The sequence below is a fragment of the Phyllobates terribilis genome, unplaced genomic scaffold (genome assembly GCF_046119375.1).
Source record: "Phyllobates terribilis strain yellow unplaced genomic scaffold, ASM4611937v1 Scaffold_4__5_contigs__length_816908805, whole genome shotgun sequence".
Classification (NCBI taxonomy): Eukaryota; Metazoa; Chordata; class Amphibia; order Anura; family Dendrobatidae; genus Phyllobates; species Phyllobates terribilis.
Genome location: NW_027362764.1, coordinates 48,360,699 through 48,504,877, shown reverse-complemented (window position 1 = coordinate 48,504,877; position 144,179 = coordinate 48,360,699). Strand labels below are relative to the sequence as shown.

General features: G+C 46.6%; 1 protein-coding gene across 1 annotated transcript; it reads left to right on the top strand.

Annotated features, from left to right (window-relative positions):
- Positions 1-30,308: 30,308 nt before the first annotated feature.
- On the top strand, positions 30,309-139,751 carry SLC25A13 (solute carrier family 25 member 13). The gene is made up of 18 exons (XM_073677316.1): positions 30,309-30,426; positions 52,807-52,860; positions 53,695-53,837; positions 65,476-65,591; positions 73,077-73,216; positions 74,442-74,588; positions 75,335-75,473; positions 78,588-78,681; positions 78,848-78,932; positions 89,198-89,285; positions 89,639-89,797; positions 95,409-95,461; positions 95,583-95,663; positions 105,564-105,704; positions 109,681-109,819; positions 132,625-132,783; positions 133,456-133,546; positions 134,716-139,751. Exons 1-18 carry the CDS (start codon positions 30,415-30,417, stop codon positions 134,888-134,890), a joined length of 2,016 nt encoding a protein of 671 aa, XP_073533417.1. The 5' UTR covers positions 30,309-30,414; the 3' UTR covers positions 134,891-139,751.
- Positions 139,752-144,179: the final 4,428 nt, after the last annotated feature.

Genomic DNA, 144,179 nt, shown 5'->3' with positions numbered 1-144,179 from the left:
ACATCTCTCGTTTTTAAAAACTCGGGCAGAAATACATTTTGCCTGACACCTCCCCCTTTTAGACTGCGCTATGGAGGTAGGACCTTCTGGTACTCCTCCAGGCGTATATTTGTAGGTTCCCCCCGCCGGGACAACCCATCGGCATTGCCATGCTCGCTGCCCTTGCGGTGTTGAACGGTAAAGTCGTACTGCTGGAGCGTGAGGCTCCAGCGTAACAACCTTCCGTTGGCACCGGACATGGTGTGCAGCCAACTCAGGGGTTGTGGTCAGTCACGACAGTGAAGGGGTGCCCGTACAAGTAAGGCTGTAAGCGGTTGAGGGCCCATACAATGGCCAGGCACTCCTTCTCTATGGTGGAATAGGCCACTTCCCTCGGCAGCAGTTTCCGGCTTAGGTACAACACGGGGTGTTCTTGGTTTCCCGAGTCGACCTGGCTGAGTACAGCACCGAGGCCAAACTCACTGGCGTCGGTCTGTACTAAGAGTGGCCGTGTGCCGTCGACCGCCTTTAGCACAGGGGATCTGCTCAAGGCAGTCTTCAAAGCCCTAAAGGCCACCTCGCATTCATCTGTCCATTTGACTGAATGGGGTAGGCTTTTCCTGGTGAGGTCTGTCAAGGGTTTCGCAAGGCTACTATAGTCTTGTACAAAGCGTCTATAGTACCCTGCGGTGCCCAAGAAGGACTGCACCTGCTTCTTGGTCCTGGGGGTGGGCCAGGACACGATAGCGTCCACCTTCCCAGGATCTGGCTTCAGAGTACCCCCACCTACCCGGTGCCCCTGGTAGTGGACCTCGTGCATGCCCATCTTGCACTTTCCTGGCTTAATGGTCAAGCCCGCCTGGTGAATGCGCCCGAACACCTGCTGCAGATGCTCGAGGTGATCCTCCCAGGTGGGACTGAAGATGGCAATGTCATCCAGGTACGCCACTGCGTACCTCTCCAGTCCCTGGAGCAGGTGGTTGACCATTCGCTGGAACGTGGCAGGGGCATTTTTCATGCCGAAAGGCATGACCGTGGATTCAATCCAAAGGGGGTGATAAAAGCGGACTTCTTCTGGGCCCCGGGGCTCAAGGGAATCTGCCAATATCCCCGACTCAAATCCATAATGGAGAGATAGCTCGCACTGGCTAACCGCTCCAGCAGCTCCTCAATGCGTGGCATTGGTTGTGCATCAGAGGCTGTGATAGCGTTGAGCCCCCTGTAGTCCACACAGAACCGGGTGGTCCGGTCCTTCTTTGGCACCAGGACTACAGGTGAGGCCCACGCGCTCTTGGACCGATTAATCACCCCCAACTGCAGCATCTCCTCGACCTCCTGGCGCATGACATGCTGCACCTCGTCGGAGATTCGATAGGCTGTCCGCCGGAGTGGGGCATGTTTCCCGGTGTCCACTTCATGGACCGCCGCCTCAGTCCTGCCAGGCATGTTGGTGAACACTGCTTGGAAGGGTTTCAGCACTGCTCGCAGCTGAGACCTCTGGTCTGCGGATAGCAAGTCACTTATCTCTACATCCTCTAGGGACCCGCAGGCCTTTGCTTGGGCGAGCATGTCCAAGAGGGGGTCATCCTCCCCATCCTCGGGCAGGTTGCAGACCGGTAGGACGCAGGTTCCACGTTCTTGATGAGCCTTCATCATATTAACGTGAAACGCCTTCCGCCTACCCCGCTCGTGGTCAAGTGTGATCACGTAGGTGACCGGGTTGAGCTGTTGGTGAATGACGTAGGGGCCTTCCCAGGCCGCCTGAAGCTTGTCCTTTGGTACGGGGACCAGCACCCACACCTTCTGACCCACCTGGTAGGTCCGTTCTCGGGCGTTCTGGTCGTACCAATGCTTCTGGTCAGCCTGGGCTTGCACCATATTGTCATGCACCAACTGCGTCAAGGTCTGCATCTTGTCACGGAAGCGCATGACATACTCCACGATGGACACTCCTGGGGAGCTCGGCTCTTCTTCCCAGAATTCCCTTATCAACCCAAGGGGTCCTCGGACACGCCTGCCATACAGGAGCTCAAAGGGGGAGAACCCCGTTGAGGCCTGTGGAACCTCTCTGTAAGCAAATAGCAGGTGTGGGAGGTAACGTTCCCAGTCGCGACCCTGGGTTTCAACCAGCATTTTTAACATCTGTTTGAGGGTACCGTTGAATCGCTCACACAAACCATTGGTCTGTGGGTGATATGCGCTCGATACCAAATGCTGCACCTGCATTTTCTTACATAGGGCCTCCATTAAGAGTGACATGAACTGGGTCCCCTGGTCGGTAAGCATCTCCCTGGGAAATCCTACTCACGAAAAGATGGCCAAGAGGGCGTCCGCCACCTTATCCGCCCTAATTGAGGACAGGGCTACTGCCTCCGGATACCGGTTAGCATAGTTTACCACGGTAAGGATGAAACGTTTTCCAGAGCTGCTGGGCATGGCCAGTGGTCCCACAATGTCCACAGCAATCCTCTGAAAAGGCTCCTCTATCACTGGCAAAGAGATCAGGGGGGCTTTGGGGGCCGGCCCTGACTTTCCCAGTCTTTGACACGTGGTACAGGAGCGGCAGTAGTTCACCACATCTGTCCTCATTTTGGGCCAATAAAAGTGATGAGACAGCCAGGCCTTGGTTTTGCTGACCCCCAAGTGTCCAGCGAGTGGAATTTCATGGGCGATCCGCAACAACTCATCCCTGAATTGGTAGGGGACGACCAGCTGTCTTTCCCTCAGCCACTCCTGTTGGGGTGTACAGGGAACTGTCTCCCGGTACAACCTCCCTTGGTCCCAGAATACCCTCTCCTTATCCGACTCGGAGGTAGGCTTCTCAGCGAGGCTCCTTAACGTCTCTAGGCTAGCATCTGAGTGCAGAGCTGCCTGAAACTCCTGGCTGGAGGAAGCCCGAAGTGAGGTTAAGGCCACGTCCTCACTGGGACCCTCTGGGACCGGCTCTGGGTCCATACCTGATTCAGTTATTCCTCTGTCCAAGGAGGGTCCAGAAGGCAGGGCGTTACTTGCATTCTGGGCACTCTGACTGCGGGTAACACCGGCTATATAGGCCGTCTCCCCAGGGAATAACACCGTCTCATTAGCCTGCGAGGCCATGAGAACTACTTCTCCATCATCCTCCATTACCTCAGGCACAGTGCTACGTATGGGACAGCGACTATCAGCCAGGTCACCTTCTGTTGTGACACTGGTCACTGGCACAGCACCACCTGCTTCATGGTCCTCGTGCCTCTCCCCATTACCCTTGGCACTGACCTTTGCTCCTGCTAGGGGATCCTCAGCAACATCACCCCGCAGAGTGACAGGGCTGAGTTCTCCTGCACCTTCCAATACAACATCATCAACATCATCAGGTAAAGCATTGACATTCACAGTATCAGTATTAACCTTACCAACCGTATCAGATCTGGGAGGGGGGTCAGGGACATAATAAGCAAACATCCTCCCCAAATCAGTTCCCAACAAAACATTTGCAGGTAGGTTTGCAGATATTCCCACTTCCTTCACCCCACTCCCCGCACCCCAATCAATAAAAACACGGGCCATGGGCAAGGGGCATCGGACGCCCCCAATCCCGGTGACAGTCAGGGTCTTTCCCGGAATAAGCTCTTCAGTGGACACCAGTTCGGGTCGGATGAGGGTTCGTTCGGCCCCAGTGTCCTTGAGGCCTACAGTGAGTGTCCCCCACCCTGACAGACTGCAAGTTTTCCCAGGCCCTCCCAACCGGCCCACCTACCAACAGAACTGAGGCATTAGGCCCTGGAGCCTTGGATGGGGGGCTCTTCCTCTGCTTCTCTGGGCAAGTGGCGCTGAGATGACCAGTCTGGTTGCAGAAATAACACTTGCGGGCATCAGATGCAGGCCGGGCATTGGTAACGGGAAAAAGGCCTCCGGAAGGTCGGATGGCAGGGGCAGGGATGGTGGTTGATGGCTTACCCCCTTTCCAGCTGGCGACGACCGGCTTTCGCACCTCTGGTCTCCGGTTGGCCTCGTAGGTGTCTGCGATCTGCGCTGCTTTATTGGCATCTGGTGGCTCTCGATCCATCACGAACTGCCGTACCTCAGTCGGACACAGATGCAGGAACTGGTCTTTCACCATCAGATCCTTTAGCTGCTCAAAGGTGGTCGCTGACAGTCCTTGGATCCACTGCTCAAAGTTGGTCCGGAGCCTATGCACCACACCGCTGTAACTGTCGTGCGGTCCACGCTGGAGGTTCCGGAACTTTTTACGGTACACCTCAGGAGTCAGTTGGAACCTCTGGATTAGTGTTAGAACCTTGCTCTTAGGTTTTTTCTATTGCTGGTCACATGACCTTGTTGGCCTATTTAGTCTTGCTCCGCCCTTCTGGCTTTGCTGGACTTCATTGTATTACTACTCTTTAGCTAGCCAGTGCTCAGTATCTAACTCTGTTAGTTTGCTTGGTCTTCGGACCTCTGTGTTCTATATTGTTTGTTTGTTCGTCTGTCTGCTACTATTTCTATTAGGAGGTGTCCATTTTGCTCCCAGTCCCTAGTACTTGTAGGGATTCCTTCCCCACATCTATAGGTCTCCGTACAGACTAGCTGAGGACTTTAGCAGGTCTGATCGCAGGATCAGGTTCCCTGTTACATCGTAGGGATCAAGCTGAGTTCTATCGTAGGGACAGATCTCCTCTCTTTCCTTAGCTCTGGTAGCAGAACATAACAGTAAGTCCAGCCTGCAAATTCTCTAAGGAAAGATTTTTCTGTTCCATCATGGTGTCGGTTCAGGATTTGGCTCAACGCCTGCAGGGACTCTCTCTGGAGGTGGCCGAGCTCCGTCAGCACGTGAGTAACTGTCCTGGAGCACATTTCTTGGAGCCTAAGGTACGTTTGCCTGATTTATTTTTTGGTGAACACCAAGAATTTTTTTCATTTAAAAATGCTTGCTTATTGTATTTTCGTTTGAGACCCAGGTCCTCTGGGGATGAATCCCAGCGCGTAGGGTTCATAATGTCACTTTTGCGCAAAGAGCCTCAGGAGTGGGCCTTTTCTTTGCAACCTAGTGATACATGCTTTAGATCAGTGGATAGTTTTTTTTCTGCTTTGGGGCTATTATATGATGATCCTGACCGTGTCTCATCTGCTGAGACTGAGTTGAGACGTTTGAGACAGGGATCAGGTAATGTGGAAAAATATTGTACTCATTTCCGTCGGTGGTCTACTCAAATAGGGTGGAACGATTCTGCTCTGAAGAGTCTGTGTAATGCACACGCCCGGGCTGAGCGGCGTGTGCGTGTGATTGTAGTGATTCCACTGGACCGTGCCGGAGAGTGAATGCCTGGAGGGGCGTAACTAGGTATTCACCCGATCCGACCAGGGTCGCACGACGGCATACGACGCCAGTGCACCAAGGAGGAACCGAGCAGAGGGACCAGGTGCTACTCCAGGACAGACCCCGGACACGGCTGTTGACCCACACAGGGGAATACAGGAACAGACTGGTAGGCTGGCACACAGACTGGTGGGTATAGGCAGGCACGACTAGTATGCAGGCAGGCGGGTATGCAGGCAGGGGGGTACAGGCAAGCACAGCTAGAGTGCAGACAGGGAGGCACTAGCAGGTAGGAACACAGGCGGGATAGGACCCAGTACACACTGGGACTCAGGAACAGAACCACAGATGTGGCGGACAAACACAGCAGAGTGAGGCCTCCCAGAGAGGTGAGCGAGAACAGGGCAGGACAAGGCCGCCTGGAGCGGTGAGCAAGAGTAGAGCAGGACAAGGCCGCCAGGAGCGGTGAACAAATGGTCAGAGCTGAGCGAGACTGCCAGAGCAGTGAGCAAGAGTAAAGCAGGACGAGGCCGCCTGGAGCGGTGAGCAAGAGTGGAGCAAGACTGCCGGAGCAGTGAGCAAAAGGATAAGAGCGGAGCGAGACTGCCGGAGCAGCGAGCAAAAGGGTCAGAGCGGAGCAAGGCTGCCGGAGCAGCGAGCAAAAGGGTCAGAGCGGAGCAAGGCTGCCGGAGCAGCGAGAAAAGGAGTCAGAGCAGGCTAGAACCGCCGGAGTGGTGAGCAAAGGAGTCAGAGCAGGCTAGAACCCCCGGAGCGGTGAGCAAAGGAGTCAGAGCAGGCTAGAACCGCCGGAGCGGTGAGCAAAGGAGTCAGAGCAGGCTAGAACCGCCGGAGAGGTGAGCAAAGGAGTCAGAGCAGGCTAGAACCGCCGGAGCGGTGAGCAAAGGAGTCAGAGCAGGCTAGAACCGCCGGAGCGGTGAGCAAAGGAGTCAGAGCAGGCTAGAACCGCCGGAGCGGTGAGCAAAGGAGTCAGAGCAGAGGGGACAGGGCTCTGTTCACACGGAACAGACAGGAAGAGAAAGGCAGAGCCAGATACCCACAGGATACTTGCAGTGAAGTAGCGAGTGGACCACAAACTCACAAACGGGAGTACAGAGACAACAAGCAGGAGTTAGGTACGAGTTCAGACTCTGCAGAAAAAGGAAGGGAACGGACATAGAGGCAAAACAGGTAAAGGATAGGAAAGAGTTCAGACTGGAACTGAGTGTACAGAGGAGACCGACACTGCAGCGGGATGCAGGAGCGGGTCTGGGAATACGGCCCCCAGAGAGGCGGGACGAACAGGCAAGGAGCGTGTTCAGACAGGACAGACAAGATACAGGAACAGGTCTAGGTAATCGGCCCCTAGAAGGCGGGAGGAACAGGCTAGGAGCGTGTTCAGACAGGACAGACAAGATACAGGAACGGGTCTAGGTAATCGGCCCCTAGAAGGCGGGAGAAACAGGCTAGGAGCGTGTTCAGACAGGCCTGGAAATACAGCCTCCAGGATAGGCAGACAAGAGAACACAGACAGGACTCAGTTCAGACACGGGAACTGATACCGCAAGGCAGGAGACATAGACAGGACTCAGTTCAGACACGGGAACTGATACCGCAAGGCAGGAGACATAGACAGGACTCAGTTCAGACACGGGAACTGATACCGCAAGGCAGGAGACAAAGAACGGGACCTGGCACCTACAGAGTGCAAGCACACACTGAATGAAACACTATGCTCAGGCAGGGATTGATTGCCGCAGCTGGGTTATATACCAGGTGACAGACAGCAATAGGCTGAGGACGCACAAGGGGTGTGACCCACAGCAGGTACAAAAAGCAGGAAGTGATCGGGCGCCGCCCTTAAGCAGCAGAAACAGACACAAACAGACAGCATGGAGGGAAGCCAGAGAGACATTCTGGACAGGAGATCAAGTGCGCGCTCTTGCACAGTGGGAGATGGACCACTATGCAAGGACGCCGCCAGGTATGTTACAGTCTGTTTCTTGCTGGGCTTAGTGAAAGGGTTAAAGACCTGCTAATTGCTTATCCCACACCTGAAGATTTGCAACAGGCTATGCAATTAGCTATACGGGTGGATAGGAGACTGCGTGCAAGGGTTAATGAGAGCAAATCCTCTGCTATGTCAGTTTCTCGTCATGAGAATGTGTGTACTGACAGTGGAGAGCCGATGGAGATTGGAGCGATGGCACCTCGCTCTCAAGAAAAGGACCGCAGATTTTCTGAAGGTTTGTGTTTCTATTGCGGAAATTCTGGTCATTTCATTAAAAGCTGTGTGCTTCGTATGAAGAAAGAAAAAAAAAAGGTCAGTCATGCCCGTATTGCCTGTTTAAATTCCAAGTGTGTATTTTTAGCTGCTTCCACTATTGCTCAGGAAAAATTAATGGAATTTCGGGTGTTTGTCGATTGTGGGTCTACACTGAATGTAATTGATGGGGTATTCTTGGAAAAACTCAATTTAAAACCCGAACCTTTGTCATCCCCCATTGCTGTGGTTTCTGTGGATGGCTCCCCTTTGAAGAATGTTACTCTCAGGGTCTGAGTTTCCCCTCACTATTAATGGTGTTCACCATGAGAAATTGGATTTGGTAGTTTTGAATAACTTGCCTTCTCCGGTGGTGTTGGGATTGCCCTGGTTAAAATTGCACAATCCTGTACTGGATTGGTCTACCAATGAAATTAAATCCTGGAGCCATAAATGTTATGACAAGTGTTGTAACGGGCGTATTGCAGCTGTGGATAGGGGGGAATTGCCTGTGCCTATTCAGGATTTTTGGAGAGTTTTTTCTGAGAAGGAATCGCAGGTTTTGCCTCCCCATAGAGACTATGATTGTACTATTGAATTTGTCCCTGGAGCGACTCTTCCTAAAAGTCGTTTATTTAACCTTACTATTCCTGAGAGAAAGGCTTTGGAGGAATACATAGAGACAAGTTTGGCCGCCGGTCACATTAGGCCCTCTAAGTCTCCTGTGGCGGTTGGATTTTTTTTTTGTAAAAAAAAAGGACGGCGGTTTACGTCCTTGTCTGGATTTTCGTGAGATTAACAAAATTACCGTACGCAATCCTTACCCACTGCCATTGATTCCTGATCTGTTTAACCAGTTAGTGGGGGCCAAGTGGTTATCTAAAATTGACCTTCGGGGGGCATACAATCTGTTGCGCATGAAGGAGGGTGACGAATGGAAGACTGCTTTTAACACTCCTGTGGGTCATTTTGAGAATTTGGTTATGCCTTTTGGTCTTACTAATGCTCCTGCATTTTTTCAGAATCTTATTAATGACATCCTTAGACCTTTGATCGGCAAAAATGTGGTTGTGTATTTGGATGACATTTTGATTTATTCGCCGGATCTGGAGTCTCATTGGCGGAGCGTACGTGAAGTATTACAGTTATTAATTGACAATTCTCTTTTTGCTAAGCTGGAGAAATGTGAGTTCGCTGTACAGAGAATTAGTTTTTTGGGCTACATTATCTCCAGCGAAGGTTTTGAGATGGACCCGGTTAAAGTTCAAGCTGTGCAGGAATGGCCTAGGCCTATTGGTTTGAAATCGATACAGAGGTTTTTGGGTTTCGCCAATTATTATAGAAAATTCATTAAAAATTTTTCTATTATTGTCAAACCTCTGACCGATCTCACCAGGAAAGGTGCTGATGCGGTTCAGTGGACTTCTGAGGCCATTGAAGCTTTTGTGTATCTCAAGGAGAGGTTCACCTCTGCTCCCATCCTTATGCAGCCTGATGTGACTAAGCCATTTTTGGTTGAGGTTGATGCTTCATCTGTGGGGGTTGGCGCAGTATTGTCTCAGGATAACGGGGATGGAGTACATCCCTGTGCTTTTTTTTCAAAAAATTTTTCAGAGACTGAACTGAATTACGATATTGGTAATCGGGAATTATTGGCTATTAAACTCGCATTTGAACATTGGCGCCACCTCTTGGAAGGTGCTGAATTTCCCGTTCAGGTTTTTACGGATCATAAAAATCTGATATATCTTGATGCTGCCAAGCGCCTGAATGCCCGTCAGGCTAGGTGGGCACTGTTTTTCTCGCGGTTTAATTTTTCCGTTACTTACATCCCAGGTACTAAGAATGTTAAGGCGGATGCCTTGTCTCGCAGTTTTTCTCCCATAGTCGGTGCTGAGAAAGAGGAGAACATTTTACAAGGTGTTGTGATAGCTGCTTTGGACTCCGTTTTGGAAGATGAGATTCTTAAAGCACAGGAGAATGCCCCATCTAACACTCCCCATGGGAGGTTGTTTGTTCCTGGGACCTTTAGGAGAGATTTGTTTGTTGAGTGTCACGAATCTCGGTTGGCAGGTCATCCCGGAATCTCTGAGACCAAGAGACTGGTGGGTCGCAGTTTTTGGTGGCCTGGATGGCAGAAGGAAGTCATTAAGTGGGTGCGTCAATGTACTATATGTGCTAGATCTAAGTCCTCACATACTCCTGCTGTGGGGTTACTTTGCCCTCTGGAGGTTCCCAGTGCTCCTTGGACACATTTGGCTATGGACTTTATAACTGACCTTCCCCCCTCTGAGGGTTTTACTGTCATCTGGGTGGTCGTGGACCGTTTTAGCAAGATGTGTCACTTGGTTCCCTTCGTCAAACTGCCCTGCGCTAAGACTCTCGCTAAGGCCTTTGTCAAGGAAATTGTCAGACTTCATGGCGTTCCTACTGACATTGTTTCTGATAGGGGACCTCAGTTCGTGGCTCGTTTTTGGCGCGCCTTTTGTGACAGGTTGGGAGTTCATTTGTCGTTCTCATTCGGATATCATCCTGAATCTAATGGCCAGACAGAAAGGAAAAACCAGGATGTTGAGCAGTTCTTGCGTTGTTTTGTGGCAGACAATCAAGAGGGGTGGTCTGAGTTTCTGCCACTTGCTGAATTTGCTCTGAACAATCATACATCTTCTTCTGCTGGTTGTTCGCCTTTTTTTTGTTGTTCTGGGAGACATCCGTCGTTTGGGTCGTTCTCCAAGTTGGTATCTGCCGTGCCTGAGGAGGAGAATTTTTCCGGCGATTTGGAGAGAGTTTGGACGGATGTACGTGGTAATCTTCAGGAGGCTAACAGAAAATCTAAAGACTACTTTGATAGTAAACGACAGGAGGTTTTGTTCGCTGTTGGTGACATGGTTTGGTTGTCCTCTAGGAATCTGCGGTTGAGGATTCCTTCTAAGAAATTGGGTCCCAAGTTTGTAGGGCCCTTTAAGGTGCTTCAGGTTGTCAACCAATCTGCTGTTAAGTTGGAGGTTCCTACCTCCTGGAGAATTAATCCGGTGTTTCATGTCTCTCTGTTGAAAAAAGCTGTTGTGTCGGATTGTGACGCCTCTGCCTCTGTTCCTCCGGTGGTGGAGGACGGGGAATATGAAATTTCTCGCATCCTTAATTCTAGACGGTATAGAGGTAGTTTGCAGTATCTCGTGGCCTGGAAAGGTTTCGGACCCGAGGATAACTCATGGGTGAGGTCGGATGATGTTTCCGTGTCCAGACTTATCAGAGCGTTTCACAGGAGATTTCCTGATAAGCCTGGTCCTAGGGGATCCGGAGGATCCTCTTAGAAGGGGGGGTACTGTTAGAACCTTGCTCTTAGGTTTTTTCTATTGCTGGTCACATGACCTTGTTGGCCTATTTAGTCTTGCTCCGCCCTTCTGGCTTTGCTGGACTTCATTGTATTACTACTCTTTAGCTAGCCAGTGCTCAGTATCTAACTCTGTTAGTTTGCTTGGTCTTCGGACCTCTGTGTTCTATATTGTTTGTTTGTTCGTCTGTCTGCTACTATTTCTGCTAGGAGGTGTCCATTTTGCTCCCAGTCCCTAGTACTTGTAGGGATTCCTTCCCCACATCTATAGGTCTCCGTACAGACTAGCTGAGGACTTTAGCAGGTCTGATCGCAGGATCAGGTTCCCTGTTACATCGTAGGGATCAAGCTGAGTTCTATCGTAGGGACAGATCTCCTCTCTTTCCTTAGCTCTGGTAGCAGAACATAACAATTAGGGCCTGCTTAATGGCATCATAGTTCCCATCGAGGCTCGGAGGAAGAGCCACAAACACATCCAGAGCTTTGCCTCGCAGTCCTGCAGTTAAGTATGGCGCCCACTGTTCCTTAGGCAGCTGGTACTGTCTGCAAGTCTTTTCAAAATCCCACAGAAAGGTGTCGAGGTCGCCGTCCTTTTCCATCACAGGAAAATGCTCTGGACGGGGCTTAAACAGGGTCGCATTGTTGGTCTCACCGTTCCGTGAGGTGGAAGCTGGGATCCAGAGTTGGGCCATCTGCAGTTCATGGGCCCTCTGAGCTTGGGCCTCCGCTCGCCGCTCGGCAGCCTCTCGCTGGGCTCTCTCGGCCTCTCGCTGGGCTCTCTCGGCATCCTGATGCTGTTGAATTACTCTCAGCCGTCCTTCATGATCTTCTGCAGGACGTTGCTGTAGAGCCATCTGCAGATAGGGGTCCACGCTGCCCTGGTCGCTGACGCGGCGTGAGTCTACAGGTGGGACCCCTGCTGCAGTACTGTCCATATCTCGGCTGACCTCTGGCCCTGCTGAGGTCTGGAGAAGGGCTTGCTCAGTCTCCAGTTGCGCCAGTGCAGCAGCCATTTGTTCTCTCTTTTTGTCGCGGTGATCAATGCCTCTGGTTATACATATTCCAATAAGAGTGTCCTTTTTCTGCTGGCGGTACCAGGGCTCCCCAACTATGACCATGATCACCAAAATAAGAATAGAAAAGAAAAACGGAAGAAGGGTAGGGGTAACTGCTACACATACAGTATTGTCTCAGATCTAATAAACACTGAGTTCGATCTTCAAAACTTTTGTGCCCGGTCCAGGTAAGAACCGTGCAAGCTTTTAGTGAGAGGAATGATTGCTCAAACCAGATCACTAATGTCCTATGATCCCACCGCTTGCCACCAATTTGTCACGAAAATGACACCCACTTGGGTCAGACCTTGCAGCTCTCTGGCGCCCCCTTATCCTGCTGGTCAAACACGGTATTGACCGAGGATAAGCACGGGTGCAGCTGCTCTAATTTATGTCGACTATTGCGGCACGTGATGTGACAGGACGTATATATACCACCAGTTCCTTCCAGGAAGGTATATATACCTCCGACCAGCCACCCTCAAACCACAATATCACATAAATACTGGTATACTGCCACCACCGATCGCTTAACAGGTGGATCGGGTACCCGTTAGGTAACGTGAATTAGCGGGTGAGGAACGTGTTTGTTCGACATAGAACAAGAAGAACGAAATTGGTAAATAATAATGATTTACTCCCAAAGGGGGGCAGTGTTTACAAAATATATACAAGATATTATAAAGGAGACAATTTACATGTATGCATAAAACAGTTATTAAAATAAAAGGGATAAGTAATAGCAAAACCTGTGCCACGTGGGGATGGTCTCAGATTCTGTGGGGGGGACGGCTCCCCGGAAATTAGATTTGATTCCTCCACGCAGCGTGTAGTGCATGCGTCTGACGTCCCTGATTGGAATGACTTGAAAATGGCCGATTTGCTTTTCAGTAACAGGGCCAAATTATTAGGAACCACCCATATTGTCTACCTCACACGGGGGCTCGGTTTTGTGAAACCACCCAGCTGCATAGAACATAGAAACCTTCAGATTTCATATCTTGGTGTGGGGGGGTCCCACATCCAAGATGGAGACATCAGGTTGGCCGTCACCAATATTCATGAAGATTGATATTAAATATGAAACCTCTATGACGCTCAGAATCCTTTATCTCAGTTCCCGGTCATTCCTCAGTTATGCAAGTTATACTATTGTAATGGGAAAAAGGTGAGCATTCCAAAAATGTGGTCCCGGTGTTTCTGTCAGACCTGTGCGTTATTCAAATTGACATTAAACGTTTGTACAATTAAACAATGGTTTTTTTTGGAGGGACTTTCCGGTTTGTACCAGTGCTTGCCCTGGACTGAGGTTTTATGGCGGGTCATAAAGATTACTAGTTTGGGGGAAAGCTAAAGTAAGTTCTATGTACTCTCTACAAACGGATAGGGGGTGGGGGTATTTCTTTTTCTTTGAGATATCTCTCGTTTTTAAAAACTCGGGCAGAAATACATTTTGCCTGACAAGGACATTATGGGGCAATGAAGGGGAGATTGTGAAAGGGGGTATAGTATAGCGCGGGGCAGTGGGGTCTTTATGCAAAGAGGCAGTGTGTGGGCGGGATATTATGGAGAGGGGCAGTGTGGGGGTACATTATGGAAAGGGGCAGTGTGGGGGTACATTATGGAGAGAGGCAGTGTGGGGGGACATTATTGCAGAGGGAATAATATGGAAAGGGGCAGTGTTGGGGGAATATTATGGAGAGGGGCAGTGTGGAGGAGATATTTTGGATAAGTGCAGTGTGGGGGTATATTAAGGAAAGGGACAGTGTGGGTGGAATATTATGGAGAGGGGCAGTGTGGGAGGAATATTATGTAGAGGGGCAGTGTGGGGGGAAACATTATGGAGTGGGGAAGTGTGGAGACAGAGAGGGGCACTGTGGGGGGATATTATGGAAAGGCTCAGTGTAGAGGACATTAAGGAGAGGGGCAGAGTGGGGGGGTTTTTATGGAGAGGGGCAGTGTGGGGGGAATATTATGGAGAAGGGCTGTGTGGGGCGACATTATGGCGAGAATCAGGGTGGGGGCGATATTTTGTGCAGCTAGCACAGTAAGGGGCAATTATTTATTCAGGGGCACAGCATGGGAGATTTAATTATATAAAAATTATATATAGTGTAATGATACTTTTATTTTTAAGGTCACCGTGTTGGGAAGTGTTGCTGAAGATCGGAGAATAGGGAAGTCTGGAGAGATGAGCTGTGGGAGTGAAATCTCCAACAAAAGGGATGGGAACGACTCTAAGGCTATGTGCGCGTTCAGGATTTGAAGCAGAAATTTCCTCAGCGTTTCTGCATCTCCTTGGCAGGAAAAACCCTGCGGAAAAACCATGCAGTTTTGCCGTGTTTTTGATGCATTTTTTATGCGGTTTTTGTACATCAATGACTGCCTTTTGGAGCTAAATAAAGTTATTTGGTGGGACATTGCTTAAACTCTAGGATTACTGTCAGAACTGGGGTGAGTATATTGGTTCATTTAAATGATTAAATAATGTGTCTGTTGTATTTCAAATAAAGTGTTTTCTCTGTGTCTGTGTGTATATTTAACTCTTTAATTAGGTTTGGTCATGAAAAGGTCTGATTGTCACCTTGTCGTCACCAAACAAAAGAGCTAGGTGTCAGCTAATCCCATTCACCCAATCTTAATTAGCATTTCTATTCACGCAATTTATGTGGCAACCTTGAGCTGCTATTTTTAGCCTGGGAAGGTGCCATTTGCAAACATGGTCCCTGGCTATAATTAACAGCTCACAGCTGTTTCGTTAGCCACTATGTCCCCAAAACACGGTGTTATAATGCCGCACTTTTGTTGTCGATACATGTGAATCCACCGCATAGAATGACACTTCAATCGGTCAAAATCTGCAGCGGAGACTAACGTGTTCGCTACAGAAATTGACATGCTGCGGGTGATAATGTACTGAATGCGCTAAATACGCATGGTTCAGTGAACACATGTGGATCTACCTGCGTTCAATAGAATGCAATATTTTGGGCGCAGCAAAAAATATGCGTCCAAAGTGCTGCTATGTCCAGATCGTGGGCGCAGAGCCTAAAATTTAAAAAAAAATGGCGTGGGCTCCCGCATAATTTTTATAACCAGCAGAGGGAAAGCCGACCGCTGGGGGCTATAAGTAGCCGGGGAAGGGGCCATTAGGCAACAATGTTCCTGGCTATTAATATCAGCCCACAGCTGTTTGTATAGCGTTTACTGGCTAGATTACAGGGGGACCCCAGAAAAAAATTGTCGCGGGGTCCCCCTATAAAATCTAACCAGAAATAGCTAAACAGACAGCTGCGGGCTGATATTAATAGCTAGGGAAGGGGCCATGAATACTATCCCCCTCCGCGGCTATTAATATCACCCCTCAGCAGTCCCAGAAATGGCGCATCCATAAGATGCGCCAAATCTGGCACTTGTCACCGCTATCGGGCAGTGGGAAGAGCGGAGGCTAAGTGGGGTAATGGGGTTCACGTCAGCCTTGTATAGGCGGCTGACGTGAAGCCCAGGTTAGTAATGGAGGGCGTCTATAAGATGCCCCCATTACTAGCCGCATAGTAAAATGGTAACCGCTTTTTCAATAAAAGACACGGCCAGAAATAATGAAATAAAAAACACACAGATATAAAAAAAAATTTATTACCCTCTCAGTCCCCGAATCCCTTGATTATTTAAAAGAAACGTAAAAAAACAAACAACCATATCCCTCACCTGTCCGCCGTCACGACGCAGTCCACGTACCACCAATGATTGTCCCACAGCGATCCGGGTCACTTCTGCAGCAGCGACATCAGCAAACACTGATGTCACTGCTGTAGAAGTCAGCAGAGTATACTGACAGGGGTGTAAAATCACTCCCATCAGTATACATGCTGCAGGAGGTCACTGGGGTTCATCAGCTGAAGATCACTTACCACCATGGGAGCAATGTTGAGAATGTTCCCACGGGGAGGTCACGTGAGCGATCAGCTGATCGCTCACGTGACCTCAGGTCCTGGCAGCGCAGTACACTGCTGGGAGCGAGCGCGCTCCCCGCAGAATATCGCCGGTGAGAGAACATCGCCGGGGACTAGGAAGACACCGGGGGGCGCCGGACAAGTGAGCATAAAGGATTTTTTTTTATTTTTTACTTTATTTTCCTTTTTTTAACTGCCAGTTGTTCCCAGCTCTGCTGAGAACTACTGCTCCCCTCAACAGCGCCGCTCTCGCTGTTATCAGCGGGAGCAGCGGTCGGATGAGAGGAGTTGCAGTCCTCCTCTCCCGACCGGGGTACCACCCGCACCGTGTTTCCGGAGCATTTCCCGCTCATTGGCTTTAACTGAAACGCAGCAAATCCGCAGGTATAAATATTATACCTGCGGATTTGCTGTGTTTCAATTAAAGTCAATGGGTGGGAAATGCACCGGAAACGCTTGGCATAATGGTCATACTGAGTTTTTTTCTGTAATGCTAATCCTGAGCGGAAATTTCCGAATCATGTGCATAGCACATCAGGATTACCATTGCTATAGCTTAGCTGGCAGACCTATTAACAAGCGTTTTCACAGCGGAAAAAATGCTGCGAAAATGCATCAAAAACGCTTTGTGTGCACATAGCCTAATTAGAGAAAATGTCACCTATAAGGTAACTGGATGTAAATTTTTATTTGTAATCCTGTCTGCATCTTATCAGTACTGTGGTTACTGTATGGTCTGCAGTCTGATGCTGGCTGGTAACAACTCCCAGTACTGACAATGGTTCTGGTGCTGTATTCATGCACTGACGGTGTTTCTGGCACTGCATTCATGTACTGACGGTGGTTCTGGCACTGCATTCCTGTACTGACAGTGGTTCTGGTGCTGTATTCATGTATTGATGGTGATTCTGATGTTGCATTCATGTACTGATAGTGGTTCTGATGTTGCATTCATGTACTGACGGTTGTTCTGTTGCTGAATTCATGTACTGACGGTGATTCTGGCACTGCATTCAAGAACTGACGGTGGTACTTGTAGCGCTGGTGTCCCTGCCCTCTGCTAGGCAGGGACGCTGCTCCCCTCACCGCTCTGCTGTCAGCGCGCGCTCCGTCCCGGCGTCCTCTCCCCGCTCTGCTGGCAGCGCGCGCTCCGTCCCGGCGTCCTCCTCCTGCTCTGCTCCGTGCCCGGCGTCCTCTCCCCGCTCTGCTGTCAGCGCGCGCTCCTTCCCGGCGTCCTCCTCCCGCTCTGCTCTCAGCGCGCGCTCCTTCCCGGCCCCTGTGCTTAGGGCGCGCGCGCGCGCGCTCCCCTCCTCTTAAAGGGGCCGCGCGCGCCGTCCTAAGGAGTCCCCGGCCAATGGCCGGAGGACTTCATCATATATAAGGCACCTCCTCCAAAATGGAGGTGCCCGAGCAATGTTGTTTGCACCTGTGTCTCACCTGTGCTTCAGCCCTCAGGTCCCGTTGCCAGTTACCTGCCAGTTTCCTGCCAGTTTCCTGCTAGTTACCTGCCAGTACCTGCCAGTTACCCGCCTGATTCCTGCCTGAATACTTGTTACCTGTCTGCCAGTCTGAGGTCCGACGGTCTGCCTTACTACTCCTGTCAGTCTGTCTAAAGGACCAGCCTGCCCGCTCACCTGGGAGCGCATATCAGCTACCTGCCTGCTTGCCTGAGGTCCGACGGTCTGCCTTACTACTCCGGTCAGTCTGTCTATGGACCAGCTTGCCCGCTCACCTGGGAGCGCTTCTCCGTTATCTGCCTGCTTGCCAGCCCGGAGGCTCCGTTGTCACGTGCTGTGACCACCAGCTATCTCAGAGACTCTTGCCCGCTCACCTGGGAGCGCATCTCCGTTACCTGCCTGCTTGCCAGCCCGGAGGTCCCGTTGTCACGTGCGGTGACCATCAGCTATTCCAGAGACTCTTGCCCGCTCACCTGGGAGCGCTTCTCCGTTACCTACCTGCCTGCCAGCCCGGAGGTTCCGCCGTCACGTGCCGTGACCACCTGCTATTCCAGAGACTCTCGCTTGCTCACCTGGGAGCACACATCTACCACCTGCCTGCTAGCCTACCCGGAGGCTCTGCCATCACAGGTCGTACCTACCCCTTACCCAGAGACTGCCCTGATCACTTGCCGTAACTCCCTGTCCGTTCACCCAGAGACTGCCACCCGCTCCCTTACAAGGGCCGCCCCCTTGTATAGTAGCTCAGAGGTTCCGCCTCCCGGACCCGTTACAGTCCGCCTCCCGGACCCGTTACAGTTTGCTCGGGCCATGGAACCCGGTGGCACCCAAGCTCCCTCGCTCTCGGACCTCTGTCTTGAACTGTCCCGTCAGAAGTCCCAACAGGAGGCCATCCTGCGTCATCTGCGGAATGTTAATACTCGCCTGAACACCCTGTCTGATCCTGCAACTACGGCCAGTACCATGGTATCCTTTTCCGGACCCCGGCTCTCTGCACCTCCTCGCTTCGGAGGCGACTCCGTCCTGGCTCGGGGCTTCATAAATCAGTGCACCCTGCATTTTGAACTATTGTCCCACCAGTTTAACTCCGACCGAGCCAAAATTGCATTCATCATGTCCCATCTCACCGGGGAGGCTCTGGCCTGGCTAAATCCTCTGTGGGAGAGAGGAGACCCCCTGGTGTCCGACTTGCCTGCCTTTCTCACGGCTTTCCGGAAAGCCTTCGACGAACCCGGACGGAGGACCTCATCCGCATCATCTCTGCTACGCCTCCGTCAGGGAAGCCTCACCGTGGGTCAATATGCCATACGGTTCCGCACCCTTGCCTCGGAGCTGGCCTGGGATAACGAAGCTCTGGTATCCGTCTTCTGGGAGGGTCTGTCCGGCCGTATTAAAGATGAACTTGCTGGTCGGGACATTCCTACCACTCTCGATGACCTAATAACTCTTGCCACCCGGATTGACCTACGGTTCCAGGAACGTGCCAAAGAGGTCACCCGTGAAAAGGGGCTTCCACGTCTGGGTCCTACTTTTCTGAAACCCGTCACTCCTTCCGTTTCTCCCCAGGTACACTCTCCTGAGCCTATGCAGGTCGACCAGACCAAGATGGTCAAATCCCGTCAGGACTTTCGCCGTGCCGAGGGGAGCTGCTTCTACTGTGGCAGTAAGGAGCATCGGATCCGTGCCTGCCCGGAGAGGTCGGGAGAACGCCTGTGTCTAGGTTCGCTCAGAGGACTTGATCTAGACAAAAATAAATCCTCTCCATCCCTGCTGCTGTCTGTCTCAATCATCTGCGGGGAGAATCGTTATTCCGAACTAGCCCAACTTGACTCTGGAGCAGCCGGAAATCTTATTTCACTGTCCCTGGTGGAGAAATACCGCATCCCCACCAAACCTCTGGCTGTACCCTTGTCTGTTGTTGCCGTGGATGGGGGCCTCTTATCTCGCCCCATCCAATTCATCACCGAATCCATTACTCTGCAAGTGGGTATGCTGCATTCAGAGAGTATCTCCCTTCACGTTCTGCCTGGACTCTCTCACGCCCTCTTGCTAGGTCTGCCTTGGCTCCAGAGACATGCACCCGTGCTTGACTGGCAAACCGGAGAAGTCCTTCGCTGGGGACAAGACTGTCATAAAACCTGTCTGGTTCCCGTTCATTCCGTCCGTCCCTCTCCTATCCCAGCTAATCTACCTGGACTTCCGATTCCTTATTGGTCTTGTGCTGATGTCTTTGATATGGAGGAGGCAGAGACATTACCACCTCGTAGACCATGTGACTGCCTCATCGATCCCGCCAGAGTAATGCAGGTGGCCCCCGTGAGTCTAAATTGTCTCCCTCCTGGTAAGACGTTCGTATCGGTACCTGATCGGGAGAGGATCCTACACTGGGGTCATTCGTCTAAACTAGCTGGCCACGCCGGTCAGAAAAAGACCCTCCAGCTTATTACCCGGCACTACTGGTGGCCTAACCTGCACAAGGATGTTATGGACTTTGTTTCTGCCTGTGTGTCCTGCGCCCGCAACAAGGTTCCGAGACACCTGTCGGCCGGCCGCCTTCTTCCTCTGCCAGCACCTGCTGCCCCCTGGCAGCATATAGCGATGGACTTCGTAACTGATCTGCCCGTCTCTGCCGGTTGTACGGTCATTTGGGTGGTCGCTGACCGCTTTTCCAAGATGGCTCACTTCATTCCCCTGCCAGGTCTTCCGTCTGCACCCGAGCTGGCCAGAGTCTTTATCCGCCACATCTTCCGTCTTCATGGCCTGCCCCGTCACATCGTGTCGGATCGAGGAGTACAGTTCACTTCTCGTTTCTGGAGAGCCACTTGTAAATTGCTAGACGTCACTCTGGACTTCTCCTCCGCTTACCACCCACAGTCTAATGGTCAAGTGGAGCGGATCAATCAGAACCTGACCAGTTACCTCCGGTACTTCGTTAATGCTCACCATTCTGACTGGGTGGATCTCCTGCCAAGGGCCGAATTCTCGTACAACAATCACAAGAGCGAGTCTTCCTCCATATGGGAGAGTACCCGGTCCGCACTCCTTCTGTCATCCGAGCGTATGAAAAGGCACGCTGACAAAGGACGTCTGGATCCTCCTCAATTCCGTCCTGGGGATAAAGTCTGGCTCTCGTCCAAATATGTCCGGCTCAAGATCCCTTCCTATAAGTTGGGGCCTCGGTTCATCGGCCCACTGGAGGTTATCAGTCAGATCAACCCGGTGGCCTATAAATTGAAACTCCCGGCCAACTTACGGATCCCTAACTCCTTCCATGTATCTCTCCTCAAACCTGTGGTACTTAACTCTTTTTCTAAGTCTACAGGTACGCCTCTTGCTCCGGTTTCTGCTGAGGACGAGTTTGAGGTAGAGAACATTCTTGCCACCAAAAGGGTAAGAGGAAAGACCTTTTTCTTGGTAGATTGGAGGGGGTTTGGTCCTGAGGAGAGAACGTGGGAGCCCCGGGAGAATATCCATGCCCCTCTCATCCTAGCTAAATTTCTGTCTGGCCTAAAAAAGGGGGGGCCTAAAGGGGGGGGTACTGTAGCGCTGGCGTCCCTGCCCTCTGCTAGGCAGGGACGCTGCTCCCCTCACCGCTCTGCTGTCAGCGCGCGCTCCGTCCCGGCGTCCTCTCCCCGCTCTGCTGGCAGCGCGCGCTCCGTCCCGGCGTCCTCCTCCTGCTCTGCTCCGTGCCCGGCGTCCTCTCCCCGCTCTGCTGTCAGCGCGCGCTCCTTCCCGGCGTCCTCCTCCCGCTCTGCTCTCAGCGCGCGCTCCTTCCCGGCCCCTGTGCTTAGGGCGCGCGCGCGCGCGCTCCCCTCCTCTTAAAGGGGCCGCGCGCGCCGTCCTAAGGAGTCCCCGGCCAATGGCCGGAGGACTTCATCATATATAAGGCACCTCCTCCAAAATGGAGGTGCCCGAGCAATGTTGTTTGCACCTGTGTCTCACCTGTGCTTCAGCCCTCAGGTCCCGTTGCCAGTTACCTGCCAGTTTCCTGCTAGTTACCTGCCAGTTACCCGCCTGATTCCTGCCTGAATACTTGTTACCTGTCTGCCAGTCTGAGGTCCGACGGTCTGCCTTACTACTCCTGTCAGTCTGTCTAAAGGACCAGCCTGCCCGCTCACCTGGGAGCGCATATCAGCTACCTGCCTGCTTGCCTGAGGTCCGACGGTCTGCCTTACTACTCCGGTCAGTCTGTCTATGGACCAGCTTGCCCGCTCACCTGGGAGCGCTTCTCCGTTATCTGCCTGCTTGCCAGCCCGGAGGCTCCGTTGTCACGTGCTGTGACCACCAGCTATCTCAGAGACTCTTGCCCGCTCACCTGGGAGCGCATCTCCGTTACCTGCCTGCTTGCCAGCCCGGAGGTCCCGTTGTCACGTGCGGTGACCATCAGCTATTCCAGAGACTCTTGCCCGCTCACCTGGGAGCGCTTCTCCGTTACCTACCTGCCTGCCAGCCCGGAGGTTCCGCCGTCACGTGCCGTGACCACCTGCTATTCCAGAGACTCTCGCTTGCTCACCTGGGAGCACACATCTACCACCTGCCTGCTAGCCTACCCGGAGGCTCTGCCATCACAGGTCGTACCTACCCCTTACCCAGAGACTGCCCTGATCACTTGCCGTAACTCCCTGTCCGTTCACCCAGAGACTGCCACCCGCTCCCTTACAAGGGCCGCCCCCTTGTATAGTAGCTCAGAGGTTCCGCCTCCCGGACCCGTTACAGTCCGCCTCCCGGACCCGTTACAGTACTGGTGCTGCATTCATGTACTGATGGTGGTTTTGATGCTGCATTCATGTACTGACAGCAATTCTGATGCTGCATACATGTACTGACAGTGATTCTGATGCTGTATACATGTACTGACAGTGATTCTGATGCTGCACTCATGAACTGACGGTGGTTCTGGTGCTGCATTCATGCACTGATAGTGGTTCAGGAGCTTCATTCATGTACTGATGATGGATCTGGTGCTGCATTCATGTACTGATGGTGGTTCTGATGTTGCTTTCATGTACTGACGGTGGTTCTGCATTCATGTACTGATTGTGGTTCTGATGTTGCATTCATGTACTGACAGTGTTTCTAGTGCTGCATTAATGTACTGACGGTGGTTCTTCATTCATGTACCGATGGTGGTCCTGGTGCTGCATTAATGTACTGATGGTGGTTCTGATGCTGCATTCATGTACTGACTGGTTCTACATTCATGTACTGACAGTGGTTCTCATGCTGCATTTATGTATTGAAGAGTGTCAGCTCTTCTGCCCATGGACCTGATCAACAATTCATAGTGAGGCCATGCTTCTATATGATATGATGTTGAGGGTGACAGGGGATATGAGGGTGACGGGGGGATATGAGGGTGACGAGGGATGTGAGGGTGACGAGGGATGTGCGGGTGACGAGGGATGTGAGGGTGACGAGGGATGTGAGGGTGACGAGGGATGTGAGGGTGACGGGGGTTATGAGGCTGACGGGGGATATGAGGGTGACGGGGGATATGAGGGTGACGGGGGATATGAGGGTGACGGGGGATATGAGGGTGACGGGAGGTATGAGGGTGACGAGAGGTATGAGGGTGATGGGAGGTATGAAGGTGATGGGAGGTATGAGGGTGACAGGAGGGTATAAAGGTGACGAGGGGTATGAGGGTGACGGGAGGTATGAGGGTGACAAGGTCGCCCTGAGTAACGGTTACCCCAGGATTCCAAAGAATTCATGAAACCCGGCTCGCCCTATCTGAACCTAGCGGCGTGCGTGTAACATATAAAGGTGACGGGGGAAGAGGGTGACAGGGAATATGAGGGTGACGAGGGGTATGAGGGTGACGGGAGGTATGAGGGTGACGGGAGGTATGAGGGGGACGAGGGGTATGGGGGGTATGAGGGGGCTATGAGGGAGATGGGAGATTTGAGAGGGACGAGGGTGACGAGGGGGATGAGGGTGACGGGGGGTATGAGAGTGACGGGAGGTTTGAGGGTGACTGGAGGTATGAGGGTGGCGGGGGGTATGAGGGTGGCGGGGGGTATGAGGGTGACGAGGGATGTGAGGGTGACGAGGGATGTGCGGGTGACGAGGGATGTGAGGGTGACGAGGGATGTGAGGGTGACGGGGGATGTGAGGGTGACGGGGATATGAGGGTGACGGGGATATGAGGGTGACGGGGGATATGAGGGTGACGGGGGATATGAGGGTGACGAGAGGTATGAGGGTGACGAGAGGTATGAGGGTGACGGGAGGTATGAAGGTGATGGGAGGTATGAGGGTGACGGGAGGGTATAAAGGTGACGAGGGGTATGAGGGTGACGGGAGGTATGAGGGTGACAAGGTCGCTCTGAGTAACGGTTACCCCAGGATTCCAAAGAATTCATGAAACCCGGCTCGCCCTATCTGAACCTAGCGGCATGCGTGTAACATATAAAGGTGACGGGGAAAGAGGGTGACAGGGAATATGAGGGTGACGAGGGGTATGAGGGGGACGAGGGGTATGAGGGGGACGAGGGCTATGGGGGGTATGAGGGGGATATGAGGGAGATGGGGGATTTGAGAGGGACGAGGGTGACGAGGGGGATGAGGTTTGACGGGGGGTATGAGAGTGACGGGAGGTTTGAGGGTGACTGGAGGTATGAGGGTGGCGGGGGGTATGAGGGTGGCGGGAGGTATGAGGGTGACAGGGGACATGAGGGGAACGGGGGACATAAGAGGGAAGGGGGATACTAGGGGGACGGGGATATGAGGGGGACAGGGGATATGAGGGTGGCGGGGATATGAGGGTGACGGGAGGTATGAGGGTGAAGAGGGGTATGAGGGGGTATAAAGGTGACGAGGGGTATGAGGGTGATGAGGTCGTCCTGAGTAACGGTTCCCCAAGGATTCCAAAGAATTCATGAAACCCATCTCGCCCTACCCTGAACCTAGCGGCGTGTGAGTAACACATAAAGGTGACGGGGGAAGAGTGTAACAGGGAATATGAGGTTGACGAGAGGTATGAGGGTGACGGGGGATCTGAGGGTGACGAGGGGGATGAGGGTGACGAGGGGGATGAGGGTGACAAGGTTGACCTGAGTAAAGGTTCCCCCAGGATTCCAAAGAATTCATGAAACCCGTCTCGCCCTACCCTGAACCTAGCGGCGTGTGAGTAACACATAAAGGTGACGGGGGAAGAGTGTAACAGGGAATATGAGGTTGACGAGAGGCATGAGGGTGACGGGGGATCTGAGGGTGACGAGGGGGATGAGGGTGACGGGGGATCTGAGGGTGACGAGGGGGAAGAGGGGGATGAGGGTGACAAGGTCGACCTGAGTAAGGGTTCCCCCAGGATTCCAAAGAATTCATGAAACCCGTCTCGCCCTACCCTGAACCTAGCGGCGTAAGAGTAACATATAAAGGTGACGGGGGAAGAGGGTGACGGGGAATATGAGGGTGACGAGGGGTATGAGGGTGACGGGAGGTATGAGGGTGACGAGGGGTATGAGGGTGACAAGGGGTATGAGGGTGACAAGGGGTATGAGGGATATGAGGGTGACGGGAGGTATGAGGGTGACATGAGGGTGACGGGGGATATGAGGGTGATGGGGATGAGGGTGACGGGGATGAGGGTGACAAGGTGAATGAGGGTGACAAGGGGCATGAGGGTGACGGGGGATATGAGGGTGACGGGGACATGAGGGTGACGGGGACATGAGGGTGACGGGAGGTATGAGGATGACGGGAGACATGAGGGTGACGAGGGACATGAGGGTGACGGGGGACATGAGGGTGACGGGGAACATGAGGGTGACGGGGAACATGAGGGTGACGGGGAACATGAGGGTGACGGGGGGTATGAGGGTGACGGGGGGTATGAGGGTGACGAGGGGTATAAAGGTGACGAGCCGTATAAAGGTGACGAGGGGTATGAGGGTGACGGGAGGTATGAGGGTGGCGGGGGTATAAAGGTGACGAGGGGTATAAAGGTGACGAGGGGTATAAAGGTGACGAGGGGTATGAGGGTGACGAGGGGTATGAGGGTGACAAGGTCGTCCTGAGTAAGGGTTCCCCCAGGACTCCAAAGAATTCATGAAACCCGTCTCGCCCCTATCTGAACCTAGCGGCGTGCGTGTAACATATAAAGGTGACGGGGGAAGAAAGTGACGGGGGATATGAGGGTGATGAAGGGTATGAGGGTGACGGGGGGTATGAGGGTGACGGGGGGTATGAGGGTGGCGAGAGGTATGAGGGTGACGGGAGGTATGAGGGTGACGGGGGACATGAGGGGAACGGGGGTCATAAGAGGGAAGGGGGATACTAGGGGGACGGGGATATGAGGGGGACAGGGGATATGAGGGTGGCGGGGATATGAGGGTGACGGGAGGTATGAGGGTGACGGGAGGTATGAGGGTGAAGAGGGGTATGAGGGGGTATAAAGGTGACGAGGGGTATGAGGGTGATGAGGTCGTCCTGAGTAACGGTTCCCCAAGGATTCCAAAGAATTCATGAAACCCGTCTCGCCCTACCCTGAACCTAGCGGCGTGTGAGTAACACATAAAGGTGACGGGGGAAGAGTGTAACAGGGAATATGAGGTTGACGAGAGGTATGAGGGTGACGGGGGATCTGAGGGTGACGAGGGGGATGAGGGTGACGAGGGGGATGAGGGTGACAAGGTCGACCTGAGTAAGGGTTCCCCCAGGATTCCAAAGAATTCATGAAACCCGTCTCGCCCTACCCTGAACCTAGCGGCGTGTGAGTAACACATAAAGGTGACGGGGGAAGAGTGTAACAGGGAATATGAGGTTGACGAGAGGTATGAGGGTGACGGGGGATCTGAGGGTGACGAGGGGGATGAGGGTGACGAGGGGGATGAGGGTGACAAGGTCGACCTGAGTAAGGGTTCCCCCAGGATTCCAAAGAATTCATGAAACCCGTCTCGCCCTACCCTGAACCTAGCGGCGTAAGAGTAACATATAAAGGTGACGGGGGAAGAGGGTGACGGGGAATATGAGGGTGACGAGGGGTATGAGGGTGACGAGGGGTATGAGGGTGACAAGGGGTATGAGGGTGACAAGGGGTATGAGGGTGACGGGAGGTATGAGGGTGACATGAGGGTGACGGGGGATATGAGGGTCATGGGGGGTATGAAGGTGACGTGAGGTATGAGGGTGATGGGGATGAGGGTGACGGGGATGAGGGTGACAAGGTGAATGAGGGTGATAAGGGGTATGAGGGTGACGGGAGGTATGAGGGATATGAGGGTGACGGGAGGTATGAGGGTGACGGGGGATATGAGGGTGACAAGGGGCATGAGGGTGACAAGGGGCATGAGGGTGACAAGGGGCATGAGGGTGACAAGGGGCATGAGGGTGACGGGGGACATGAGGGTGACGGGGGACATGAGGATGACAAGGGACATGAGGGTGACGGGAGGTATGAGGGTGACGGGAGGTATGAGGGTGAAGAGGGGTATGAGGGGGTATGAGGGGGTATAAAGGTGACGAGGGGTATGAGGGTGATGAGGTCGTCCTGAGTAACGGTTCCCCAAGGATTCCAAAGAATTCATGAAACCCGTCTCGCCCTACCCTGAACCTAGCGGCGTGTGAGTAACACATAAAGGTGACGGGGGAAGAGTGTAACAGGGAATATGAGGTTGACGAGAGGTATGAGACCGGGGGATCTGAGGGTGACGAGGGGGATGAGGGTGACGAGGGGGATGAGGGTGACAAGGTCGACCTGAGTAAGGGTTCCCCCAGGATTCCAAAGAATTCATGAAACCCGTCTCGCCCTACCCTGAACCTAGCGGCGTGTGAGTAACACATAAAGGTGACGGGGGAAGAGTGTAACAGGGAATATGAGGTTGACGAGAGGTATGAGGGTGACGGGGGATCTGAGGGTGACGAGGGGGATGAGGGTGACGAGGGGGATGAGGGTGACAAGGTCGACCTGAGTAAGGGTTCCCCCAGGATTCCAAAGAATTCATGAAACCCGTCTCGCCCTACCCTGAACCTAGCGGCGTAAGAGTAACATATAAAGGTGACGGGGGAAGAGGGTGACGGGGAATATGAGGGTGACGAGGGGTATGAGGGTGACGAGGGGTATGAGGGTGACGAGGGGTATGAGGGTGACAAGGGGTATGAGGGTGACATGAGGGTGACGGGGGATATGAGGGTCATGGGGGGTATGAAGGTGACGTGAGGTATGAGGGTGATGGGGATGAGGGTGACGGGGATGAGGGTGACAAGGTGAATGAGGGTGATAAGGGGTATGAGGGTGACGGGAGGTATGAGGGATATGAGGGTGACGGGAGGTATGAGGGTGACGGGGGATATGAGGGTGACAAGGGGTATGAGGGTGACAAGGGGCATGAGGGTGACAAGGGGCATGAGGGTGACAAGGGGCATGAGGGTGACGGGGGACATGAGGATGACAAGGGACATGAGGGTGACAAGGGACATGAGGGTGACAAGGGACATGAGGGTGACGGGGGACATGAGGGTGACGGGGGACATGAGGGTGACGAGGGGTATAAAGGTGACGGGGACATGAGGGTGACGGGGACATGAGGGTGACGAGGGGTATGAGGGTGACGGGAGGTATGAGGGTGACGGGGGTATAAAGGTGACGAGCCGTATAAAGGTGACGAGGGGTATGAGGGTGACGGGAGGTATGAGGGTGGCGGGGGTATAAAGGTGACGAGGGGTATAAAGGTGACGAGGGGTATGAGGGTGACGAGGGGTATGAGGGTGACAAGGTCGTCCTGAGTAAGGGTTCCCCCAGGACTCCAAAGAATTCATGAAACCCGTCTCGCCCCTATCTGAACCTAGCGGCGTGCGTGTAACATATAAAGGTGACGGGGGAAGAAAGTGACGGGGTATATGAGGGTGATGAAGGGTATGAGGGTGACGGGGGATATGAGGGTGACAGGGGATATTAGGGTGACGGGGGATATGAGGGTGACAGGGGATATTAGGGTGACGAGGGATATGAGGGTGACAAGGGATGAGGGTGACGAGGGGTATGAGGGTGACGAGGGGGGTATAAAGGTGACGGGGGGTATATGTGACATGCAGATGTAGTGCTGTTGCTTCAAAAGCATCCAGCAACTATTACAAATAACACAAGCACAGGAGACAGGAAGTGTTGTGCTTCAGAAGCATCCAGCAACTAGAGGGGTTAACACAGTCACAGGAGACGGGGAGTGTTATAGCAGAGCTCCAGGGTGGTATGTGGGGAACTTGTTATTGTAGTCTTGCTGAAGCAGAAGAGAAAGGTGGTGTGTTATCTTGATATGATGGAAGGCAACTGAACAGGATTCAGATCAGGAGAGAAACTAAACACAGGTCAGATAATACTGTTAGTTCAGGGAGTTTATGGGGCAGGAAGATAAGGACTGGAAGGAATTGTGTCACAGGGATCATCTCCCTCATCAAACCCTCCCCCCTCCATCTCCATGCAGGATAAAGAATGCTGTGTACTATTGTGTCCTTGTGAAGGAAAAGCCTGTGGTTGTCTATGCATAGAAGTGTGCTGCTATGAGATCCAATCTATGCTGAATTATGCTACTGAAGAGACTATAATACTGTGCCTTGTGAAGAAACTACTGTATTGTTACTGGAGCCGGTTGCTCAAGAAACTCAGACTGTACTGTAATGAAGATTGTTGCTGTAATATCCCTGAATTGCACTGGCCGTGCTTCAGATTAAATCCCACTGTTAAACTGTTGAAAAAGACTCTTGTCAGATGTGTCTGGTCAGCAATTGAATCTATCGTGTGCCTGAGAGAAGCTGCAGCCTATGGTCACCCTGAGTAACGGTTCCCCCAGGATTCCAAAGAATTCATGAAACCCATCTCGCCCTATCTGAACCTAACGGCGTGCGTGTAACATATAAAGGTGAAGGGGGGATAGGAGGGTGACGAGAGGATATGAGGGTGACGGGGGAAGAGAGTAACGGGGAAGAGAGTAACGGGGGATATGAGGTTGATGGGGGGGATATGGGGGTGACGGGGGAAGAGAGTAACGGGGATATGAGGGTGACGGGGGAAGAGAGTATCGGGGGATATGAGGGTGACGGGGTGTATAAACGTGACGGGGGGATATGAGGGTGACGGGGGAAGAGAGTAACAGGGGATATGAGGGTGACGGAGTGTATAAACGTGACGGGGGGGATATGAGGGTGACGGCGCAAGAGAGTAACGGGGGGATATGAGGGTGACGGGGGGTATAAACGTGACGGGGAAATATGAGGGTGATGGGGGGTTATGAAGGTGACGGGGGGATATGAGGGCGACGGGGGGAGAGAGTAACGGGGATATGAGGGTGACGGGGGGGATATGAGGGTGATGGGGGAATATGAGGGTGATGGGGGAATATGAGGGTGACGGGGGAATATGAGGGTGACAGGGGGAATATGAGGGTGACGGGGGAATATGAGGGTGACAGGGGGAATATGAGGGTGACAGGGGGATATGAGGGTGACAGGGGGGTGAGGGTGATGGGGGAATATGAGGGTGATGGGGGAATATGAGGGTGACGGGGGGAATATGAGGGTGACGGGGGGAATATGAGGGTGACGGGGGGGGGGATATGAAGGTGACGGGGGGGGGATATGAGGGTGACGGGGGGGATATGAGGGTGACCGGGGTGGGGGTATTAGGGTGATGGGGGATATGGTTGATGGAATTTATGGCAGAGATGAAATTGTCATCTTGGGGTCTGGCGTTTTGCACTTTTGGGGTCACAGTTGTCAGTAGCCCTGTACCGGCATTTCTGAGGTGTTGTTGCAGCGATGATGAGGGGAAGGTGTCTGACATTTCTGGGGAGCTGCAGACGTTGGGAGTAGCAGTTTTCCCCTTTCCTTGTCACGTTACGGGTGTTCTTCTCTTGCAGCCTCTCAGTCACACGTGGACGCACAGGCCGCGCCCACCCCGCGCCCGGTCACACACCGCGGACCGCTCACCAAACAACTCGTCTCCTCTAGTCACCAGCGAAGGACGTCTGACCACGTGACAGCCCAGAGGGCGGGAAACGACGGGAGCCAATCAGCTTGCGCCAGAGTGGGCGGAGCCGCTGTGACGTGAAGCGTCAGATGGGAAGTGTGTGAGTTGTGTACAGCATGGCCGCCAAGGTACGTGCCCGGAGCCGGGAGCAGCAGACCGTGGGCAGCCGAGGCGGGGGGACGGCGAGAGCACAGGAGGAGGGCAGCGGCCGCTGGAGGACGCACTGTGTGACCTTAGGGCCTAGGAGGCCGCGGTTATACCGGTGACCTAGGGCCTGTCCTTGTATGAGGGGTCAGAGTGTACTTGACAGGTGATACCTGGTGCTGACTGGTGTCCTCCGGGGACCGGCGGTACTCCCATTATATACAGCAGACTGGTGTCCTCCGAGGACCGGCGGTACTCCCATTATATACAGCAGACTGGCGGTACTCCCACTATACACAGCTGACTGGTGTCCTCCGAGGACCGGCGGTACTCCCATTATATACAGCTGACTGGTGTCCTCCGGGAACTGGCGGTACTCCCATTATATACAGCTGACTGGTGTCCTCCGGGGACTGGCGGTACTCCCATTATATACAGCTGACTGGTGTCCTCCGGGGACTGGCGGTACTCCCATTATATACAGCTGACTGGTGTCCTCCGGGAACTGGCGGTACTCCCATTATATACAGCTGACTGGTGTCCTCCGGGAACTGGCGGTACTCCCATTATATACAGCTGACTGGTGTCCTCCGGGAACTGGCGGTACTCCCATTATATACAGCTGACTGGTGTCCTCCGGGAACTGGCGGTACTCCCATTATATACAGCTGACTGGTGTCCTCCGGGGACTGGCGGTACTCCCATTATATACAGCTGACTGGTGTCCTCCGGGAACTGGCGGTACTCCCATTATATACAGCTGACTGGTGTCCTCCGGGAACTGGCGGTACTCCCATTATATACAGCTGACTGGTGTCCTCCGGGAACTGGCGGTACTCCCATTATATACAGCTGACTGGTGTCCTCCGGGGACCGGCGGTACTCCCATTATATACAGCTGACTGGTGTCCTCCGAGGACCGGCGGTACTCCCATTATATACAGCTGACTGGTGTCCTCCGGGGACCGGCGGTACTCCCATTATATACAGCTGACTGGTGTCCTCCGGGGACCGGCGGTACTCCCATTATATACAGCTGACTGGTGTCCTCCGGGGACCGGCGGTACTCCCATTATATACAGCTGACTGGTGTCCTCCGGGGACCGGCGGTACTCCCATTATATACAGCTGACTGGTGTCCTCCGGGGACCGGCGGTACTCCCATTATATACAGCTGACTGGTGTCCTCCGGGGACCGGCGGTACTCCCATTATATACAGCTGACTGGTGTCCTCCGGGGACCGGCGGTACTCCCATTATATACAGCTGACTGGTGTCCTCCGGGGACTGGCGGTACTCCCATTATATACAGCTGACTGGTGTCCTCCGGGGACTGGCGGTACTCCCATTATATACAGCTGACTGGTGTCCTCCGGGGACTGGCGGTACTCCCATTATATACAGCTGACTGGTGTCCTCTGGGGACTGGCGGTACTCCCATTATATACAGCTGACTGGTGTCCTCCGGGAACTGGCGGTACTCCCATTATATACAGCTGACTGGTGTCCTCCGGGAACTGGCGGTACTCCCATTATATACAGCTGACTGGTGTCCTCCGGGAACTGGCGGTACTCCCATTATATACAGCTGACTGGTGTCCTCCGGGAACTGGCGGTACTCCCATTATATACAGCTGACTGGTGTCCTCCGGGGACTGGCGGTACTCCCATTATATACAGCTGACTGGTGTCCTCCGGGGACCGGCGGTACTCCCATTATATACAGCTGACTGGTGTCCTCCGGGGACCGGCGGTACTCCCATTATATACAGCTGACTGGTGTCCTCCGGGGACCGGCGGTACTCCCATTATATACAGCTGACTGGTGTCCTCCGGGGACCGGCGGTACTCCCATTATATACAGCTGACTGGTGTCCTCCGGGGACCGGCGGTACTCCCATTATATACAGCTGACTGGTGTCCTCCGGGGACCGGCGGTACTCCCATTATATACAGCTGACTGGTGTCCTCCGGGGACTGGCGGTACTCCCATTATATACAGCTGACTGGTGTCCTCCGGGGACTGGCGGTACTCCCATTATATACAGCTGACTGGTGTCCTCCGGGGACTGGCGGTACTCCCATTATATACAGCTGACTGGTATCCTCCGGGGACTGGCGGTACTCCCATTATATACAGCTGACTGGTGTCCTCCGGGGACTGGCGGTACTCCCATTATATACAGCTGACTGGTGTCCTCCGGGGACTGGCGGTACTCCCATTATATACAGCTGACTGGTGTCCTCCGGGGACTGGCGGTACTCCCATTATATACAGCTGACTGGTGTCCTCCGGGGACTGGCTTTGCTCCCATTATATACAGCTGACTGGCGGTACGCCCACTATATACAGCTGACTGGTGTCCTCCGGGGACTGGCGGTACTCCCATTATATACAGCTGACTGGTGTCCTCCGGGGACTGGCTTTGCTCCCATTATATACAGCTGACTGGCGGTACGCCCACTATATGCAGCTGACTGGTGTCCTCCGGGGACCGGCGGTACTCCCACTATATGCAGCTGACTGGTGTCCTCCGGGGACCGGCGGTACTCCCACTATATGCAGCTGACTGGTGTCCTCCGGGGACCGGCGGTACTCCCACTATATGCAGCTGACTGGTGTCCTCCGGGGACCGGCGGTACTCCCACTATACACATAAAAGGGGGTACTCCTAGAGTTTATTGAAATATTGGTTTAGGGGCAGCTGGTACTCCCATTGATAGGGGTTCTCGGAGTTTATAACATCATCTTCAGCTTTATTTACAAAGTTCAGTTTACATAGAAGGGCGGTACTCCCTGCTGCCTTATTGAATCCTGTCCTCCAGGAAAAGGTGGCACTCTCATTGAGAGCAGCTCACGACGCCGGTGTTCGTCTTGTAAGATCCAACTGAAAGCTTTCCATTTCGTCTCTAATGCACTGTACATGGCTTTCCATGGAAGGGTGGTACTCCCAGCAGTCGTTGAATCTTGTCCTCCAGGAACAGGTGGTACTCCATTACAAGGAGCTCCAAGAATGGTGGTGACATTGCTTAGTTTACTAATATGTGGCTGCATGTCTCCTTCGATAGATGGGTGGTACTCCTCGCTGTGAGCATGGAGCCGCTGGGCTCTGACACTGAGGCCATCTGTATCATAGCCCAGCAGTTTCATGCTCACAGCTGGGAGTCCCATCTACGGAAACAGACACTCAGGCTGTATGACCCACAGTCGGCCTATAGTATGGCTGAGAAAATGTGACCACTAGAAGCACATGGACCACAATGTGTCCACCATACTGCGATCTCTACATACAGGTGGGCCAGGATTTTAATAATAATAATAATAATATAATAATCTTTATTTATATAGCGCCAACATATTCCGCAGCGCTTAACAATTCACAGGTTCATGTACAACAGTCATAAGTAACATAGCTAAAGATAATACAATAATTACAGCAAAAATAATGACGACCCTGCTCCTAAGAGCTTACAATCTACAATGAGGTGGGGGTGACACAAAGTACAATGGCTTATTTACAAGGATGGTCCAGCCATCTTGAGGGGATGAGGGATAGATAAAGGCTGCATGAGCTCATCACCAGCCAGTATCTGTAGTGCTTTTTAGTTCGGTGGAGACTTATGTTTGGAGAAATAAGGAATGGGCTATGAGAATATAAAAGGACTTTGATTAGGGAACGTGATAGGCCACCCTAAACAGATGTGTTTTTAGGGAGCGCCTAAAACTGTGTAAGTTGTGGTTCATCCTAATTTCTTGGGGTAGAGCATCCCAAAGAATAGGTGCAGCTCGGGAGAAGTCTTGAAGCCGGGAGTGGGAGGTACGGATTAGTGCGGATGTTAGTCGAAAGTCGCTTGCAGAGCGTAGAAAACGGGTAGGCCGATAGAGATGAGGGAAGAGATGTAGGGGGGTGCCACACTGTGGAGAGCTTTGTGGGTGAGAACAAGCAATTTAAATCGGATCCTATAATTCATGGGCAGCCAGTGCAATGACTGGCACAGAGCGGAGGAGTCTGAGTAACGATTAGCCAGATAGATGACCCTGGCTGCAGCATTAAGGATGGACTGGAGGGGGGAAAGTCAAGTGAGGGGGAGGCCAATTAAGAGAGAGTTACAGTAGTCAAGGCGGGAGTGGATCAGGGCAACAGTGAGGGTTTTTGTTGTTTCCAAGGTGAGAAAGGGGCGGATTCTAGAGATGTTCTTCAGGTGCAAGCGACAAGAGCGGGCAAGAGATTGTATGTGGAGGGTGAAGGAGAGATTGGTGTCAAACACAACGCGCCTGCTTGCTCGGCATTATTGTGGTGCCACACACTGAGAGAGAGATGTCAGATTTAGAGAGGTAATTCAGTACCCCCCTCCCCCCTCCCCATCTGTCCAGCACTAACCTTAGCAGGGGGTCATCAGTATCAGGTCATTGGGGTCCAACAACTTGTCCCCCACGCTAAACGGCCGGCCGGAAGTAAACGGTGACCAGAGCCGGAACAGCACAGCGCCATCCTGTATAATGGCCGTTCTCTGTACTGCAGCTCAGCTTTCGTTCACGTCAGTAGAGGCTGTGTGGCTCAGCTGATCAGTGGTGTCGCCCCCCACAACGAGTCCTTAGGTTACGGTCACATATCTGTGAGGCTGGCGGGTCATGGTCATGAGGTCCGAGGCTGGTCCGTGCATTCTGACAATGAAACAGGGATCCTAATAGGTCATCAATATTGGAAGTCCTGGACAGCCCATTTAAATTAATGGGGTAAAAAAATAAATCCCCAAAAGCTACAAATTCCAACCACAGCAATATAATATATTGCCCATGTCCATGCATCCTTGGGCGCTCGTAGTCCGCTGGGAGTCAATATTGTAACACCCAAATTCTATTTCATTCTGTATAAATCATTAAAGGGCTTGTCCACTTTTTGGGCACCATTAAAAATGTTGCACCGTTTGACATTTAGTTCACCCTTCTTCAGATTTTCTCGTACAAGTGCTTTTTGTGGTTTTCACGGATATCACTCGTACCTATGATAGTCTACGGGGCTGTACACAGCTGAATTTTTCTTTTTTTTTTTATTTCCTCTAATCGAGAGGTGCGTGGAAAATATCGGAGACATGTCCAATTTTATCCAAGTCTGTGTCCGTGAAAACGTCAGACTGCACTCGGTTGACATCCAAGTTCAGTTTGATTGATCACAGACTGTTAGAAATGAGAAGGCGGAGAATCTTTTTTTTTTTTTTTTCTCGCACAAGAACAACTGATCAAAGGCCTGGTCGGTCTGTTTTTCTCGTACGTGGAAAATACTGATGACTGAATTAGCCCTTACAGACTTTGTTTTCGTGCAACTTTGATGTGGTCTGTCGTCACAAATCAGCTGAGAGAAGCTCAGAAAAAGACAGATAAGAGGAGTTACAGACTCTCCAATCAGAGTGAGCTCACTGATAGATTCTCACATAACTCATTCTGCAATGCCGAGACCGCAGAGTGCAAATGGTGCAATGTTTTTATTGAAGCCAACTTGCAATAATGATTTTTAGCCCTGAGTACATTTTAAGTAAAAATATTCCCAAAGGAGGACTAGTCCTTTTTAAAGGGGCTGTGGAGCAACTCTGCATCGGGGGGTGAGGTGCTGCTGATGTGGAGCTTGCCTTGTAGGTATTGTGCAAGTCTTATTAGAATAGGATGTATTAGTGATATCTGATGCGAGAGGGGCCGTATATCCCTCTTTAAGAAGTAATATGCTGTTTTGTTTCCATATTATGGCAGCATTGCTTCCTGTGAGGGTCTCATGGAGATGTTATACCGGTGGGGTCTGTGCACCGTGTTACTATGAATGGGAGTATAGATCTAGATCTGATGTCAGGTGTCGCTCCTGCAGTATATAGTCCTCGGGAGGTCAGGGGTCTCTTGCCCCCGGGCTGGTGTGTGGCTTCTGACTTTGACACTCAGCAGATGGGCTGCATCCCTGGGTCTATGGGCCGATTATATCAGAACTTCTGCTGTGATTGCGGCGAGATCCCGGCTCTGCTCTGTGTCCACTGAAGGTTAATGTCATTTGCCCGTCTGGGTTGGTTTTATTTTTTCTGTTTTTTGTTTGTTTCTAGCAGGTTACCTGAGCGTTCAGTACCTGACGCTGATCCGATGTGACAGCGGACGGCATAATCAAATGAGGGTAGAGGTCACGGGTATTTCCTGTAGGACCTGAACAGATACAATGTGTGTGGGGGGGGGGAAGCTGCTAAATTGTTTTTAATCATAAGCAACATTGTAACAACTGGAAATCAAGTTACTGATTCTGGGAAAGTGAGAGCTGCGGTTATGTCAGCCCCGTAGGGACACCGGCATGGAAAATACAAGACTCTGTTTTATCCATTTATTTTTATGTTTCATTCGAAGAGTTACTACTTTATCAATGGAGTCATAACAAATGAATCTTCGGTTCCGGTTTTACTACACTGCACAGTAGGGTCAACTCTTTTCACTCCGATTTGAACGCATCTAGTTGTGGATTTCATGGCAGCTACACTGTGAATTTTACGCTTTGGGCTCGTCGTACTGCAACGCGCTGCAGATTTTCTGCCACTCTAAACCGGCTGCATATTTGCCCTGCTTGCTCCACATATCATTCTCTTGTTGCACCGCGTTATGCCTGGTGTCAGCAAAGCTCGGAATTGGTGCCTTTTGGGTTCCCACGATTACGTCTCGGGCCCAATGTGGCGGTAGCTAACTACCTAGAGGCTGTAATGAATGGTGCCTTGAGCATCTAAGGGGTTAAACAGTGAACACCGCACCAATCTCAACTTCCCAGTGATAAATGCGCACTACACGCGCCCTTTGTTTCGCTCATACGCCCATGGTTTTTCTCAGATACTAAACTTCAATAGTGACATGTCACTTTTCCACCAGAAAACCACGGCGCATAACTGTATTGAAGCAATTCCCAAGCTAATGCTGATCACGTTACTGTTAATTTGCATCTTTTGCAGATTTTCTGCATCTATATTCTGGAGCAGATTCCAGTAAAATTCATCTTGCGGCTAGTCAATCCTTCGTGAAGAATTGATTGTGGATTACATGCTTTGCAATGCTAGGAGTGAAATCTGTTAGTTTTTCTGCAATTTTATGTTTTATCCTGTTCCTGTGATTTTCTGTTAGAGGCAAGGATGGGATGCTTTTTTTTTCTCTTTTAAGCAAAATCCCATAAATGTCGATGTAAATATAAGGGTGTAATTCTCCACATTGCGTCGCTCTCCACATCGCGTCGCTCTCCACATCCTAGTCCGAGGATCATGATTCTATCCTCGCATGAGTAATAGGCCATCTGACTGCTCCCTAACTGGATAATGCAATATTGGGGTTTTCACCTTTCCTTGGATCAACAAGAGTAGAGCAGGAGTCCACTCTTTGAAATTGAGGTTCACGTCTCCCTCTTCCTCCTCCAATCTTGTATCCATATTCCCCTGGTAACAAGGGTATGCTCAATCGGAATTTTTCGATGTGGAATCTTTGAACTGAAAATCCAACATTCAAAAACACCCGATGTTTTTTTACTTTTTTTTTGTGTGGTTTTTGATTCATTTTTAATTATAACATAAGATGTATCAATATTCAAGTGTTTTTTTTTTTTTTATGTTTTTCCATTGCAAAAGCCTTGCACGAAAAATGCACGTCCTGCAACGATATACTTTGGGAAAAGCAGTGAAGAATTGAGATGACGCTTTTTTAACACTCTGTTCTTAAACGTGACTTGATCACCTTTAGGTGCACTTCTTCTCATTCTACATGTGACAGGTTGGGTAAAAGTGGAGGACAAATGGAAGAAAGTGTGAGACTGCAGGGTCAGACTACAGAGTTTGTTTGTCGTCTGTTACCATGGTGACCAACATATAAAACAATGACCCATGTTTTTTTTTTTGGGGTTTGTTTTCTAAAACTTGTCCTACAAAAAAAAAAAAAAAAAAAGTTATATCTCTTAGGAGGGGAGGGAAAAAACGAAAACTTGTCGCCCCATCTGGAAGGGGTCTCTGGAAGGCTGTTAAAAGCAGTATTGTCCATGTAATGTATGGACATGTTGTCGTCATCCACAGCAGGGCGTTCTCTCCGGAGACCCTCTTCTCTCTGGCTTGTAGTTCAAGGCCCTAAATTGGGGGGGGGGTCTGCACTTACAATGGGGTTCTGATGATGATTGATGCCATTCCCAAAGCTGAGTCACTTGCAATGTTTTTGTTTTGGGAGTCCCCCCCGTGACTCGCCGGTCATCTCCATGGCTGAGGCTTCTGCCGGCTAATGGTCTGTCTATAAGTCCCTGTTATCTGCTATCATGTTTCATTGTGCAATAATGCACGCGGTCCCTGACCTGCCGTGCATAAAATCACATGCCATGTGCATGCTAGGCTTTATTTTGTTACCTGCTCCGCGTCATGTTTGCTCAGGATCGCAGGCACGTGGCTGAGATTAGTAAATGATTTCAAGGTGCAGAGAGCAGGAACAGTGAGGTTATTCCGGGGTCTAAAGAGCCCTCTTTAATGCCGCTTTATATATATATATATATATATATATTATAGTACAGACCAAAAGTTTGGACACACCTTCTCATTTAAAGATTTTTCTGTATTTTCATGACTATGAAAATTGTACATTCACACTGAAGGCATCAAAACTATGAATTAACACATGTGGAATTATATACTTAACAAAAAAGTGTGAAACAACTGAAAATATGTCTTATATTCTAGGTTATTCAAAGTAGCCACCTTTTGCTTTGATGACTGCTTTGCACACTCTTGGCATTCTCTTGATGAGCTTCAAGAGGTAGTCACCGGAAATGGTTTTCACTTAACAGGTGTGCCCTGTCAGGTTTAATAAGTGGGATTTCTTGCCTTATAAATGGGGTTGGGACCATCAGTTGTGTTGTGCAGAAGTCTGGTGGATACACAGCTGATAGTCCTACTGAATAGACTGTTAGAATTTGTATTCTGGCAAGAAAAAAGCAGCTAAGTAAAGAAAAACGAGTGGCCATCATTAATTTAAGAAATGAAGGTCAGTCAGTCTGAAAAATTGGGCAAACTTTGAATGTGTCCCCAAGTGCAGTTGCAAAAACCATCAAGCGCTACAAAGAAACTGGCTCATATGAGGACCGCCCCAGGAAAGGAAGACCAAGAGTCACCTCTGCTTCTGAGGATAAGTTTATCCGAGTCACCAGCCTCAGAAATCGCAGGTTAACAGCAGCTCAGATTAGAGACCAGGTCAATGGCACACAGAGTTCTAGCAGCAGACACGTCTCTACAACAACTGTTAAGAGGAGACTTTGTGCAGCAGGCCTTCATGGTAAAATAGCTGCTAGGAAACCACTGCTAAGGACAGGCAACAAGCAGAAGAGACTTGTTTGGGCTAAAGAACACAAGGAATGGACATTAGACCAGTGGAAATCTGTGCTTTGGTCTGATGAGTCCAAATTTGAGATCTTTGGTTCCAACCACCGTGTCTTTGTGCGACGCAGAAAAGGTGAAAGGATGGACTCTACATGCCTGGTTCCCACCGTGAAGCATGGAGGAGGAGGTGTGATGGTGTGGGGGTGCTTTGCTGGTGACACTGTTGGGGATTTATTCAAAATTGAAGGCATACTGAACCAGCATGGCTACCACAGCATCTTGCAGCGGCATTCTATTCCATCCGGTTTGCGTTTAGTTGGACCATCATTTATTTTTCAACATGACAATGATCCCAAGCACACCTTCAGGCTGTGTAAGGCTATTTGACCAAGAAGGAGAGTGATGGGGTGCTACGCCAGATGACCTGGCCTCCACAGTCACCAGACCTGAACCCAATCGAGATGGTTTGGGGTGAGCTGGACCGCAGAGTGAAGGCAAAAGGGCCAACAAGTGCTAAGAATCTCTGGGAACTCCTTCAAGATTGTTGGAAGACCATTTCCGGTGACTACCTCTTGAAGCTCATCAAGAGTGCCAAGAGTGTGCAAAGCAGTCATCAAAGCAAAAGGTGGCTACTTTGAAGAACCTAGAATATAAGACGTATTTTCAGTTGTTTCACACTTTTTTGTTAAGTATATAATTCCACATGTGTTAATTCATAGTTTTGATGCCTTCAGTGTGAATGTACAATTTTCAAAGTCATGAAAATACATAAAAATCTTTAAATGAGAAGGTGTGTCCAAACTTTTGGTCTGTACTGTATATATATATATATATATATATATATATATATATATATATATATATATATATATATAATATTTTTTTATAAGCAAATAATAAAGAATACATAAAACAAAAGTGCAAGAAGAAGAACGGACAAAGGTTGTCAGATATATTGTATTTAAAAGGGTTGTCTACTTTTGTAGTTCATTGATGTGATAACTTGCCCTCCACCCCAAATTCTAGAAAATACAAGGTGTCCTGCGGCTGGGTGGGGGGGCCTTCACGGATCGGCTGTCTAATATAGTACTAGCAATGCAGATTGTATGTCGTACGTGGTGTCCCCAAGTATCGAGTTGGCTCAGGAGCTGTTTTACAGCGGTCACATCCATGGTATCGCCCAAAATGTTGAATTAATTAACCTGAGATTTTCAGAATGAAGGGAGCCATACAACTGACTTGGCGCAGAGCCCCCCCTTTACAGGTTCTTACTAGTGTTGAGCGAGTATGTTCTTTGCCGAGTATGCTCGGGCCGAGCTCCAAGTATTTATAGCTGCTCTTTGATATGTTTGAATCGTTCCCGTGTGCATGATTTGCAACTGTTTGACAGCTTTATTACATGTGAGGAATGTGTAAGAAATAGACATTCCTCACATGCAATAAAGCTGTCAAACAGTTGCAAATCATGCACACGGGAGTGATTTAACCTTATCACCGAGCAGCTGTAAATACTCGGAGCTCGGCCCGAGCATACTCAGCGAAAGGGTTAATAGAACATACTCGCTCAACACTGGTTGGCTTGTAGAGAAAATTTGAAGACCAGCAGGAAACTAATGATGGTGCCATAAATTCTTACGGACAGTGGGGACTCTAGACTTCTGATCTCCCCCCCCCCCACCACCTATCATAAAATCACATATCCTGGCAATATGCCATAATTTTATAAGATGAGAATATCCCTTTAACCTCAGGATGACATCCGCCACACCTAAGCTGATCCCAAAGATTCAGGCAATACCTCTGAGTGCTGCGATCGGAGTTGGCAATCGTGGAGTATAGCTGGTGTATTTGGTACTGCGGTAGTGATGTGTGCATTTGATTATTATTTCGCCATTTGTTCCATGGCGCTTTACATGTAAAAACGGGCGTGTATAATAAAAAACAAGTAGAATAATACAAGTGACCGACTGGTACAGGAGTTGAGAACCCTGCCTGCAAGGGCTCACCGTCTACAAGGGATGGGTGAGGATACAGTAGGTGAGGGTAGAGCTGGTCGTGCAGCGGTATGGTGGAGCGAGGGTTGCTGCAGGTTGTAGGCTTGTCAGAAGAGGTCTTCAGGTTCCTTTTGAAGGTTTCCATGGTAGAAGAGAGTCTGATATGTTGGGGTAGAGAGTTCCAGAGAAGGGGGGGATGCACGGGAGAAATCTTGTATGCGATTGTGGAAAGAGGAGATAAGAGGGGAGTAGAGAAGGAGATCTTGTGAGGATCGGAGGATGCGTGCAGGTATGTACTGGGAGACTAGGTCACAGATATATGGAGGAGACAGGTTGTGGATGGCTTTGTACGCCAAGGTTAGGGTTTTGAACTGAAGTCTCTGGGCAATGCGGAGCCAGTGAAGGGATTGACAGAGGAAGAGTCCGGGGAATAGCGGGGGGGGACAGGTGGATTAGTCGGGCATCAGAGTTTAGGATAGATTGGAAGGGAGGCCACAGAGCAGTAGGTTGCAGTAGTCGAGGCGGCTGATGAGAATGTGGACTAGTGTTTTTGCAGATTCTTGATTTAACTCTTTTCTGACGTGAGGCGTAATAATATGCCCCTGTGCCCTGTATTATTACGTCTCATCAATCGCGCCTGCACAGAAGCTGTGCGGGCGCGATCGCCGCCAGGTGTCAACTGACAGCTGTCACTCGGCACTCAGTGCCAGGAGCGGTCCCCGCACCGCTTCCGGCACTTCAACCCCCCCTAATTGTTGCAATCGCATCATTTAATGAGTGAGCAGATGGACAAAAGCCCCTCTGCTCTTGGATCTGAGACCCCACAACGTCATTGCAGGGTCCCGATCGTTGCCATCGTGACCCGATGTTGTCATGACAACATCCGGGTCACCAGGCACTAGCAAGCTAGTTTGATCATGCACAGTGCATGATCAAACATGCTTTCTTGCAGTGCAGCGCTGCCAGCCCGCATAGCATAGGGATGCTCCTGCATCCCCATGCTATACAAGCGATCGATCAGCCTACAAAAAATGAAAGTCCCATAGTAAGACAAAGTAAAAGTGTGGGGGGGGACTAAGCAAAAAATGATGCTTTATCATACCGCCAATCAAAAAGACTAATGTAAATAATAATGGTACCTCTGAAAACGTCATCTTGTCCAACAAAAACCAAGCCGCTATACAGCTCCATTAGTAGAAAAATAAGTTATAGCTCTCAGAATAAAGTGATGCAAAAATTTTTTTTTCTATAAAATAGTTTTTATTGTGTAAAAGCGCCAAAACATAAAAAAAATATGAATGTAGTATCGCTGTTTTTTGTTTATTTTGCCTCACAAAAATCGGAACAGAAAGCGATCAAAAAATGTCACATGCCTGAAAATTGTTCCAATAAAAACAACTTATCCCGCAAAAAACTAGCCGTCACATGACTGTCGGCCGAAATCTGGAAAAATGATAGCTCTCAAAATATAACGATGCAAGAACTAGTGTTTGCAACAAAAAAAAGTGTCTTTTAGTGTGTGACCTCTGCCAAATAGCGATGAGCGAGCATGCTCGTGACACCCGCAGACCATTCCATCAAAGTCTGCGTTCCAAAATGTCACGCCTTCCCTTCCGAGTCCTGACATACGCCCAAACAGTAGTTTTCTCCCACATATGGAGGTATCGGCATACTCAGGAGAAATTACTCAAGAACTTTTGGGGTCCAATTTCTCCTGTTACCCTTGTGAAAAAAAAAAAAAAAAAAATTAAGGCTAAAAGATGATTTTTGTGGAATAAAAAAGTGATTTTTTTTTATTTTTGTATTTTCATGGCTCTACATTATAAACTTTCGTGAAACACTTGGGGGTTCAAAGTGCTCACCACACATCTAGATAATTTCCCTGAGGGGTCTAATTTCCAAAATGGTGTTACTTGGGGGTTTCCACTGTTTAGGCACATCGGGGGCTCCCCAAACGAGACATGGCGTCCGCTAATTATGCCAGCAAATTTTACATTCAAAAAGTCAAATGGCGCTCCTTCCCTTCCGAGCCCAAATAGTATCCCCCCCACACACACACACACACACACATATGGGGTATCTGTGTGCTCAGGAGAAATTGTACAACAAATTTTGGGGTAAATTTTTTTTTTTCCTGTTACCCTTGCGGGAAAAAAAAAAAAAAAAAAAAATTGGGTCTAAAATAAAATTATTGTGAAAAAAAGTTAAATCTTCATTTTTTCCTTTCACATTCCATTAATTACTGTGAAGCATCTGAAGGGTTAATAGACTTATTGAATGTGGTTTTGAGTACCTTGAGGGGTGTAGTTTTTAGAATGGTGTCACTTTTGGGTATTTTCTGTCACATAGACCCCTCAAAGGGACTTCAAATGTGGTGATGTTCCTTTAAAAAAAAAAAAAATTTTGTAAATTTTGTTCGAAAATTAGAGATCGCTGGTTAACTTTTAACCCTTACAACTTCCTAAAATTCTGCTGATGTAAAGTAGACATGTGGGAAATGTTAATAAATAACTATTGTGTGACATATCTCTCTGATTTAAGGGCAGTAAAATTCAAAGTTTGAAAACTGCAAAATGTTCTAAATTTTTCACATTTCCGATTTTTTTTTTACAAATAAATAGAAGACATATGAAATAAATTTTACCACTATCGTGAAGTACAATATGTCTCGAATAAACAGTCACCGAATCAGTGGGATTCGTTGAAGCGTTCCAGAGTTATTGCCTCAAAGTGACAGTGGTCAGAAATGTAAAAATTGGCCCGGTCATTAACTTGCAAACCACCTTCGGGGGGGGTAAAGGGGTTGAGAAATGTGCGGATCCGGGGGATATTTGAGTTCAATTTGGCAGAAAGTGGAAAGTGCTTGGATCTGAGGTTTGAATGAGAGATCAGAGTCAAGCGTTAACCACCTGAGGCAGCGAGAGTGGGCAGCCATTGACTTTAACCGATAGTTCTGTTTGGGGGGCTGAATGAGATGGAGGAAAGATGATGAATTCAGTTTTGTCCATGTTAAGTTTTAGAAATCTATCAGAGAAGGATGAAATAGCAGACAGACATTGTGGGATTCTGGTTAGTAGGGAGGAGATATCGGGTCCAGATAGGTAGATCTGTGTGTCATCACCATAGAGGTGATAATGAAAGCCATGAGACTATATGAGCTGTCCCAGGCCGAAGGTGTAGATGAAGAAGAGGAGGGGTCCTAGAACTGAACCTTGGGGGACACCGACAGATAGGGGGTGAGATGAGGAGGTGGTGTGTGAGTGGGAGACACTGAATGTCCGGTCTGTTAGGTATGAGGAGATCCAAGATAGGATGAAGTCTGTGATGCCGAGAGATGAGTCTGTAGTAAGAAGGAATGGTCCACTGCAGGGCTGTGGAGTCGGTGCTCATTTTGGCGGAGTCGGTATAAAATGGACCGACTCCGACTCCTAAAATATTTAATAAATTGGGTGCAGTAGATCAATGCAGAATGTGCTGAATATTTTTTCATAGGAATTTGGGAAAGTTATGAAATGTCCTATAAATGGCTGTTCTATTCCTGATCTAAGGTTACATTCACACACAGCGTTTTTTGAGGATACGTTTTTCAGCTGCAAAAGCAGATCAGCTTTTTTTAAAAAAAACGCATCACCTGAAAGGTTTTTGAGCTCATAGATAATGTTTTCAATAGCAAAAGCAGATTAGAAAAACGCCGAACAAATTGACATGCTCATTCTTTGTGAAAGAGATTAGCGGAGGCGCTCCCATGGATAATGATAGAGACTCCACTGTAAGGTTAGTGGAAACGTTCCAATAGGCTCGCAGGTGACTGCTCAAAAGCGCATAGGTTCAAGATATAAAAATTTATTTGGAATTAAAAGCCACTCAAGGGATGAGTGGTTGACATATAATGGTACAACGCGTTTCTGCTCTCAAGGAGCCTTCATCAGGTGCATGTTGAGCTATACAATATACAAGCTTTAAATACCCTGTTTGTATAGTAAGGGGTGCGGCTCTCTCCCCATGCATTGGGCTGAACTTCATTATATCAAACAGCCGACACCTTCCCACCCGCACACAGGCTGCAAGAACACTCCATCCCAACCACACAAAAAAGGAGAAAAAAAAAGCCCGCCAGTATCCAAAAAATGACCCGCATACACATGAAATACATAATTAATTGAAAGGATACTGTAGCTGTCATCTGTCTATCACTCTGTCTATCCCTCCCTGTATCTATCTATCCGTTCACCTATCCTTTCATTTATCCCTCCAGCTATCCATCCATATGGCTATCTATCATCTGTCTATCCATATATTTATCCATCCATCCATCCCTGTATCTATCTATCTCTCCATCTATCCATCCCTCTATTTACCTATCCATCCCTCTATTAATCTATTTATTCCTCCATCTATCCCACTCTCTATCTATCCATCCATCCCTCAATCTATCTAGCCCTCTGACTTTATCTATTTAAATATAAGCAATATATGTGGGAGTCGGAGTAAGGGAAATTGAGGAGTCTGAGTCGCAGGTTTGGCTTACCGACTCCACAGCCCTGGTCCACTGTGTAGAAGGCAGATGACAGGTCCAGGAGGAGGACAGAGTAGTGTCACTTGGATTTAGCAGTTAGGTCAGTGGTGACTTTAGTCAGGTCAGTTTCAGTGGAGTGATGCGGTCAGGAGCCAGGTTGTAGGCAGTCAGAGAGGGAGTAGGAGGAGAGGTGGTGGGACAGTTCAGGATGGACAATGCTGTTCCAGTAGTTTTGAGGTATGGCGGAGAAGTTATATTGGGGCGATAGCTAGACACAGAGGATGGGTCAAGAGAGGGCTGTTTGAGGATGGGTGTGATCGAGGCATGTTTAAAGCATGAGGGGAAGACACCAGTTGTTAGTGACAGGTTGAAGAGATAAGTTAGGATTGGGATGAAGACTGGTGAGGTTTGGGATGAGTTGGGATGGGATTCGGTCAAGTGCACAGATAAGTGATCTGGAGCGTGGAAAGGAAAGTTGATCTTCCGTAAGGGTATGTGCACACGATGCAGAAATGCTCAGGATTTTTTCCTGAGCGTTTCTGCATCTCTCTGGCAGGAAAAAACGCATGCGGATTGTACATGCGGTTTCCTGCCAGGGACATGCGGAAATGAAGCGGTCTTCACTTTCATTTCCGCATGCGGGTTGACAAGCGCTTCCCAAGCGATTTTAGCATCACTTGGAAAGTGCTTGTCAACTTCACACTATATAAATCCATGCAGCCGGCATGGATTTATATAGTGTGTGATGTCAAAAAATAAAAAATAAATCTATACTTTACCCTCTGATGGCCCCCAGTGTCCTGCTTCATCGGTCCCGGCTGCCGGCAGTGAAGACTGTAGGACCTTCCGGACGTCAGCGTCACGTGACCCGTCACATGACTCTGACGTCAGCGAAGGTCCTTCATTCAACCGCGAAGTGCGCGGGAAGCCGGCAGGACGCAGCGCAGGCCGTCAGAAGGTGAGAATATATATATTTTTTATTTTATTCTTTTTTTTTTAATGGTACCTGGGTCTGGATGAGAGTCCTCTCATCCACACCCGGGTACCATCCGCACATTAGACCGCATGAAAAGCGCATCAACATATACAGTGATGCGGATTCCATGCGGTCTAATGCAAGTCAATGGCGGCAAAAGAGCAGCGTTTCCGCAAAATTAATTGACATGCTGCGGATTTTTGACCGCAGCGTTTACGCTGCGGAAAAATCCGCATCATGGGCACAGCACATGCGGATTTCCATTGGGGAACATTGCTGCCCTTCTACCATGCGTTTTTCATGCGTTTCCGCGGCGTTTACGCAACTGCAAAAACGCCGCGGAAACGCATGAAAAACGCATCGTGTGAACTCAGCCTAATGGTGGAGAAGCTGGTTTTGGAGGGGGAGGGCTGAGTATTTATAAGGAGGGGCTGTGTAGACTGTAGACCAAAGCTTTCTCTGTTAGCCTCATTCTTCAAGCAGAAAATTGATAAGGCTATGTGCCCACGATGCAGAAATGCTCAGGATTTTTTCCTGAGCGTTTCTGCATCTCCCTGGCAGAAAAAAACGCATGCGGATTGTACATGCATTTTTCCTGCCAGGAACATGGGGATGTGAAGCGTTTTTCACATTCATTTCCGCATGCGGGTTCACAAGCGCTTGCCAAGCGATTTTAGCATCACTTGGAAAGTGCTTGACAACTTGGTCACACTATATAAATCCATGCAATCGGCATGGATTTATATAGTGTGACCGTAAAAGAATGGTAAAAAATAAATCTATACTTTCCTTCCAATGACCCCCGGAGTCTTCATTCGCTCCGTCCTGGCTTGCTGGCAGCTTGCGATACACTACACTGAAGGACCTGCTGTCACATGACTGACGTCAGCGCAGGTCCTTCAGTCCACCGCGAGCTGCCGGCAAGCAAAGACAAGCGCAGCAGGGCCATCAGAAGGTAAGTATAATATTTATTTTTTATTTTATTCTTTTTTTTTTACAGGTACTATGGTACCTGGGTCTGGAGGAGAGTCTCCTGTCCTCCACACCCGGGTACCATCTGCACATTGAAACGCATGGAATCCGCATGCAGTGATGCAGATTCCATGCGCTCCAATGCAAGTCAATGGCAGCAAAAATGCAGCGCTTCCGCAAAATAATTGGTAGTTCTGCGTTTTTTCCCGCAATGATAACCCGCAACGGAAATTTCCGCAGCATGTGCACAGCACATGCGGATTATCATTGGGGAACATGGCAGGCCTTCTACCATGCATTTTTTAAGCGTTTCTGCAGCGTTTTTGCCGCTGCAGAAACGCTTAAAAAACGCATCGTTGGCACACAGCCAAAGTCTTCAGCTGAGGTAAGAGGAGATGGAGCAGGTGCTGGGGGATGGAGGAGAGAATTGAAAGTGTTGAATAGCTGTTTAGAGTTGTAGGACAGCAAGCATATGAGGGATGAGAAGTAGTTTTTTTTTGCTGCAGTGAGTGTTTACTTGAAATTGGTGAGGGATTTTGACTGTGATGAAGTGCTTGTTTGTGTGGGATCTTTTCCATCTCTGCTAAGCAACCCTGGAAGCCTGCCTTATTTCTTTAGTCAGGCTGGTGTGCCAGGGTTGCCTGTTGAATGTGCGAACTTTGCTATGTGTGAGGTGGGGTGACCAATTCAAGAGCTTCAGCTGTTCTGGTGTTATATAAAGCGGCAGCAGCATCTGCACAGTGTAAGGAACCGGAACCTATGTGATTATCTCAACTAATAACTACTAAAATATCAAAATATTTTTCCCCCAAAAAATTGCAGAATGTATTTTTTTTTTTTTCACAAAAATTAAAAAAATTGAATAAAAAGAGATCAGAAGATCAGAAGGTCTTAGACCCCAAAATGACACCAATAAAAACTACTGCAAACAGTGATGTAAAGTCGTCGATTTGAAAAGTAAAAAAAAAAAAAAAAAAAAAAAGTTCTGGCTTCCGGAATTTAGCAATTAAAGCAAAAGTTATAATATTGCAGTTTTATTTTATATTTTTTAGTATCTAAAAAAAAAACAAAAAAAAAAAACATGAATTTGAGATCGATGTAACAGACAGTAAAAACAAAACTTCCAAAAAAGTATTCTTTTTTTCCTTATTATATGGTAAAATGAATGGTACCGTTCGAAACTACAACTTGAAAATACAAAAATAAAAAGTCTTTTTTATGAAGGAACAAAACCGAAAGCACTTGTGGTAACTTGCCGACCAGACTCATCCGGCCTCTCTCTTCACCGTCCGCAAACGCCGGGAACACCAACGGATCATGACAGCGTGTCCACCGCACACTATTTCTTTTAAGATTTCTTCAAACATTTTTGAAGATTGTTCCTGTCTTAGCTCATTAACAAAAGTATGGAGGAATTTATACTACTTTTCACTTATATATCCGCGCTTCATTTTCTGTCCCTTATTGCTTTATCTGTATTGAATGTCCCAGTAGAGAGATTATAATTCCGCAGGAAAAAAATAAAAATAAAACCTCAAGACAAGATTGTAGCATCTTTTTCTTAAAATGCTTCTTTAAAATACATTCTGCATCTTTATCCTTTCCCGATGGCTCCTGAGAAGCAATTTTACTCCCAGTTCTCTGTCCATTAGCTTTATGAGGAATGAAACACTTACACCCCCCACCTGCCGCACCGCCAGCGCCTCCGGATATCACATTGATCCAGATTTAAGGCTTCTTTTGAGATTTTCCAATTCTCTTGAATTTCAAGTGTTCTGTGTCACGCTCCCTCTCCCCGACACCCGAGGAGTCTCTCAATGGTTTGGTAATTGAAACTCTTTATGTCTAGGGGTAAGTGGCTTCCACAAACGGATTACCGTGCCAACTTTCCCAATATTTCTCCACCTGGTGGTTTCTCTTTAACAGATTTATTACTTAAAGGCTTCTTATTTTAAGCATTTAAGTTGAGCAGAGGAATTTGCAAGATCAGATGGAAGTTTTTTTGTTTGTTTTTTTTGCCCCTGAAGTGACCGCACACTTAAGAATAATATATTCTTGTAAGATTAGTGTGTCCCATATAAATGAACAGTCTCTTCCCCGTTAGCATGTAAGTCCTGTAAGGCCGAGTATTGCATGTTCAACAGACAGAAAATAAGTAAAAAAAAAAAAAAACACAGATGGAGCCCTTATTGCCCACTTCCCTGTTGGCCTAGTATGGAGTGTTGAATGCCCACTTCTCAGACAGTATAGGCATGGAGGGGTGAATACCTTCTTTTATGGCACTCTAGGTACGGCGGGGCGACTGCCCCCCACCTTCCCCTGGCGGCCTAGGCACGGCGGGGCGACTGCCCTCTTACCTTACCATGTATTCTGGCTGATTTCAAACCCTTATCGAACTCAAGTAGGTCAACGTTCATGGACCGTCTAAAACTTTGGGCAAGAACAATTGTTCCCACACAGCAGCATACAGTCGGCAGCACATGCCTACTTTACGCCATGTGATGTGCTGCTGATATCGATGATTTTCATGCCTGTATAAATGATTTTATCATCTGAAAAACAAGCATTTTGCTCATTAGTTGAGTTTCGGGCAGCATTTTTACATCAACTGGTATCCGAGAATCAGTGCTGGCCATTTTTCAGCTGTACTAAATGGTCTTTACAATCCAAAAGGGACGCGGGAAGGAGCCGGTAGGTGAGAGTCCAAGCTGTTAATATGCAATATGGCAGCAGGAGAGTTTTTGTGGTTGTAGGCGTTTTCTTTTTGTAGATGCAGAGTTTCAGGCTTCTTTCAAACATTTTGATTATTGGAAGAGAATCTCGATGTGTTGTCCAAGAGTATGGGGGGGATACACGACAGATTATGTGGGGAGATTGGAGAGGACAGGAGGGTTTTTTGTGTCATTGTCAGTAGTTTGAATCTGATTCTGCAATTGGTTATTGACATGGGAAACAAAAATTGACAACTTTGATTGTCGTATAAGGAGTCGGGAAGGAATTTTTTTGTACAAGGGGTCAATAGCATCTGCTGCTTCTGGATTTTGCCATCTTTTGGATCAACAAGTTCTATTTTCGGTTGACCTTGATGGATTTGTCATCTTTCAACCTTTAAAACTAAGCATGTGAATCTCCGCTCCATTCAAGACTGGGCTTTGCAGTCCTAGGTTCCAGGGCCCCTTTCTTAGATTGGTGCGGGACCCCCAACTATCATTAAGTTATCCCTTTGCCAAGGGATTAGGGGGTAATTTACACTCTGGATTTTGTTGCTTCCATTCTCGCGATCCCTAACGATCATACATTTATCACCTATCCGACCCCCAGAAGTCCTGGTTATTCACTTATACGAGGTGTGCAGATTTTCGGGAATGGATTGTCTAAGTATTATTTTTCCTATCTCGGGTATTTGTTTGTTCAGTTATATATCATTTTTTTTTTTTTTTTTTTTTATGGCGGCTTTCTGCACTTCCGGTTACATTTACACTTAAAGTAATTTCTGAAAGTAGGTGAAAAATAAATGTTTTTGCATAGGAACGCAGGATAATGTCACTTTGAGTGATTTTTGATTTTTCAAGCCTGCTCGAAACAATTTTCCAGGCGAGCCGCAGACTCGACAACGTCAGCTTCTCAGAATGGATTTTCTGCACATTTCCGCGGCGGCTGCCGTTCCTTTTTCGATTGTTAACATCTCAAACTGAATGATTGCAGTGGAAGGGAATTTGTGTAAGGTATCTGTAATCATAGGGGAGAGCATTAAAACGGTTTCCTCTCAATAGTTGTAAATATAATTGACGTATGTTACCGCAGCGGCGACTGAAGAGCTCATTAATCGGTCATTTACTTTGCCTATCAACCTGCTCTTTTCTTGCCGCTAACATTTCGGATATACTTTTTTTTGTTAAAGAGCAAATAATTTTATTTCTGAACTGCTGACATTCTCAATATTTTATTTTTTTTTGCTTTCTTGTGACACGTTGGTGCTGGTACCGCATCAGATTACATCTGTCAGCCCCTCCCTGAAGCAAGATTAAGGCTACCATGTCGCTTAAAATCAAATCCGGTGCCAATTTTATAACCAAAATTTCACAATAAGCAACTTTTAAGAAATCAGAGTCTCCAGGGAACCACCGTAAAGACGGACAGACGCGCAGTAGACCTTTTTATTTTATTTTTTTATGGCGTGTTTTCACCACGGGGATAACTTCCAAACTTGAGAGAACTTCCGGCTTTCATTCCGAAGACATCAATTCTAGGTTTTGCCTTCACTTTCTGACCGGTAAAGGATCCTCAGCGCTGGTTATCCTGTGCTGTAGTTGACTGGTGCACCGCTGTGCAGGGGGCACGACGCTAAACCTGCTCTGCAGGGGGTTCAATCTCCGCATTGGCACTGGTCTTGGTAGTCCGACCATAGCAAAATCTTTAACTGATCCTAACCATGTAGAAATCGTTTTATTGGCTTGTGCTGATTAACCAGGTATACATATAATACTACGTTGCTCATGGACGTGTTTTGCACCATAAATCTTGACACATGCACATGTCTTTTTCCCTTTTCCAGGTAGCATTGACCAAGCGAGCTGATCCAGCTGAGCTGAGAACTATATTTGTCAAGGTAAGGGCTTTTTTTTTTTTTTTTTTTTTTGTGGACCATAAAATGCTCTTGATTGAAGGGGTATTCCATGCACAAAAAAAAAAAACTATTTGGCTGTGCCTTTTGAGTCCCCAAAAACTCTTAACTTTTATTTTTGTATTTTTTCCTGTTCACTTTAGCCCCTGTAATTAACATCTTGAAATTCATGCCAGCTCTCCCTCTGTAACTAAATTTCGCAATACACAGAGCTGTATTTCTCCCACACACTTCACCTACAAAGCACCATCCTGAGACTACTGTACAGTCTCAAGATGGACAGTTTCTCTTTATAACTTTCCTCCTGTTTCACCTAGTGTGTGCTATCCTGAGACTCCTGTAGTCAGTAATGTTTCAGGTGCTGAGTCATGTAGTTGATTCATTTATTATAGTATAATCTAGCTCTCGGGAAGACCCAGCACCATCCCCTCTTGCCAAAGTCAGAAACTGATAAGATTACTTGTTCTGTGAGGAGCCAGCAATGTCCTCTCCCTCCCTGTGCACATCTCCAGTCACTGTAAGTTTGACGATGATTACAGGCCCCACCCCTCAATGACCTCACCATTTAGAGCTGCTGGCTGAGCCAATCAAAATAGGCAGGAAATCTCTGTAGTCTGTGCTTGGAACGGACTGTAGCGGGAAGTAAAGAAGTCGGGTCCCATCAAAACATGCGACAGCTCAGGAACAGAACAGAATTTTAACATCAAGTTAATTATGAAGTTTCTTCATTTCTCATAGGCTTTACACTACTTTAATAATCTGTATCCAGAAAAACCCCTTTTAAGTTTTTTTTGTTTTTTTTTGCCTTGTTTTTTATAGTATGCCAGCGTGGAAAAAGATGGAGACCGTTTTATGTCACCAGTTGACTTCGTTAGACGTTACCTGAACTTCACGGGAGATGGAGAACCAAATCCCAAAACAGTCCAGCTCCTGGCGGGGGTGGTGGATCAGACCAAAGACGGGTGAGTCCATGTATATTCAATTTTATTGTTTCTATTTAATATTGATATGCTAGAGGGTTTTGTAAGGTGCAGACCCCCTTTTTTATTTTCCTTGTCCTGTATTCATTTCAAATAAAAAGATTAAGCCGCTTTGCTGTAGATCTTGACTTGAAAACTCAAATTTTTTTTTTTACCTTTGCAGACATAGTAAGATTGCAGGATAAGGCTGCGTGCCCACAATGCGGATTTAATGCATTTCCGCCTCGAAAACGCATTAAAAACGCATGTTAAGTTGTCTGCCATGTTTCCCAATGATAATCTGCATCCACAGCACCACCATTAATTTTGTAGAGTTGCGGCAAAATCGCCACCATTGACTTGTATTGAACCGCATAACATCCGCATGACTACAAGTATGCATGCGGATGTTATGCGATTCAATACGCGGATGGTACCCGGGTCAGGAGAAGACTCTCCTCCAGACCCGGGTACCATAGTACCTGTAGTTAAAAAATAATTAAAATTAAAAAAAAAAAAACACATACTCACCTTCTGATGACCCCTGTTGCGTGCCCTGTCACTTGACTAAATGATGTCATGGAAGGTCCTTTTACACCACCGTGAGCAACCGAAGACACTGGACGCACCGGAGGAGTAGACCGGGGGCCATTGGAAGGTGAGCATAATGTTGTTTTTTCTTTTTTGCAGCATCGTAACTTGGTCACACTATATAAATCCATGCCGGTTGCATGGATTTATATAGTGTGACCAAGTTGTCAAGCACTTTCCAAGTGATGCTAAAATCGCTTGGAAAAGCTCTTGATAACCCGTATGCGAAATCGCATGTTCAAAACGCTTCACAAACACTTCTACCTAGCAGGAAATCCGCATGCACAATCCGCATGCACAATCCGCATGCACAATCCGCATGCACAATCCGCATGCACAATCCGCATGCACAATCCGCATGCACAATCCGCATGCGTTCTTTCTGCCAGGGAGATGCAGAAACGCTCAGGAAAAATCCGCAGCATTTCTGCGTCGTGGGCACATAGCCTTAGACTCTGTGAAGCTTTTTGTCTCCCAGATGTCTCTTAATTCTTAACTTACTGCATAGTTGTTAAAGAAGTCGTAAAGACAGGTCAGCAATACCCGATCAGATGGGGGTCTGCCCCTGATACCATGCTTGCTTAGTCATGCAGGCTTGGGATTTCAGCAAGAGAAGCTGGCGATCAGACTGTCTAGTTTGATATCACATCCTATATATACCACGTGCTTTATTTTCTTTTTTCTTTAATTTGCATAGAAGCCAATCAATGATCGACATGTGCCAGAGGCAACTGTCAGGAAATCTTGCAGATGTATAAATCTGAAGTATACTGCAAACACTGACTGCACCCCTATAAAACATTGACAGGAATCAACAGGATTCATGTTTTCTTTTTTTTTTTTTGTTTTGTCCTGGATGTAATTAATCAGGAATTGGATCAGAGTAGGAAACCTTTCCTTTATTAAAGACCTCCCTCATCTCCTAAAACGAGGTGCAATCCTGTCCTTGGCATCAGGGCTGTGGAGTCGGTAAGCCAAACCTGCGACTCCGACTCCTCAATTTCTCTTTCACCGACTCACACATATATTGCTTATATTTAAGTGAAAAATTTACTGTAGTACAATGTGAACATCAGACATTTAAGCATTTTTATGATACAATAATCAAGATATTTAGATAGAATATAATGATGGATAGATAGAGGGATGGATGGAGGGATAAAGTGTGATAGACAGATGACAGCTACAGACAGCAAATAGTACATTGCACATATCGCACATATAGTTCACACACATTGTACAGAGAGCACATAATAATCACCTACAATATTAGCATTAGTTACCTTCCTGTGACAGAGATGAGCAGTAGTACTTTCATTTTCTCCACGTAGGGGCCCAGGAATCTGATCCTGTGCAGGGCAGGAACCCCTCCCCCTCCTCTCTCTGGTGAAGATGGCAGAAGACAGGACAGAGGAGGGGAGATTGCCCCCTGCAGTCTGGAGCCAGTGCAGGACGGGAGCACTGCAGCATACGAGTGAGTTTTGATAGTTGCGTGCCCCTGCTTCACACAGAGCGTTTTTGCGGATCCGTTTTTTGCAGTAAAATGCTGGCATCCCAGCAAAGTCAATGGGTTTCAACATATGACATTCAGACACATTGTTTTGTGAGGATCCGTTTTTGGGCTCAAAAACGGATCCTCACAAAGAATGAGCATGTCAGTTTGTTCAGCGATTTTCTAATCTGCTTTTGCTATTGAAAACATTATCTCTGAGCTCAAAAACCTTTCAGGTGATGCAGTTTTTTAAAAAGCTGATCTGCTTTTGCAGCTGAAAAACATATCCTCAAAAAACACAGCAAAAACGCTGTGTGTGAATGTAGCCTTAGATCAGGAATAGAACAGCCATTTATAGGACATTTCATAACTTTCCCAAATTTCTATGAAAAAATATTCCCCACAAACTGCATTGATCTGCTGCACCCATTTTATTATATATTTTAGGAGTCATTTGTCTTTCATCCCCTTGATTACTTTGATTCATTGCAATGGCACCCCCCCCCCCGTTGACATCGAATGACACCCCCCACCCCCCTCACCTCCCGGTCGCTGTTGACATTGATCCCCACCTCACCTCACATCCCGGTCGACATTGATCCCCACCTCACCTCACCTCCCGGTCGACATTGATCCCCACCTCACCTCACCTCCCGGTCGACATTGACCCCCACCTCCCTCACCTCCCGGTTGACATTGACACCCCCCCCCCCACCACCACCACCTCCCTGTCATTGAACTCCCGGTCGCCGTTGACATTGAACTCCCGGTCGCCGTTGACATCGATTATGCCCCCCCTGCCTCACCTCACCTCCTGGTCGCCGTTGACATCGACCCTCCCCCCTCCCATTCGGTTGAAATAACCCTAGTTTTCCATCTCAAGAGTTCGGGTCCTCATTGTTTTCAATGGGGGTTCAGGTATCCGAACCAAACTTCGGAATAAAGTTCAGGTCTGGTACTAAAACCCAAACGTCCCCCGGTCCGCTCATCCCTATTTTCCAACATTAAATATATGTTAAGACTTTTAAAAAAAAATAAAAGTCAAGCACGGCAGCTTCTACGTTTCGCCTGTCAGCTTCTTCTTGGGGCAAGATGGTAATCGCTTGCAGAACTTCTGTTCTCCGCAGGACTGAGAGCTACATCAGTGGATGACGACCGCGATACTGATAGTGATGGTGATGTGAATTCTGCGCTGAAGATGTTACTATCCATTGAAAGCTCTTCCTTCAAGTCGCACACAGACCAGGATTCTCTATAAAACTCATGAAAAATGATCAAATCGCATGCAAAATGGTATCGCCTTCAGGCTCGTGTGTCTAGTATGAGCACTTGGAAATGCTTTTTTTTTTTTTTTTCCTCGACTGACCCGCGAATATCTTTTATTGTATAGTTATGGCGACATATTAATCTCCACAATATGATATTTATTTCACCCCTATGGAAAGGGAAAAAAAAATTTGCATTAAGAGGGGAGGACGGTGATGGAGGGAGGAGGAGTGGGAAGAAGGATGTACGGGAAGATTTCCTGATGTAGACATGGCTCAGAAAATGGATGCTGGGCTCCGGGTGTCAGCTCCGTTAATTGTTCGCTGACACATAATTCTCTTGTTGCCGAGCAACCCTGCGCTCCGAAGCTTCGACGGATGCACTAAAAGAGGACATTATATAATAGAAAGACACATAGAAAGCTACTTTGAAAGGCATTAGGAGTCAAGGCGTGACACGCTCCTGGCCCCACGTACAGTCTATTGTGCGACTTACAATTATTCCTCATTTTGGGCAAAATATTTCTCCTTTCTGGACGATATTTTTTTGAAAAATAATAGACCTCGAGGGGAAAATGACATTCTCCGTAATATCAGCCACAAGAGCCAGGGACGCAGCGCTGTCATTTGCAGACGTGATCCTCTTAAATGTCTGCATGGAAAATAGATTTTTATTTATTTTGCACGTCTACCTCGTTAGGAAGGTTTTTCTGGGATTCGTGATCACCTGATTGCAGCTAATGCAATTAGGCGCCGATCATGTTCCTGCCTGGTCTGCAGTGGTAATAGAGGGGGGGGACCTCTACTCTGGACCTTTCCTACACCCGGCCCCAATATAGGAGGGATCTGTCCGGTGGGCTATGTGTATGTACGTGACCGGCCAGAATATATTGATGACCTATAATATGGATAGATCATCAATATCAGATCGGTGGGGAAGGATTGTGTCCGGCACCCGCCGGTTGGATACTGATGACCTATCGTTTTGGATAGGTACTCGATACCTTCTGACGGGACACTCCCTTGAAGATTTAGACCCTATACACATCCTCTTCATTACCTTCTGACGGGACACTCCCTTGAAGATTTAGACCCTATACACATCCTCTTCATTACCTTCTGACGAGACACTCCCTTGAAGATTTAGACCCTATACACATCCTCTTCATTACCTTCTGACGAGACACTCCCTTGAAGATTTAGACCCTATACACATCCTCTTCATTACCTTCTGACGGGACACTCCCTTGAAGGTTTAGACCCTATACACATCCTCTTCATTACCTTCTGACGCGACACTCCCTTGAAGGTTTAGACCCTATACACATCCTCTTCATTACCTTCTGACGGGACACTGCCTTGAAGGTTTAGACCCTATACACATCCTCTTCATTACCTTCTGACGGGACACTCCCTTGAAGGTTTAGACCCTATACACATCCTCTTCATTACCTTCTGACGCGACACTCCCTTGAAGGTTTAGACCCTATACACATCCTCTTCATTACCTTCTGACGGGACACTCCCTTGAAGGTTTAGACCCTATACACATCCTCTTCATACAAGTCAATCGGCTTTTGTTTCTAGCACATTCGCACGGAGCCGGTGATTTATTTAATGGCCCTCGTGAACTATTTAAAGATAGGCTATCGTCCCTTAAACTCTACTACAGGTATGGAGGGGACTTGGCCCAGGTTAGATTTTAGTAGCTTAGTTGCCAAAAGAGGAAAAAAATTTTTTTTTTTATATGCAATGGAGGAGGGTTCGGGGGGACACTCTTGGGGTGGCCAAGGGCTCACTGCACCGTTGCATTCCCCTGAATTTGCATACTGAGCACTGTCCTATCTTGATTGCCAGTAGTCAATCAGGGGCTCTGCACCTCCGCACGGACGCTGCAGGAGCCCGGCCGCATTCATAGTGTTGCGGTTTCTTATCACTGGTTCCTGTCTGCCGCCGCCGCTCGGTGCTGTACTGCAGACGGAGCGCCCTCACCGACTGAGCACGGCTGGGCTCCTGCAGTGTCCGTGCGGAGGTGCAGAGTTCAGGCATGGTCAATCAAGAATTGACCGTGCTCACCAGGCATGTTGTCACACCAGCCCTCAACAATCGTTGCAGATTACAGTTGTGCAAAAAAAATTTGCAAGACCCTGGTTCAGTGGCCTCATTGGTGGTCTGTGGCTGCCACACCAGAGGATTGCAAACTTCCTCCTACCTACCAGGGTCCTCATCTCCTCTTCTGATTAGTAGACTCGGTCATCATTGTGATATGACCAGCGCATGATATTGGGCTGGACTTACTAATTAGAAGAGGTATCAGGGATGCCTGTAGGCAGGAGAAGGTTTACAGCCTTGGACTAGTGACGTGACCTCTAAACCAGGTTCTTGCTTATCTTTTTGCTCAGCTTTACTATACATTGGACTCATTTGGGGCTGAAACAAAAACTTAAGCTTGCGCTACTTTAGGCCCAACTCTCTTCCAAGCCCTATTCAGTGGGTACGTAAAAACGGGCAACACGTACACAATACTAATTCATCCTAGATGTAAAACTGGTCCATTTTTTTTCTCGTCCTTGTGAATACAGCCTTCGCGGTGTAGTATTACATGGCAGCCAAAGTCAGCTGCAGTGCAAAGTATGGGGAAGGGACAGTCGCAACATGTGACCCAGAGGTGGGTCTCTGACTAAACACCTTACAGTGCACCAAAAATTCTGATCTATAACGGTTACACACGCCCCATAGAGGATCTCTAAAGGTTTACATAAAGCAGAGCGTGCCCAGTAAAGTCCAGGAGAGGTGTTGACTTCTAACATCCCAGCCAACTCTCTCCAGACCATTAATTTCTATACAAGTTTATCAGCTCACTTCCCTTGCCTTCTCTCTCTGCTCAGGGTTCTTCTCAGTCCTGTAGAATAACAATCACCCACCCCTCCCAAGCATGGGCAGTTTTCCTAATCATGGCTCTCACTTTCCTGAGCCATGTGCTTGTTCAAATGCTTGCACACAGTTTTTGAAGGAACTCCGCAGGGAGGTTGTTCCAAACATCTTGGAGAACTGACCACAGATCTTCTGTGTCTGAGGCTTGTGCAGATCCTTCTGTCTCTTCATGTGATCCCAGACAGACTAGATGATGTAAGATCAGGGCTCCGTGGGGGCCGGATCATCACTTCCAGGATTCCTTGTTCTTCTTTGTTCTGAAGATCGTTCTTAATGTATGCTGACTGTATGTTTGGGGTTGTTGTCCGGCTGCAGTAGAAATTTGGAGAAAATCAGACACCTCCATGTTGCTATTACATGATGGATATGTATTTGCCTGTATTTCTCAGCAGTGAGGACACCATTAATCCTGCAGACCCTCATTATTGCACAGATCTCCAGCCCTTCGCAATCAAATTGACTTCTGTTACAGCCAAATATTTCACATTTTGACAAAACAGTCCCGAAAACCTACAGCCATTTTTCTGCACCCCGGTTTCTGTTTTTGTGCTTGCATACAAGGCAAAGCAACTCAACTATGTAGAAAGTCTGTTCTTTTGGCCACAATTCTTCTCTGAAGACAACTTCTCCAAACAGTATATGGGTGTAGCTGGGTCCCAGTTCTGAGCTGATGGCACTGCTGGACATCTACTGATTTCGAACATAAGTAAGCACGACGTATCTTTCATCTGCTGCACTAAGTTTCCTTGGCCGCGGACTCTTTTTATGGTCCTCAACTTAGCCCATTTCATGATGCCTCTAAGCGCTTGAACGCCTCATTTGGAAACCCCAGTCTGCTTTGAAATCTTGGCCTGGTAAACTCCTTGCTGATGCAGTATAACTACCTTGTCTGTTGTTGCTGTGCTCAGTCTTGCCATGGTGTATGTGACTTGTGAATATGAAACTGTCTTCCACAACCTCACCTTTTGTAGCAGAGTTTCTGTTCCACGACCTGTTTGAAGCCTCTTACACAGCTGTACTCTACATATGAAAATGATGCCATTATCACCTGTTTAGTATAACTGGCTACTCAGACACCTGACTATAATCCTAACTTTGTACATTTGTACCCAGAAGAATAGCCAAAGGGCGATCACCAAATATTTGATTGGCTTTTGATTTTCATTTGTTCGTTTACTTTGCATTTTTTTTGTTAATTAATAGTTTCTTTTTTAACACTTTTTTTTTTTTTTAAATATTTTAAAATAATTTTTACTTTTGCAGCATTTTTCTGCACATGCCTAAAACTTTGCACATATATTATACACACACACATTCTGAAAATGTAAAATAAAAAAATTAAAGTCTGCCGAGCCTTATTAAATAACATCTCCGCTATAAATGTGAGGTTTTTTTTTTTAATCCGATCACCGATCAGGGGGACGTGCGGAGGATCTGCGGCAGCAGCTGCATTGAAATTAACCCAATTTTTACAAGTTAATTAAACCAGCTATTTTCGTCTTATTGTATTTCAGCCTCTGATACGCCGGGCCTGCTGCTGCCGTGGCGGTAAATCACAACAGATTTACTCCCTAATAACGGTGACGTATTCACTTACTCAAATTATGACCCACACAATGAAGTAACTGAGCATCAATTTTACTCGGTCAATTACATGCCGAGTTCTTTATGTCTAAAGAAGCCTAAGTGATGCGAAGCACACAGTCCGGGTTCTCAGCCCCGAGCGGTGGCAGAGACGGCGGTGCGGAGGGCAGTTTCCGTGGCAACGCGCTCTCTTTTCGGGATTAGCCTAGCCCCCGCCCCTCCTTCTGATTGCACATCATTAGGTGTCATTAAATAAAATTTAAATATGAACTTCAACATACGACTTAAAACGAATTCTTTTCATGTGCGGGAAAAAACAGGTGTTCCAGCCTCCGATGGGCCCCGAATACATTATCTGCCTGATAACTTACTCCACATAATGGAGTACCCTCCGTGGAGCACAATGTGTGTGGGGATAATCACAGGCACCCCTTCCAGGTCTTGTTACAGCTTTCAGATTGTACCAAGATGCACTGAAAATATATATATATTTTTTAAACTTTTTTTTTTTCTCCCTTTTGGGTGGGGAGAGATATAAGTGTATATATTTTGTTTCTTTTTAAGGCATATCTTTTGTTCTTTTGACAATTTCAGATGCATTTATTCATTGGATCTAATCCTTGGCTGTTCTCAAGTCAATGAAATTGCTCCTTTTTGTATCCGTGCTCCTTTTTTTTTTTTTTTAATCTCTCCATTAACCTTTTGAGAAGTCTCCAAGTGCGTGAGCGGCGTTTAAACAAAAGACACGCCATGCAGCTCTCATTGCATTGACTTGTACGGAGTTAATGCCTAAACGATGCTTTAACCTGATGCTACCAATATGATTTGGCTAGTATTAATTATTGTTTTATATCTATATACATACATAGCTTGAGAAAGGTCCACAATTTTGGACCGAAACGTTGTCATATTGGGCTATTAAACCTTATCACTTATCACTTTAGACTACTCTATGGGCTGCCTCCATTTTTACATGGATCTCTAAAGGACTGGCATGTACCTGGGGGGGCTTTTTTTGCACCAAAAACATAATTTTTTGTGCTGTTTCCTATTTTTTGATATACTGTATGTGTATATTTTATACGGATATTTTTATCATTATATTATAAATAATGACAAAATATTGCTATTTTTTATTTTGTATTTTTTCATATTTATAATAGAATATTTTATTCCAATTACTATTTTCTATGTATAATATTTTTATATATTTTTTTTTTATATAATTTGTCATTTCATTAGTTTTATAGGGAAGAATCTTATTAAATTTTAAAAAGCAAAGTTTCTACAGTCAGAAAATCTAAGATAGTTTAAGAATTGTAATAGTTTAGTAAAAGTTTATAATTGTGAACTAACTTTTTTTTTTAGAAAACAAAGGGATAACGACTTGAGATTTTTGATTCTGGTGTATTAAAAACTTCTACATTTGGGGAAAGGAAGCGCTCACATCTTGTTCGGCTCTCCATTGAGCGCTCCTTGGGGGCGGGGAGGTTGTCACTGAAAAATGTATATTTCCCTTTGAAGCAATTCTATGGCTATCACATGATGTCTTTGCGGGTGGTGGGGGCGGCACATAACCGCACTAGATGGGGCATGTTGAAGTTTGGGAGCAAAAAAAGTGACCGTTCTTAGCCCATACATGTCTTTACTCCCCACATATGTACAGAACATTAAAATTTTAAATTGTCAGTGAGAACTTAATGTTTCTCACATCAGATGAACGTATAGGATTCAAAACCTCAGAGCAAGTTTAGGAATATTGGAGATTTTCTCTAAAGTTTGTAGCTTTATGAATGCAGCTCTGGAGTATAATACAGGATGTAACTCAGGATCAGTAATGTAATGTATGTACACAGTGACTGCACCAGCAGAATAGTGAGTGCAGCTCTGGAGTATAATACAGGATGTAACTCAGGATCAGTAATGTAATGTATGTACACAGTGACTGCACCAGCAGAATAGTGAGTGCAGCTCTGGAGTATAATACAGGATGTAACTCAGGATCAGTAATGTAATGTGTGTACACAGTGACTGCACCAGCAGAATAGTGAGTGCAGCTCTGGAGTATAATACAGGATGTAACTCAGGATCAGTAATGTGCAGTCATGGCCGAAAGTGTCGGCATTTAATTCCTTTGTGTGTATTGGAACAACACAAAATGACGCAAAGAAAACAAAAGGCAAATCGGACATAATTTCACACACAACCCCCAACAATGGGCCGGACAAAAGTGTTGGCTCCCTAAACGTAATATTTGGTTGTGCCCTCTGGAATAAATGACTGCTATCCATCGCTTCCTATAACCATCAACAAGCTTCTTAAACTTCTCAGCTGGAATCTTGGACTCTTCTTATGCAAACTGCTCCAGGTCTCTCATATGTGAAGGCGTCTTTTCCCAACCACAATTTTAAGATCTCTCCACAGGTGATCAATGGGATTTAGATCCGGACTCATTGCTGCCACTTCAGAACTCTCCAGCACTTTGTTTCCATCCATTTCTGGGGGCTTCTTGAAGTATGTTTAGAGTCATTGTCCTGCTGGAAGACCCATGACCTAGGATGCAAACCCAGCTTTCGGACACTGGCTACTACATTGCCACCCAAAATACTTTTGGTAATCTTCAGATTTCATGATGCCTTGCACACAGTCAAGGCACCAAAACACCCCCAAAACATCTTTGAACCTCCACCATATTTTACTGTAGGTACTGTGTTCCTATCTTTGTGGACCTCATTCTTTTTTTTTTTGTAAACAGTAGAATGTGTTTTACCAAAAAGCTCTATCTTGGTCTAATCTGTCCACAAGACGCTTTCCCAGAAGGGTTTTGGCTTACTCGCGTACATTTTGTCAGACTTCAGTCCAGCTTTTTTATGTCTGTCAGCAGTGGGGTCCTCCTGGGTCTCCTGCTATAGCTTTTTATTTCATTCAAATGTGGACTTATAGTTTGCGCTGACACTGATGTAAGCTGAGCCTACAGAACAGCTTGAATTTCTTTAGAACTTGATTGAGCTTGCTTATCCACCATCCAGACTATCCTGCGTTGCAACCTTTCATCAATTTTTCTCTGCCATCTACGTCCAGGGAGACTAGATACAGTGCCACGAGTTGTAAACTTCTTGATTATTTTGCGCACTGTGGACAAAGGAACATCAAGATCTCTGGAGATGAACTTGTAACCTTGAGATTGTTAATATTTTTCAACAATTTTGGTTCTCAAGTCCTCAGACTCTTCTCCTCTCTGGTTCTTCATGCTCTGGTTTCAGGTGTGATTTTCTGATTGCCCCCGCCTTTTACTTGCCACGGGTGAGTTTGAACTAGCATCACATACTTGAAACAAAGTTGTTGACCCACAATTTTGGAAAGATGCCAACAATTTTGTTCAGCAGTTTTGTGTTAAATTATGTCTAAATTGCCTTTTTTTGTCTTGTTCAAATACACACAAACTAAATAAATGTGTATAACAAAACTTGTGTAATTGTGGTAATTTTCTGGAAGAAATATTTCATTTTCTGGTACAATTTCAAAAGTGCCCACACTTTTGGCCATGACTGTATGTAAATAGTGACTGCACCAGCAGAATAGCGAGTTCAGCTCTGGACTATGCAGCATACGTAATGTAAGTTCAGAGACGACATTTACCAGTAGATTAATGTGGAAATACGCCTACAGGTTTGGAAGGTTTTCAACTGATCACTGTTACTAATTTTTTTTTTTTTTGTCCTGAAATCTCCTTTTATTCTTTCTCATGTTTTTAACCTTTTCTTCTTTCTTCCAGGTTAATCTCCTTCCAGGAGTTTGTGGCGTTCGAGTCTGTCCTCTGTGCTCCCGATGCTTTATTTATGGTGGCTTTTCAACTCTTTGACAAAACGGGGAAAGGAGAAGTAACTTTTGGTAAATTATTATTTTTTTTTTGCATGTGCCTAATTACATTTATTATCCCATATAACGAGTGTGATAGGATGGAGAGGAAGAGCTAATGGGGAGTGGGATGTAAAAAGCCATGTCTATGTAGCCACAAAAGGAAGCGCTATACAGTAGACTGCATGTAGAGACTTTACTTTCCTGGAAAACCATTATTTCCATAGATTGGCACCACAAGCCCCCCACAGGGCAAGCAGAAGAGGGGTACCCTCCTGAAGAGCAGTTCTGCATTACTGAACCCCCCACCCCTCTAGGACATCCATAGGCCATAGAGAGGAGTTGGTTTGGTTCGATAACTCCTGATAACTTTAACTTTCTTAATTCACACTTTTAAGAAACCAGGAATATTAAAAGTCTATGTACATCTTTTTCACATTAATTTTTCTTTTTTTTTTATTGGTCATTTTGCTTCCTTAATGTAAAGTTAAGCAACTTTCTAAGTTAGTTTTCATTAAAACTTTTCTACCAATTTTCTGCTGTGGAGAGGGATGAAATAATCTACTGTCTCGGGGAAGTCAGAGACAACAGTCTGTAGATATGGAGGAAAGCATGTGCAGAAGAGAAGCTGTGCTAATATGAGGTTGTATAGACCTCATATTACACCCTGGATTCACATAGAACTCACATCCAGCCTATATTACTGGGAGGGACAAACCCGTGAAAGAAAATCTGCAACTTGGATTAGGATGCAAACTGTATATTTGGGGTTCTGGAAATGAATATCGATTGCATACTAAATATTAGTGTCATCTTATTAGCTAAAGGCAACAAATAACCTGCTCAGAATCATTTTTCCACCTGTCAAGTGCCCATGGCTTTTTAAGGGTTTTTGTGTTTGTTTGTTTTTTTTTATCATCAAGGCTATAAAGCGTGACTATCCCCAGACTATAACTGGGTGGTCCGCGTTATACTCTGCATAGTAGGGCAGCTGTACGAATTTGTGCAACCGCATAAGCAGGGAGCCGGCTGTCCGACTCCCCATACAGATGGAAGAGATGTTCATTAAAGCCTCTGCTTTCCTGATCTCTGTATACACAGCGCTTAATAAGCGCTCAATATACAGCAATGGGAAGCACTAATGGCGCGTCCTCCTTAGGACCCAGCGGTCTTGTGATCGCTGGGTGCTGTTGGGTAGCAGCAGCTGCTGGGTCCAAGGAGACCCAATCAGCTCTGTTATACAGCAAATGGATAAGACTGAAATTCCCCTGTAACTGGGGCTAATATTCTGGCCCCAGTTACAGTTGAAATCAGATTAAAAAGAAGTGATTTTTTTTTTTTTTTTTTTTTTTTTTTAGGTCTCCTAAAGGTTTTTTATGACCCTTTATGGGGGCACAATGTATGAAAGATAAATTCTAGAAATGCATAAATAATCAGAAAAAAAAATGAGCCTCTGCCAATCCAAATCGTTGTTGCTATAGCCCTGCCCTGGTCGGGGGAAAAAAAAAATTTACATTTTAATTTGCTCCCCTTTTCATATTTCAGTGGTCATAAAAAATAAGAGGCACGTATTCTCTTTATTTTCTCACAGATATTGGTAGAACAATAAAAAATAACATTTTAAGTATAAAAATAGCATAAAAATTAGACCAAACAAGTAAATAACTTTACAGCTTTTTTTTAAGCTGCATGTGCGGGGGAATTTTTTTTTTTTTTCAAATGTACCTGATTGGGAATGGGGTTAAATGAACTGGTTAACTTCCCTGCAGCGCCACCATGGGTGATGGCAGGTATTACAGTATCCATTCATATCAATGGGCTTTCACCTGTTACCTCTCTTGCCTCTGAGAGATGAGGATCTGACCTCTTATCTCAGGATTCCTTATCTGGTGTATGACTATGGATTTTCTAAATTCTCTAACCTGGACAGGCTGTAACCTGATCATATGAATAGTTCGTAATACTGGGAAAGTTTAAGCTTTTTAAAGGGTGTTCTAATCCTGTCGACTCCTTTTTAAGGTCATATAGATGTGGGGGAGGGGGTCCCCTCATCATGACCTCCCTCTACTGTTCATGGCATTGAGTCCCCTCCGTGCTCCCAAAACAGCTCCCATTTTGGAGCCTTTAGTAGGCTTCTTGGCAAACAATTTATTCACATGAAGAGGTTGTGTATAATGATACTCACTGACACATTTGCTGCAAAAAAAAGTTCCATGATTTAAAATTCTTAATTGTGTTTTTTTTATTTTGTTTCTAAAACTCTCCAAACTTTAAAATAAAATGTAAGCGCACCTGTCAGTAGGATTGTGCTTAGTAAACCACATACACTGTCAGGTGAGCACCATTACACTGATTAAAATGATACCTTTGTTGATGAAATCCGTCCTGTGTTTTTTTTAATCTTTATTTTCATTTCTGTGATAATGATATGCTCGTGCTTCTGGGCGGCCTTTGGGGGAAGGGCTGTAACTGGTGCTCTCATTATGTATTCCACTCTATGGCTTCTGACAGGTCACTGTGCCTTCAGTGATCTGCCTACTATTTTAAATACTGCCTGTGTAATTGTGGTAGAAATCTAGAAATTTACATGTAGCAAAATGGCATGCGCAGTAGCATCTCTTGTTTGCCGAGAGATGCTACTGCGCAAGCGCGGGCGGCGGCACCATATTGTGGCAGCCAAATTCTTTTTCCTCCAGCAAATTGGCTCCTGCGCAGTAGCATCTATTGCCCGCTCTTGCGCAGTAGCACCTCTCGGCAAACATGAGATGCTGCTGCGCATGCGCGGGCCATTTTGCTACATGTAAATTTCTAGAGGCATTTCTAAGCACAGTGACCTGTCAGAAGCCATAGAGTGGAATACATAAGCAGAGCTCAAGTTTCAGCCCCTCCCCAAAGGCCGCCCAGAAGCACGAGCATATCATTATCTCAGAAATTAAAATAAAGATTAAAAAAGAACCACTGGATGGATTTCATCAACAAAGGTATCTTTTTAATCAGTGTAACTACGCCCACCCGACAGTGTATGTGGTTTACTGAGCACAATCCTGCTGACAGGTACGCTTTAATAGGCTAAGAAGTGTCACATGACACTTGCCCGCCTTTTAGATAATAAAAAAAGATGAAAACATCCCACTTAACTGTGCAGCTCCAGCGACGCAAGGAATGAGGAAACAGGGACTTTTCTTTATTACCTCCTACCCATTCCAACCTATGACAGACCTCTGGCACCTTGTAGCCACAAGCCACCCAAGAAGAGGAAACAGGAACTTTTCTTCATGTTATCACCTCCTACCCATCACAGCCTCTGGGCTTGTACAGCCTCCAGAAAGATACAGGAACTTTTTTTCAAGTTATCACCCTTCTCACAAGTCTGTGAGTTTGTTCTCTGATCGGCACATATGGGAAGGAGTGTGTTTTTTGTTTTTTAAAACTCGCCCCCTTCACCTGTTCAGGCCATTTTGTTGATGATCAGTAGAAACCCTTATTTTGGCAGTAATACGAAGAGAGATTGTCTAGGGGTCTTGTTCACTTTAAGCATCTGACATGAGGTTTACAGTTTGTGAACATTAGCAATATATGTATTTTTATATTTCTAAGGCACAAAGTATCTGACTCGGCGAAGGCGTTTAGACATCGGTAATTGTCTTTATGGGTTCGGCTGTACTTTTTGCTAAGAACTTTGTGTAGGAAACCTTTGAGAACAGCTTCACGTACGTGTATAATTCTCTCCAGTCAGTGTCAAGCCGCGGAGAGATGTCACACTGAATAGAACAACACTGGGGCAATTTCCTTAGCAGTATACAAAAGTGATCTTCCCACACAAAATTCAATAAAAAAAAAAGAAAAGACACAATTGCTAAGGTTTTTGTTTTTTTTTATTAAGTACAGCGCTCATGTAAATAAGATGTGTTAATTGTCATTGGATTTTTAGAAAAACAAAAAATGTAAAATAAAAAATCCGAGCTGTGAATGTATCTGCCTTTTATCTAACGCAATAAACGGAACATTGGAACATTTCCAAATGTATAAATGAACGGGAAAGGAGATTTTTGGTTAGGGCACCACGAAAACACGAAAAGCAGTACGCCATTTTTTTTTTTTTTAATATACTTTGTGCATACGTTCCCTACGGTTATCCAGATCTCTACTTGCAGTCAGTGAATGGAAAGTAAATAATCGCTTTTTGTTTCAAGAAACTTTGCATAAATCAATAGCACAAGGGAATGAATGTAGGAAGGAACTTTGTAATATCTTATCAGAGAAATATGCTCCTTTCTACACTTAGGAGCCTTTTTTTGTTTCTTTCTTCCTGAACTCTACAAATCTGCAAAAAATCAGTCTTGGAATAAAGCAAGAGCGATTGCCAGTTCACTGAGGGATAAGATTAAAATGGTCTGTAGAGGTCTAAAGGATTAAGGAAGGGGAGCAGAGTAAGAGAGAGGGCACGCAAAATGTACTGCAGCTTTCAAGTAAGTGTTTATCTCACCCCAGTGCTGGATTCAGAACTACACTGCTCAGCATGGCTCACCCCAGTGCTGGATTCAGAACTACACTGCTCAGCATGGCTCACCCCAGTGCTGGATTCAGAACTACACTGCTCAGCATGGCCCACCCCAGTGCTGGATTCAGAACTACACTGCTCAGCATGGCTCACCCCAGTGCTGGATTCAGAACTACACTGCTCAGCATGGCTCACCCCAGTGCTGGATTCAGAACTACACTGCTCAGCATGGCTCACCCCAGTGCTGGATTCAGAATTACACTGCTCAGCATGGCTCACCCCAGTGCTGGATTCAGAACTACACTGCTCAGCATGGCTCACCCCAGTGCTGGATTCCAGAACTACACTGCTCAGCATGGCTCACCCCAGTGCTGGATTCCAGAACTACACTGCTCAGCATGGCTCACCCCAGTGCTGGATTCCAGAACTACACTGCTCAGCATGGCTCACCCCAGTGCTGGATTCCAGAACTACACTGCTCAGCATGGCTCACCCCAGTGCTGGATTCCAGAACTACACTGCTCAGCATGGCTCACCCCAGTGCTGGATTCAGAACTACACTGCTCAGCATGGCCCACCCCAGTGCTGGATTCAGAACTACACTGCTCAGCATGGCTCACCCCAGTGCTGGATTCAGAACTACACTGCTCAGCATGGCTCACCCCAGTGCTGGATTCAGAACTACACTGCTCAGCATGGCTCACCCCAGTGCTGGATTCAGAATTACACTGCTCAGCATGGCTCACCCCAGTGCTGGATTCAGAACTACACTGCTCAGCATGGCTCACCCCAGTGCTGGATTCCAGAACTACACTGCTCAGCATGGCTCACCCCAGTGCTGGATTCCAGAACTACACTGCTCAGCATGGCTCACCCCAGTGCTGGATTCCAGAACTACACTGCTCAGCATGGCTCACCCCAGTGCTGGATTCCAGAACTACACTGCTCAGCATGGCTCACCCCAGTGCTGGATTCAGAACTACACTGCTCAGCATGGCCCACCCCAGTGCTGGATTCAGAACTACACTGCTCAGCATGGCTCACCCCAGTGCTGGATTCAGAACTACACTGCTCAGCATGGCTCACCCCAGTGCTGGATTCAGAACTACACTGCTCAGCATGGCTCACCCCAGTGCTGGATTCCAGAACTACACTGCTCAGCATGGCTCACCCCAGTGCTGGATTCCAGAACTACACTGCTCAGCATGGCTCACCCCAGTGCTGGATTCCAGAACTACACTGCTCAGCATGGCTCACCCCAGTGCTGGATTCAGAACTACACTGCTCAGCATGGCCCACCCCAGTGCTGGATTCAGAACTACACTGCTCAGCATGGCTCACCCCAGTGCTGGATTCAGAACTACACTGCTCAGCATGGCTCACCCCAGTGCTGGATTCCAGAACTACACTGCTCAGCATGGCTCACCCCAGTGCTGGATTCCAGAACTACACTGCTCAGCATGGCTCACCCCAGTGCTGGATTCCAGAACTACACTGCTCAGCATGGCTCACCCCAGTGCTGGATTCCAGAACTACACTGCTCAGCATGGCTCACCCCAGTGCTGGATTCAGAACTACACTGCTCAGCATGGCCCACCCCAGTGCTGGATTCAGAACTACACTGCTCAGCATGGCTCACCCCAGTGCTGGATTCAGAACTACACTGCTCAGCATGGCTCACCCCAGTGCTGGATTCAGAACTACACTGCTCAGCATGGCTCACCCCAGTGCTGGATTCAGAATTACACTGCTCAGCATGGCTCACCCCAGTGCTGGATTCAGAACTACACTGCTCAGCATGGCTCACCCCAGTGCTGGATTCCAGAACTACACTGCTCAGCATGGCTCACCCCAGTGCTGGATTCCAGAACTACACTGCTCAGCATGGCTCACCCCAGTGCTGGATTCCAGAACTACACTGCTCAGCATGGCTCACCCCAGTGCTGGATTCCAGAACTACACTGCTCAGCATGGCTCACCCCAGTGCTGGATTCCAGAACTACACTGCTCAGCATGGCTCACCCCAGTGCTGGATTCCAGAACTACACTGCTCAGCATGGCTCACCCCAGTGCTGGATTCAGAACTACACTACTCAGTAGTGCTGCTTTTGATCATGCTGCTTTTGATCATGTGCTACATAGTCAGGAGAGCAGAAAACCCTCATGTCAGTGTGTGCGGTGTATGGGAGACTTCATAACAGCCAAACTTTACCAACTAGCGCAGAAATTAGTGAAAACTAGAGCTCGTCAAGGGGGAAAACTGATGATAAATGCAGTCTACAAGCCACATAATGGCTAGGAATTATTCCTCACATACATACACATGACAACTTATTTTCTAAAAATATGTATACTTTAAAGGATTATTCCCAAAATAGTGAAGGCAGAGTAGAGTGGAGAGCATAGATCTGTTGATCTCTGCTGGAAACCGGCTAACAGAGCAATGATAGAATCATAGAATGGTAGAGTTGGAGGGGACCTCCTGGGTCATCTGGTCCAACCCCCTGCTCAGATCCTTCTACAATGTGACAGCCCTTGAGATATTTGTAGACAGCTGTAAAAACACACATGGTCTATGGCAGAAAATAAAATGTCTGACTAATATACAGGACCATACAATGTTCAGAAGAATTGTGTATCCTAAACATTCGATTATCTTGATGTACCAAATACCCAGCTAAGGTGAAAACAGTATAGCCGTGCTGCGTTGGAAGCTTGTGCTGTTCACACATTCATCAATTCCAGCACAGATCACATTGAGGGAGGCAGCGGCTCTGCAGCACTGGGGAGAAGCGGGGGGCTGCAGGATATGCTTTTTTTTTTTTGCAGATCAAAATAGGACCGTCCTTCACCTCTGTGCACTTCTTGAGTCTGTTGTGCTGAGGGGAGTCGGAACCTCTATTAGCATAGTCATGTCTTACGTAGAAGGCAATGGCCAATTTCTACATGGTCTCTGCAGCTCCGGCATTCAGGATCGCAGTGATTTTTATTCTTCTACCTTGTTTACTTTGTTGCAGAGGATGTAAAGCATGTCTTCGGCCAGACCACCATTCACCAGCGCATACCGTTCAACTGGAACTGTGAATTCATCCAGCTGCACTTCGGCAAGGACCGGAAGAGGCTTTTACCCTATGCGGAATTCACGCAGTTTTTGCTGGTGAGTCCTGGATGCCGAATTTACAGTGGAAACTGCACAATAACTTATCTGGGCTAAATACAATCTTGAATTCTCTGAAAATATAATTCTTTCATATTTAAGCGCCATCACCCACATTGATCCAATGCAGATCGCTCTGGGGTTAATACCGGCACCAGAAGTTATGTCACAGATTGGCTGCAGTCGTCAGGTGATGTAAATAATGCATCGTTGCATGCTTTTCTGTTTCTCACCTGACCGCTGCAGTCAATCACAGGTCGCAGTGCTCCTGTAACAGGTGAGGGGTGATGTCATCACTTCTGGTGCTGGCACTGACCATGGAGAGCGGCCGTCCCTGGATCCACCAGGGTAACGACAGGTAAGAATTGGGAGAGTCCAAGCCCCCATGAATGGGCATAAAAATTGCTAAATAAGATCTTGGAAGGATTGCTAGGATACTACGAGGTCAGTCTGTTGGGGGGTCTCCACCAAATGGCCATTTTTCTTGGGTTTTTCCATATCCAACTTAATTTCGAGTCCCCCAGTTCCCCCTCGTGCCAAAATTAAAATTTATTGTGCATGCTAGGGAGCATGATTCTAGTTTGGAGGGGAGGGGGGGGTTCACAAATTCCTCATATCCAATGTGTACAGGGATGAATGGATTCTGCAGGCTTCTTCACGATGTGTCACATCCAGCATCGGGCCGGGAATCTGCAGCTCTGTGCATGAGTTATGCTCTCGTTACCATGTCTAGACCTCCGGCAGCCCGGGACCCCTTCCTTAACTTCACTTTCTTTTAATGTCACCCCCTCCCCTTAACCGGGACCAGATGGGACCCGAATGTAACTTTATGTTCTCCTTCCGTGCACTGTTCCATCAGCTGGAAAGCTTGACTGCCACCGCGAGCGAAGGAGCTGGCGCTCTGCACCAGCCGCACTGACATTTCCGTCTTACACCGCTCTGCGGTCAGGACTCTGTAACATCCCGGATCCGATTTCCTCAAAGATGTGCGGCCACATGAAAGCCGGAGCGCCGAGCACGTCTATAAATCTGCAGGCCTCCTTGGCCGATCCATAAACCTCCAGCCCTCTCTCCTAAGACTCGTCATAGATGACTTGCTTCCGGCTGCCGTGGGATCCGCTATCAGCCGATTGGCGCTTGTCCCAGGTGTCGGATCTCCACCGATCACATAATAAAGACCAATATACAGGACCATACATACCGTTGTCATGTTCTTAAATCAAAGGAAATCCAGTTGGAGCATGCGAGACAAGCGTTTGTACAGCGCGACACCGACCACACCGGGACAATCAACGCCATGGACTTCAGGGATATCATGGTGACCATCCGTCCGCATGTCCTGACACCGTTCGTGGAGCAATGCTTGGTGGCGGTAAGTAAAGAATTATTTATTTTTTATACTTCGTTAACGGACGATATAAATTTAGACGGTGGGTCTATAAACCAGAGATCCCACCAATATTTTCCGTAAAGGGGAAATCAAGTTAACACCTATTTATTGGATAAGAGTGAACTACTAGATCGGTGGAGACCACAATGATGGTCAGAATGAGGGATTTGTTTGAGCGTGATTGGTGGATCCTAGTATATAATGTATATAGAGGAGTTATCAGTCATTGTACAGGAGGAGGAGATGATCTGTGACATCACCTGGCAAACTCAAGTCATCCTTGTATTCAGTAATAACGGCTAATGAAGTACACTATAATAAACTACATAATTTAATTTCTAAATCTATTTTTTTTTTTTTTTTTTAAATCTTGCCCCTTGCGTCTGACATACTTGGCGGAGATCGTGAGCGCCGGCTTGTTTTATCGCTTCCTTCAGGGCACATTATATTGTGATGTTTCCACATTCATTATCTGGAATAAATAGACTTGTAAAACATTTCTGACCCCGGCAATATTGAAACTTCAGCCTTGTAAATGAGCGGTGGGCCGAGCCGGTGTAAGCCGCCGCCATGTGTATTTGTTTAGGTCCTCGGCTCGCGCTTTCATGGGGTTTATTAGCAGGCGAGAAGCATTTTCTGTGACGGCTCACATTGTTGTCCACATAAATCTTTGGCTTGTGTTTCTCGGCTGAGCATTTCTTTCGGCTTGTTCCCGGGTCTCGTTGCAGGCTGCTGGAGGTACCATATCTCATCAGGTCAGCTTCTCCTACTTCAATGGCTTTAATTCCTTGCTGAACAACATGGAGCTTATTAGGAAGATCTACAGCACCTTGGCCGGCAATAGGAAAGATGTGGAGGTCACCAAAGGTCAGTCCACGGCTCGCGAGACGGCGGAGTGTTATAATTAAATGAACACTGTACTTTCTGACAATGTAATAAATATAGATCTGAAAATGTACAAATTATTCTGTCTTTCCCCCAAAAAAATATCATTCCAAAGTGTCAGCCACCAGGTATTTTGGCTTCTTGTGTAAGGATAGTGGGGGATGCGTGGGTCATGGACCCCTCTGCCAGGACAGTGGAGGTGGAGGGGTGGGGGGGCATGGGTCTTGGATCCTCTGCCAGGACAGTGGGGTTGGTGGGAGCTTTGGTCTTGGACCCCTGTGCCAGGACAGTCGGGTGGGGGATGCGTGGGTCTTGGAACACTCTGCCAGGACAGTGTGGGTGAGGGGCAGGGCATGGGTCTTGGACCCCTCTTCCGGGACAGTGGGGGGCAGGGCATGGGTTTTGGACCCTTCTGCCAGGACAGTGGAGGTGGGGAAGGGGGAGGCGGGGGCCATGGGTCTTTGACCCCTGTGTCAGGACAGTTGGGGTGGGGGGGGGGGGGGCATGGGTATTGGACCCCTGTGTCAGGACAGTTGGGATGGGGGGGGGGGCATGGGTATTGGACCCCTGTGTCAGGACAGTGGGGTTGGGGGGGCATGGGTCTCTGGCCTTGCACTCTTGCTTCTTAAACTGCATAGAAATATAAAAGAGGCTGACTTTCAGGAAAGGTAAACCAATGGCAGGGACATTGAATGATGGGAAATTAGACACGTGAATTTTCCTGTACCTATAGTGCTGGCAAAATGCCGATTAGGAACGTCTTACTGAAAAATAACAGGAGCATGGGATAAGAGACTGAGAAAAGAGGAGAATCCGGCTCTGCTTTTTCCTGGATCGCTGTCCCCTGATGGCCCCCAATGTAAGGACTGGACGCACTTGATTGGGGCTAGTTGTGGTTCCCTGCACAGCCAGTGACCCAAAGTGCAACTGTGCATCAGACACTTGGATGGGGATGTACTTACTTTTTGAATCTCTAGATCATACATGTCAAACTATGGCCTGTGGGCCAAATCTGGCCCGCCGGGTGGTTTTTATTTGGCCCTCGACACCAGAACCACCACCCCTATTTGGACCCATTGTACAGTATGGAGGACTCTGTGGGGCCCATTGTACAGTATGGAGGACTCTGTGGGGCCCATTGTACAGTATGGAGGACTCTGTGGGGCCCATTGTACAGTATGGAGGACTCTGTGGGGCCCATTGTACAGTATGGAGGACTCTGTGGGGCCCATTGTACAGTATGGAGGACTCTGTGGGGCCCATTGTACAGTATGGAGGACTCTGTGGGGCCCATTGTACAGTATGGAGGACTCTGGGGGGCCCATTGTACAGTATACTGTTTGGTCCGCGACTTCGTCCAAGTTTCTCATTTTGGCCCTCTAGTGTGTTTGAATTTGACATCCCTGATATAGATTTAAGACATATTTTCTATTAAAAAAAATTCTAAAAATCCTTGTAAGATTTTTCCCACATGTTGTTTCCAGCTTGCAATGTAACTGATATCTGACAAATACTATTCTTTATTGTCTCTTCTGCTTTTTAATTATCTGTTGATTTGGAGCTCGGCAATGTTCTATGGGAAATGTATGTACACAGTGACTGCACCAGCAGAATAGTGAGTGCAGCACTGGAGTATAATACAGGATGTAACTCAGGATCAGTAATGTAATGTATGTACACAGTGACTGCACCAGCAGAATAGTGAGTGCAGCTCTGGAGTATAATACAGGATGTAACTCAGGATCAGTAATGTAATGTATGTACACAGTGACTGCACCAGCAGAATAGTGAGTGCAGCTCTGGGGTATAATACAGGATGTAACTCAGGATCAGTAATGTATGTACACAGTGACTGCACCAGCAGAATAGTGAGTGTAGCTCTGGAGTATAATACAGGATGTAACTCAGGATCAGTACAGGATCAGTAATGTAATGTATGTACACAGTGACTGCTCCAGCAGAATAGTGAGTGCAGCTCTGGAGTATAATACAGGATGTAACTCAGGATCAGTACAGGATCAGTAATGTATGTACACAATGACTGCTCCAGCAGAATAGTGAGTGCAGCTCTGGAGTATAATACAGGAGGTAACTCAGGATCAGTACAGGATCAGTAATGTAATGTATGTACACAGTGACTGCACCAGCAGAATAGTGAGTGCAGCTCTGGAGTATAATACAGGATATAACTCAGGATCATTACAGGATCAGTAATGTAATGTATGTACACAGTGACTGCACCAGCAGAATAGTGAGTGCAGCTCTGGCTTATAATACAGGATGTAACTCAGGATCAGTAATGTAATGTATGTACGCAGTGACTGCACCAGCAGAATAGTGAGTGCAGCTCTGGAGTATAATACAGGATGTAACTCAGGATCAGTACAGGATCAGTAATGTAATGTATGTACACAATGACTGCACCAGCAGAATAGTGAGTGCAGCTCTGGGGTATAATACAGGAGGTAACTCAGGATCAGTAATGTAATGTATGTACACAGTGACTGCACCAGCAGAATAGTGAGTGCATCTCTGGCGTATAATACAGGATGTAACTCAGGATCAGTAATGTAATGTATGTACACAGTGACTGCACCAGCAGAATAGTGAGTGCAGCTCTGGAGTATAATACAGGATGTAACTCAGGATCAGTAATGTAATGTATGTACATAGTGACTGCACCAGCAGAATAGTGAGTGCAGCTCTGGAGTATAATACAGGATGTAACTCAGGATCAGTACAGGATCAGTAATGTAATGTATGTATGCAGTGACTGCACCAGCAGAATAGTGAGTGCAGCTCTGGAGTATAATACAGGATGTAACTCAGGATCAGTAATGTAATGTATGTACAGTGACTGCACCAGCAGAATAGTGAGTGCAGCTCTGTATGTAACTATGGATAAGTACAGGATAAATGTATTTACAAAGTTAATGAATTTTATGTGACTTTGTCTCTTATGACCTGGAATCTGGTGGGTTTTTGCAGTGGATATTTACTGTATGATTCCACATTGAATACCTTTTTTTTTTTTCCTTCGTTTTTCATTTTTTATTGAAGAGTCCATCATTTATTGTTTTCTCTATTGTCTCTCAGAGGAGTTTGTGTTGGCCGCTCAGAGATTTGGACAAGTTACGCCCATGGAAGTTGACATATTGTTCCAGTTAGCAGATTTATACGAGTCGCGGGGGTAAGTAAAACGCTGCCGCATTGGTTTATAAGCCGAGGGAAAACAATAACCTTAATTAGTGGCTTTTCTTTTACCAAATATACATTTATAATCTCTCATATTTGTATTATATACTGTGTATTGTATCCGCGGCTCAGTAATCAGTGTCGCGGGTTTTTCTTACCAGACGTATGACGATGGCGGATATTGAACGGATCGCTCCTTTAGAAGAGGGCGCCTTGCCTTACAACCTGGCGGAAGCTCAGAGACAGGTAACGCTTCAGGGTCTCTGTCTCCTTACTTGCTTTAGCATATACCTTTTTATAATGGGAAGCGCACAGCGCCACTCCATGGACTGCATGTGGTACTGCCTGACTGATGTTGGAGACGTTGCAGTGCCAGGCATTGCTGCTACTAGTAACGGGAAGCTGTAACTAGATTTGCGCTGTCCAAGCAGCAGGAATCAGAGCTGTAACTGCTCAGTTGCGGAGCTGCACAGCTCAGTCAAAGGAATAGTGGCCGCAGCCGGGTATGACACATCCACCCCCTATTTATTTGAATGCTGGGCGGATGTGCAGTACCCGTCTACGGCCACTATTCTGTTGCTGGAGTTGTGCAGCTCCACAACTGAGCAGTTCTGGCCGACACCAGCAATGGCTGATGTGCGGGGGTGCTGGGTGTATCACCCCAGCCAATCAGACATTAATTACCTGTCCTAACATTAGGCTTTCAATGTTAAAGTCCTGGACTGACCCTTTTAAAGGGATTTGGAGTAAAAGGATTATATTTTGTTAACTTTTATTAATATTAGCTACAAAAAATGGCATTTTTTGTGACTAATATTTATATATAGATAGATATAGTATTTTAAGCTTGTCGCACTGAACTGAAGAATTTTCATCGCAGTATGAAAACTGTAAAAAATAACCCAAAAAAGAAAGGCCGAACCTTTTTTGTGTTTCTTTACCATTCGATCCCTTTGAGATTTTGTTCCCCAGTTGGTATGAAAATTCATCATATGGCTAATGTCTACGAAAAAAAAAAAATTATGGTTCCTGGAAGAAGAGAGAGAAAAAAAAAAAACGGCAACAGTTAAAATTCAGTGGATGGATCTGCAATACCACACTTAACCAGTGAGACTGGTGTGGCGCTGTTTTCAGGAGAATTTTATTATCATGCACAACCATTGGAGAAAGATTTCTTTGATGTTACATTAATGTTAATGATGCAGTAAACAGACATCTCGCTCGCCGTCTCTAGGCGCAAAGGGATCTTGCAAGGGTGCACTTGACTTTTCGGTCGCTGGGACTTGGTGTTCTGCAGCAATAATGGCTGTGCTTCAAATATGAGAAATGCAAAAGACATATCTCCTTACTATTGTTCTTAAATTTGCCCCTCCTGGGTGCCGGGCTCTCGTCCTGGCCGGGGTGCCGGGTTGGCCTCCCTCATGCCCTGGGAATTGTACACGGCTCCCTATAGATCTCCACATAGAAGCCGGCTGCAGTAATTCAGCATTTCAAAGGCTGTGGCCCCTTTTTTTTTTACGTTGGTCATCTACAGAGTGGTCCAAAGGACCCAACCTGGGAAAGGTGGGGGGACGGGGAAAATTACTGAAAGACTCCAAACCTGCTTTTTACATCTAAGTTTTCGGTCGCCGTCCCCCATTTCTATATTTCGAGCCGCTTTTGATCTCTCCTGGCTGCTTTTAACTCTGTCCTTGCTGAGGCTTCAGAACATGTTTCATTCATGTCATTAGTCTGTTCTATAGCCCCTCCGTGCCCGTGTTTAAGGCTCTTTGCTCCCTAGGAAGCCATTTCTCACTGCACGCAATTATCTTCAAGGGCCACGTCTTTTCATTTGAAAGCACGGCAATTATACATACATCACTTTAATTATACCCATTAAAGGGACACAGGCCGTATTTTTAACATTTTCATAAGTGGCGCATATAGCAGCTAGGAAGAGCATCTTTTTTTTTTTTTTGCCTGATTGGTTTATTTGAAGAAAATTATAGAAGATGGTGTTTTATTGTCAGGAAATGTTTCTTTGCAGAATACTAGGATGCAACATAACTTATAACGTAACTTTATTTTTACTGGTTGTTTTTTTTTTTTTATATTTAAGAATTTTGTTTCATTTTTATTTTTTTTGTAGTATTTCATATACATTTTTATTTTAGTTTTACATTTTTATTGTATATTTTATTTTTATATTTCTGTATATTATGATTTTTATTTTTTATTGATTTTTAGATTATAGATTTTTTTTATATTGAAATTTGTATATCTGCATATAGATAAATACATGTGTGTGCGCATGTGTATATATATATATATATATATATATATATATATATATATATATATATATATATATATATATATATATATATATATATATATATATATATATATATATATATATTTATATATATATTTAGTACAAACCAAAAGTTTCGACACACCTCATTTAAAGATTTTTCTGTATTTTCATGACTATGAAAATTGTACATTCACACTGAAGGCATCAAAACTATGAATTTACACATGTGGAATTATATACTTAACAAAAAAGTGTGAAGCAACTGAAAATATGTCTTATATTCTAGGTTCTTCAAAGTAGCCACCTTTTGCTTTGATGACGGCTTTGCACACTCTTGACATTCTCTTGAGCTTCAAGAGGTAATCACCGGAAATGGTCTTCCAACAATCTTGAAAGAGTTCCCAGAGATGCTTAGCACTTGTTCGCCCTTTTGCCTTCACTCTGCGGTCCAGCTCACCCCAAACCATCTCGACTGGGTGTTCAGCTCTGGTGACTGTGGAGGCCAGGTCATCTGGCGTAGCACCCCATCACTCTCCCGCTTGGTCAAATAGCCCTTACACAGCCTGGAGGTGTGTTTGGGGTCATTGTCCTGTTGAAAAATAAATGATGGTCCAACTAAATGCAAACCGGATGGAATAGCATGCCGCTGCAAGATGCTGTGGTAGCCATGCTGGTTCAGTATGCCTTCAATTTTGAATAAATCCCCAACAGTGTCACCAGCAAAGCACTCCCACACCATCACACCTCCTCCTCCATGCTTCACGGTGGGAACCAGGCATGTAGAGTCCATCCGTTCACCTTTTCTGCGTCGCACAAAGACACGGTGGTTGGAACCAAAAATCTCAAATTTGGACTCCTCAGACCAAAGCACAGATTTCCACTGGTCTAATGTCCATTCCTTGTGTTCTTTAGCCCAAACAAGTCTCTTCTGCTTGTTGCCTGTCCTTAGCAGTGGTTTCCTAGCAGCTATTTTACCATGAAGGCCTGCTGCACAAAGTCTCCTCTTAACAGTTGTTGTAGAGATGTGTCTGCTGCTAGAACTCTGTGTGGCATTGACCTGGTCTCTAATCTGAGCTGCTGTTAACCTGCGATTTCTGAGGCTGGTGACTCGGATAAACTTATCCTCAGAAGCAGAGGTGACTCTTGGTCTTCCCTTCCTGGGGCGGTCCTCATATGAGCCAGTTTCTTTGTAGCGCTTGATGGTTTTTGCAACTGCACTTGGGGACACTTTCAAAGTTTTCCCAATTTTTCGGACTGACTGACCTTCATTTCTTAAAGTAATGATGGCCACTCGTTTTTCTTTACTTAGCTGCTTTTTTCTTGCCATAATACAAATTTTAAGTCTAGTCAGTAGGACTATCAGCTGTGTATCCACCTGACTTCTGCACAACACAACTGATGGTCCCAACGCCATTTATACGGCAAGAAATCCCACTTATTAAACCTGACAGGGCACACCTGTGAAGTGAAAACCATTTCCGGTGACTACCTCTTGAAGTTCATCAAGAGAATGCCAAGAGTGTGCAAAGCAGTCATCAAAGCAAAAGGTGGCTACTTTGAAGAACCTAGAATATAAGACATATTTTCAGTTGTTTCACACTTTTTTGTTAAGTATATAATTCCACATGTGTTAATTCATAGTTTTGATGCCTTCAGTGTGAATGTACAATTTTCATACTCAAGAAAATACCGAAAAATCTTTAAATGAGGTGTGTCCAAACTTTTGGTCTGTACTGTATATGTATATATGCGAGATTTTCAATATAAAAAGTTAGTCAATGATAAAAAATAAAAATATAAAAAAATTAAATTAATATAAAGTAATCAATATAAACCTAAAAAGTAGAACCATTAATATAAAGAATTAAAATCAATATAAAAAATGTATGTTAATTTATATTTTTTATATTGATTTAATTTTATATCATGTATTTTTTTTTTATACTTTTTTTTTTTTTACTTTTACACCACTATATTTTTATTTTTTGTCACTGAAATTTCTCACCGCAGCTTGATATGTACATTATCCAGAAAGTTGATAAACTAGCAACTAATCTGCCAAAGAACAAACAAATATATACTTTTTTTTTTTGGTTCTACTGCAAAAATCGTGATTAAGAGATTAGTGCATGCCGGATTACTGGACATTTCACCTGGTAAACTAGTACGTGGTAATGCCTCAAGGTCAAGTCTTCAAAGCCACTATTGGATGAGACATTTAAAGGGATCGTTCAGGATTTGGATATTTAGGATTTACCAGATTGGTGGGACTCTGACACCCGCCAATAATCCGCTGTCTGCAGGTACCGCAGTAGCTGTAAATAATGTACTCAGCCAAATCACCACAGCGCCATACGCTGTGTAGTGGCCTCTCACAGGTACTGCAGGTCCTTTGTCCCACAGCCTTCCGTCAGGTGACGGGGTTATATTGGAGCACAGGCGGGAAGATCTCAGAGAGCAAAATATCTGTTCGTTCCATAAGTAAATGGTGGGTTGTCGGCCCCCCACCAATCTGTTATTAATGACCGGTAGAAGTTCTGGATGACTTCTATAGACGGGTGATTTTAAGGAAAAAAAGAAGAGACCCTAAAATAGGGGTGTAAAATAACTTGTATACGAGGAGTGCAGCACTTATCTTCTGTAAATCTGAGCCCCGGCAGATCAGACACAGCCCCTGGTGAGACGGCCTCACCTTTCTAACACCGAGAACCTTAAGGAGCCATACACATTACAGAAGGCGTCCGAACCCGATAATTTTGGTGATATCAGCCGTCCATCTAATGTGCATGGGAGCAATTTCATCAGACATATGTTTTTTTTTTGCCACTGGCGGTTGGAGGACCCCACCAGCATCTGGGGTGTGGTTGGTTGGGGGACCTCACATGGGCGTCTGGGGCGTGGTTGGTTGGGGGACCTCACATGGGCGTCTGGGGCGTGGTTGGTTGGGGGACCTCACATGGGTGTCTGGGGCGCGGTTGGTTGGGGGGACCCCACATGGGCGCCTGGGGCGCGGTTGGTTGGGGGGACCCCACATGGGCGCCTGGGGCACGGTTGGTTGGGGGGACCCCACAAGGGCGCCTGGGGCGCGGTTGGTTGGGAGGGACCCCACATGGGCGCCTGGGGCGCGGTTGGTTGGGAGGGACCCCACATGGGCGCCTGGGGCGCGGTTGGTTGGGGGGACCCCACAAGGGCGCCTGGGGCACGGTTGGTTGGAGGGGGGACCCAAAATGGGCGACTGGGGGCGGTTAGTTGGAAGGGACCCCATATGGGCGTCTGGGGAGCGGTTGCTACCTAATGTGGGGGCTGGCATTAGCCAGCCCCCTTCACATACTGGTTAAAACTCATTTATGTATATTTTGGGCAACCCCTTTTTCAACAGCCGAACCCCCGAATACTCTAATCTCCGATGGCTGAGTATTACAGCTCATCTGATCATCACATGGGCAGCTCTTTATTCCTTTGCCTGTATTGAAGGCCGTTGATAGTGATGTATTTATTTATATTTATTTTAGATACATTTTATATCCTATATATTTTTTTTTTCTAATCGCCTTTTTATGATAAAACCACAAGTGCGGAGGCCAAGTCTGCGCTGAGACGCCTGCTCAAGACCACAGAGGTTTCATGCTAGCTACATTTTGGCAGGCGGGCTGCAATCCAGACCTCCATCCCTAGGATTTGCTGTGCGGTTTGGGGGGAGCGTTATTACTCCATTATGCTTTTTATACACCCTGGTTTCTGACCCGATGTCTCTGTACAACAGGCGGCTGCTTTCAGAAGAGCAGAGAAGCACAAGAGCCATTCCAGGTGTGTCGGCCTCCAGAGCTTGCACTTCAGTGTGACGCGGCTTCTGTTTTGCAATGTCACCACAGCTTTCAGTGCACGATCCGTTATATGGCGTCTACAAGCCGGGTGTGCAGAAAACACTCTGAATCTGTCGGCTGAGCAGCTGGATCTGTCTTTAATGTGTTTTGACTTTAGTTCTTAGGCCAAGCTCACATCACTACAGGCTAAAGAATGTATGTAACCCCACCAGCAGAATAGTGAGTGCAGCTCTGGAGTATAATACAGGATGTAACTCAGGATCAGTAATGTAATGTATATACACAGTGACTGCACCAGCAGAATAGTGAGTGCAGCTCTGGAGTATAATGCAGGATGTAACTCAGGATCAGTAATGTAATGTATATACACAGTGACTGCACCAGCAGAATAGTGAGTGCAGCTCTGGAGTATAATACAGGATGTAACTCAGGATCAGTACAGGATCAGTAATGTAATGTATGTATACAGTGACTGCACCAGCAGAATAGTGAGTGCAGCTCTGGAGTATAATACAGGATGTAACTCAGGATCAGTAATGTAATGTATGTACTCAGTGACTGCACCAGCAGAATAGTGAGTGCAGCTCTGCAGTAATATAGACTTACACACTATATGTAGGTTATACAGCCGGTGAAATATGAAATAAATATTGAACACGTGACCAATTTTCTAGGTAAATATATTTCTAAAGGTGCTATTGATATGTAATTCTCACCAGATGTCTATAACATCCCATCCAATGCACACCGGAAATCAAATCAGTGATGTCCATAATTTTAAGTTTCTGCACTTTATTGCTCAGAGCCGTCCCATGTAACCCGCCTGCCGTGCTGGAGTGTCATTGTGCGTCCTGTGCATGTTGCTGGATCTTTGTGGTGTTGGGGTTATGATTCCAATGAAATTAGTGTTTGAAAGCAAAAATTATCACTGACAGTGAACTGACAGGTCCAGGGTGTAGTCTCCAATGAAAGGTCCAGTCTTGCAAATGGGAAATGTTAGGTCTGTCCGCATGTGCACAAGTAGTGATGCGGATATTAAGCGATTCAATGGCGGCAATTACGCTGCGTGTCCGCAAAATTAATGGACATGCTTCTTATTTTTCCGCAATGATAATCCGCAGTGGAAATTTCCGCAGCATGTGCACAGCACATCCGGATTATCATTGGGGAACATGGGGCGCGTATTACCAGGCGTTTTTAAAGCCTTTTTCCCTGCGGAAATTCCGCGGCAAAAACGCATAGTGGGCACACAGCCTTATACATCATCATATCTTTACTTCCCTGTGTCAAGCGCAGGACTAGAGGGGGTAGTTGACGATTGCGGCTTCTGAGATTATAGAACTCACTTTTATGCTTCTATTATTTCGGCATAATTTCTGATACGGCGGGCAGGCCAGGACATGTGATCCTTTATTACCTTGTAGTTGATCTGTAGCCGGAGGTCTCTCCTCCCATTGGTGCCCGGCTGAGCGTGCACGTGTATAGGCAAGATGGGAGAGACGGCTGATGGCCAAAGCTCTTCTCAGATGTCCTATGTGTAAGGTGTACGGGGACCTGAAGGTGCTGACAGACACTTGCGGCTGCAGCTTATGTGTTAAGAGCAGAAGGATAGGGCATGGTTAAAATGCAGCATGCCCACTCTGTCTGCCTCCAGGGGAGTGTAGGGACACCCTGAATAACAGCTGCTCAGAGTTGGCGGGTTTGGCTGACATTCATTTTACATGTATAGCAGCTTTTATACTGCAGCCTGTACTGCTTGCCATGTGGGGTGTGCTCACGGGGGCATTGTGGGGTTTGTTTAGTATTATGAAGGCCTTTTTTTTTATTTTACATTTTGATTCCGTTTATTTTTTCTTTACTGCTCACATTTGTTTTACTTTTTTCTCTACCTTTTTTGTCACTACTTGTCTTTCCTTCCTTCCTTCCTTTTTGTTTTTCTCTTTCTCGGTCCACTTTTTCTCGCTTTCTTTCTCGGTCCCCTTATTCTCGCTTGCTTTCTCGGTCCCCTTATTCTCGCTTGCTTTCTCGGTCCCCTTATTCTCGCTTGCTTTCTCGGTCCCCTTATTCTCGCTTGCTTTCTCGTCCCCTTATTCTCGCTTGCTTTCTCGTCCCCTTATTCTCGCTTGCTTTCTCGTCCCCTTATTCTCGCTTGCTTTCTCGTCCCCTTATTCTCGCTTGCTTTCTCGTCCCCTTATTCTCGCTTGCTTTCTCGTCCCCTTATTCTCGCTTGCTTTCTCGTCCCCTTATTCTCGCTTGCTTTCTCGTCCCCTTATTCTCGCTTGCTTTCTCGTCCCCTTATTCTCGCTTGCTTTCTCGTCCCCTTATTCTCGCTTGCTTTCTCGTCCCCTTATTCTCGCTTGCTTTCTCGTCCCCTTATTCTCGCTTGCTTTCTCGTCCCCTTATTCTCGCTTGCTTTCTCGTCCCCTTATTCTCGCTTGCTTTCTCGTCCCCTTATTCTCGCTTGCTTTCTCGTCCCCTTATTCTCGCTTGCTTTCTCGTCCCCTTATTCTCGCTTGCTTTCTCGTCCCCTTATTCTCGCTTGCTTTCTCGTCCCCTTATTCTCGCTTGCTTTCTCGTCCCCTTATTCTCGCTTGCTTTCTCGTCCCCTTATTCTCGCTTGCTTTCTCGTCCCCTTATTCTCGCTTGCTTTCTCGTCCCCTTATTCTCGCTTGCTTTCTCGTCCCCTTATTCTCGCTTGCTTTCTCGTCCCCTTATTCTCGCTTGCTTTCTCGTCCCCTTATTCTCGCTTGCTTTCTCGTCCCCTTATTCTCGCTTGCTTTCTCGTCCCCTTATTCTCGCTTGCTTTCTCGTCCCCTTATTCTCGCTTGCTTTCTCGTCCCCTTATTCTCGCTTGCTTTCTCGTCCCCTTATTCTCGCTTGCTTTCTCGTCCCCTTATTCTCGCTTGCTTTCTCGTCCCCTTATTCTCGCTTGCTTTCTCGTCCCCTTATTCTCGCTTGCTTTCTCGTCCCCTTATTCTCGCTTGCTTTCTCGTCCCCTTATTCTCGCTTGCTTTCTCGTCCCCTTATTCTCGCTTGCTTTCTCGTCCCCTTATTCTCGCTTGCTTTCTCGTCCCCTTATTCTCGCTTGCTTTCTCGTCCCCTTATTCTCGCTTGCTTTCTCGTCCCCTTATTCTCGCTTGCTTTCTCGTCCCCTTATTCTCGCTTGCTTTCTCGTCCCCTTATTCTCGCTTGCTTTCTCGTCCCCTTATTCTCGCTTGCTTTCTCGTCCCCTTATTCTCGCTTGCTTTCTCGTCCCCTTATTCTCGCTTGCTTTCTCGTCCCCTTATTCTCGCTTGCTTTCTCGTCCCCTTATTCTCGCTTGCTTTCTCGTCCCCTTATTCTCGCTTGCTTTCTCGTCCCCTTATTCTCGCTTGCTTTCTCGTCCCCTTATTCTCGCTTGCTTTCTCGTCCCCTTATTCTCGCTTGCTTTCTCGTCCCCTTATTCTCGCTTGCTTTCTCGTCCCCTTATTCTCGCTTGCTTTCTCGTCCCCTTATTCTCGCTTGCTTTCTCGTCCCCTTATTCTCGCTTGCTTTCTCGTCCCCTTATTCTCGCTTGCTTTCTCGTCCCCTTATTCTCGCTTGCTTTCTCGTCCCCTTATTCTCGCTTGCTTTCTCGTCCCCTTATTCTCGCTTGCTTTCTCGTCCCCTTATTCTCGCTTGCTTTCTCGTCCCCTTATTCTCGCTTGCTTTCTCGTCCCCTTATTCTCGCTTGCTTTCTCGTCCCCTTATTCTCGCTTGCTTTCTCGTCCCCTTATTCTCGCTTGCTTTCTCGTCCCCTTATTCTCGCTTGCTTTCTCGGTCCCCTTTTTCTCTCTCGCTTTCTCGGTCCCCTTTTTCTCTCTCGCTTTCTCGGTCCCCTTTTTCTCTCTCGCTTTCTCGGTCCCCTTTTTCTTTCTCGCTTTCTCGGTCCCCTTTTTCTCTCTCGCTTTCTCGGTCCCCTTTTTCTTTCTCTCTCGCTTTCTCGGTCCCCTTTTTCTTTCTCTCTCGCTTTCTCGGTCCCCTTTTTCTTTCTCTCTCGCTTTCTCGGTCCCCTTTTTCTTTCTCTCTCGCTTTCTCGGTCCCCTTTTTCTTTCTCTCTCGCTTTCTCGGTCCCCTTTTTCTTTCTCTCTCGCTTTCTCGGTCCCCTTTTTCTTTCTCTCTCGCTTTCTCGGTCCCCTTTTTCTTTCTCTCTCGCTTTCTCGGTCCCCTTTTTCTTTCTCTCTCGCTTTCTCGGTCCCCTTTTTCTTTCTTTCTTGCTTTCTCTCTATGGCTTTTTTTATTTTCTTACAGTTTTTGCTTTTTCCCCTCTTTCTATATTGGTGCTTTTGCCTGCAGTCCCAGGTAATTGATATGTGCACCGCTGTGTCTGTCTCGCAATAGCAGGTGTCTTATGTTGTCCTTTTTCTTTCAAGCATCAAGGCTCAGGAGAAGTGTCTCGTACTGTCCTTGTCCAAGTGGCCGAGTCGGCGTACAGATTTGCTCTTGGTTCAATCGCTGGAGGTTAGTCATGGTTGACTGTAGCCGCCTTATCTCCAGGATCGCCCCCCTGCCGCCCCTGTATTGGGTGCACAATGCTCCCTGTCTCTTCCCACAGAAGCTTTCCTTCGCGGGTCACCGACCCTGTCAGTATTATATGCACCGTCCATTGTAATTCGTGGCTGTCGGAGGGTTGGGGGTTGTCCCGATGACTTGTCCCGAAACAAGTTTATAAAGTTTATTAAAACAGTGGCTTCTTCTCCGTTGATTAAGTCTTGGAGGAGCGGTTAATGTAACTTCATTAAGTCTTATGAAACACGTGCACTTATCATAATTGTATCTTGTAACCACCAAATTATTTTTTTTCCCCCAATAAGCCGTTGGCGCCACCGCAGTCTACCCCATCGACCTGGTGAAAACAAGAATGCAGAACCAGAGATCGACTGGATCGTTCGTAGGGGAGCTCATGTACAAGAATAGCTTCGACTGTTTTAAGAAAGTATTGCGGTACGAAGGCTTTTTTGGACTTTACAGAGGTCAGTTAAAGCCCCCACTTACATATCCTTCTCATAGATTGGTAATAACCGACCATTGCCGCATTACAGTATTCCCTTTTTACACCTGCCTTACTTTGCTCAAGGTTGCCCTAGAGGATTGAAGGCTGGATTTTGTTGTCCTTTTTCAAAGGTTTGTTCCAAAATTGTAACTTCTGGGGAACCAGGGGTCAAACAACTGTTACCCCCTGCTCCTTTCAGACTAGATCGGTGGGGTTCCCAGTGGCCGGATCCCCAGCGAAATGGAAGCGAGCATCTATTCATTGGAGTTAGGGGTTAACATCTAAACTTTGTACAAGCCCTTTAATAGAAGTTGGCCAATGGTGTCCTATAAGGGTTCTTGAACAACACTTGCTCCATTTCCCCAGTATTTATTTTCCAACAGTAGAATGATGGCCAATGTGCATTATTTCCGATATATGTGGGGTTTGGACTAAGAATCTGCCACTATTTTACCAAAATGTTAAAAAAATTGACAAAATGCCAATGGTCCAGCAAAGTCAAGGTTACCGGTCGCTTCTGCAGTCTAACAGAGGTGGCCGGTAGTCTAGGGAAGAAGCATAGCGCCTGCAAGCTCTCTACTAAGCAGCTTGGAAGCTCTGCGCCTTTCTTTATCCCTTTCTATTTTTGCTCTGTCTCTCGCTCTGTCTCTCGCTCTGTCTCTCGCTCTGTCTCTCGCTCTGTCTCTCGCTCTGTCTCTCGCTCTGTCTCTCGCTCTGTCTCTCGCTCTGTCTCTCGCTCTGTCTCTCGCTCTGTCTCTCGCTCTGTCTCTCGCTCTGTCTCTCGCTCTGTCTCTCGCTCTGTCTCTCGCTCTGTCTCTCGCTCTGTCTCTCGCTCTGTCTCTCGCTCTGTCTCTCGCTCTGTCTCTCGCTCTGTCTCTCGCTCTGTCTCTCGCTCTGTCTCTCGCTCTGTCTCTCGCTCTGTCTCTCGCTCTGTCTCTCGCTCTGTCTCTCGCTCTGTCTCTCGCTCTGTCTCTCGCTCTGTCTCTCGCTCTGTCTCTCGCTCTGTCTCTCGCTCTGTCTCTCGCTCTGTCTCTCGCTCTGTCTCTCGCTCTGTCTCTCGCTCTGTCTCTCGCTCTGTCTCTCGCTCTGTCTCTCGCTCTGTCTCTCGCTCTGTCTCTCGCTCTGTCTCTCGCTCTGTCTCTCGCTCTGTCTCTCGCTCTGTCTCTCGCTCTGTCTCTCGCTCTGTCTCTCGCTCTGTCTCTCGCTCTGTCTCTCGCTCTGTCTCTCGCTCTGTCTCTCGCTCTGTCTCTCGCTCTGTCTCTCGCTCTGTCTCTCGCTCTGTCTCTCGCTCTGTCTCTCGCTCTGTCTCTCGCTCTGTCTCTCGCTCTGTCTCTCGCTCTGTCTCTCGCTCTGTCTCTCGCTCTGTCTCTCGCTCTGTCTCTCGCTCTGTCTCTCGCTCTGTCTCTCGCTCTGTCTCTCGCTCTGTCTCTCGCTCTGTCTCTCGCTCTGTCTCTCGCTCTGTCTCTCGCTCTGTCTCTCGCTCTGTCTCTCGCTCTGTCTCTCGCTCTGTCTCTCGCTCTGTCTCTCGCTCTGTCTCTCGCTCTGTCTCTCGCTCTGTCTCTCGCTCTGTCTCTCGCTCTGTCTCTCGCTCTGTCTCTCGCTCTGTCTCTCGCTCTGTCTCTCGCTCTGTCTCTCGCTCTGTCTCTCGCTCTGTCTCTCGCTCTGTCTCTCGCTCTGTCTCTCGCTCTGTCTCTCGCTCTGTCTCTCGCTCTGTCTCTCGCTCTGTCTCTCGCTCTGTCTCTCGCTCTGTCTCTCGCTCTGTCTCTCGCTCTGTCTCTCGCTCTGTCTCTCGCTCTGTCTCTCGCTCTGTCTCTCGCTCTGTCTCTCGCTCTGTCTCTCGCTCTGTCTCTCGCTCTGTCTCTCGCTCTGTCTCTCGCTCTGTCTCTCGCTCTGTCTCTCGCTCTGTCTCTCGCTCTGTCTCTCGCTCTGTCTCTCGCTCTGTCTCTCGCTCTGTCTCTCGCTCTGTCTCTCGCTCTGTCTCTCGCTCTGTCTCTCGCTCTGTCTCTCGCTCTGTCTCTCGCTCTGTCTCTCGCTCTGTCTCTCGCTCTGTCTCTCGCTCTGTCTCTCGCTCTGTCTCTCGCTCTGTCTCTCGCTCTGTCTCTCGCTCTGTCTCTCGCTCTGTCTCTCGCTCTGTCTCTCGCTCTGTCTCTCGCTCTGTCTCTCGCTCTGTCTCTCGCTCTGTCTCAAAAAAATTAAAATATAACGTTCACTTTAACTTGATGACATCACAGCAGGTTTCGTCCTGGTTATGAGTCCCCTGTTACTTTTTATTAAAGGGATGTGACCTATGGATCCGGTATACGATGAGCTCTTTAATTGGGGTGATCTAATCTATAAATAAAAATACAAGGTGGTGCCACTGGGTGAGATCCGCAGACGCCCCGTATTTAAGAAAACTTTACAAGATGTGACGTAATATGGCTGCAGAAATTATATGAAAGCCCTCCACCCAGTAACTAAAAAAAAAAAAAAAAATGGAATCTACCCAAAATCTTAAAAATTCGCCTTACGTCGACCTCGTAAATCCAGCGAAAAAAAACACCAAAAATGTAAATTAAATAAGCAAAATGTTGAAAATGTAAAAAAAACTTCTTTAATGAAAACTAAACAGAAAATCCTAAATCTCGGGAAAATACAGTCGTAAAAAAGGAAATGACATCAGACAAGGCAGAGGGGGGCTTGTGGTCTCCACTCCGCTGATTTACGGCCCAGTTATTCATGATCTATCCTTCTTCCCAAATTGTCTGGATTATGAAGATGATGGGATTTCCTTTGCTATTTCAGTTTCTTGCTTCCTGAACCATTAAGGTTCACGGGTCGACCCTGTAATCTCCTTTTTTAGGTTTTTGTTTTCTTGCATTGTACCTGATCACGGCTGCTCTTCTGTACTTTGGCGTTTATACAGTGCAGTGTTACGTACTGTACTGTATCCGCTCACACGCGCAGCGTACACACCTGCCTAAAACTTACAAACACATTTTTGTAAGTTCAGGAGGTTGAAGCTTTGGGGGTACACCGCCGCCAGAAAGGTCATAGTGACTGTGGGGCCGCGTGCGGTCACCTTCCTCTGCATCCAAGGGATTAGCACCCTCAGGGTATCAACTTTACTGGATAGAGGGGGCCGTGGTCACACGTATGCGACACTACACTGTATGGAGGCCGTGGTGGGATCACCAGACCTCGGGTGTAGGTTGTAAATCTACATGAGTGTTATCGGGGTGCTCCTTTAGTTCACATCATTTACTGAACAACTGTATTTTTTCGTTTTAAAACATTGCTCATTATACGCAGAAATTTTAGCTTTTAGAGCTGCTTTGCCCCCCTATTTTTTTTTCCCTCTGTGGGTTAATATATATAAATATATAAATTTTTCAGTATTTTCATGTCTATGAAAATTGTACATTCACACTGAAGGCATCAAAACTATGAATTAACACATGTGGAATTATATACTTAACAAAAAAGTGTGAAACAACTGAAAATATGTCTTATATTCTAGGTTATTCAAAGTAGCCACCTTTTGCTTTGATGACGGCTTTGCACCCTCTTGGCATTCTCTTGATGAGCTTCAAGAGGTAGTCACCGGAAATGGTCTTCCAACAATCTTGAAGGAGTTCCCAGAGATGCTTAGCACTTGTTGGCCCTTTTGCCTTCACTCTGCGGTCCAGCTCACCCCAAACCATCTCGATTGGGTTCAGGTCTGGTGACTGTGGAGGCCAGGTCATCTGGCGTAGCACCCCATCACTCTCCTTCTTGGTCAAATAGCCCTTACACAGCCTGGAGGTGTGTTTGGGATCATTGTCCTGTTGAAAAATAAATGATGGTCCAACTAAATGCAAACCGGATGGAATAGCATGTCACTGCAAGAAGCTGTGGTAGCCATGCTGGTTCAGTATGCCTTCAATTTTGAATAAATCCCCAACAGTGTCACCAGCAAAGCCCCCCACACCATCACACCTCCTCCTCCATGCTTCACGGTGGGAACCAGGCATGTAGAGTCCATCCATTCACCTTTTCTACGTCGCACAAAGACACGGTGGTTGGAACCAAAGATCTCAAATTTGGACTCATCAGACCAAAGCACAGATTTCCACTGGTCTAATGTCCATTCCTTGTGTTCTTTAGCCCAAACAAGTCTCTTCTGCTTGTTGCCTGTCCTTAGCAGTGGTTTCCTAGCAGCTATTTTACCATGAAGGCCTGCTGCACAAAGTCTCCTCTTATCAGTTGTTGTAGAGATGTGTCTGCTGCTAGAACTCTGTGTGGCATTGACCTGGTCTCTAATCTGAGCTGCTGTTAACCTGCGATTTCTGAGGCTGGTGACTCGGATAAACTTATCCTCAGAAGCAGAGGTAACTCTTGGTCTTCCTTTCCTGGGGCTGTCCTCATGTGAGCCAGTTTCTTTGTAGTGCTTGATGGATTTTGCAACTGCACTTGGGGACACTTTCAAAGTTTGCCCAATTTTTTGGACTGACTGACCTTCATTAAAGTAATGAGGGCCACTCGTTTTTCTTTACTTAGCTGCTTTTTTCTTGCCATAATACAAATTCTAACAGTCTATTCAGTAGGACTATCAGCCGTGTATCCACCAGACTTCTGCACAACACAACTGATGGTCCCAACCCCATTTACAAGGCAAGAAATCCCCCTTATTAAACCTGACAGGGCACACCTGTGAAGTGAAGACCATTTCCAGTGACTACCTCTTGAAGCTCATCAAGAGAATGCCAAGAGTGTGCAAAGCCGTCATCAAAGCAAAAGGTGGCTACTTTGAAGAACCTAGAATATAAAATATATTTTCAGTTGTTTCACACTTTTTTGTTAAGTATATAATTCCACATGTGGTAATTCATAGTTTTGATGCCTTCAGTGTGAATGTACAATTTTCATAGTCATGAAAATACAGAAAAATCTTTAAATGAGGTGTGTCCAAACTTTTGGTCTGTACTGTATAGATGTATGTGTTGTCCACTTTTTAAGAAGTTTTTGTTCATTTTTTTTTTTTTTTTCTCAAAGGGGGACAAAAAATATAAAATAGAGAGTGAGTGAACTTTGTCCATCACACCCTTCCTGCCCACAACTTTCCTAAACTGCTGACACTGCTGGGTGTAGGGATCCTCCGCCATCACGCAGTACTATGCAGCGCGGCCTAGACAGGGGGGATGTGTGCGCAGCACTGGAAATTGGGCTGTGCTCCCAGTGTGTGGGCTCCGAGGCCGTACATGGAAATATTCGATGTTCTCACCTCCCCAGCATTGTGCACAGATCTTAGCCCTCATAAGGTCAGTCCGGTCACTATGATGCTATGCAAAAAAAAATATATTTTTTTTTTTGCAGTCTCATGTATGTGAAGTAAAAGTCTTAACTTACCAGTTTTGTTATGGTGTAAAGCCGAGCGTTGTCCTTGTCGATCTCCGGAGTCCCATAGAGAATGAATGGGAGCGATGGTTAACCGCAATGCACACGGCCGCTCCGATCATTTGCTGGGGGTCTCTGCAGTTGAACCCCCACAGATCTAGGAGTTACCACCTACCATGTGGGTTCTGGTTAGTGAAATACCCCCTTACATGATAATCTCTTCCATATCTCGGCAGGTCTTCTTCCTCAACTACTGGGAGTTGCACCAGAAAAAGCCATAAAACTTACAGTAAGTAACGCATTCTCGAATATACTTTTTCTCCCTTTTAAAGTCTTTATTCCAACTATCCTGCCCCCCCCCCAGGTCTGTCTGAAATCATCAAAATGAACCATTTCTATTTGTGTTTCAGGTAAACGACTTTGTACGAGATAAATTTACGATCAGAGATGGCTCCATTCCCTTAGCAGCCGAGATCCTCGCTGGAGGATGTGTAAGTTCTGCATAAATTGTATTATGATTGATAATATTTACAATATTCCTATTTTTATTTAGTTACAACACACGTCAATCTATATTATATTTTTTGGGGTGGGCAACTCGGACCTCCAACAATCGATGTTACCCAGCAGTAAGCGTTGAAACCACTCCCAAAAACAAATTAAACCCAGTACTCAGTCATAAGGGCTTAGTCCTCTATATATTAAGCCTGCCTGTATTGTATTAATTCTTGCCTTTTAGTGTAAAAATAAATAAAAATATTGATTAAACAGTATTTTAATTGTTGTGCAGGGCGCACCCTTAGTGTGACGCAGGACTCGGTGCTCTTCTCCATGAATTGGCGTCACACATCCCCTTCGCTCTCGCTTGCCTGGAGCCAGCGCTGCCTGAAGACTCCTTCTGCAGGCGGCACGCATGCACACCCTGATGGGGCTGGCGCACACCCTGATGGGGCTGGCGCACACCCTGATGGGGCTGGCGCACACCCTGATGGGGCTGGCGCACACCCTGATGGGGCTGGCGCACACGGATCGCCGTGCTGTGTTTTTCTGTTGATCCGTGAGCATAAGGGGTCCTGACAATGGGCACGGGGGTGAAGTGTTTAGGGCTTTTCATACATTTTGTGGCCAACTCCTTTTTAGGCTTCATGTATATAAAATCAGAAAGACCCCCTCCTCTCCTTAATTATGTCTTGCAGCGGGAATCTGGAGGTGTTCTGCTCAACCTGAGCCATTACTAATAAAGTAAGTTTGCGAGGTCACGTCACCCCTTGTCGAAAGATCAATGCACTTAATTCTGCACGGAGGCTCCTAATAAGTGGCCCCTCTGTGATCAGTCATGTCTGACCACCTCCCTGCCTTCCCCTTTCCCCGGTGTAGCTCGCCTTACTCCAGTAGAGGCGGGATGACCTCTATATTGTAGCATTGGGCTCGGCTCGTCCTCATCTCCATGGAGCGGCCTGACAGGCACAAGTCACCGAGCTGCCGGGAAGTTCTCCGGAGACGTCAGGCGGTGACTCGGCCTCTGCTTTGTTTGATCGATGACCTTGCTCTAAATTCCAAGTACTGTCCCTTGTTCTGCAGCCGCCATGACTCATCTTGAAAGGCGGTATCATAAAAAAAAAATATCCATGCTCTTTATTACATTTCGGAAAATAAAAACGCAGAATAATTAAAGGGTCCCGGATCCTACAGAACGAGCAATCCTTGTCACGGTCTATCGGATCACTTGCAAGATATATGTGGCACCTCTGTCACGCACAGCGATCGGGGGTTGCAACAGACTCAGCAGCAGCACCCGGACCCTGTAAGAAGCTCATGAAAGCTACGTCCAGAGGATTCAGTGTTTGGATCGTTAAGAGGTACAATATTGGAAAGGTCATCCATATCAGATCGGCGGGGATTGGTCACCTGGATCCTCTCAGTTACAGCAATGGGCTAGCTTGTGTTTGCACCTTCACATGCACCTTAAAGGAGTATTCAAATCTCAGACCTTTTATGGCATGTTCTCAAGACCGGCACCCATCTCAATGACGGCCCCACCTTGCATCCTTGGGACGAGCAAAACAGTGGCTGCACATGTCTGGGGTGACCGCAAACACCAGTCCAGTCTTGGCGATGCGAGACAGGTCCTGATGAGACACATCTATCCTATATTATGACATGGACACTTACTGTCACACAAGTTGTGGGAAAGACTAAGTGCAGTGCGAAGGGAAGAGGGGAAGGGAGCCCAGACTCTAGGGAAAGGGGGAGTGGTGACCTCCTAGGCTGATCTGATATCACCCTGTCTCACCTATCGTCCCTATATTGGTTCCTCACCATTTCCTGCACAGGAACCTAAACCCTGTATTTCCCTAGCGCTTGGCTCTGGATATGGAAGGAGGGGGGTGAGCACTAGTCAGTCCCCACTAACAACTAAAGACAACAAGGAGATAAACATGGGGGAAAGTAACTTGTCTTGAGCCGACTTCAGAGAGATTACTCATAACGTCCTCCAAGCACCAAAGAGGAAGTAAGCAGACTGCAACAGTTCCAAGCCTTCACAAGAGGACTTGTGAATATCACCGGCACCTCTCTGTAGCAAACAGGAAGTATTTAAACACCCAGGCCTTGGTGTCAATTAGAGCAGGAGGGAGGTAACCGCTGGGTCCTAGAGTGAGACCGCTAAGAAGGGGTCTGTAATGCCAAACGAAGAGATCTTCTGCAACCAACTGCAGGGTGACTGTCTGTCACTTCTGACACACCAGTGACACTTATCCCCAGGACTATTATCACAAGAGGTCTTCAGGTTGTGGGTCGTAGCTTGTATGGAAACCTAGGAGCAAGATTGTCTGTCTCTCTTAGATGACGACAGATCAGTGGAGCAATGGAAGATTGTCGATCCGTGATGCTCGCTGGACTTCCTTGCTCAGAGGGTTTGGCAAGGGCTTACCTTCTCCTCTTAGACAGTGTTACAATCGTCGACTTCCCTGTTGACCTAATTGTGTGCTGAGGGACAAAGAACTACAAATTATTAAAGTAGTGGGTGTTTTTTTTTCCCCACATTTTGGAAATTTCTGGGCCACGGAGATCCTCTCCATGGATGGGCAGGTGATCTACAGGATGCCGGCCCGTCCTCCTTTCTGCCGGAGGCTGCGATGAGATCAGTTCTATGTATCTCAGGAAAAAGTCTACTGTGAACCATTTCTTCTGACGTGTTAGTGACAAGTTCGTTGGTTCCACCTCTGGGCCTCCACCAATTCCTAAATGTAAATGGCTGCAGGGCCTGATAAACCTTTTCTTTTGTAATTGGAAATTTATGCTATTTGGACAAGTATGTTCTACCACCTCCAGGAGCTTTTCTGACTTCCAATTCTACATCCATAGACATTAATATGGAGTCAGCCCCTCTGCAGATGTAACAGCTCTTCTACAAAGACTTTCTGCAAGAATCTTTTGCCTCTTCATTAAGAAGATCATTTGTGGGGTCAGACCCTTATGTTGGGGGGAGGCCGGGCTCACAATCTCTGGTCTAGCTGTTGGATGGGGCTGAGGTCCGGGCTCTGTGCTCATCTACTCCCTCCTCCATGTCTGTATTGACCTTGTGCAATGGGCACAGTCATGGGGGACAGATAAGGGTCTTCCCCAAACTGTTCCTACAAAGCTGAAGCTACAATTGTACACAATGTCTTGTGCTAAACCATTACGTTTTCTCTTCATTGTAGCTGAGGGTCTGAGGCCGTCCCCTGATAACAGCCCACAGCATTATCCTCCTCCACCATCTGTACAGCGGGCACAATGCAGTCAGGGGGTAACGTCCTCCTGGAATCACCAAACCCAGACTCCTCCATCAGACGCAGATAGAGAAGTGCGTTCCGTCTCTGCACAGAACACGTCTCCTCCAGAGTCCTGTGGTGGCGGCTTTACACCACTCCATGCGACGCTCGGCATTGTGCTTGGTGATGTGCAGCTGCACGACCATGAAGCTCCCGATGGGGGCGCAGTGTTAGTGCTGATACCAGAGGAGGTCTGGACTCTGCAGTTATGGGGTCAGCAGAGCGGTGGTGACTTTTCTGCCCTCTGCTCCTCAGCACTTGGCCTGGCTCTGTAACGCTACGGGGTCTCCACTTCGGGGCTGAGTTGTTGCGGTTCCTTCCACTCCTCAAAAATACCACTCACAGGTGATGGGGGAAGATTTGAGGGTTATACCCTGGGGGCGACTGAGGGGCCAGATGTTATACCCTGGGGGGTGACGAGACTGAGAAATCTGAATGCAATGGTTAAGTGTCCCAGTACTTTTTCTCCATACACTATATCGCGCATGGTTTCCGGGCGTCCCTGCGCTGCCGCCTTCCTTCCTCGCCTGCTCTATTCTTTGCCTCTATTACATGGACTCGTATGTATTGTGACTTTTCTACCTGCCGTACGAGGATGAATACACTTACCGAGGACATGGTTGCTACGCACTCTCTTCCTGTAATTACTATTATCCATGCCAACCTCACGATCCGTGCCACTCACAAACCTTTGTGCCCATTGATAACATTCCCCGGCCTCTCATGGGGTCGGTGTCACATGATCCTCTCCACTTTACTCTCCAGTCGAGCGTCACCGGGTTCTGACTCCCGAGACCCCGCGGAGTTCACCTTGCATGGTAATTACTGGGAATTAGTACGCATGGCTAATTTTGTCCACTTCTCCATTGTGCAATTTTCTGTTTTGTAAATTTGATTCTCCCCGTTCATCCTTTTTTATAAACCCATGAGCCTCGTGACCCCCCGGTTCAGCGATCAGCTTTTTAGCTGCTTTCATCACATTAAATAGACGCAGTAAAAATGTGTCTGGTCTTTGTGCCGAAGGGAACACACAAACTAAGCTCGAAGGTCAACGCTAAGGAGGAAGCACGGATCGTGGCGGAGAGAGATATCGTTATTAGTAGCAGCAAGTTATATTTAATTTTGCAAAAGTGTAACTTAGAAGGCCAGAAAAAAAGACTTGACGCCCCGTCGTGTTGACCCTCGGAGCGAGCCTCTTTATTTTAACCTTCGGCAATGAAGCAAGAGATTCGAGACGTCATCCACAGTTGTAAGCAAAGCTGAGGTCTTCACGTCGGAGCCTCAACGCGTAACCATTTTTTTTTTTTTTTTTTTGCATCTGCGTGGAAGAGCAATTCCTCCCTAGATCTCGGGGCTAGACACAAAAAGCAACATCTCTGCTGGATAACAATGACGTAATCGATCATCATTCGACCCTTTTTAACCCGAAAGGCTCTGCAATCCCAGCTCTGACCTTCAGGATTTTACTTAAGACGCCTCCTCTTCACTTTGGCTGCTTGATTGACAGCAGAGGCAGAGTTTATGCTGCGTGATGTCACCACTTCCCCCACCGGCTGAAAACTTGGGCATCTGCCGCTCTTCTTCTGGTTGGCACATGCGCGATGCCAAGCTGCACGTGCATCATTAAGCCCTCGTGTGCAATAGCATTTTAATTTGTATATGGATGAAAATTAGTGTTGAGAGAGTATGTTCTGTCCGAGTATGCTCGGGTCGAGCTCCGAGTATTTACGGCTGCTCGGTGATATGGTTAAATCGCTCCCGTGTGCATGATTTGCAACTGTTTGACAGCTTTATTACATGTGAGGAATGTGTAAGAAATAGACATTCCTCACATGTAATAAAACTGTCAAACAGTCACAAATCATGCACACAGGAGTGATTTAACCTACTCACCGAGCAGCCGTAAATACTCGGAGCTCGGCCCGAGCATACTCGCCGAAAGGGTTAATAGAACATACTCGCTCAACACTAATAAAAATACAGTTTGATGCAGTGGAGCAAAAGATCGCAGCAAAATGGTTGTTACACACTGGCCTATCTTGAACTATCTGACTGCCTACTGAAAATGTCGCTTCTATTAGGGTGGGCTCAAAAAAATGCATCCCTCTTATGATTGTGTGACACTGGCATTGCAATGAAAAGCGATGTCACAGCTCACCTCCTCCCCCTTCCCTTTACAATAACTGATAACACCTCCTATATACAGTAAACACAGGATCCACCATTCACAATAGGTGATGTCACAGCTCACCTCCTCTTCCTCCTGTACAATGACTGATAGGATCCACCATTCACTATAGGTGATATCACAGCTCACCTCCTGCTGTACAATCACTGATAACATCTCTATATACAGCAGATAACACAGGATCCACCATTCACAATAGGTGATGTCACAGCTCACCTCCTCTTCCTCCTGTACAATGACGGATAACATCTATTGTGAATGGTGGATCCTATCAGTCATTGTACAGGAGGAAGAGGAGGTGAGCTGTGACATCACCTATTGTGAATGGTGGATCCTGTGTTATCTGCTGTATATAGAGATGTTATCAGTGATTGTACAGCAGGAGGTGAGCTGTGATATCACCTATAGTGAATGGTGGATCCTATCTCCCTCTCCCTTCACTATGACCTTTGCACATGCTCATTAGATGCGTCAATACAAAGGATAGGACCAGAATCTGTTCATTGTAACTACAGGAAGTTAGAGTATAACATTGCTCCGCTGCCTTTTAAGCCTGTAAACCAAGCACTTGCTATTAGTTACTGTCCGTCTGTACACAGAGTATTATCATATTGAGCAGTTGGAAACTGTATTATTAACCCCTTTACCTGCGAAGCCTGTTTTCACCTTCATGACCGGGCCAGTTTTTACAATTCTGACCACTGTCACTTTGAGGTAATAACTCTGAAACTCTTCAACGGATCCCCCTGAATCTGAGATTGTTTTATCGTGACATATTGTACTTCATGATAGTGGTAAAATTTATTTGATATGACTGGCGTTACTTTGTGAAAAAATCGGAAATTTGGCGCAAAAAGCTGTCTAAGGACACCAGGGACAAAATTGTAGACCTGCAAAAGGGTGGGATGGGCTACAGGACAATAGGCAAGCAGCTTGGTGAGAAGGCAACAACTGCTGGCACAATTATTAGAAAATGGAAGAAACACAAGATGACTGTCCATTTTCCTCTGTCTGGGGCTCCATAGAGGATCTCTCCTCGTGGGGTAAGGATGATTCTGAGAGGTCAGGAATCAGCCCAGAACTACAAGGACCTGGTCAATGACTTGAGAGCTGGGATCAGTCTCAAACATTACCGTTAGTAACACACTACTGTCATGGATTAGAATCCTGCAGGGCACGCCAAGGTCCCTCTTCTCACGTCTGCACATGTCCAGGCCCATTTGAAGTTTGCCAGTGACCATCTGGATGATCCAGAGGTGGCATGGGAGAAGGTCATGTAGTCAGAGGAGACCAAAATAGAACTTTTTTGTATCAAATCCACTCGATGTGTTTGGAGGCGGAAGGATGAGTACAACCCCCATTAACACCATTCCAACCGTGAAGCATGGTGGGGGAAACATACTTTGGAGGTGTTTTTCTGCAAAGGGGACCGAACAACTGCACCGTATTGAAGGGAGGATGGATGGGGTCATGTATCGCAAGATTTTGGCCAACAACCTCCATCCCTCAGTAAGAGCATTGAAGATGGGTCGTGGCTGGGTCTTCCAACATGACAATGACCCGAAATATACAGCCAGGGCGATTAAGGAGTGGCTCCGTAAGAAGCATTTCAAGGTGCTGGAGTGGCCTAGCCAGTCTCCAGACCTGAGCCCAATAGAAAATCTTTGGAAGGAGCTGAAACCCAATGTTGCCCAGCAGCAGCCCCGAAACCTGAAAGATCTGGAGAAGATCTGTATGGAGGAGTGGGCCAAAATCCCTGCTGCAGAGTGTGCAAACCTGGTGAAGAACTACAGGAAACGTCTGACCTCTGTAACTGCAAACAAAGGTTTCTGGATCAAATATTAAGTTAGGCTATGTGCCCACGATGCAGAAATGCTGCGGATTTTTCCTGAGCGTTTCTGCATCTCCCTGCCAGAAAAAAAGCATGCGGATTGTACATGCGGATTGTACATGCGGATTGTACATGCGGATTGTACATGCGGATTGTACATGCGGATTGTACATGCATTTTTCCTGCCAGGGACATGCGTAAGTGAAGCGTTTTGCGCATGCGGGTTGCCAAGCGCTTTCCAAGCGATTTTAGCATCACTTGGAAAGTACTTGACAACTTGGTCACACTATATAAATCCATCCAACCGGCAACCGGCATGGATTTATATAGTGTGACCAAGTAATAGTTAAAAAAAAGAAAAAAAAAGAATAAAAATGGTAAAAAAAAAAAAACATACTCCCCTTCTGATGGCCCCCGGTCTCCTTATCCGATGTGTCCGGTCTTCCCGTTGTCTCGCGGTTGTGTAAAAGGACCTGCCATGCTGTCATTCAGTCATGTGACAGGTCACGCGACCGCCGATGTCAGCGGTCGCGTGACCCATCACATGACTAAACCTTGCAAAATCAGCAGCGTATCTCCTTTTTTTTTTCTTCTTTTTAATTTTGGATAGGGGTCTTGGGTGGGACAAAAACACCAAAAAAACAAACATATTTGCAAAAGATGCGACATATAAAACTGCATTGAAACAAGTCTTTGGTAATACTAGTGTTCTTGGGATTGAAATAAAGGGAAAAGTTTTTGGATTACGTGCGTTCAGATTTGTATTTTTGCCTTTTTTTTATAGCTAGATGTATATATATTATAGTAAATTTTGAGAGGCGAGATTCTCCTTTATTTTCAGCAGCTCCCTGTACACAGAGCCGCAGTAACGGGCATGCTAGCTGAACACCATGTTGTGACACAGGAGTCTGGGACCTAAATGCCTTTGTAATGTCAGTCAAGTGGGTTGTTCTGCAACTTGGCCGAACTTCTAAGCACTCCGCCACACACATGAAGATGAAATGCTGCACACTTTGATTTTTTTTTTTTTTTTCCTTCTCCTTCCTCCCTCTTCAGAACATGGCATTGCTGGTCACAACTTGTGAAGTTTTCAACTAATCTGTTTCTACCAGTTGGAATTATTCATTCCATAAGATTCCTTTCCACCTTTCCAGACGTCCGTTGTCATTCTCACCACTTTTTTTTCTTTCTATTCCTATATAAGACATTTTGTTATACCTTTGGATCGGTGCAATATGAATGAAATTATAACTGCAATTATACTGATTACTATGGTCAAGAATTTATAGGAGCAGTATTATAGGAGTTATATTCTTGTACATAGGGGCAGTATTATAGTAGTTATATTCTTGTACATAGGGGCAGTATTATAGTAGTTATATTCTTGTACATAGGGGCAGTATTATAGTAGTTATATTCTTGTACATAGGAGCAGTATTATAGGAGTTATATTCTTGTACATAGGGGCAGTATTATAGGAGTTATATTCTTGTACATAGGAGCAGTATTATAGTAGTTATATTCTTGTACATAGGGGCAGTATTATAGTAGTTACTGCATATTCTTGTACATAGGGGCAGTATTATAGTAGTTATATTCTTGTACATAGGGGCAGTATTATAGTAGTTATATTCTTGTACATAGTGGCAGTATTATAGTAGTTATATTCTTGTACATAGGAGCAGTATTATAGGAGTTATATTCTTGTACATAGGGGCAGTATTATAGTAGTTATATTCTTGTACATAGGGAGCAGTATTATAGTAGTTATATTCTTGTACATAGGAGCAGTATTATAGTAGTTATATTCTTGTACATAGGGGCAGTATTATAGTAGTTACTGCATATTCTTGTACATAGGGGCAGTATTATAGTAGTTATATTCTTGTACATAGGGGCAGTATTATAGTAGTTATATTCTTGTACATAGTGGCAGTATTATAGTAGTTATATTCTTGTACATAGGAGCAGTATTATAGTAGTTATATTCTTGTACATAGGGGGCAGTATTATAGTAGTTATATTCTTGTACATAGGAGCAGTATTATAGTAGTTATATTCCTGTACATAGGGGCAGTATTATAGTAGTTATATTCTTGTGCATAGGGGCAGTATTATAGTAGTTATATTCCTGTACATAGGGAGCAGTATTATAGTAGTTATATTCTTGTACATAGGGAGCAATATTATAGTAGTTATATTCTTGTACATAGGGGGCAGTATTATAGTAGTTATATTCTTGTACATAGGAGCAGTATTATAGTAGTTATATTCTTGTACATAGGGGGCAGTATTATAGTAGTTATATTCTTGTACATAGGAGCAGTATTATAGTAGTTATATTCTTGTACATAGGGGCAGTATTATAGTAGTTATATTCTTGTACATAGGAGCAGTATTATAGTAGTTATATTCTTGTACATAGGGGGCAGTATTATAGTAGTTATATTCTTGTACATAGGAGCAGTATTATAGTAGTTATATTCTTGTACATAGGGGGCAGTATTATAGTGGTTATAATTTTCCACACACAGTATAATCATGTCTTGTATTTTAGGCTGGTGGCTCACAAGTAATATTCACCAATCCCCTGGAAATTGTGAAGATCCGATTGCAAGTGGCAGGAGAGATTACCACTGGCCCACGTGTTAGCGCCCTGAGCGTTCTCCGAGATCTGGGCTTCTTTGGACTGTATAAGGTAAGTCGTCATCATTTTCTGTGAAGAGCTCTCCTTGCTTTGAATCATTGAGTTGCTCCTTGCACAGAGGTTTAACACGGAGGAAACCTCCTCATACAAGTCCATATTACAGATCCGCATCGTTACACTCCATTGACTTCTGCAGTATGGGATCTATATTACTACTTCTTCCTTTACCATGAATCTGCCCCTTTCCAAACAAGCGGCAAAAAAATCTAAGAAACTAGAGAATCGCTGAATTGTTTGGGGTCCCAGAAAGGTCAGAAAGTGTACATGGGAGGCTGTATTACAGCAGCTGGCCCCATTACAGTTACTAGGACTCTGCTGCAGCTCCCCGGGAAAACTGGCTATGGGGCTTGCTACTACACCAGCGCTGCATCCCCTCGATTTTCAGTATCAATGGATGTCCCAATCATAGACTGTCGGCATATCCTAGTGCTGTATGCCGCCTTCATTTTAAAAAAATTCTAACACCCCCTTAATTTACATTAACCCCTTCATGACTAGGTGATTTTTGTATTGGAAGTGGAGAAAGAGTTAAATATAAAAAAAAAAGTGTATGGCTATTGAGAGATTATATTATATTTTTTTATTTATTTTCCACCATTATTTTTGGGGTTTTGTATTTGCACCGTCCATTTTGCGGTAAAATTTGACCTGGTAACATGACTTCAAGACTGTTCGATCGCACCAAGCGTACAAGATTTATTTTTTATTCTTTAGTGGTTAAAGAAACTTTTTTTAAAAAATAAAACTTTTTTTGTCGCGATTTTCTGAGACCCGTAACTTTATTATTCTGCCAAAGTTGGAACTGTGTTTTTTTTTTTTTTGCATGGGAAGATTTTATTTTTTTTTTATGGATAATATTTTGGGACGAATTGCACGTTTTGATTGCTGTCTTTTTGTGTTTTTTTGTTTTATAGGGATGTACGGCAACTGAAAAATTTCGATTATTTTTTTTTTTTTTTTTCCAGTACTTGGCGCACATTACAAGCACTTTTGCAATTTACTATTAATTTAAATATTCATCAGTTCTTGAGATATTAATACTTTTTGTTTACAGCCTGTTACCTTGGAGACCGACCACCGCTGCTGGATGGCTTAACAGACGCAGTGCTCACAAGCTCTTTTCTATTCAACTTTTAAGAGTGTTTTTTTGTTTTAATCAATGCAAGAATATCTGGTACTAATCTCAGATTAGAGTTTACAAGCTAGACCGCAGTGGTGGTCGGTCTCCTAGGCAACAAGGTGTAAACAGAAAAAAAAAAAGTGTTTAAAAACTCAAACGGCTGCAAATTTTAATAAGCGGTAAATTGCAGAAGTGTTTGTATTTACAAGCTCTATCTAAAAAATATCCATCTATGAAGACCGGAGAATAACCCTTTGCTTCTCTTATTCTCTTTCATGCAAAATATTGAAAAAAAAATTGATACAATTTTTTTTTTTCCTGCCGGATTATCAGATTTTGAATTATCAGAATATTCACTTTAATTGCTCTTCCTTCATAATAAACTTGTAGAAACAGTAGCAAATATTTTAGAGAAGGTGTCCATTTATGTAAATGGATTAAATGGACCTTTACACCCCCCCTCCCTCCCCTATCTAATAGCATTTGATCAGGCACCCCTTCACAGGTAATCCTTGGGGTTTCCATCCCTGATTTCGCCGGGGGAGGTGGACAACGTTGGAGTTGCTGCCTATTGTTTGCAGCCATTGACTCCAAATGGCAATTATTTCTAGACCTGTAAGGTATAAGGGAAAGGAAGGGGGGAGAAAAAAAAAAGTACTTAAGAGGGGGTGGGAGCGTATACAGGTGACAGGAGCATTAAATAACCCCAGCAGACAAGGTGCACCTCTGTCTTCTATAGATGAAGGCTTCTCCCTCCCCGTCTGGCATTTTCCCCCTTGCACGAGACAATGTGCATTCACTGCAGGAGACCGGGCTAAGCCTGCGTCTCCCAGACGTGCTGGCTCCTTCTGCCCAACCCGACACAGAGGTGCCTTTGTGAGCGTAATTACTCTCCCCTTGTTGTAGAGATGGCTGTTTTTTAGAGCCTCCGTTTGCAGGTACGGCTGCTTTTTTTTAATTTTTTATGGAATATGCAAGAATTAGCATGCTAAAGAAAAGCTCTCCAAGCCTGGTGGGTAACCCCCCCCACCCCTGTCCGTCCATCAGTCCCACCTGGAGCAGTAAGGGGTTAAACACGACTTTTTATGTTTATACAGCATCCTAATAAATGATCTCTCAGTCCGGACATTCGTCATTTCCCGACAGAAGCCGGGACGTAACTCAGCCTAACACAATGGGTGACACCTGACGTGGCGGCCCGTAACCGCAGCCGCTGCCTATTTATTTATTTATTTATTTATTTATTTATTTTTATTATTTGCATTTTTTTCTTTTTTAGATTATTAATTGAGATTTAATGCCTCGCCGCGATTCGTTTGCAGATTATTTTATACACGGTAATAAAAAAAAAAAAAGTTGTTTTGCATTCATTGGATGAATGCATCCACATACGAGGGGGGGGGGTGGAAATTTATGGATAAATGATGGCGCATTCTTTGTGCACTGGGATGACGAGCAGCGGGATTTATTGGTACCAAGAAGTGGGGGGGGGGTTTAATGGGACGGCGACTTTATATTAAAGGGGATTGATAGTTTTCATAGGTAAGCAGTAGGGGTCGCTTACCATTTTTTTTTTTTTTTTTTTTTTTAATATTGAAAATAAGTGGTGCCACATATGTCAATATCATGCACACTTTTAAAACTTGGCTAAAACTTTAATACTTTACCTCCCTCATTTTCCGTCCTCAGGGTTTTTGCGGGGATCGGGGTGATTGCTGTATTTATTAAAATTCTTCACATTTAGGTTTTATATATATTTTAAAAAAAATTATGTATAGAAAAATCAATGTAAAAATGTACAGTACAGAGCAAAAATATTTAATGCATTAGGGTGCGACAGGCCGCGAAGCCAACGCTCTGACTACCCTGATGGACCAATGTGCGCACATCTTTGTTTCGCTGTATTTATAATGTTGCACATTTTATGTTTAGATAGATTTTTCTATACATAAAAATAAAAAATATGTAAAAATAAATTTGGTACAACACTGAGCAAAAATATTGATGCTGATGAATTTAATGCGTTAGGGTGCGACAGACCATGCCGGTGGCACTCTGACTACACCGATGGGCCAATGGAACAGTTTTATTTCACAGTCACGTGGTTATTGGCTGAGTTAGACGCTCTGTGACGCCGCACCGTTATTCTACAGATAATTCTTCCTCCCTACCTGCCCATGTACAAGCGTATTTGGCAGAGGGAGAGGGGAATAAGTCGCTGCCGGACAACTCCAATGGCGGCCTACCTCCCTGGGAAAGCAGATAGGTTATCTTTATAGGCTGCCCTTTGCAAGGGCAGAATGTTACAGCTGCAAGTCAGTACTCTGTTTTAGCTAAAATGAGTGCACCGGACAAAGAGATCGGGAACAGTGAATTTAGGAGAGATCTGCCCCCTCTCCCTGATTGACGGACTGCAGGAAAGCCGTTCCTCCCTATCACCCGTACAAATGTCAGCGTTGTGAATGGAGAGAGGGTAGTAAGCTGCTGTGGTCAGAGGTGATGGGCAATGGCCTATCTCGCCATAGGACAAAAGGATAGGGCATGTTGAAATCAAACAGCCAAATCTTTCTCATTCAGAGGAACTTGGAAATTCCCCCCATATAAATGGGATGTTCAGCCAGTCCCAACGAAATCAGCAAGTTTACTCTACATTAATCTAATATATAGGGGCACAGACATCATCTCTCTCTAGGTTCCCAGGACTGACGGCACCGAGGCTTTCCAGCTCCTGAGTAAAGGAATCAGTCAGCCGCAGTAAAACGTGATCTGACCGCAGCGTGTGAACACGTTTATATCGATAGAATTGCTCATCTGTACTTGACCCGTCTTGGTTTGTCTCCCACATAGGGCGCCAAGGCCTGCTTTCTCCGGGATATCCCCTTTTCGGCCATATACTTTCCCTGCTATGCACACATGAAAAGCGGCTTCGCTGGAGAGGACGGCAGAGTTAGCCCCGGGTATCTCCTCTTAGCTGGAGCCATCGCCGGTAAGTAAAATGCGTTTGTGCTCCTTAAAGGGGTTCTCCACTTTATCACACGTTACACGGCTGCCCAGTCCCCCCCCCCCGGCTGCCCAGTCCCCCCCCCCCCCCCGGCTGCCCAGTTTCCCCCCCCCCCCCCCCCGGCTGCCCGGTCCCCCCCCCCCCCCCCCCCCCGGCCCCCCCGGCTGCCCGGTCCCCCCCCCTCCCCGGCCCCCCCGGCTGCCCAGTCCCCCCCCCCCCCCGGCTGCCCAGTCCTCCCCCCCCCCCCCCCGGCTGCCCGGTCCCCCCCCCCCCCCGGCTGCCCAGTCCTCCCCCCCCCCCCGGCTGCCCAGTCCTTCCCCCCCCCCCCCCCCCCCGACTGCCCGGTCCTTCCCCCCCCCCCCGGCTGCCCAGTCCTCCCCGGCCCCCCCGGCTGCCCAGTCCTCCCCCCCCCCCCCCCCGGCTGCCCAGTCCTTCTCCCCCCCCGACTGCCCGGTCCTTCCCCCCCCCGGCTGGCCCGGTCCCCCCCCCCCCCCGGCTGCCCAGTCCTCCCCCCCCCCCCCGGCTGCCCAGTCCTCCCCCCCCCCCCCCCGGCTGCCCGGTCCTCCCCCCCCCCCCCCCCGGCTGCCCGGTCCTCCCCCCCCCCCGGCTGCCCAGTCCTCTCCTCCCCCCCCCCCCCCCCGGCTGCCCAGTCCCCCCCCCCCCCCCCCCCGGCTGCCCAGTCCTCCCCCCCCCCCCCGGCTGCCCAGTCCTTCCCCCCCCCCCCCCCCCCACCGACTGCCCGGTCCTTCCCCCCCCCCCGGCTGCCCAGTCCTCCCCGGCCCCCCCGGCTGCCCAGTCCTCCCCCCCCCCCCCCCCGGCTGCCCAGTCCTCCCCCCCCCCCCCCCCGGCTGCCCAGTCCTTCTCCCCCCCCGACTGCCCAGTCCTTCCCCCCCCGGCTGCCCGGTCCCCCCCCCCCCCCGGCTGCCCAGTCCTCCCCCCCCCCCCCCGGCTGCCCAGTCCTCCCCCCCCCCCCCCCGGCTGCCCGGTCCTCCCCCCCCCCCCCCCCCGGCTGCCCGGTCCTCCCCCCCCCCCGGCTGCCCAGTCCTCTCCCCCCCCCCCCCCCCCGGCTGCCCAGTCCTCTCCCCCCCCCCCCCCCCCCGGCTGCCCAGTCCTCTCCCCCCCCCCCCCCCCGCTGCCCAGTCCCCCCCCCCCCCCCCCCGGCTGCCCAGTCCTCTCCCCCCCCCCCCCCCCCCCCCGGCTGCCCAGTCCTCTCCCCCCCCCCCCCCCCCACCCGGCTGCCCAGTCCTTCCCCCCCCCCCCCCCCGGCTGCCCAGTCCTTCCCCCCCCCCCCCGGCTGCCCAGTCCTTCCCCCCCCCCCCCCCCGGCTGCCCAGTCCTTCCCCCCCCCCCCCGGCTGCCCAGTCCTCCCCCCCCCCGGCTGCCCAGTCCTTCCCCCCCCCCCCCCCCCGGCTGCCCAGTCCTTCCCCCCCCCCCCCCCCCCGGCTGCCCAGTCCTCCCCCATCCCCCCCGGCTGCCCAGTCCTTCCCCCCCCCCCCCCGGCTGCCCAGTCCTTCCCCCCCCCCCCCCCGGCTGCCCAGTCCTTCCCCCCCCTTCCCGGCTGCCCAGTCCTTCCCCCCCCCCCCCCGGCTGCCCAGTCCTCCCCCCCCCCCCCCCCCCCCCGGCTGCCCAGTCCTCTTCCCCCCCCGGCTGCCCAGAACTCTCCCCCTCTCCCCCCCCCCCCCCCCCCCGGCTGCCCAGTCCTTCCCCCCCCCCCCCCGGCTGCCCAGTCCTTCCCCCCCCCCCCCCCGGCTGCCCAGTCCTTCCCCCCCCCCCCCCGGCTGCCCAGTCCTCTCCCCCCCCCCCCCCCCCCCCCCCCGGCTGCCCAGTCCTCTTCCCCCCCGGCTGCCCAGAACTCTCCCCCTCTCCCCCCCCCCCCCCCCCCCGGCTGCCCAGTCCTTGCCCAGTCCCCCCCCCGGCTGCCCAGTCCTCCCCCCCTGGCCGCCCAGCCCCCCCCCCCCCCCCGGCTGCCCAGCCCCCCCCCCCCCCCCCCGGCTGTTTTTTTTCTTGTCGCCATTTTCCGAGACCTGTAGCGTTTTTATTTTTTGGTACCTGGGGCTGGATGAGGGCTTATTTTTTTTTTCTTTTTTTGTGGCTTGATCTGACTTTTTATTGATATCATTTTGGGGTAGATATGATGTTTTGTTCGCCTCTTGATGCATTTTATTTTAATGTTGTGGCGACCAAAAAAAAAACCAAAACATAATTCTGGCGTATCTTTCTTTTTCTTTTCTCCTTGCGTCGTTTATGATCAGATTAATTTATTTTATATTTTGATCGGACATTTCTGAATGCAGTGATAGCAAATGTGTGTTGTTGTTTTTTTATGGGACAAAAGGGAAGTTATTTGTTTTTTTCTTTTTAATATATTTGAAAACTTTTTTTTTTTTTTTTTTGTGTTCAAGTGTCATTTGAACCTGCAATCATCCGATCACCTGTGCTACACAAAGCAACACTACAGCACTGCTATGTATAGCAAAAATCACGATCTATCAACGGCTGTCGTGACAACCAATCGGTGCCCAGCGATCACGTGACGGGCGCTGATGGGCGGGACTTGTGACTTGCTTCTGGATGGCACGTGTTTAATGCCGCTGTCAGTGATTGACAGCGGCATTTAACTGGTTATCAGCCGCCGGTGGATCTCAGATCCCCCCGCACCTGTTAGAGGTAGATGATGGCTGATTAAATCACCCATCAAGTGCAGGGAAAGATGCGGGCTCAGCGCCGGAGCTTGCATCAAAGACAATGACACTGCCACATGAAGTGGTTAATAACCGACGCGCTGTATACTAGTCGGATAGACTGTCTCTGGCGACTTTCCCAGCCTGCGGTCTGGTCTCCTCCTATGCCTGTATGTAGACAGACATCTGTCAATCCAGGGCAGTGGATGGGGAGAAGCTGCCGGGGATCCGCCTGTCCGACTAGTATACAGCACAGCGGCTATAAAAGTATTTTCCTCTATAATGCCGCAGTGCTTCAGAGTCAAACATGGCCGTCTGAGATGCTACAGCCGGTGCTTGATACATGCTACCCCGTCGGTGGACAGCAAGTATCAGCTGACAGGTTCCCTTTTAACAGCTTGGGGCCCCTGTGCAAGAAATGTGTTTAGGCCCCTCTACTTTTATGGCAACCAATCTACAGATAGATAAACATATTACATAGTCTCCTCTCATTGGGTATATTACTGTCCCTTATTATATAGTGCCCGCTCGTTATGTACAGCACCGTACCTTACAGATCGGATTCTCTTGTTACATATAACTGAAATGACGGCTGATGGGGCAGGGGAAAGCTGCTTTTCTGATGGAGGAGCTGATGGACTGGTTTTCTGGTCAGATGCTGCTCCGTCAGCAGTCATTGTATATCTAACAAGAGAGGACTATGCAAGTTAGAGAGAATATGCTATGTAAGAGATTGTGCTATATATAACAAGACCTAATACTATGTAATAATGGCATAGCACTGTACATAAAAGAGGACGCTACGTAATAAGGGACCATCCCATACAAAACTAGAGAATGGTATGTCTTAAGGGATGCCCCTTGCAGTTATAATGTTACCCATACTGAGCCCATTCCTGGGATGATGTCTCCCAACATGGTCTCCTTCTTGGTATAATGTTCCCCATCCAGGTCCACTTCCTGGTATAGTGTGTCCCTCCCTGGTCCCCATCTTAATGTCTCCCATTCTGGACCCTTTTCTGGTATAATGTTCCGCATCCTGGATCCCTTCCTGGTATACTGTGCCTCTTCCTGGTATACTGTGCCCCATCCTGGTCCACTTCTTGGTGTAATGTCTTACTCTGGACCCCTTCCTGGTATGATGAACTCCATTCTGGTCCACTTCCTGGTATATTGAAACTCCTTCCTGGTATAATGGGCCCCATCTTGGTCCCGTTCCTGGTATAATGGGCCCCATCTTGGTCCCCTTCCTGGTATAATGGGCCCCATCTTGGTCCCCTTCCTGGTATAATGGGCCCCATCTTGGTCCCCTTCCTGGTATAATGGGCCCCATCTTGGTCCCCTTCCTGGTATAATGGGCCCCATCTTGGTCCCCTTCCTGGTATAATGGGCCCCATCTTGGTCCCCTTCCTGGTATAATGGGCCCCCGTCCTGGTCCCCTTCCTGGTATAATGGGCCCCCGTCCTGGTCCCCTTCCTGGTATAATGGGCCCCCGTCCTGGTCCCCTTCCTGGTATAATGGGCCCCCGTCCTGGTCCCCTTCCTGGTATAATGGGCCCCCGTCCTGGTCCCCTTCCTGGTATAATGGGCCCCCGTCCTGGTCCCCTTCCTGGTATAATGGGCCCCGTCCTGGTCCCCTTCCTGGTATAATGGGCCCCCGTCCTGGTCCCCTTCCTGGTATAATGGGCCCCCGTCCTGGTCCCCTTCCTGGTATAATGGGCCCCCGTCCTGGTCCCCTTCCTGGTCTAATGTCTGGGCCCCCGTCCTGGTCCCCTTCCTGGTCTAATGTCTGGCCCCCCCGTCCTGGTCCCCTTCCTGGTCTAATGTCTGGCCCCCCCGTCCTGGTCCCCTTCCTGGTCTAATGTCTGGCCCCCCCGTCCTGGTCCCCTTCCTGGTCTAATGTCTGGCCCTCCCACCCTGCTCCCCTTCCTGGTCTAATGTCTGGCCCTCCCACCCTGCTCCCCTTCCTGGTCTAATGTCTGGCCCTCCCACCCTGCTCCCCTTCCTGGTCTAATGTCTGGCCCTCCCACCCCACCGTCCTGCTCCCCTTCCTGGTCTAATGTCTGGCCCTCCCACCCCACCGTCCTGCTCCCCTTCCTGGTCTAATGTCTGGCCCTCCCACCCCACCGTCCTGCTCCACTTCCTGGTCTAATGTCTGGCCCTCCCACCCCACCGTCCTGCTCCACTTCCTGGTCTAATGTGCCCTGTTCTGTTCTCCAATGCATTAAAAAACCCGACAATTATGCTCCCCTCCCCCATGATCCCACACCGCATGGAGTCCTCTTCTGCAGCTGGCGCAGGTGCCGGCAGCTGACTTCGGCGTCCTCGCCATGACGCATGACATCACTGCCATATGCCCCCAGTTAAAGGCATGCCGGTGGCATGTATAGCAGCGCAGGGAGTCGGCAGATCTCTTGCACCGCAATACATTTCAACTGAATTTGCGTCCGAGGATGCACATCTAGCTGAAATAGTCGCTGATTCTGGTGGGCCCCCTCCACCACTGGACCCCGGTGCAGCTGCATCAGCGATATGTCCACTCCTGTCCCAGACTCCTGCAAAGCCCCATGTTCGATTTCCGGTACTGTGCCCATGTCCTATTCTAATTAACTGTACACTTGAAGGATACCTGTCTATCGTGCACATGTCTTGGCGGTGTAACGTCATCCGCACCGCTCACCTCATTTATCCCCGAAGTTCTAGCGCCGGCCTTCCTCGCTTGTCCACTTACTGTGCTGCAGCCATTCTACCACCAAATTAATCATGTGACCACTGCAACCAGTCACTGGCCTCAGCGGTGCATATAATGTGTAGATGCCTGGTGAATCTGCCAACAATCAACACGCTTGGGCGCCTTATGGCAATTTTGCATCACAGCAGGTACAGCTTAATGTCAATGGCTGCAGTCACTCATCCTTCCCCTTGGCCAAATGTGTCTAAACTTGGAACATCCCTTTAAGGAAGTTGATAAAGTGCATCCTTCTCATTCTCACTGCTGCTTGCGGTCTGCCACCCCGGTACTTATTCACAACAATCGGATCTAGAGGTCGATTCCAGATCCAGATGAAACGCTCTCCGCCCTCCAGGAGCGCCGGCTTTCTCGCCCAGCGTGCAGCTCTTCCCTGGCTGCTGCATTCGATGGCTGATTCCTGTAGGTACGCCGCAGTGATGGGTGGTCTCCTCTTACATTCTTCACATATTTTGATAGATTTTTACTGGAGCAACACAAAATAGGCTTTGGAGTTTACATGGCTCCCTTATCTGGATCTGCAGTGATAAATGTAGTGGTGGGGGCGTTATCAGGAGGCAGGAAGGTGCAGCAGGTCCCAGCGCCATGGAGAGATATGCGCGGTCAGGACTTACTGGTATATAGGCATGGAAAGTTAACTCTTTGACTGCCCGGGACTTTAAGACTAGTTTGCCACTTTTGACCTATCCCAAAATTATATAGAAATAAATGTGTACCCATATATTTTCTGAAAGTCCATAATGTGACTTTTCATGGATGCACCACGCCTGAATTGAGGCAAATAGTCTGACACCCCCCAACCAGCTTTTGCTTTTGGACGCAAGAGCACCCCGTACAAATTAATGTTGAAGATGTGCAGAGTTCACTCCTGTCACTTGTGCGCAAAATCGTGAAATCCAAAGGAGCAGGAGAAATCTCCTGATTAGGTGCAGAGGGCGACCGGGTGAGACCACTTGGCCTCTACATACGAACGCTCAACCAACGACAAACTGTACTGAACCCTTTTAAGTGTCTCCCGACTCCCCCATACACATGAACTGTCATCCATCCGTCAGCTCCCCCATACATACCAAGTGGTCGGTTGATTCTGCTAAAATCAATGATTTTGTCCGGCTTCATTTGTGTAATGGGACCTTTTTTTTTTCTTTAACAAGAAGACTGCGTACAGAAAAACTGCATGCTACTGACAAATAGTAGGGGGCTGTGCACCGCAATGGAGCTTAGGTGACTGACTAAATGAGAGCTCGTCACTCCCGAAAATTGCCTCTATGTCCAGAGCATAGAAACCTCAGGAAAGCATGCTGCTATTCTTAGCCAAAACTCTCCAAAATTTCCAGCATTTCTAAGCACCCATGATTATTCAAGACTCAACCATTGCCTGTTTGGACAACATTTTTGGATGGACGCAGGACCTGATACCAAATGAACATCAGCGGGCTCTCTCCATTAAGTCAATTGCACATGTTTTGTTATACACATGTTGTGTGTATTGTAACAACACAAAAAAAACAGGAAAAAAAGGCAAATTGGACATAATTTCACACAAGACCCCAAAAATGGGCCTGACAAAATTGTGGGTAAACAACTTTGCTTCAAGCATGTGGTGCTCGTTCACACTCGCCTGTGGCAAGTAACAGGTAATATGAAAATCACACCTGAAACCAGATAAAAAGGGGAGAAGTTGACTCCATCTTTGAATTGTGTGCCTCACTAAGCATGAAGGACAAAGAGGAAAAGAGTAAACAATGGTGCAGCGGTCTCAGGGAGCGCCAAAGGAATACTGGACAATTTAGTAGATGTCAACCGACTTTTATTCTTCCTCCAATACCACTGCCACAACGCGTTTCAACGGTCTAAGCCGTCTTCATCAGGTGGGGTAACGGGGAATGTTACAATGACAGCTTTATAAAGGGGTGGTATTTTACAAAATTTAGACCACGTGTTGTAATCAATTAACCCTTTCATTGAAAAACTCCATATAATACATTCTTAACCAATTAACCTCTTATTTCCCCTGGAAACAGCATTGTGCACTAAAAAATCCCTACATGGATTCTTAAAATCACAATTCTTAGTAAAAACTTCCTATTTGTAAAAAAATAAATAAGTTTTTTTTTTTTTTTTTTTTTAAAAATATATTTATTACCAACTATTAAAAATTATTAAAATCATCCTGGGGACCTTCTTGGGGTGTCTTGACAGTGTTATACTGCAGTTTCCAGCCCCCAATTCAAAAGTTGAATTTCTTAGAGACAGTGCACTTAAGAAATTCAACTCTTTAACCCCTTAATAACATCTGACGTACTAATACGCGTCTGTGCCCTGGGACTTAAGAGCCAGACCCGTATTAGTACGTCATCGCGATCGCGCCCGCACACAGGCTGTGCGGGCGCGATCGCCGCCGGGTGTCAGCTGATTGTCACAGCTGACACCCGGTACTATGTGCAGGGAGCGGTCACGCACCGCTCCCAGCACATTAACCCCCGCGATGCTGCGATCGAAGTCGATCGCGGCATTGCGGGGGCAAGGGGAGGTGATCGGCGATACTCACCTCCTCTTCCGGCTTCCAGCGCAGTCTGCAAAGGCTTCCCGGGTGTTGCCATGACGACCCGATGTCGTCATGACAACATCCGGGTCACCAGAGAGCAGGAAGATTGCTTGGACATGCGCAGTGCATCTCCAAGCAATCTTCACACTGTGCACTTCTGACAGCCTTCATGGCATAGGGATGGTGCTCCATTCCTGTGCCATGCAGGCGATCAGAAAAAAAAAAGTGAAAGTCCCAGAGTGGGACAAAGTAATAAAGTGTATAAACTGTGTGAAAGTGGAAAAAAAAAAATAAATAAATGTGCAAAAATATTATAAAAAAATAAAAAAAATAATACACCAAAAATAAAAATATAATGTACCCATCAATAAATATTATTATAAAAAAAATAAAAAAAAAACAATAAAAGTACACATATTTGGTATCGCCGCGTCCGGAACAACCTGACCTATAAAACTGTCCCACTAGTTAACCCCTTCAGTGAACACGGTAAAAAAAAAAAAAAAAAAAACAAGCAAAAAACAATGCTTTATCACCATACCGCCAAACAAAAAGTGGAATAACACGCGATCAAAAAGACGCATATAAATAAAAATGATACCGCTGAAAACGTCATCTCGTCCCGCAAAAAACAAGCCGCCATATAGCTCCATCAGCCGAAAAATAAAAAAGTTATAGCTCTCAGAATAAAGCGATACTAAAAAATATTTTTTTCTATAAAATAGCTTTTATTGTGTATAAGCGCCAAAACATAGAAAAATGATACAAATGTGGTACCGCTGTAAACGTACTGACCCGAAGAGTAAAGCTGCCTCATCAATTTTACCACACGCGGAACAGAATAAAAAAAAAAAAAATAATAATTCCTGAATTGTTGGTTTTTGTTTATTCTGCCTCCCAAAAATCGGAATAGAAAGCGATCAAAAAATGTCACGTGCCTGAAAATGGCACCAATAACAACGTCAAGTCATCCCGCAAAAAACGAGCCGTCACATGACTGTCTGCCAAAATCTGGAAAAATTATAGCTCTCAAAATATGGCGATGCAAAAACTAGATTTTACAAAAAATGCGTCTTTTAGTGTGTGACAGCTGTCAGTCATAAAAACCCCATATGATTCTGGCATTGCTGTAATCACACCGACCCGAAGAATAAAGTCGTCTAATCACTTATACCGCACAAGGAACGGCGTCAAAAATAAACTCTTGAGTTAGGATTGGGCTAGGGTTAGGGCTGGGGCTAGGGTTGTGCTGGGGCTAGGGTTGTGCTGGGGCTAGGGTTGTGCTGGGGCTAGGGTTGTGCTGGGGCTAGGGTTGTGCTGGGGCTAGGGTTGTGCTGGGGCTAGGGTTGTGCTGGGGCTAGGGTTGTGCTAGGGTTAGGGCTGGGGTTGGGATTTTTTTCAAAAGTAAGAAAAAAAGATGACGATATGGCGACTAGTGTTGAGAGCAAGTGCTCGCTACTTGAGTTTGCATCGGGTGCTCTGGTATGCATTTAGTATCGTGGGTATTTGAGTGACATGCTCGAGTCTCTGCCCCATATGCTTCGCGGCCAAAAAACTTTACGGGGATTGCCTGCCATGCACGAGCGATCCCCGCATGTTTTTTTTTGGGTGTCTAATAACCGTGAAACATGCGGAGCAGGGACTCGAGCATGTCACTCGAGCACACGCTGTACATGGTGCATACCTGAGTACCTGATGCAAACTCAAGTAGCGAGCACTTGCGCTCAAGAATAATGAAAACTTATTCAATATGATGACCTAATGTAAACAAATAATGTGCCGTACCTCTGGGTTCAAAATGTTCACTATACACCTTAATAAAATCTTTGAGGGGTATAGTTTCCAAAATGGGGACACTTGTGGGGGAGCTCCACTGTTTAGGCACATCACGGGCTCTCCAAACGCGACATGGTGTCCGCTAACAAATTGAATGGAAAATCGGCTCAAATTGTTAGCGGACGCCATGTTATGTTTGGAGAGCCCCTGTGTGTCCAAACATTGGAGCTCCCCCACAAGTGACCCCATTTTGGAAACTAGACCCCCCAAGGCACCTATCTAGATGCATAGTGAGCACTTAGAACCCCCAGGTGCTTCACAAATTGATTCGTAAAAATGAAAAAGTGAAAATAAAACACTTTTTCATTTTTATGAATCAATTTGTGAAGCACCTGGGGTTCCAAGTGCTCACTATGAATCTAGATAGGTGCCTTGGGGGGTCTAGTTTCCAAAATGGGGTCACTTGTGGGGGAGCTCCAATGTTTGGGCACACAGGGACTCTCTAAATGCAACATGGTATCCGCTAACAAATTGAATGGAAAATCGGCTCAAATTGTTAGCGGACACCACATTGCGTTTGGAGAGCCCCTCTGTGCCCAAACTTTGGAGCTCCCCCACAAGTGACCCCATTTTGGAAACTAGACCCCCCAAGGCACCTTTCTAGATGCATAGTGAGCACTTGGAACCCCCAGGTGCTTCACAAATTGATTCGTAAAAATGAAAAAGTGAAAAAAAAAACACTTTTTCATTTTTATGAATCAATTTGTGAAGAACCTGGGGTTCCAAGTGCTCACTATGAATCTAGATAGGTGCCTTGGGGGGTCTAGTTTCCAAAATGGGGTCACTTGTGGGGGAGCTCCAATGTTTGGGCACACGGGGACTCTCCAAATGCAACATGATATCCGCTAACAAATTGTCGGCTCAAATTGTTAGCGGATATCATGTTGCATTTGGAGAGTCCCTGTGTGCCCAAACATTGGAGCTCCTCCACAAGTGACCCCATTTTGGAAACTAGACCCCCCAAGGCACCTATCTAGATGCATAGTGAGCACTTGGAACCCCTAGGTGCTTCACAAATTAATTCGTAAAAATGAAAAAGTGTTTTTTTTTTCACTTTTTCATTATTACGAATCAATTTGTGAAGCACCTGGGGGTTCCAAGTGCTCACTATGCATCTAGAAAGGTGCCTTGGGGGGTCTAGTTTCCAAAATGGGGTCACTTGTGGGGGAGCTCCAAAGTTTGGGCACAGAGGGGCTCTCCAAACGCAATGTGGCGTCCGCTAACAATTTGAGCCGATTTTCCATTCAATTTGTTAGCGGATACCATGTTGCATTTAGAGAGTCCCTGTGTGCCCAAACATTGGAGCTCCCCCACAAGTGACCCCATTTTGGAAACTAGACCCCCCAAGGCACCTATCTAGATGCATAGTGAGCACTTGGAACCCCTAGGTGCTTCACAAATTGATTCGTAAAAATGAAAAAGTGTTTTTTTTTTCACTTTTTCATTATTACGAATCAATTTGTGAAGCACCTGGGGGTTCCAAGTGCTCACTATGCATCTAGATAGGTGCCTTGGGGGGTCTAGTTTCCAAAATGGGGTCACTTGTGGGGGAGCTCCAATGTTTGGGCACACAGCAGCTCTCCAAACGCAACATGGTGTCGCTAACAATTTGAGCCAATTTTGCGTTAAATTTGTTAGCGGACACCATGTTGCATTTAGAGAGCCGCTGTGTGCCCAAATATTGGAGCTCCCCCACAAGTGACCCCATTTTGGAAACTAGACCACCCAAGGCACCTATCTAGATGCATAGTGAGCACTTGGAACCCTCAGGTGCTTCACAAATTGATTCATACAAATGAAAAAGTGTTTTTTTTTTCACTTTTTCATTGTTACGAATCAATTTGTGAAGCACCTAGGGGTTCCAAGTGCTCACTATGCATCTAGATAGGTGCCTTGGGGGGTCTAGTTTCCAAAATGGGGTCACTTGTGGGGGAGCTCCAATGTTTGGGCACACAGGGACTCTCTAAATGCAACATGGTGTCCTCTAACAAATTTAACGGAAAATCGGCTCAAATTGTTAGCGACACCATGTTGCGTTTGGAGAGCCGCTGTGTGCCCAAACATTGGAGCTCCCCCACAAGTGACCCCATTTTGGAAACTAGACCCCCCAAGGCATCTATCTAGATGCATTGTGAGCACTTGGAACACTCAGGTGCTTCACAAATTGATTCATAAAAATGAAAAAGTGTTTTTTTTTTCACTTTTTCATTGTTACGAATCAATTTGTGAAGCACCTGGGGGTTCCAAGTGCTCACTATGCATCTAGAAAGGTGCCTTGGGGGGTCTAGTTTCCAAAATGGGGTCACTTGTGGGGGAGCTCCAAAGTTTGGGCACACATGGGCTCTCCAAACACAACATGGCGTCCGCTAATTATTCAAGCAAATTTTACAATCAAAAAGTCAAATAGCGCTCCTTCCCTTCCGAGCCCTGCCGTGCGCCCAAACAGTATTTTTTCCCCAAATATTGGGTATCTGCGTGCCCAGGGGAAATTGCACAACAAATTTTGGGGTCCATTTTTTCTTGTTACCCCTGTGAAAATAAAAAAAATTGGGTCTAAATTAACATTTTTGTGAAAAAAGTTAAATGTTCATTTTTTTTCTTCCACATTCAAAAAATTCCTGTGAAGCACCTGAAGGGTTAATAAAGTTCTTGAATGTGGTTTTGAGCACCTTGAGGGGTGCAGTTTTTAGAATGGTGTCACTTTTGGGTATTTTCTGTCATAAAGACCTCTCAAAGTGACTTCAAATGTGATGTGGTCCCTAAAAAAAATGGTTTTGTAAATTTTGTTGGAAAAATGAGAAATCGCTGGTCAACTTTTAACCCTTATAGCTCCCTAACAAAAAAAAATTTTGGTTCCAAAATTGTGCTGATGTAAAGTAGACATGTGGGAAATGTTATTTATTAACTCTTTTGTGTGACATATCGCTCTGATTTCAGGGCTTAAAAATTCAAATTTTGAAAATTGCAAAATTTTCAAAATTTTCGCCAAATTTCCGTTTTTTTCACAAATAAACGCAAGTGATATCGAAGAAATTTTTCCACAATCATGAAGTACAATATGTCACGAAAAAACAATCTCAGAATCAGGGGGATCCGTTGAAGCGTTCGAGAGTAATTACCTCATAAAGTAACAGTGGTCAGAATTGTAAAAATTGGCCCGGTCATTAACGTGCAAACCACCCGCGGGGCTTAAGGGGTTAAGAAATTCAACTTTTGAATTGGGGGCTGGAAACTGCAGTATAACACTGTCAAGACACCCCAAGAAGGTCCCCAATTGGTAATAAATATATTTAAAAAAAAAAAAAAAAAAAAAAACTTATTTATTTTTTTACAAATAGGAAGTTTTTACTAAGAATTGTGATTTTAAGAATCCATGTAGGGATTTTTTAGTGCACAATGCTGTTTCCAGGGGAAATAAGAGGTTAATTGGTTAAGAATGTATTATATGGAGTTTTTCAATGAAAGGGTTAATTGATTACAACACGTGGTCTAAATTTTGTAAAATACCACCCCTTTATAAAGCTGTCATTGTAACATTCCCCGTTACCCCACCTGATGAAGACGGCTTAGACCGTTGAAACGCGTTGTGGCAGTGGTATTGGAGGAAGAATAAAAGTCGGTTGACATCTACTAAATTGTCCAGTATTCCTTTGGCGCTCCCTGAGACCGCTGCACCATTGTTTACTTGTGAGATACAGTTATATGAAAAAGTTTGGGCACCCCTATTAATCTTAAGCTTAATGTTTTATAAAAATTGGTGTTTTTGCAACAGCTATTTCAGTTTGATATATGTAATAACTGTTGGACACAGTAATGTTTCTGCCTTGAAATGAGGTTTATTGTACTAACAGAAAATGTGCAATCTGCATTCAAACAAAATTTGTCAGGTGCATAAGTATGGGCACCCTTATCATTTTCTTGTTTTAAATACTCCTACCTACTTTTTACTGACTTACTAAAGCACTTTTTTTGGTTTTGTAACTTCATTGAGCTTTGAACTTCATAGCCAGGTGTATGCAATCATGAGAAAAGCTACTTAAAGTGGCCCCTTGCAAGTTGTTCTCCTGTCTGAATCTCCTCTGAAGAGTGGCATCATGGGCTCCTCAAAACAACTGTCAAATGATCTGAAAACAAATATTATTCAACACAGTTGTTCAGGGGAAGGATACAAAAAGCTGTATCAGAGATTTAACCTGTCAGTTTCCACTGTGAGGAACATAGTAATGAAATGGAAGAACACAGGGACAGTTCTTGTTAAGACCAGAAGTGGCAGGCCAAGAAAAACATCAGAAAGGCAGAGAAGAAGAATGGTGAGATCAGTCAAGGACAATCCTCAGACCACCTCCAGAGAGCTGCAGCATCAACTTGCTGCAGATGGTGTCACTGTGCATCGGTCAACTATACAACGCACTTTGCACAATTAGAAGCTGTATGGAAGAGTGATGCGAAAGAAGCCGTTTCTGCAAGCACGCCACAAACAGAGTCGGCTGAGGTATGCAAAAGCCCATTTGGAGATGCCAATTTCATTTTGGAAGAAGGTCCTGTGGACTGATGAAACCAAGATTGAGTTGTTTGGTCATACAAAAAGGCGTTATGCATGGCGGCAAAAAAACACAGCATTCCAAGAAAAACACTTGCTACCCACAGTAAAATTTGGTGGAGGTTCCATCATGCTTTGGGGCTGTGTGGCCAATGACGGCACCGGGAATTTTGTTAAAGTTGAGGGATGCATGGATTCCACTCAGTATCAGCAGATTCTTGACAATAATATTCAAGAATCAGTGATAAAGTTAATGTTACGCAGGGGATGGATCTTTCAGCAAGACAATGATCCAAAACACCGCTCCAAATCTACTCAGGCATTCATGCAGAGGAACAATTACAATGTTCTGGAATGGCCATCCCAGTCTCCAGACCTGAATATCATTGAACATCTGTGGGATCATTTGAAGAGGGCTGTCCATGCTCGGCGACCATCAAACTTTACTGAACTGGAATTGTTTGGTAAAGAGGAATGGTCAAAAATACCTTCATCCAGGATCCAGGAACTCATTAAAAGCTACAGGAAGCGACTAGAGGCTGTTATTTTTGCAAAAGGAGGATCTACTAAATATTAATGTCACTTTTCTGGTGAGGTGCCCATACTTATGCACCTGTCAAATTTTGTTTGAATGCAGATTGCACATTTTCTGTTAGTACAATAAACCTCATTTCAAGGCAGAAACATTACTGTGTCCAACAGTTATTACATATATCAAACTGAAATAGCTGTTGCAAAAACACCAATTTTTATAAAACATTAAGCTTAAGATTAATAGGGGTGCCCAAACTTTTTCATATGACTGTATCTCCATGCGGAGCTAAAGCGGCAGGAGCGGCCTGGTCTATTTGGATGTTTGAGGACCTGCGGTATCCAACCACCGGGTTAAACTACTGAGGACCTGCGGTGACGTGGTATCTGGTCCAGCAGGATCGTGTGACCACTTGAGGAGCACGGAGTTGCAAGGCAAACACCGACAGGACGGTACTACAAATAGAGGTGACCCGGAGCCTCATTAATTACACGCTTAATCTTGGTTGTGTAGACGTACACAACCTTCACAGGTGAGTGTACTGGCACTTTTTAAATTCAGCAAATAGCCCTGTGAGTCTACACATGCGCCCTTTCTTTTCTTTTCACAAAGAGGAAAAGAGAACTGTCTGAGGACTTGAGAACAAAAATTGTTGTAACCTTCAGATTGTTGATATTTTTCAAGTCCATCGCCACAGATTTTGATGTTCCTTTGTCCATGGTGCGCAACATAATCAAGAAGTTTACAACCCATGGCACTGTATCTAATCTCCCTGGACGAAGATGGCAGAGAAAAATTCAAAGGTTGCAACGCAGGATAGTCCGAATGGTGGATAAGCAGCCTCAATCAGGTTCCAAAAAAATTCAAGCTGTCCTGCTGGCTCAGCGTACATGTGTGTCAGCGCAAACTATCCGTCAACATTTGAATGCAATGAAACTCTATGGCAGGAGATCCAGGAGGACCCCACTGCTAACAGACATAAAAAAGCTAGACTGCAGTTTGCCAAAATGTACGTGAGTAAGCCAAAATCCTTCTGGAAAAGCGTCTTTTGGACAGATGAGACCAAGATAGAGCTTTGTGGTAAAGCACATCATTTTATGGTTTTACCAAAAACGGAACGAGGTCTACAGTGAAAAGAACACAGTACCTACAGTCAAATATGGTGGAAGTTCAAAGATGTTTTGTGGTTGTTTTGCTGCCTCTGGCACTGGGTGCTTTGACTGTGTGCAAGGCATCATGAAATCTGAAGATTACCAAAGGATTTTGGGTTGCAATATTGTGCCCAATGTCAGGAAGCTGGGTTTGCATCTTAGGTCATGGGTTTTCCAGCAGGACAATGACCCCAAACATACTTCAAGAAGCCCCCAGAAATGGATGGAAACAAAGCACTGGAGAGTTCTGAAGTGGCAGCAAGGAATCCGGGTCTAAATCCTATTGAACACTTGTGGAGAGATCTTAAAATTGCTGTTGGGAGAAGACGCCTTCACATATGAGAGACCTGGAGCAGTTTGCATAAGAAGAGTCCTCCAAAATTCCAGCTGAGAGGTGCAAGAAGCTTGTTGGCTATAGGACGCAATTGATTGCAAGTATTTATTTGAAAGGGTGTGCAACCAAATATCAAGTTGATGGCACCAACAATTTTGTCCGGCCCATTTTTGGGGTTTTATTTGAAATTATGTCAAATTTGCCTTTCTCTTCTGTTTTGTGTTCCAGTACACACAAAGGAAATAAACGTGTATAACAAAACATGTGTAATTACAATAATTTTCTGGGAGAAATACTTCATTTTCTGGAACAATTTCAAGGGTGCCAACACTTTTGGCCATGACTTTGTGTGCATATATAGTATAATATAATAATATTTATAATTATTATTATTATTATTATTACTAGATGGTGGCCCGATTGTAACGCATCGGGTATTCTAGAATATGTATGCGGCCGACCGGGCGCGACTAATCAGCGAAGCAGTGTTTAAATGGGTTGTGCACTTCTTTAACTTAACCCCCCATGTATCCCCCCGGGGCCCCTAATGAATTTTGTAATTACGTCATGTTGTCAATACTGCTTGTGACAACATAGCTGACCACGCACAGCCAGCATGTAATTCCCCCGGCTGCGACCAATCAGCAGAGTGGTGTTTAAATTTGGCGCCAATATCGCTGATTGGTCGCGACCGATCAGCAAACCGTGTTAGTGAGGACCGGGGAGCGGCGCTGCCTGTGCGTGTCCTTCCGCTGCGAGCAGCCGGGAGATGACCGGCTAGCATTGGTCCTCTCTGCTGATCTCCCGACGGTGGCCTGAGTGTTTCAAATCTGGCGCCAATTCGCGGCCGGGCTGCGCCAGTCGCTGATTGGTCACGGCCGGCTGGTTGTGATCAATCAGAGAAGTGGTGTTTTAAATTTTGCGCCAATATTGCTGATCAGGTGCAACCAATCAGCGAAGCGTGTTTCAAATCCGGCGCCAATTCGCGGCCAAACTGCGCTCGTTGCTGATTGGTCGCGGCCTGCGGCCACCACCAATCGGGACAGCGGTGTTTTAAATTTCGCGCCAATATCGCTGATTGGTCGCGGCCGGCGGCCAATCAGCGAACCATGTTAGTGAGGACCGGGGAACGGCGCTGCCTGTGCGGGTACTTGCATCGCCGCTGACCTCCACGGCAAGTGTGAAGGGAGGACCGGGGAGCGGCGCTGCCTAGGCCGCTGGTCGGGGTACTTCTGCTGTGAGCAGCCTGGAGATGACCGGCTAGCGTCGGTCATCTCCTGGCTGCATCGCCTCTGACCTCCGTGCGGCAGATGAGCCGCTAACGGCCGCCATCTTGTTCTGAAATCCCGCGTCGCTGATTGGCCGCGGCCGGACCAATCAGCGACGCGGGATTTCCTGGACGCACAGACAGACGGGATAAGCCGATTATTATGATTATTATGATTATTATTATGCCAGTCATTTCCAGCAAGTTATACCTTTTAGACAAGGCTCCTAGTGAACTGAAAATGCAATAAATAAATAAATGTTCTATAGGGGCTTGGTCAGCCATATCGAGACCATAAAAAGTTGCAAGTAAAACTATGGAAACTTTTTTTTTTTTTCTCTTCTGAGGCTTCCATTTCAAAGCATGGGTAGCCATAAAGCGTTCCTCTTCCCAACGACTCGATCAGATACAAGTGTCTTTAGACTTGGCTACTCCCCGACCTGTTTCATTGGAACAAAACAAGCCTTTAACATGGAAGCCCGCGCGCCGACGTGAAATGCAAGCGTACATCGACAAGCCAAACAATTTCTGAGATACAGCCGTCCCCTTTGAAAGCTACTGATGTGATCGCAGACCGAGATAATGTCCCCCTTTTGATGTTCAGTCTCACAGGCGGCTTTCATGCTTTCATTTATGTCAGCCGAACGATCTACAACGCTGCGGAATCTACGTTCGGGTGCAACGAACACATCTACAGATATGATACAATAGACGGGGAAGGAGGAAGCTGCTTTTTACTGTAATGTAATATGTCCTCCCCAGCCATGTCAACCTGATTGACATCTGCTCTTCAAGGCGTCCTGGTTGAAACAAGAGTTTTAAACCTGAAAAAGAAAACTAAGGGATGAAGGTTTAGCACCCCAGTATTGGATTAATAAAAAGACATATCCTAAAAGTCTTGGACCCGGACAAACCCTAGAAAAATGCAAAACGATTGGGGCAGCTTTTTGTTAATCTTGCTCTTGGAACATTTTAATTTCTGCTCTTTAAACGATGGATTGACAGAGGCTGATTTGGGTTTACGTTTCACTGCGGTCCCATCTCGGTGGTCGCCACTCACAGACGCGCTTGTCTTTTCTCCCAAGCTTCCTTTTGGGTGCTGGATTGACGGGCTAATTTGCTGCGTGTCATGTTTTCCTGTGACCACATGTTATAGATGGTCTCTCTATTTTTATTTCGCGCCTCCTTAGATGTAGGTCGTCTCCTGTGTGTGCGGCTGTTTACTGCAGTTGTTTGGAGCACGAGGAGCCAGACCATGCTGGTTTGGCTGAAACCCTCACGGACTTAATAAACTACAAGAAGAAAAGATTTCATGTTTCGTTCCGAGACTTGTTTGCTTTGGAATTGGAGGTTGAATCCAGAAGTTATAGTCAGTAGGGATGTCATTTCCACCACGCGTGCCGGTTTACTCGCAGGACAAAGGTTGCATAGAATGGAGGTTTATTAAAAAGTGTAATCCCCACGAATTTGACACATCAACACGGTATGTAAATGGCTACATTTTGGGACATGGTGAGACCCGTCCACCATTCCAGGCCAAGCGCACTCTATAAAAGTCGATAGAGAAGTCTATGGAAGCTATGGAAAAACATGGCGCTGATTTACTCTGATCTTTCAGGCACCGCCATTGACTTGACTACGTCGGTGCGTCCACATCACCATTGACTTTCTTGGGAATTTCCTACTGCCGTCAATTCACTTTTGAAAAAAAGTTAAGACTTAAAGGGAACCAGTCATCAGGATTTTACTCTCCTAACTAAAGGCATGCGTGTAAAGGCCCTTCAATGCTTGTTAAATCTGTACCTTGTTTGCAGGATTTCATATAGAAATTGTAGAGAAATCCAGCCATAAAGTTGTAATTGGAAGCGCAGCTGGGATGACACTGCACTTGTTTCCTTCCATGCTGCTTCCTAGTTGCCTGCCAGCCTCCTTTGACTGACCGGTCGTTCTCTCACTGACTTGCCTTCCTTGCCCTCCTTGCCCCTGATTCTGTGCAGGTGCCTTCAGTGAGGGTGATCAATGAGTCGAAAAGGCGGCCACGAGAGGTGGTGAGTTCCCCTTCAATGGAAGTCTTCAAGCAGAGGCTGGACAGATGTCTGTCTAAGATGGTTTAGTGAATCCTGCAGGGGGTTGGACACTATGACCTTGGAGGTCCCTTCCAACTCTAACATTCTATGATTCATTGTCTGGCATTGTCTCTTCAAAGGGTGTACGCATGCGTAGTAAGCTCCTGATGATGATACTATCTCAAGCGAGAGTGAAGTGACCTGTCAGTCAAAGACCAGTGACTGGCTCATTGTCCTCGGCATTTGGACCAAGGCAGTCTTCGTTTCTGCCACCAGCATCCTCAGTCCTCAACATCTCAGGGCAAAATAGATCCTATCCGGAAGGAAGAAAACGGTCTATCACGGTCTACAGGGAGCTAGTTTGTAATTCAGCGTCCAACTCTTTATAGAGCCTCGCAACATGACCAGGGATTTGGGGCAAACTGGAATCGCCCATCTGTAGATGACTATTTTGGCATTTTTGCTCCACATCAGTATAACGTAGGGTTCTAGTTGACTCGAGGAGATACCTCTTCAATAAAAGTCAACCGATTCTCACTGTGGAGATCCACTTGGTGTAGAATCTTAAAGGTAAAACTATGCAAAAGAACTGAAGGAAGATAAGAGTCTCCAGTGCCACCTATTGAGACTTGCAGAAAGAAATGAGGCACTAATCAACTTTGAGACACATTCATGGCGGGGAAAACCCATCTGAAAGTAGGCAGATTTTTGGTGATTTCTAGGTAAAGGACATCTTAGGAGATCCTAAATGTTGCATTTACTGATCGTGTCAATCAAAGGTGTAGATTCTCTTTAAACAGCTGCCAACGACTTTATGTAGAAAGTGTGTTTGGTAAAGCCATTTCTGGGTCTGTATGCTAATTTCCAAGCGCTTGGCCATGTGTTCTTCATTTCCATCTAATGTAGACTGAATGCGACCCACCTACATGGATATTGTGTGCCACGGTAAGACATCTGAGCAAGGGGTCCGCACTGTGCAGATCGAATGCATTGGGAGAGATGAAAGTTTTGGGGGGGATTTCTTCCTACCCTCCCTCCTGAAATCCTAGCTGTATTTTGGTTTGCTGATTTTGCACAGAAATGTTTCTTTGCATGCAGAGTTTACATAGGGTTATTTAAGGTGGTGGCAGACAGTCATGCTTGCGCGCGCCTGTGGGTAAAGTGGTGGCGGCAGTGGTGGTGAGTTTGAAGACTTTGCTTTTCAGCTCGCTGTGTGTTCCTTGCCAGTAGCCACAAAGAGGCGTGAAAAGAAAAAAAGCAAAAGGCCAAAGAGCTTTCTCCTCCCAAAAATCTGAGTTTAATCAGACATGTTGGGGGATTGTGTGGAGCTGGATTTTCTAAAGCTTACACGTCTCGTTTGTCGGCGTGTGATATATCGAACACTAGAACTTTCTAGGTTATCGCCAGGGTGGTATACCCATCCATGGAGTAATGGTTGAAGTGACTCAGTGGGCACGGATATCCCATCATAGGGTTGCTTTTATTTCTCGGGGCGGATATGGAAAATCATTCAGTATCCTTTCATAGCCTCTAATTTTAGTTTTTTGGGGTTTTGTTTTTTTTAAACCCTCAAGAGATGACGGCACACTTCTTACCATGAGATATCCTGCTGGGAAACATGAAGTCAGTCATATTTCTGAGTTCTCCACTGCCCTTAGGGTCATACAATTGCCCAGAATGCTAAATAAAGACTCATTCTATATATTTTTTATTTTATCTACTGAAATTTTAAAAATAAAGCTGTCTAGATACTGAGTCCCCTCAGTTATGCTCTTATAATACAGCTCAAGCTGAAAGTTTTTGAGTATCCAAGTAGTTTGGTTTTGGAAGCCCGAGGGGCAGAAGGACTGATGACCATAGAGACAAGATCGCAAAAATCGAAGGCATATTTGCAAGCACTTCACTTCTGCTCATCATCTTATTTTCCTGGCTGCAAATATTGAGGAATTCTTGTAGTTCCTTTTGGATGTTGCATCCTTATTCACTTTTTACATATGGCTGTCCTTTTTGTTTCTTGATGGCCACACACACAATACCCCATAAACCCCCCACCTTCTTCCAGCCTTGGCTTCCTCCTTCAAGGGAAGTCAAAACTTTTGACTTCTTCCTGGTGGATGCCTGAGTAGCAAAAGCCAAGAGAAAGCTGGACTCTCCCAACTTTTGTTAAAAGGTGGTCATCAATTCTTGACTTTTGCAGGACCTCCTGGTCCAATATATTGGGGAATGGAGGCTCGTCACCATTTAGAGAGTGCTTGCGATGGACTGCATGTTTTGTACTCGTTTTTATGTGGCGTGCTGCAGTTTTTTCACTTGTGTGAGAACAGGAATGATCTCAGACTTTCGGTAGGCATTACCCAGATTTTTACCCATGAGTAGATGTCGCTGAATCCGGATTCAGACGGCTCATCTGCAGCAGCCTTCATATGGTAGATCTGATATGTAAAGAACAGATGTGAGATTGATGCATAAGATTCCTTAAACTAAAACATAGGAAACTTATTTTTCAGCAGAGTAAGTCTTTAAAATTACTTTTTAGCTATTGGATGTTTTGTACTTAAGGGAGAAATGGTTGCCAACCAATATGGCCACCATTACAGCCCTCAGTGGTAGTTGCCTAATGTTTTGTTCTAAGTCCCAAATGTTGGGATCTGTCATCGTACAAGTAGCCATAAGAAGCCAGCAGACGAGCTGTATAAACCCTGCAATGGTTACTTATTACTGGTGGAAACTGAAGGTCATATGTCACAAATCAAAGCCACTAAACTAGACTCTCTGTAACTATGCATAGCCGGGACTACGATGGGTGGGGCCAAGTTGGACAGAAGTTTACAACTAATATGGTGGGGAATGCCTCTGTCTCAACTGGACCGCTTATGAAAAGTAAGACTCCCTCTAAAGCAACCACTTGCTGTGTTTGGCTCATGAAGTCCTATCAATCAGCAGCTGGATGGTGCAGTGTTACGTAGAGCCACCTAGAAACCCATTTGAGTTTATTGGGTAATATTTATGGAATCTGAAGTAACTGATATTTTTACTTTTTGCTCTGTTATGAGGTTAATATATATATTGATCATGGTGTGGTCTACAGGTATGCCGGCGGCTTCACTAGTGACCCCCGCTGATGTCATTAAGACTCGACTACAGGTCGCGGCACGAGCTGGTCAAACCACTTATTCTGGCGTCATAGACTGCTTCCGGAAAATCCTACGAGAGGAAGGACATCGGGCTTTATGGAAAGGCGCCGGAGGTAAAATGTTCACATCAATATGGATGCACTGATACAGCTAGATCAGATATAGGTGAGAGATCAGACAAGTAGATACTGGATCACATAGGGGAGAAGATAAATGGGTACTGGATCAGATAGGGGATCATATGAATCAGCAGGAGATCAGATGGATGATCAGATAAATAGGTACTGGATCAGCTAGATAATCAGATGAATAGGTTGGAGATGAGATGGATGATTAGAAATAGTTGGGGGTTTCGATAAATGGGTGGCAAATCAGAGATGATTGGATAAATAGGTGGGAGGTCAGATAAATAGGTGGGAGGTCAGATAAATAGGTGGGAGGTCAGATAAATAGGTGGGAGGTCAGATAGATCAGATAAACAGGTGGGAGATGAAATGGGGACCAGATAAATAGGAGGGAGATCAGATAAATAGGTTGGGGGACAGATTAATAGATGAGAAATCAGATGAGATCAGATAATAGGTGGGAGATCCAATAAATGATCAGATAAGTGGGAGATCAGATATGGGGTCAGACAGATGGTCATCTGATCATCTCTGGCCCTCTATCTGTTTTGTATCAGTCAGTCCTCTATCTGAGCTCCCATCTGTCTGTTATTCTCTGCTTGATCCAGGATATGTCTCCTATATACGTATATACACTTTTTATGTCCTGACCTCTTGCAGCCCGTGTGTTCAGGTCCTCTCCACAGTTCGGTGTGACTCTGGTGACCTACGAGTTATTGCAGCGATGGTTCTACGTGGATTTTGGTGGAGTGTAAGTTTTTGCCTTCCTTTGATTGTTTTTTTTCCTATATTCCTTCCATGGTCGTTGATCACAGCACCTTCCGCTTTATCACTGCGGCGTTCTCCCTGGTTGAATAGATCATACTGGACACACATTGGGCCGCCCCTCATACACCATCTGGTATCATTACTGGGCTTATTGGTTATTTCTGCTGCGTAGTTTTTGAACTTGCAGGGTCCCTGGTGCCGTCTAGTTTGTGTAGGAAATAAATAATTGTTGCCTACCGTTTTGTGTACACAGCTTCTTTGCAGAGCTTTGTGATGTCATGATTATGGATAACCCCCCTTCCATCTTTTCCGCACCTAACTACCAAATGTATGCTGCCAAAAAGTGAAGAAGGGAATAACAGTACATCTTGGTCGGGCGCTTGTTCCCTCAATGTACGTTTTTATCAGGTTGATCTCGTCGGTGCATCCTCCACGTCAGCGGCAGGATCAGAGCCGGGACACACAACCTTCCTTCTGCTGCACCCCTTAGATGCCGCTGTCAAAAACGGCCGTGGTATCTAAGGGGTTAGAAAGGAACGAGCTTCCTCCTCGCCTGGTGGGATATGAATAGGTGTCTATGGCATTAAGACACAAGTATTAAAATATAAAAAAAACGCGTAAGTATATAACTAACCTTTTATTTTGTGAAACCAAACAGATTATTTATACCGCGTGCTGAATGCCAAAAAAAAAAACAATAACCCACAAAAATTGCGGCATTGCTATGACTTTTGGTATTTGCCCTAAAAGTAATTTTAGAACTCAATAAACTATTTGGCCGATTTGCTGGTGTAAAAACTTTGAAAAGTTGCGAAAATTTTGCACAAAAATGTTATGAGGTTGGGTTCAGCAGATGGAGGCGCACGCCACTCCAGAAGATGCAGTAAATTCCTTAAAAATATGTAGCACTTTATGCGCCAGCGAGACTGAATTGGCGGGAGCTTGAATACTCCAGTCTTAATGCATCGACCCAAAATGGCACAAGTAAAAATTAAAAAAAATAAAATAAAAAATTCAACTCCTATTGCCAAAACTAAGCCCCCAGAAGGGTTTCATTGATGTGTAAAATCACAGAGGGTCAATCTCTCTTTTAGATTTTGGACGTTCCATAATCTAAGTACTGAACCAATATTTTATTTCTTTCTGTTCCAGGAAACCAGCTGGTTCAGAGCCGGTCCCCAAGTCCCGCATCACGCTACCGGCGCCGAATCCCGACCATGTCGGCGGATACAAACTAGCCGTGGCGACTTTTGCAGGAATTGAAAGCAAATTCGGACTCTACCTTCCTAGATTTCAGCCATCATCCACCACCACTAAAGCCACCTAAAGCCGTTAGCGGTTACGGGGGAGGAGAGGGGATTGGATACATTGCCGTCACCTGTTACAATGTATCGGCGTCTCTTCACCTTTTATTCCGCAATCATGAGAATTTTTAGATCTTTTAGTTCTCCTCCTTAATTATGTGCAATTACCTTCATGTAATTTCATTACCTTCATGTACCTTTTATATAGTGCAACCTGGGGAACAAAGGGATCTAGAAGATCCCCCTGGACCGTCAGCCCCAAACCACCAACAGCAGTCAGGGGGTCTCGGGTGTTTGCTTTGGATTGGGATTTGCACACCCCATGAATGTAGATTAATTAGGTCATTAAGAAGCAAAGATTAAACCTATAGGTCAAATATTGCAGGGACCCGAAGTAATAATGAAATTTGGTTTTTGGTGAATTTAAAAATGTTAAATTAAAAAAATATATAGATATAGAGCTATATATGTGTGTGTGATCACACAGTAACAGAATTGAATTAAAGGGTATGTGCAACTTTAAGCGACATTTTATATGTAGAATCTAAATTTTGAGTCTATTTGAAATTAACTTCTGTTGATCCTGAGTTACATCCTGTATTATACTCCAGAGCTGCACTCACTATTCTGCTGGTGGAGTCACTGTGTACATACATTACTGATCCTGTACTGATCCTGAGTTACATCCTGTATTATACTCCAGAGCTGCACTCACTATTCTGCAGGTGCAGTCACTGTGTACATACATTACATTACTGATCCTGTACTGATCCTGAGTTACATCCTGTATTATCCTCCAGAGCTACACTCATTATTCTGCTGGTGCAGTCACTGTGTACATACATTACATTACTGATCCTGCGTTACATCCTGTATTGTACTCCAGAGCTGCACTCACTATTCAGCTGGTGCAGTCACTGTGTACATACATTACATTACTGATCCTGAGCTACATCCTGTATTATCCTCCAGAGCTGTACTCACTATTCTGCTGGTGCAGTCACTGTGTACATACATTACATTACTGATCCTGAGTTACATCCTGTATTATCCTCCAGAGCTGCACTCACTATTCTGCTGGTGCAGTCACTGTGTACATACATTACTGATCCTGTACTGATCCTGAGTTACATCCTGTATAATGCTCCAGAGCTGCACTCACTATTCTGCTGGTGCCGTCACTGTGTGCGTACATTACATTACTGATCCTGTACTGATCCTGAGTTACATCCTGTATTATACTCCAGAGCTGCACTCACTATTCTGCTGGTGCAGTCACTGTGTATATACATTACATTACTGATCCTGAGTTACATCTTGTATTATACTCCAGAGCTGCACTCACTATTCTGCTGGTGCAGTCAATGTGTGCATACATTACATTACTGATCCTCAGTTATATCCTTTATTATACTCCAGAGCTGAATGCAGCTATAGGATGAGTATAATACAGGATATAACTTGGGATCAGTAATGTAATCTATGTACACAGTGACTGCACCAGCAGTATAGTGAGTGCAGCTCTGGAGTATAATACAGGATGTAATTCGGATCAGTACAGGATCAGTAATGTATGTACACAGTGACTCCACCAGCAGAATAGTGAGTGCAGCTCTGGAGTATAATACAGGATATAATTTGGATCAGTAATGTAATGTATGCACAGTGAGTGCAGCTCTGGAGTATAATACAGGATGTAATTCGGATCAGTACAGGATCAGTAATGTAATGTATGTACACAGTGACTCCACCAGCAGAATAGTGAGTGCAGCTCTGGAGTATAATACAGGATGTAATTCGGATCAGTAATGTATGTACACAGTGAGTGCAGCTCTGGAGTATAATACAGGTTGTAATTCGGATCAGTACAGGTAATATAATGTTTTCAGTCCCTTCCTGTAGATTCATATTATAGACTAGCAGTAATATTGTGCTGGCAGGTGGACATTTAAGTGTAACGAAGCTCTTAAGTGGGTTGTGTGATATTAGAAATCACTCTCTGCTTTTTCTTCTTCTTCAGCGCTAGCCTTGAACAAGGATTGTGACTGGTTTTGCCCCATAGATTTTAATGGAACGGAGCTGCAGTTCCCAGCCACAGACTAGGGACACAGATGGCGCGGTTTCTGGAAAACTGTGCTTTAATGTCACACAACCCATAATATGGGATGTAAACTGTGCCGGACACTCGTTACTGTGCGATCACACCGCTTCTATGGTACCAATAGTTTTTCTTAGGTGCATGGGGCGACCTACTGCTTCGAACGGAAATCTGCTGTAACTGGAAGCATCATCTTGGGGTCTTCAGTGTCTGGTTAACAGCAGCTGTCGCCATCATTGGACCCCATTTCTAGAACTTTATCCACACTACAAGTGGTTTTCTGTAAAGAAAGTTCGGGCATTATGTAATGACCGGCTGCAGCTTTGTACTTTGCAGAGTCACCATTTAGAAGACCTCTGCTCGCGGTCAGTGAGTGAGTCCCGGCCCCCTTTTTAAAATTCATTTACGTGAAACCATAAACCTTTTTTTTTTTTTTTTTTTCTTAATGGAGCTGTAATCTGCACCAAGCGAAGAAGAATTGGGCAAAAATACATTTTCCCGAGGAATTGAGAATAGAAGTTGTCAGAACTGCTGCCTGTGGACCTTTATCTGTTTGCAAATTGCACCTTCCAGACCTGTGACGGGAAGGATAATGCTGGTGGTTGTAGTTCTACGAGAGCTGCTGGTTGCTATATAACACACAGAGATTCTTGGGAGTTCTCTTGACTCACGTCCTAATATTACACTTTTTTCTTCTTTTTTGTTTTTTTGCTTCCAGCAATGATCGAACAGTCAAGGTAGGACGTCATAGAATTAATAAAATTGTAAATAAAATAAAATAAAAAAAAATCCCTGTGCTGCGATAGATATTAAAAACGCACAAAGACTCGTATCCGAATTGTATCATAGAGATTTTATGCCCTCAGTATTTATGTAATTGGAAACAGGTGAACGTTGCGATAAGAGCTCGGATCAGCCCTCGTCTTTCACGTTGGGCTCCGCCAAGTCCTATATTGCAAGTGCTCGATCGGCCTCCAGCTTCACGAGGCTCCTCACATATTGGAGCACAACTCCCAGTATACTCTGACAAGGATGCTGAAGGTTGTAGTTCCACGATCAGTGGGAGAGCCGTGTTTTGCCAAAGGTCTTTTTTTTTTCTATAATGTTACAAAATTTCAGGGTTTCCAAAAACCAAAATAAAAGCTTTCATTTTTTTTTTTTTTTAATTCCAGCTGTTACATTCCTATGAAAATTAAAAGTTTAGCACTGCCATGAAATAAATCTTTTGGCTCTAATTTTTTTTTTTTTGTAATCGTATACAAGGTTCTGTCAAAAAGCACAAAGCCGGAGGTAAGAACCGGTCAGAACGTAAAACTTCCATGTGCATTTTATCATTAGGTGATTGCAGCCGTTGCGTGGATAAAAGCGGGACACTTGGGGCGCAGTCAGATGGCAGAATAGATCAGACGGAGAGCAGACCGAAGGCCCCGGACTGGCTGGCGGCTCTACCCACCCGAGTATGACAGCTTCATGTATTTATCTGCAGCTGTCACGCTCAAGTAGGGAGAGCTGCCGGCCAGTCCGGGCACTTTGTTCCGATTTATACTGCCGTCTGACTGTGACCTTTTAGACTTTGTGGATTTTAGAGAAGCAAGTTAGTTGTAGTTAAACTTATTATTATTTTTTTTTTTAATACCCCTTGTGATTTGGACAAATTTAAAAACTGGATACAAAGTACCAAACACCCAACCCGTGACGAGAAAGAACTTGTGTGACACTGTAAGGGTATTTTTGCACATAGTTCTTTTGTGATGTGGATTTTAAAGCAGATCCACATAACAAACTGTCTACCCCTCGTAGACTTCTAAAGCCTATGTGATAAAAGTTTGGGGTAAGGGTGGGTCGGACCAAGGAGACTTCCTACAGACCTAGAATGGGGCTACCAGGTTCCCATGAAGAGCTGGTGGCCAATGTGCAATGACTCGAGAGACCCTGTGAGTTACTTAATTTTTTAGTGGAGTCTTTATACCCCATTCTCAATACTATTGGGATACGACCACCAATCAAAACTTTTATGGCATCGCTCTATGTTGGGATATTAGGCAGTATGCTACATTTACCTTATTTTCAGCTTTGTGCCCTAAAGTGGGCAGCACTATGCAACCCGCCCTGCCGGCTCGCATTGAGCCTCTTCATCCTTCAGCAACCAAAGAGGGATCAGAACAAAAATATAATTAGAGCCCTCAAAAAGTTAGCGCCTTCAATTTTAATGCTTTATTTTCTAACCTATCTTCCCTTGCAAAATGACCACTGAAATTGGGCTGCCCTTTGCTACAACACGTTTTCTAGAGGAGACTGTTTAGGTAGAGCCAGTAATTCCTATGAGATCCCTTCTGGCTCCACAAAGTTGGAGGAACATCAGATGACCGGTTCCAAGAGGCCACTTGCCCCATGATTGTCTACAGCTCCGATTGGTGATATCGGCTGTATGACGCTGCAATAAGTCGACTTCTCATGATCGGAAGTTAAACCAATGAATTATGCCATATGAATGAACCATAGAGAATCCAAGTACTGTAATAACGTCTGCCTTACTATTCGGTGATTTTTATCATTCGTCAGGAATTGTGCCGGCCAGAACATTTTAACAATTGACCAACATTCTTTGTGGTGATCATTGATGATGGTTGTCTTCTGGGATCTACAGTATAATCCTAGGAGCAATTGTCTTCCTGTAGTAGATGCTGTTCATCAGTTTCTAGCTATCGATAATGGGTCATTTAATTTTCATTTTAACAATGCAGTAAATGTCAAACGTCCTAGTGCGAGTCTAATAAAGTGAAAAAGAGGACAATCTCCGTATCATCTTTTCATTTACTCTCCACACTTTGTCTATTTTCTGTTGATTTTTGCACTACACATCCAAAAATTTGTAGACTCTCCTTTCCCTTTTAATGTCTGGGATGTCCTTGTTAACCAAGCTCTTTACTCGCCGATGCATAAGACCATGGAGTCTCTATAGACGAGCGGTGAAATGTCGGTCATAGAGTGCTATAGTTTGGAACATGTCAAAGTCTTCAAAGCTGTTTTTCCTTGGTGGTACTAATTTGGATTTTGGAAACTGCAATTTTTGAGAATGAAAAAGTTTGGAATCAAATGTGAAACCTGCAAACTGAAGACTTTACACACTTTGACCATTTGAGCTTCCATAGCCACTAACCTTTTTACCAGACTGCGTTTTGGAAGGAATATAGGCACAGACAACTGTTCTTCAAGTGATTAATGGACCGAGATACATATCAGAGAATTGGAAGGGGCCTCTAGGGTCATCTGATCCAACCCCCCTGCTCAATGCAGGATTCACTAAATCATCTCAGACAGATGTCTGTCCAGCCTCTGTGTGAAGACGTCCATTGAAGGAGAACTCACCACCTCTCATGGCCGCCTGTTCCACTCATTGATCACCCTCACTGTCAAAAAGTTTTTTTCTAATATCTAATCTGTGTCTCCTCCCATTCAGTTTCATCCCATTGCTTCTAGTGTTTCCCTGTGCAAAGGAGAATAGAGCTGACCCCTCTTCACTGTGACAGCCCTTCAGATATTTGTAGACCGCTATTAAGTCTCCTCTTAGCCTTCTTTTGCAAGCTAAACATTCCCAGATCCTTAGACCGTTCCTTGTAGGACATAGTTTGCAGTCTGCTCACTATCCTGGTAGCTCTTCTCTGAACTTGCTCCAGTTTTTTTATGTCTTTTTTAAAATGTGAAGCCCAGAACTGTACACAGTATTCCAGATGAGGTCTGACCAAGGAGGAGTAAAGACCGATAATGACTTCACGTGATCTAGACTCTATGCTTCTCTTAATACAGCTCATCAAATGAACCCAAAATACAAATTGCCATATACAAAGCCAAGCAATGGCTGGAGCACAGCAAGCCGTCTTGTGTCTGAATGAATCTTGAATTTTATATTTAGAGGCTAAAAGAACAATTCATCCCTGAATTCATAGCGCAAAATCTACTATTTGAAAAATTGCCTGATACCGCTATTTCCTCCATCAATGTTTGGTCTTGGGCCCCTCTCAGTTTCGGTGACAAGTGAATACAGAAAACGATATACTGTGACTTCAACATGCCCAAGAGACCAGAAAGTAGCCGTGCCATCAACTGTTAAACCTTACAACATTACAGGGTTTCTTTCTTTTTAACTTCATGTCTATTTTTAGTAAAATATATAGAAACCTTCTAAGGAATCCCTTAAGCCAAGTTCCCACAATGAGTTTTTGACGTTGCATATTTTCACTGCTCAACAACAAATCGTGGCAACGTAGCCTTATTGTTTAAGTAAACCCGACCTTGAGATGTCATATGTATGTGGTGGCAATTAGAGATGAGCGAACCCAACGTTAAAAGTTTGGGGTTCTTACCGGACAGTTAGTGTCCCGTAAGTCTGGTGCAATGGTCGGAATTCCAGGGATACTCGGGAGAGCTCAAGAGTTCGGTTTCCCATTATTTTTAATGGGGTTCAAGTTCGGGTACACATCTGGTACCCAAACAGAACTTTTGGAATAAAGTTTGGGATGGGTACCAGAACCCAAACTTCCACTGGTCTGCTCATCCCTTCTGGCCATCATGCCAGAAAAAATATCTTTTGGTGGCGTTACATCAGTATAACAGGTCCATATATCTGACTCCACTGAAGTAGGGGGGGGGGGGCTCTGCCAACATAACCTACTTCATTTGTGCTTTAAAAAACAGCGAAGACCTTCACGATTCCTTGCTTTTTGAAGCAATACAACCTGAAGTATAGTCCAAGGCATTCATAGTAATGGATATTTGTGTCAGCCATGGTTCCTCAAGATCCGGAAACCCTTGTGCATTTCATTGCGGAGAGCTTGGGATACTTTAAGATCCAGGTCCACGCTATTTTTGTAGATATTTTGTTTTACCAAATTATGAGATACCGAAGAATATGGGCTACAGCCAAGCTTACATGTAAGGAAAAAAAAATGTAGTCTTAAGAAATAGGAACTGGAAACTTTGGATTATTTTTATGAAGAGTTATGGTCATAAGTACTGTAACTTTACCTTGTCATTTTTCAATTATTTATTTTTCTAAAGTAGTGCCATCGGGGCTCACAATCTACATTCCCTATCAGTATGTCTTTGGAGTGTGGGAGAACCCGGAGGAAACTCACACAAACACGGGGAGAACATACAAACTCCTTGCAGATGTTGTCCTTGGGTTTTGACCTGAGCGGCACGGCTACAGTGCTAACTTCTGAGCCACTTTGATCTTCTAAGCTTTATCCTGAGGTGTAGTAATAGGGGGTGCAGAGGTAGCAGTTGGACATGGGCTCAAAAACCCCCATAACCACGGAAGAAACCAGTATTCTAAATGGCCCATGGTGAGTTGGGGGCCTAGATATACCGTAGATTTTGTATTTGTTCCCAGCAGCTCAAAGTTACGGCTCTGTCTTTTCCTGTTTTGTTGTCCGGGCAGCCAAAAACCAAAGTTTAATATTTTTTTGCCACTTCCTAAAATAAACATTTAACCTGTAAAATAAGTGTAATAATGCAAAGAAATAATCCGTCTCTATATCTCCCGCTGCCGATGAGGAGCCGGCAGTTAGTAGGACATAAATGATTAGTGACATGAAGTTTGGCCGTTCTAAGTATTTCCTTTTGTACAAGCTGAAAGCTGAAGTTTTCTGTCTCTTGCCGATGTAGTATATGAACTGTGTTCTTGTGCGTCGAGCTTAAAAAAAAAAAAAAAAAACCCCATCCAGGCCTCGTATATTATCCCATGAAGGAAACGTCAGATCTGTAAGGCATTTCTTAACTATGTTTTATGGGTCTCTCTGGTGTCGTTCTTGGACCACAATCTGTTAATATAACCTTCCATGAAATCAACTGCGCCCAAACTGTTTAAGAAATATTGCTCCAATGCTCTGAAGTAATGGCTGCTTGAAAGCCTATTCCCTTCCGACTTCCTAGTCCTTGTACAAACAGCCTATTGTAATCCCTTCTTTTTTTTTGGGGGGGGGGGGGGAGAGAATTATGCAGTCTTTGCAGCAGATTACAGATAAGGCCGGACTCGTTATGTTCATGGTAAAGAATCGTTTATTATAATTATTTCAAATAAATAAGTTCCATGAAGCCGACCGCAATAAATACGACGCAGCGTCGAGATCGTAGAATGCGAATGTAGAGTTCAAAAAAAAAAAAAAACCCAAGTGAGAGACCACATCTGAGGTCTTCAGCCTGGTCCAATTTCAGGAAAACACATCTGTATACAATCATATCTCGCTCTGAATGGATTTAATAGAACTGTACTAGGCATGAATTCATAAGACAGCAGTAGGCAAGCTAGCGTTCTATGGCGATTGTAAGCGCCAGAGCATGATAGGCCTTGTAGTTCTAAACCGGTTGACGCCACTACTACTTCTGGAACAGTCAAGTCTTCTGATGAAATTAAGGGTACGGTACCGGGAGGGTCGTTTTATCTTGTGGACAAGTGAGGACCCCCTACTTTTTACTGTGCTATCCCACTTCTGAGGCTTGCGTGGCTAAGACTTGATCACCGATGGTGGCATCATCGGAGAGAACTGTGATCTAATTATTTTAATTTACCTTCTAACGATACCCCGGATGCGGATCAGACTGTCTCATCCACCTTCAAGATCAATTCCAGGGACTATTGAAGGAGTTCTCTTTTAAACTTGAATAACCTATGTTTTTGTATAGGCCATCAACGTTTAGTTGGTGTATGTCCAACCTCTGGGACGCCTGCCGATCAGCACATTGTTTAAGTAGGCTCGCCCACTCATCTGTACAAGTGGTTGAACTTGGTATTTTAGCTCATTCCATTCACTTGAGGAACGAGGCTGTGGTGTCTACATTGTACTACTAAATGGTGGTCTTGGAGGTCGGATCAATACAAGTCAAGATTGAGGACCTATTCTAAGATTTTTAAAAACCATTTTATTGCCTTTTATGGATGAGTAATGAGCCCAGATGTCCTATATACGATTTATCATTGTAGAACCTTCTGTAAAACCTGCCGAGAAGAGGAAGGGTAAGGGCCGACACATGGTTGTCGCATTTCAAGCCTGCTCTGACCAATTCAAGACTCGTATACATATTACAAAAAAAGTCATCCAAACAATCGGGCGTGTTGATTTTCAAAGACTAGTCAGTGTTTTCTACCAAAGGCCGTACTCCCCATTGAAAAAATAAAAAAAACAAGCAAACTTGGCCAAGTTGAGCTTACATGT

Excerpts from the sequence above, each read along its gene's own strand:
- SLC25A13 (XM_073677316.1), top strand. Across the intron at positions 78,933-89,197 it reads TGGCGGAAGCTCAGAGACAG|CATCAAGGCTCAGGAGAAGT; the intron begins GTAACGCTTCAG and ends TTTTCTTTCAAG. Across the intron at positions 132,784-133,455 it reads TTTATGGAAAGGCGCCGGAG|CCCGTGTGTTCAGGTCCTCT; the intron begins GTAAAATGTTCA and ends GACCTCTTGCAG.